Here is a 106,979-nt window from a genome sequence, read left to right as displayed (position 1 = left end):
CGAATTGTGGTGAATAAACACTGCAGACAATCACTGCAGATATTTTATTACGTGAGGGCCTTGTAACCTTTCTATTTATATTTGATATAATATGATGTTCTAGTTTTATTTACTTATTCTTTCTTATGGACTGTTACTGGCAATCAATAGCAGGTCTAATAATACACTACTGGCCATTAAAATTGCTACACCAAGAAGAAATACAGATGATAAACGGGTATTCATTAGACAAATATATTAGAACTGACATTTGATTACATTTTCACGCAGTTTGGGTGCATAGATCCTGAGAAATCAGTACCCAGAACGACCACCTCTGGTCGTAATAACGGCCTTGATACGCCTGGGCATTGAGTCAAACAGATCTTGGATGGCATGCACAGGTACTGCTGCCCATGCAGCTTCAACACGATACCACAGTTCATCAAGTGTAGTGACTGGCGTATTGTGACGAGCCAGTTGCTCGGCCACCATTGACCAGACTTTTTCAATTGGTGAGAGATCTGGAGAATGTGCTGGCCAGGGCAGCAGTCGAACATTTTCTGTATCCAGAAACGCCCATACAGGACCTGCAACATGCGGTCGTGCATTATCCTGCTAAAATAAAGTGTTTCGTAGGGATGGAATGAGGGGTAGAGCCACGGGTCGTAACACATCTGAAATGTAACGTCCACTGTTCAAAGTGCCGTCAATGCGAACAAGAGGTGACCGACACCTCTAACCAATGGAAACCCATAATATCACGCAGTGTAATACGCCAGTATGGCGATGACGAATACACGCTTCCAATGTGCGTTCACCGCGATGTCGCCAAACACGGATGCGACCATCATGATGCTGCAAACAGAACCTGGATTCATCCGAAAAAATGACGTTTTGCCATTCGTGCGCCCAGGTTCGTCACTGAGTACACCATCGCAGGCGCTCCTGTCTGTGATGCAGCGTCAAGGGTAACCGCAGCCATGGTCTCCGAGCTGACAGTCCATGCTGCTGCAAACGTCGTCGAACTGTTCGTGCAGATGGTTGTTGTCTTGCAAACGTCCCCATCTGTTGGCTCAGGGATCGAGACGTGACTGCACGATCCGTTACAGCCATGCGGAAAAGATGCTTGTCATCTCGACTGCTAGTGATGCGAGGCCGTTGGGATCCAGCACGGCGTACCGTATTACCCTCCTGAATTCACCGATTCCGTATTCTGCTAACAGTCATTGGATCTCGACCAACGCGAGCAGCAATGCCGCGATACGATAAATCGCAATCGCGATAGGCTACAATCCGACGTTTATCAAAGTCGGAAACGTGCTGGTACGCATTTCTCCTCCTTACACGAGGCATCTCAACAACGTTTCACCAGGCAACGCCGGTCAACTGCTGTTAGTGTACGAGAAATCGGTTGGAAACTTTCCTCATGTCAGCACGTTGTAGGTGTCGCCACCGGCGCCAGCCTTGTGGGAATTCTCTGAAAAGCTAATCATTTGCATATCACAGCATCTACATCCTGTCGGTTAAATTTCGCGTCTGTAGCACGTCATCTTCATGGTGCAGCAATTTTAATGGCCGGTAGTGTATATGGTTGTAGAAAGAACAAGTAAAGTATATCACCCATTACCAACAGTGGGCTATAGAGGAGCAATTTTAGAGATGCCTGTGTTCGTAGTACTACAGTATGGACCATGGTGCCGTTTAACAATGGAAAAAGTAGTGCTAGAACGACTCAATTAATGTCTGAATAGTGAGAGAATCATACTGCAAAATGAAGTTGTGCATCCATGTCAGGTAAAAATATACGATTTAGAATTTCGTTGTGAAATGCTTTTGTGATACCTTCTGGCGTATTATGTTTTATGGGGTGCTGAATGATTACTGAAAAAATGAAATAATATTTTGTATCCTAAATGCCAGTGTTCTTATCTTAGAACCCTCTACATATACATCCATAACCTGAATTCCTGATTCATCACTTAAAGTTGCTTCTAGAAACTTTCTAAGTACAGGGTTACATAAGTTCCAGTTTCGAAACATAGTACAAAGAGAACCACAGCCAAGAATGTCGTCAAATTTGATCAGCATGTTATTGACGCATATGGAAAAATCATGGAACAAAAAAATCCACCAGATGGCGCTGTATGTGTCAGAATATGCACACCAGACAGCGCTCGGCTGTTCAGCAGTTTGCGTCTGAGACACCCTACCTGTCTGTCTCCGTGAATGATCGCGCTTTGCTGCTAAAGGTCTTTCACAGGAAGATGACTCTGCGACAGGAGTCCTGCAGAAGTTCCGCACACTCAAGGGTATGAAAAAAGGCATTGATCCTATGCCTGCTAAGGCCCCGGAGAAAATGATTACAAAATTCGAAGAGACAGATTCTTTTGCAGTGCAATGTGGCAGAGGGAGGAAAGCAGTTGCGCCGATGTCTGTCGAAGACGTGACCGCAGCACTGCAGAAGGAGTCGAGAAGTGGTGCCTAAACATGCACTGCATGAGGAATTTCCCGTATGTTGGATATGCCTGCGAGCACGGTGCATAAAATTATATGAAACATCTTGCGTTGCTATCCATACAAAATCACCAATGTTCAGGGGTTGCTTCCTGTTGACCTGCCAGCAATACAAACGTTCTTTCTGGAATTGCTTTCTGGCATGAAAGTGGACAATGAATGCCCATGGAACATTCTGTGGACAGAGGAAGTCCATTTGTATCTCCGCGGACAGGTCGATACACAGAATTTCAGAATATGGGCAACGGAAAATCTGCACCAACAAAAGGCGCTACTGCTTCATTCTTCAAAGGTGACTGTGTGGTACGGGTTGATGGCATGCTTTATAGTAGGGCCGTATTTTCTCGAGGACATTTATACTGCGGGCCTTGTTACGTGTACCGTCACTGGTAAACGCTATGAGAGTATTTTGCTCACCAACGTTATTGCAACTCTTCAACAGCGTGGATGTATCGGTGGGATCATTTTTATGCAAGATGGTGTTTCCCTGCACATCCCACAGTCTGTGAAGCAGCTGCTGCAGAGGCATTTCGGACGTGCTAAACTCATCAGTTGTCATTTCCACACAGCCTGGCCGTCCAAATCACCTGATTTTAATCCGTATGACTTCTGGCTGCTGAGTCATCTGAAAGATGGTGTGTTCAGTGCTGCAGCTACGAACATAGCTGAACTGAAAGCACGCGTTGCGCAACGCATTCTGAACGTGTCGCCCGAGACACTACAATCTATTGTGGAACATGTTGTTCTCGACTTCAGCTTGTGGCAGGAACGGCATACGGCTTATTAAACATGTCTTGCGCCAGTCGACGTAAAAGTTTTCTGGTAATGGTATGCGTCATACTGTATAAAACTACTGCGCGAGAAAAACCAACGTTTCGGCCACAGTTGCAGAGGCCTTCTTCTGGGTCTACTGGTGATTTCTATATATTATATTTTGTTATTACTGTTCACTGCGCATGCCATCAGCAATAGTTTTATACAATATGACGCGGAACCATACCTAGGAAACTTTTATGTCGACCGACTCTGGCCGCCAGCCGGAGTGGCCGAGCGGTTGTAGGCGATACAGTCTGGAACCACGCGACCGCTACGGTCGCAGGTTCGAATCGTGCCTCGAGCATGGATGTGTGTGATGTCCTTAGGTTAGTTAGGTTTAAGTAGTTCTAAGTTCTAGGGGACTGGTGACCTAAGAAGTTAAGTCCCATAGTGCTCAGAGTCTTTTGAACAATTTGACTCTGGCCGCGGAAGCCTACGCAATAATGTCTTGCACCAGGCTCACGACAATTAGTAACAGATGTCATTTTGCTTTTTTTTTGTCCTTGGTAGAAGGACAGCTAAAAACCGATGTCATTTTCATTTTTAGGCTGCCCAGTACAATTAAATCCCTTGTCACATTGCTTTTTATGCGATTTTTGACCTCAGGACAGAAAAAAAACTATTTGTCCCATCCGATGTGGTACGATTTTGCTGGGGTGGAGGGGCTTACCCAACTAACAGTGCCACAACTATTGATTACCGAACTGGCGCAGCAGTCATGCACATTGAATACTATAGATCGTGTAACGCGCAACTCGAACCATAGCTGCCGTATTGTGATTCACGTCATTTGTAGGAGACCCCATATACGTTAAGGCCCTTACAGAACCATCTATTTTTTTCCTCCAAGATGTTTTCTCCTGCGTCAATAACATTCTCTTCAAATTTGACGTCATTGTGAGTGGTGGTTCTTTTCCTGCAGCGCTCTGAAACTGGAATTTTATTATTTATACCCTATACGTTTTCGCGCCATATTTTGTATCTGTATTCAATTCAAAACGGTTCAAATGGCTCTGAGCACTATGGGACTCAACTGCTGTGGTCATAAGTACCCTAGAACTTAGAACTACTTAAAACTAACTAACCTAAGGACATCACACACATCCATGCCCGAGGCAGGATTCGAACCTGCGACCGTAGCGGTCGTGCGGTTCCAGACTGCAGCGCCTTAAACCGCTGGACCACTCTAGCCGGCTGTATTCAATTGTCTACCAGTTCAGTTCTTTCATCATCTTTGTGACACTGTCTCAAGCGTCAAACAAACATATGACCATTCGAGCTGCCTTTTTTTTAAACATCTTCTGTTTTAGTTGGTATGGGTCCTACACATTTTAGCAATATTCTACGACGGGTCGCATGAATGTTTTTCATGTAGTCTCCTTCTTATGTTGATAGCACTTCCAAGGTATTCCACCAGTGAACCACAGACTGCCCACTGCTTTACGTACGGCAGAGACTATGAGATGATTGTATTTCATACCCACACAAATTGTCACACGTCGTTATTTGTACAAATTGACCGTTTCCATTAATATTATAGCGATAGGATACATCGTTTCTTATTTTATGAAGTGCATAATTTTACGTTTCTGAACGTTTAAGGCAAGTTGCAATCTTTGCACTATTTTGAAATATTATCAAATCTGCCTGAATATTAATATATTTCCTTACAGACACTAGTTCACTGTAGATAACTGCATCTTTTGCAAAAAATCTGAGGTTACTATTAATTTTGTGTGCAATGTCATTAGTATGAGGTGTGAACAGCAAAGGTCCTAACACATTTCCCTTGGGTACACCCGAAGTTATTTCTACATCCCCTGATGACGCTACATCCTAGGCAACTTGTTGCATCCTCCCTACTAAAAAATCCTCAATCTTATCACAAATTTTGCTTGATACTCCATACAATCACTAACGGCCTTGCCACAGTGGTAACACCGGTTCCCGTCAGATCACCGAGGTTAAGCGCTGACGGGCTGGGCTAGCACTTGGATGGGTGACCGTCCGATCTGCCGAGCGCTTTTGACAAGCGGGGTGCACTCAGCCCTTGTGAAGTAAAATGAGGAGCTACTTGACTGAGAAGTAGCGGCTCAGGTCTCGTAAACTGACATACGGCCGGGAGAACGGTGTGCTAACCACATGCCCCTCCATATCCGCATCCAGTACTCCATACAATCGCACTTTTCGTAATAAGCGTAGATGTGATACTGAGCCAAATGTTTTTCAGAAATGAGGAAATACTGCTTCAACCTACCTGCCTTGATACATTGCTTTCAGGATGTCATGTGAGAATAGTGCGAGTTGGGTCCTACATGTTTGACGTTTTCGGAATCCATGTTGGCTGGCATGGAGGAGATGATTCTGTTCGAGAAGTCTCATTATGTTTGAGCTGAGAATGTGTTCTAAGATTCTACAACAAATGGACGTCAAGGTTACTGGATATCAGTTTTGTCAGTTACCTCGGCTACCCTTCGTAGATGTGTATGATCTGTGGTTTCGTCCAAGTACTGAGCACAGTTTTTGTTCGAGGCATACGTTATAGATTATATTTCAGACAGCCGCTTCCTCACGTGAGTGTGCAATATAGGATCTGATACGGATTTCATTGGGCTCTGGAACTTCGTACAATTTTCATGATTTCAGCTTTCGCTCAACACCACTGACACTAATATCTATTTCACTCTTCTTTACGCTGGTATGAGGATTAAATGGGGGTGTTGTGGAATTTAATAAAAAGAATGACTGACGCAGATAATTGTATTAATTGACCTTTTATAGGTTCATTCACTTCTACTAAATCTAAATTCAGGCAGTATATTTTCGTTTTCAAACTCGTAGAATGCTACCCTTTAGTTGGATTTCGATTTTCGGTGTTTTCCTGTTTTCTTATGGACACACTCCGTCTTAACAGTTCTATTTTGGAGACGTGAATAGGTAAATGATCTGGAATGTTTTTCAACAGAAAAATGTTTTTTTATGCACATAATGTGTATTTAAAGCAGGCGTTTCAATTGCCTTCTTCTTAATCGTGCTACATTGGTTATTATTGAGTCTTCAACATTCAGGGTAGTTTCCCATCCCAAAGGCAAGATCGTTACATTGAACTCTATGTGCTCCTTCAACCTTTTAGACAAGGTCGTCGGCAGATTGGGGGTGACTCACTACTCGTATATTGGGAGTGGGTCGAACACAAGATTCATAACATTATGGTTAGTAGTCGAAGATCCAATCGTTGCACCAAAAGAGGAAGATAAAGGTAGATAAATTATACAGCGACAGTACTGCAATTTATACTACGTATATATCAATGTTCACTAACTTTTTTCGTGATGCGCTGATGTAGTTGAAAAATAGCTTAACATATTGTACTATTATTCAGAGCTGAGCACTTATATTTGTGTTGTGGGAATTTTTATGCCCAATTAAATGTGTACTTTATCTGTTGAATAACTATTGTTGTCAACCCAGACGTTTACACCACAATATTGCTTCTCTCTATTGATAATATATTTACAATTGCGTTCATTAATTGCTACTAATGTTCCAAAGTTTCTTGTGTTCAATGCGTGGGATGAAACACTGTACAGGTAGGATGTGTGTATGAATATTTTCCTTGCAACATTTATGTTTCTTGTTGGCCTGATTGGTTTTAAGACAGTACCAGATTTGAATAAAATACAGTGTTGTTTCGATTTTTTAGGTAATCTTTAATATAATGTCGCTGTATAAGTCATTTTTAGCATTCAGTGTTTAGTGTTCTATACGTACCACTTAAATTAACTTGAAAATAATCTTCATATGCAACCATAGACGATGCATATTCCAGTGTGTTCCAATCCCTTAAGTGCCCTGTGTGATAAAGTCCAGTACATAAGGTGGATTGGGAAGGATTTAAGATAGTTTTTATTTCTTGCTTTATTAGTAGTAATTGATTGCACATCTGTCCAGCATTCTTGACCTGCTGTGTGCGCTCTAGCTGATCCACTGGGCGACCAGCTGCGCGATCCTCTCTCGGGCTGCCGTCAGCTGTGGGATGTCCAGAAGTGACGGGGAGTACAGGTCCGAGCAGTGAGACTGGTCTGTAAACAGGAAACACACTAGGTCACCTCCAGGACTGAAGTAGGGACATGAAAGCTCGTGTATCATCGGATATTATAATTGCTAGTGCAACATTGGGCCTCCACCGAGAATTACCAATGCATTTAGTTGTTGGCTAGGACTTTCCATCTGTCCAGTCCTTGTTCTTAGACACCACTTCCAGTCTGCAAACTTCCCCGATATAATCATAGGTCTGCCCCATGTCTTGTATAGTGGCCAATATGTGGCCTTCTCTGTTGATGATGCTTCACCGTCTCTGAGAGTTCCAATGTATTACATGTTAAATGTGATTTGTTCCTTTATCAAACTACATGGTTTTTCAATCAAGAATAAATTGGAAACGTTAGTCTATCCTGTGTAAGCCTAATCATTTCTGCAAAACTCCTGCAACCTTCATCCATTTGAACATGCTTACCGTAATCAACGTTTGGCTTCCTTCTATAGTTCTTACGCACCACACTTCCCTCCATTGCCATGGTGAATTCCTGGTTGCCTCAGAGTGTGCAATGTCAGTCGATCCCTCCATTTAGTTCATTTCTGCTATAAATTTCCTTTTTACCCGATTTCGCTGCAGTACCTCATCATTATTTGTTGTTGTCTACCAACCTCATCTTCTGAATTCTTCTGTAGCACTATAATCCAAAAAGATGCTGTCTATTCTTGTGTCAACTGTTTACCGCCCTCGTCTCACTTTCGTACAAGACTACGCTTTCATACAAATAATCATCCATAACTACATACGAAGGCAAGGGGTAAATTCTCGACGTGGCTTGCAGATGGCGTTTATATCAGTGAAATTTTGTTATTGTAATGTTGATACATGCTGCGCAGTAACGTAAGTGAAGTGTCAGTTTCATTTGAGGAATGACTCTTTTGTTCATTGCTCGTGCTGTGTGTGTAAACTAATACTGTGCCATCTTAACATTCGCGGTTATAGGCGCTACAGTCTGGAGCCACGCGACAGCTACAGTCGCAGGTTCGAATCCTGCCTAGGACATAGATGTGTGTGATGTCCTTAGGTTAGTTAGGTTTAAGTAGTTCTAAGTTCTAGGGGACTGATGACCTCAGAAGTTAAGTTCCATAGTGCTCAGAGCCATTTGAACCATTTGACAAAACAAAACAACGCAATAGGACGCTTGTGTGGCGATTGCCGGAACTACAAACTATTACACTACCAAAGACGAGACAACTCCGTCAATTAGTTGGCCAGTTACGGGCTTTTAAACAGTGGATACATTTTTTGGACCCCTCTGTATGTGATTACATGAATACAGTGGTGGGGTGAGATACTAACACTCAATGATGATGGCTGGAGACGAATCGTTGATGTCCTCGAGCACCCCGAGTGCATGCCACGGGTCGAGCCCGCCGTTCACGAAGGCGACGTTGGTGACGTCTGGGTTGCGACCCCCGTACAGCAAGTTAGCATTCGTCACGCCTTCCTCCACGCGCTCCGCCGTGTACCTGAAACAGTAACAACATGGAAACGCTGGGACATAGTTGCTCGAAGGGTACCTACACTGCTCCTATTCCCTATCTAGACATGATAGTTGACTCAATCTTCAGTTTCTAGGAGGCACAGTCTATCCCAAATCCTTGATCGGATGTCTTGTGACGTCCGCCCAGACCTAACGCAACGAACAATACCGAAAAAAATGACACCGTGGTCAGCACATCTACCTAGTAAGCAAGGGATCTGGGTTCGAATCACAATCCCATAAAAATTTTCGAATTCCACCATTGATTTAAATTTTTATCTAGAGGGTGAAAAGTATTTAAACTGACAAACTCTGGGAGGTTGTAGGGGACATCAAAACAAATATTTTTCCCTAATGTCATTTTTTCCTATGAGGAGTATTTAAACCGGTAGAGGAAGATTTCTCTGGTCTCCAATTAATTAAACCAACAAACACTTTTCCATATTTTATGACCAAGAGACAACACATTATCACAACCCAATTTCAGTTACATTAGATTTTCAAAAATGCCTCCATTGACAAGTAAATAAAGGTTACACCGTCGGATCATGTTCTGTCTGACACGGGCAAAAACCCCAGGAGTATCCTGAATTGTTCCTGCTGCTGATACTATCCGGGCAACCAGATCCTCTTCTGATGCAACAGGAGTTGCGTAAACAGGGTTGCGCATCTAGCCACACACAAAAAAGTCCAGAGGGGACATATCTAGGGATCGAGCAGGCCATGGTACAGGACCACCTCTGCCAATCCACGCTTCTGGGAACCGTCGGTCCAGGAATCGACGCACACGACGACCGAAAAGTGCCGGCGCCCCGTCATGTTGGAACCACATGCGTTGTCTTATAGGGAGCGGGACGTCTTCCAGCAATTCTGGCAATGCTCTGGCGAGAAAATTGTAATAGTGCCTGCCATTTAATGGCCTAGGTAGCAGATACGGCCCAATTAACAGTCCCCAACAACACTGACCTACACATTAACGAAGAACCGCACTGATTGAAGGATGCCGCTCCACATGCTGCAAGACAGATTCCTCAAATTGCAACGTTTATAGCGTGCGACGGCGTCCCTGACCAGGTAATCTGCTAAACGAACCGGTCTCACGCAGACGTTGGTACACAGCAGCAAAGGTCGTATGATGCTGGATACGGTGATTAGGATATTGTTGTTGATAAACCCGCTGTGCAGCTCGTCCGTTGTGGTGCGCTACGTAGTACGCACCAACCATATCAGTGTACTCACTCCAGGTGTATCGCTCCATTAGTAGACAGAGACAATGCACTACTACACTGGTGGACAGCAGTTGCCTACAACTGAAGAGCGTAATATGCCCTCTAACAACTGAAGATCGTAATACGGCATCTAACAACTGACGAGCGTAATACGGCCTCCACCGGTTTAAATAATCCTCATAGGAAAAATGACATTAGGGAAAAACATTTGTTTTGATGTCCCCTACAACCTCCCAGAGTTTGTCGGTTTAAATACTTTTCACCCTGTATACTGTAATATTATGATGAAGGAAAAGGATTGTGGTGTCACCGCCAGACACCACACTTACTAGGTGGTAGCCTTTAAATCGGCCGCGGTCCGTTAGTATATGTCGCACCCGCGTGTCGCCACTATCAGTGATTGCAGACCGAGCGCCGCCACACGGCAGGTCTAGTCTAAAGAGACTCCCTAGCACTCGCCCCAGTTGTACAGCCGACTTTGCTAGCGATGGTTCACCGTCTACATACGCTCTCATTTGCAGAGACGACAGTTTAGCATAGCCTTCAGCTATGTCATTTGCTATGACCTAACAAGGCGCCATATTCAGTCATTAGAATGAATTCTGAACAGATAATATTGTGAATCATGTACCGTCAAGAGCGACGTTCATCATTAATGGATTAAAGTTAAGTATGAAACTAATTACGTCCGCTTTCTGAATTCCCATTCGTTGTCGTGTTACAGACCTCACGTCGGTATAGGTCTTCCCTCCTCACGCCAGCCTGCGTGAGCTAAAACGCGTGCATTTCGGCCTCCTCTAGTAACACGGTGTTGGCTCTTCAGCCGACACAACAAGGATAGCAGCAGATTGAGAACTGCGGGCATACTCGTCAAACATGTGTATAATCTGGCTGAATCACATGAAAACTGAGTTTTATGTACGTCATGCATAAATCTAATGTAGGGCTACGAAGAAAAATCGTAATGGAATCTTCACTGGGAAACTTTTGATTGAAAATGAAAAACTCTGCACAAAATTCGTTTCGTGTAGAATTATACAGTCGCTAAATACAGACTGGATTAAAAGTTTAAAAATGAAACAAAATATTTCCGCTCTCCCATTCAAAGCAGGAACCAACAGTTCAACTCTGAATACACGATACGAGTTACTGTATCAACCTTATCATTACCTAGCTTTATAAACAATATTACAGAAATATCCAAGAAATAATTTAAGAACAAATAGTTGGCGATACTTCACTGCACCCTTTTCTAAAATAAACGTATTTTATCTGTCAAACAATTCTAAACTTTAGAAGCACTATAGCTCTCCTAAGAGTGAAATCTACAAACGAAAACCAGTCAGCCTTGTAAAAATGCTCTTTCGAAACTAAGAAGCCATCTCAACTGTTACAACGATTAAAAGCTACAAAAACATATTTTGGAAAATTTTTACAAGATTTTCGTATGAAATGTTTGTATAATGTCTAACTACCACACAGCTTAGCTGATGCTAAGGGACTGTCCACAGAGGTAGTCATGCAGTGAAGGCTTTTATGGCCGGTTGTCTTAGCTGTAGGTGAACCGTTCGGGCTGTTCGTTCACGAAAACTTTCTCATTCTTGACGTTTCATCCAGAGCTGCTTTGGACATCTCTGAAGATGCCAAAAGGAGCTTTGGACGTAACGTCAAGAACGAAAAAGTTTCACAGGCCGCGACCGAACAACCAGGAAGATTCATCAGCAGCTGTCTACCGTTCTCCTTATCCTCATGTAATGAACACAACGAGCTTTGTTTGGTATTGGTATTCCTTGCAAGCAAATGAATCCTACGGTGGAGAATTAGTGTAATTGTCACATACCCTTAAAGATATTCGGGGTTAAGAGTCGTCAAGCGCATTTTCCCTGGCGTTTCGGCAGATATGCACAATTTCGTTTTCGCAGTTTTTAGCTATAGCCAGCCCAAATAAATACTGCTATATCTTTCAGGTGGCGCCCAGAGTTGACGGAAAGCGTCGATTGGTTTTCCGTTGCAAACAGAAGATTTTTAAGGCGGACTTTTACGTGCCTGTTCGATAGGGTGGTCGCAGATTAGTCTAGTGCGATATTCGTTTTATCGATATGTTTTAACACGGACATTAAAACAGGAAGAATAACCAGTACTGCAGCAGCGGTAGCACCATCTTTGCCGGCGCTGACTGCTACCGCCATGGAGCAGGGCAACTGAGTCGCTGCTAGGGAACTGGTTATTCTTCGTGTTTTACTGTCCCTGTTAATACATATCGATAAAACACATATCGCACTACACTAATTTTGGGCCGCTCTATGGGTATTAAAATTTCGCTTTAAAAACAGTTTTCTTTGCAACAGGAAATGAACGGTCGCTTTCCGTCGACAGTGGGCGTCGCATGAAAGATGTGACGAACAGTGTTTCTTTGGTCTGGCACCAGCTATGCAATGCAAAAACCAGATTGCAAATATCTGTCCACATATTAGAGAAAATTCACCTGAAGACTCTTAGGAGGGACACCCTGCATGGTCCAGAAGCTTTGCAGCTATCGGTGAGTAAAATGTTTAATGTAACATTAACTTCGAGAGCTTTACGCTAGAAATGCGAAGATAACTGCCAGAACATTATGAGCACAAAACTTGACAATAACCAGAGTCTTCTACTGACAGTATACTTACTCTGATTCTTCTCATTTCTGTAAGGTTCTCATTAATTTATAGACTCTGGCAGTGTAAGTCATCATGCATCTTGCCTCATGTTGTAGATACCGCTGCGATGACTTTTCCAGAAGACTGTACTATGAATTCCGTTTAAATATCAGCTGTCGCATGGTTTCCACTTGCTTTGGCTGCTACATCTTCTGTGAGCCAACAATGAGAAACATGTCGAATCTTAGACGAAAGCGGAGGGAATAGAAGGGACGAAGGAAGCAAGGCTGAAGTTCGTCTCGCTGCCATATAGGTTACCAGCGTGTGACTATAACCTCTTATTGCAGAAGGATAAACAAAAAGAGTACCATGGCTAGATGAAAAAATTGTTCAGTATCAGCTGTGGCCTTAGTGCTTTTGTTTCAGCATAAAATTTCGGAGCCTGAGTGCGCAACAGACCTCACACAGAAGCATGAGGTTTCTAGTATATTCTCAGTCACTAAGATGTAATAAGTTGGTTGATGTGTGGTTGCTCCATAGTTTATTCGCTGATTGGTGTTTTCCATTGACGAGAAAGAGGTTCATATGTGGCAGAATGAATCATTGCCCAGCGTACTGAAGTATATTTGAGTATTTTATTAGTATCTTCTCACTGTGTTGCTTTAGTCCAGTTATTCACGACCCTTAGAAACAAGTTCCCCCCCCCCCCACTCATCCCTACCCCATACGCATTTTCTTACGCGCAGACAGCACAATCATAACACCGAACTTCACTAGCAGATGAAAAGCTGGTGGCAAAACGCAGAACGACTACTCAATCATGTCTACGGATTGCAGCCGGTCACTTTGAAGCACGATCTTTCATCTCCACGCCTGCTAGTTATCAGCTGAACAGGTGAAGGCAGATGTAGGTTCTGTTTCATTTGTTTCTCATTTCTTTCCACCATCATAAGGCAGGCTGCCAGTGCCTCTATGGTGCTACATTATTTTGAAAACTTTCAAAATATTTATAATATCCAAAGCAGGTTAAGATAATATAGTGATGTACACGATTTTATTGTGGACACCGGGTGAATGAATTACTAATAGGCGACTGGTGTTGGGTTAGTGAGAGAGCAGGAAAGGGAGCTATAAGTGGGTTTAAGTGTGGAGCCGGAAACCAAAGACTTGGGATGGGAGTTTGAGCGCAGGTAACAGTGCCTTTATTTACTGGGAGACTGACGGCAGCATTATGGCTAGTAGGAAGAAGACATAGACTAAGTCGCACTGTTTATTAACGCACTGTATGCAGTTCGAGCAAAATCCTGGTCGCAACAACAAAGCTATCCACTCTGCCTGGTGACAAGCACAGTGGCTTCTATGGAGAGATGCCGGTCGTCGTGGCCTTGGACATTTTCTGCCGTTTTCCTTGAGAACAGGAAGTGGAAATGACGGATTTCCATGTGTTATCCAAACCTGTAGCAGGTATCGTGGTTAATAAGGTTTCCCGCAATGTTTATTTCCATGGACTCCTTAATAATGGAGTCTGAAAATGATGTGACCGTTTAAAAATTGTTTTCTCGTATTCCATTGAATGCCCTGTGGAGACACAGTTCTTGGCAACAACTGACTACGTGGTCTGCGCTCCTGTATGAGTTCTGCTGGTGTACTGTTCTCGGTATGCAATGACTGGTCTTTGGCTTTAGCCTGCCCTTTTAATCTGTCAACCGTTACTGCTGAACACTATATATAAACAATATGTATTTGAACTATCTGAATTTGAAACAATGTGTTCTCTACAGAATTGTGATGACTAACTGACAACCTCAGCTGCCGACAGGTGTTGTTGATATACCTCGATGTGGACAGCTGAAAATGTGTGCCCCGACCGGGACTCGAACCCGGGATCTCCTGCTTACATGGCAGACGCTCTATCCATCTTTTTATTTTTTTTTATTTTTTTTTCGCGGGCAATTGCTCTACCAACTTTTTTTATTTTTATTTTTTTTTGTCAACTACAAGGCAGCAAAAGCGGCAAAAAATTAAATTTTCAAAAACTAACACTTGACTTGCTGTGTTCCTTCCTTGGTGACTGCAACAACTTAGAAGCTTCCACTTTTTTTTTTTTTTTTTTTTTTTAAATATATATGAAGGAAGGTAAGAGAAAGGAGAAACAGAAACCTTTATTATTCACAAAATAAACACAGTACGTCCTGACACATAATAACTGTCCTGGAAGGAACCTCGCTGCCGTCCTACCATGCAGCATGAAATAACAACAAAATCAAAATGGGGCCACTTCCGGCACCCTAAAGAAAAGTATTTATGGATATGAAAACAAAATTTGAAGTACATCCAATTGCTAACTGTTCAAGCGTGAGTTTTTCGTAGGTCGCATACTCCCATAGTGTTCTTAGTCGATCACATTACTTGGTCGGTTTCACAACGAAAGCACCGCTGCTCATCTTTGGGCACCCGGCACACCCCAAGTATATGGCGGGTCCGCAAATACCGTTACCAGGAAATTGGCATACCAGTCCTTGTACTTTTGTAGCCGTAATAGTTTCGTGTGTCCATCTTGCAAGTATTGCCAGTAATCCAGGACGTTCAGTAAGTTCGTACGTGTGTCTCTATAGATGTAATGGACCGTCATACCTGTGATCCACGCCACCGCGTTCGTCTTATGACGCGGAAAATACGTTTCCTCTGGAAAAAATACTATGTCAGAAGAGACTGCTGTATAGATAGTGCGCCGCATGAACGCTATTATCTTTCTTGCGAGAGTCCAGACAGCCAATGCCTCGCGGCAGACCAGCCGATGGTCGTCCGTATCCAGCACGCCGCATTGCTGACACAAGGGCGAATCCGCCAAATGTATTGCGTACTTTTTATCATTTGTAGGGTATTTTCTGTTGACGACAATGTACCATGTTGACCTGACAGATGTAGGTAGGTGGGGGTGGTGGACCGTGCGCCACACCACGTGCCAATTAACAGCTGGATGTTTGCGTTCCACCCTATTCCGGGCGATCTGTCGAAGAAGCAGATGGTACACGTCCTTCGATGTCGACTGTCGGGTCGTCGGTAAACGCTCGCGAACGTAACTGTGTTCCACGAGGAACGTGCGCACATACGTTAAAGGGGGTGATATATGGCCGACACTGACTGGAGGAAGATGCGATGTGGGTACGAGTTCTTCGATGATCGTCCCCGTAAGCGAGTGATTCCTGTTGCGCCACCGTTTGAGCATAGTATTAATATACATGGCACGCGCCTTCTCGTGCACGTTCACTAAACCAACGCCCCCCTCTCGCGCTGGGAGGGTAAGCGTGTTGTACTGTACCTTAAAGAGTTGTCCCAGGCACACATAGTACCCAAAAGCCGCCTGAATCCTCATAGCCATCGTGCGCGTCAAGGGAAGAAGGTGCGTCAGGTGGCACATCATGGGCGCGAGATAAAGGTTGACGAGTAACACTCGCTGCAGCATATCCATCGACCGTAGGGCGTTTAGTCGTACTGCCGTGCGGACTCTGAGTAACAATCTTCGGTAGTTGTCCGCAGCCGTTCTCGCTGTCTCTTTATGAAAGGTGATACCCAAACAGCGGAGGGTTTCCACCGCAGGTAAGGGTCCTTCCGTTCCTGGTTCTAGTCCACGCCCCACATGCATGAATTGTGATTTTCGGTAGTTGACCACACTTCCAGCTGCCATCCCATACGTCTGTAGCCAATCCAGTGCTGTTTGAGTCTCCCTCTCATTCCGTACGAGGAACACAATATCATCCGCGTATGCTCTGCATTTGAATGATAATTGCCGTAGGGAGATCCCGCTAAGACGGCGGCGAAGGCCTGCGAGGCACGGTTCTAAGGCGATTGCATAAAGGAGGATCGACGAGGGGCAACCCTGTCTCACTGATCTTAAGATCTTAAAATACTCAGTTCTCCCTCCGTTGACCACCATCGCTGATCTGGCGCCGCGCAACAAACGCATCACAGCATTGGTCAATAATGGCGAGACACCCATCCTATTCATCACCGCCGCGAGGTACACATGATCCACGAGCCACCGAGGACACAGATGAATAGCGCAACTGCAGGGACTTATCCCTTGCACGCCTCCCGTGAGACTCACATTCCCAACTGTCCACAATTCTACATATGTATTGTACCTTATAGACATTTGCCCACCCACTCATTACTCGCGCACGTTTTGGCGATTCCCGTAAGAGTTTGGGCAACCTGTGCGCATTCGCACAGACGAAGGTCAATGGCTAGCCTTTAACTATGTATACGAAGACAGTAACTTGTTCTCTAAAGAACAGTTACTGTTGATGACCGTGCAGCTTTTCCCTGTGCGAATGGGCACAGGTTGCCCAAACTCTTACGGGAATCGCCAAAGCGTGCGCGAGTAATGAGTGGGTGGGCAAATGTCTATAAGGTACAATACGTATGTAGAATTGTGGACAGTTGGGAATGTGAGTCTCACGGGAGGCGTGCAAGGGATAAGTCTCTGCAGTCGCGCTATTTAGCTGTGTCCTCGGTGGCTCAGGTGGATAGAGCGTCTGCCATGTAAGCAGGAGATCCCGGGTTCGAGTCCCGGTCGGGGCACACATTTTCAGCTGTCCACATCGAGGTATATCAACAACACCTGTCGGCAGCTGAGGTTGTCAGTTAGTCATCATTTATTCCAGGGAAAAGCTGCACGGTCATCAACAGTAACTGTTCTTTCGAGAACAAGTTACTGTCTTCGTATATATAACTACAAAATTGTGTTTGAAGCAAACTCACGTTTTCTGAGGAACGATGATGACGTGAAGGCCGAAAATAAAAATCAGTGTGACCGGTCTTACGATCAACAGAATACTCCGGGGCCATCTGTTTGAGCTCAACACAGGAACGGCAAACGACTATCTTCCTCTGTCAGCATGGTGATCTGGGTATTGTTGCGAAGTGAGCTGAAATATGCAGTTTATCCTATCCATGAGGCTATACTTTCAAGTAATCGCCAACATTCTTTCAATAAACGATTGAGTTAAGCGCTGCTGATTTCATAGCTCTATCCTGAAAATCTTTTATACATAAGTTGGTCACCAAAGTAGAAAAGGGGCTTAGCATGTGGATCCGACTGTTTGTTCAAGAATGGTCCACACAGAGGAAGAGTATACCAGAATAAGGCAGTGAGCTCCGTCTGAAATTCAGAGAATACAATGACCTTACAGAGACGCCCTAACACGCCACATGCGTCAACCATCATATCTGTCCCTCGAGTAACGTGCTGTTTCAAAAGGAATGGAAATGCCTCGACGTTTAGGTACTGTGATGTTACCGGGGTACTGTCTACTGAGAAGAGAAACAGCCAGTCTGTAGCTCTGGTGGCGAGTACTTACTCTGAGCCGTAAAGTATGGCACACATGTCAGTGAAGTAAGGCAGCGTCATCCTGTTGCCGAACGGCTGGTTGGCGGAGTCCGTGGTCTGGTAGTAGCCGAACTCCGTGCAGGTCTGCCACAACCACTGACGCGCTGAAACACAGTCGAAGTCAGATTCTCTATCTCCAGAATTGTGTGGAACACCATGCATAAACAAAGGAGTCAACGAAAACTAGACTACAGTATGTGAACAAATCAAAAATTAGTTAGGCGCACATGGTGTAGTTCTCATTGAGTGGAATTAAGAATACAAAATATTAGAAATAAAATTGCAAATCATATAATATTCTGATTGGTCATAATTCCACAACGATGTTAACAACTAGAATGATGAAGGATCTACGGTATAAAATTATATGAGGTTGTCACGAAAGTAGAACAATTAGTTTACGAAACAGAGAAAAAGAAAATGACTCCTCAAACCGCAGATTTTGAGAATTATCTCGTGCTCAAAAACTCTGATAAATGTTGTTGTTGTTGTGGTCTTCAGTCCTGAGACTGGTTTGATGCAGCTCTCCATGCTACTCTATCCTGTGCAAGCTTTTTCATCTCCCAGTACCTACTGCAACCTACATCCTTCTGAATCTGCTTAGTGTATTCATCTCTCGGTCTCCCTCTACGATTTTTACCCTCCACGCTGCCCTCCAATACTAAATTGGTGATCCCTTGATGCCTCAGAACATGTCCTACCAACCGATCCCTTCTTCTGGTCAAGTTATGCCACAAACTTCTCTTCTCCCCAATCCTATTCAATACTTCCTCATTAGTTATGTGATCTACCCATCTAATCTTCAGCATTCTTCTGTAGCACCACATTTCGAAAGCTTCTATTCTCTTCTTGTCCAAACTATTTATCGTCCATGTTTCACTTCCATACATGGCTACACTCCATACGAATACTTTCAGAAATGACTTCCTGACACTTAAATCAATACTGGATGTTAACAAATTTCTCTTCTTCAGAAAGGCTTTCCTTGCCATTGCCAGCCTACATTTTATGTCCTCTCTACTTCGACCATCATCAGTTATTTTGCTCCCCAAATAGCAAAACTCCTTTACTACTTTAAGTGCCTCATTTCCTAATCTAATTCCCTCAGCATCACCCGACTTAATTAGACTACATTCCATTATCCTTGTTTTGCTTTTGTTGATGTTCATCTTATATCCTCCTTTCAAGACACTGTCCATTCCATTCAACTGCTCTTCCAATTCCTTTGCTGTCTCTGACAGAAATACAATGTCATCGGCGAACCTCAAAGTTTTTATTTCTTCTCCATGAATTTTAATACCTACTCCGAATTTTTCTTTTGTTTCCTTTACTGCTTGCTCAATATACAGATTGAACAACATCGGGGAGAGGCTACAACCCTGTCTTACTCCCTTCCCAACCACTGCTTCCCTTTCATGTCCCTCGACTCTTATAACTGCCATCTGCTTTCTGTACAAATTGTAAATAGCCTTTCGCTCCCTGTATTTTACCCCTGCCACCTTTAGAATTTGAAAGAGAGTATTCCAGTCAACGTTGTCAAAAGCTTTCTCTAAGTCTACAAATGCTAGAAACGTAGGTTTGCCTTTCCTTAATCTTTCTTCTAAGATAAGTCGTAAGGTCAGTATTGCCTCACGTGTTCCAGTGTTTCTACGGAATCCAAACTGATCTTCCCCGAGGTTGGCTTCTACCAGTTTTTCCATTCGTCTGTAAAGAATTCGTGTTAGTATTTTGCAGCTGTGACTTATTAAGCTGATAGTTCGGTAATTTTCACATCTGTCAACACCTGCTTTCTTTGGGATTGGAATTATTGTATTCTTCTTGAAGTCTGAGGGTATTTCGCCTGTTTCATACATCTTGCTCACCAGATGGTAGAGTTTTGTCAGGACTGGCTCTCCCACGGCCGTCAGTAGTTCCAATGGAATATTGTCTACTCCGGGGGCCTTGTTTCGACTCAGGTCTTTCAGCGCTCTGTCAAACTCTTCACGCAGTATCATATCTCCCATTTCATCTTCATCTACATCCTCTTCCATTTCCATAATATTGTCCTCAAGTACATCGCCCTTGTATAGACCCTCTATATACTCCTTCCACCTTTCTGCTTTCCCTTCTTTGCTTAGAACTGGGTTTCCGTCTGAGCTCTTGATATTCATACAAGTCGTTTTCTTATCTCCAAAAGTCTCTTTAATTTTCCTGTAGGCGGTATCTATCTTACCCCTAGTGAGATAGGCCTCTACATCCTTACATTTGTCCTCTAGCCATCCCTGCTTAGCCATTTTGCACTTCCTGTCGATCTCATTTTTGAGACGTTTGTATTCCTTTTTGCCTGTTTCACTTACTGCATTTTTATATTTTCTCCTTTCATCAATTAATTTCAATATTTCTTCTGTTACCCAAGGATTTCTACTAGCCCTCGTCTTTTTACCTACTTGATCCTCTGCTGCCTTCACTACTTCATCCCTCAAAGCTACCCATTCTTCTTCTACTGTATTTATTTCCCCCATTCCTGTCAATTGCTCCCTTATGCTCTCCCTGAATCTCTGTACAACCTCTGGTTCTTTTAGTTTATCCAGGTCCCATCTCCTTAAATTCCCACCTCTTTGCAGTTTCTTCAGTTTTAATCTACAGGTCATAACCAATAGATTGTGGTCAGAGTCCACATCTGCCCCTGGAAATGTCTTACAATTTAAAACCTGGTTCCTAAATCTCTGTCTTACCATTATATAATCTATCTGATACCTTTTAGTATCTCCAGGGTTCTTCCATGTATACAACCTTCTTTCATGATTCTTAAACCAAGTGTTAGTTATGATTATGTTGTGCTCTGTGCAAAATTCTACCAGGCGGCTTCCTCTTTCATTTCTGTCCCCCAATCCATATTCACCTACTATGTTTCCTTCTCTCCCTTTTCCTACACTCGAATTCCAGTCACCCATGACTATTAAATTTTCGTCTCCCTTCACAATCTGAATAATTTCTTTTATTTCATCATACATTTCTTCAATTTCTTCGTCATCTGCAGAGCTAGTTGGCATATAAACTTGTACTACTGTAGTAGGTGTGGGCTTCGTATCTATCTTGGCCACAATAATGCGTTCACTATGCTGTTTGTAGTAGCTTACCCGCATTCCTATTTTCCTATTCATTATTAAACCTACTCCTGCATTACCCCTATTTGATTTTGTGTTTATAACCCTGTATTCACCTGACCAGAAGTCTTGTTCCTCCTGCCACCGAACTTCACTAATTCCCATTATATCTAACTTCAACCTATCCATTTCCCTTTTTAAATTTTCTAACCTACCTGCCCGATTAAGGGATCTGACATTCCACGCTCCGATCCGTAGAACGCCAGTTTTCTTTCTCCTGATAACGACATCCTCTTGAGTAGTCCCCGCCCGGAGATCCGAATGGGGGACTATTTTACCTCCGGAATATTTTACCCAAGAGGACGCCATCATCATGTAATCATACAGTAAAGCTGCATGCCCTCGGGAAAAATTACGGCTGTAGTTTCCCCTTGCTTTCAGCCGTTCGCAGTACCAGCACAGCAAGGCCGTTTTGATTATTGTTACAAGGCCAGATCAGTCAATCATCCAGACTGTTGCCCTTGCAACTACTGAAAAGGCTGCTGCCCCTCTTCAGGAACCACACGTTTGTCTGGCCTCTCAACAGATACCCCTCCGTTGTGGTTGCACCTACGGTACGGCTATCTGTATCGCTGAGGCACGCAAGCCTCCCCACCAACGGCAAGGTCCATGGTTCATGTTATAATGTTATAAAAGTTATATGTTATATGTTATATGTTATATATTATATGTTATATATTATGTTATATTATATGTTATATATATATTATATGTTATATATTATATGTTATAATGTTATAAAAGGAAAACTAACTGCTAGCGCAAAACAACATCTGAGAGCATATCTTTCTTGATTGGATCAAGAAAACGCAAAGGAATGAGGAAAGCCATATTGGCACTAAAGATAATGTTAGAAAGAATCGAGATTTATATAAATCATCTGCAACGTCTATTGACCTAGAGTCGCCATGCAAGGAAGTAGAGTGAAAGATTCTGTTTCGGGAACTGAACAAAAATGGAAGGGATTGAAATTACTAAGGACAAATCCTCAACTTTAACAGAAACCGATGTAAAAACAGATAATAATGACGTTTTTAAGAAGTAAGCTACAATAGAAAGTGATATTAAACAAGACTGCTCTCATTCTGCATAGCTGTTACATTCTTTCATAGAAAATGTAATGGAGGCTATAGAACATACACGAAAAGAACAAAATACGCAGTAAAAAGTTTCACAATAGTAATTTGCTAATGGGATTATAATATTTGTAGACCCAGAAAGTAGCATAATTAATAATATAGATTTTCATGAATTATCTAGGAAACCACAAGCTAAAGATAATTGGAAATAGAAGAAAAGCACAGTTCACAGAAAAATTAAGGAAGCATTTGCTTGCACTAGGTTAGCATTTAGGATACAGTGTGGCTATAGGAATAATTTCAACTACATACATTTTTTCGTGAAATTATTAACTAAATTTTCCTTCCAGGCATGTAGTAAGGGGCGATCAAGAAGGTTGGAGTCGAAGGTGGTACAGTCCAAAATAGGTATACCAATCAGGTAAAATCGCCGTGGACACTGAGGCAGTCATGCAATCGACGCACTGACTGAAGATACGCCTTTGGTAAAACGCCATGTCCTGTCGTATGAAGAAGTCCGTAACTACCTGCTGTCCATCCTCGTCCGACAGGACCCTCCAAGAAGTTTAGGGGGCTGAAGGTCCAATAAACGCACGGGAAGAGATGAGGACTGTAGCGCGGATGATCGAATGTTCCCACTTGATTTGTCGTAACTACTGCATTACGACATTTGCGATATGGGAACTTGCGTTATCACGAAGCTGCAGCTCCCCTTGTCTCGCCATTCCACATCGGTGGTTTTCGACGGACACGTTGCCGCATACACATTCTTCATTCTCCAATGGATGTCTACCGGTGTTTGTCCTTCGGCAGCCAGGAAAAGAAGAACAGCGCGTTGTTCCTTTTTGGCCGCGTTTGATAATAGCATCGCCATAGTTCACGTTTCCGCAATTACCGCATACACATCGGAAAGACACGAATGTCACATAAATCCCTTGCCTACATGTCGTCGCTTCTATACGTGCAATAGAGTCGCGCTACGTTGCATGCTGCAGCAACGCCCTCAAACGGAAGCTATTTGATTGCCCCTTATACTTCTAGAATAAATCTATTGTATCTGCGAAAGATGGTTACTCCGGAATGTCAAACGTTTATTTTATGCCGTTATTCAATTTATCCTCTCGACTGCCGAAAATGGTTGTGAGGGGGGCCATTCGGTCAGTGATTTGGGCTTTCTAAATAAGGTTAATTATGGACATATATAGACTACAATTAAATTAGATATATGTTTACCTTAAAACACTGCTAATGTTATTTAATACTTTAAGGAGTAATGACACAATAATAATTTCACATTAATAGAAACTTATCTTTGTGAAATGCTCCCCTTTTCGCATAAAACACGCGCAATGTCCACAGAGAAAGTGCTTGCGAGCGACTTCTCGCACCGACATACCAGGTGGTGCACTTTTGGGATTGTACACAGGCTCTATTTCTGGTACTGATATTCTTATTTCGGTCGCCATTAGGTTCAGAAGTTCTCTTTCTTCTCTTCTTTTTACATCAGTAACTCCATCCTTGTCGTTACTGTAGCAGTGCTTTCTGCAGATGTTGTGTGACGAGCGATTGGCACAGCTCTCGAGGTTTCTGTCGAGAAGAAAAAATATCTCGCATGGAGATTTCTGGCGTAACTGTTGAGGTTACCGCGGTTTTTGCAGCATTCTGTATAGGTGTTTCCGTTATTACTCTTGGAGCTTCAGAAGGAGCAAACCGCCAATCCTCAATCGCATCTGGGTTAAGCGGGTAGATCCCCGTACAGGAAAATCTACTTACAGCTAAACGGACTGACGTTTTGATACCTATGCTTCTGTGAAACTGCCGTTGAAATCAAATTTGCCCATTTTGGTGTTGAGATTTCCTTGCTGCTATTTTGTTGCCATTTCGAACTATTGTGTCTTGAAGGTCTTGTAAACACATCTGTCAAAAGGCTGCAGTACATCGGTAGTGTGTGACAGTAAACAGAGCATTTCTATCTCATTATCCTGCCAAAACTCTAATGTTGCAAGTGAAGAATGTGAGCCGGCGGCGGTAGCCGAGCGGTTCTAGGAGCTTCAGTCTGGAACCGCGCGACCGCTACTTTCGGAGGTTCGAATCCTGACTTGGGCATGGAAGTGTGTGATGTCCTTAGGTTAGTTAGGTTTAAGTAGTTCTAAGTTCTAGGGGACTGATGACCTCAGATGTTAAGTCCCATAGCGCTCAGAGCCATTTGAACCACAGAGACCCGCGACACCGACCCTAAATCACCTCACGCGACCGTTCGCTTGCTCCAACTCTCGCCAGAGGGCGGTAGCGATCCAAACAGCGCGCCAAACCGAAAGCGCCGCCGCAAACACTAGACACGAAGAGAAAGCACTCCGCCTGGCGCCCTTTTCGAAGAGCCGGACACAACTACGGCTCAATATCGATGTCTTTTCATTGCTGCTGCTTCAGCTGCCTCCTTCTTCGACCCGTCATCCCGTTCCACTCTGCCTCCTTTCCTTTTAAGGGTCCTCGTCATCGGAAGTAGATGGCGAGGTAGATAATTCCAATAGTATTAGGAAATAGAAAATGTTTTGTAAATGTACTTTACATCACATTCAATCAGTTTGCCACTAGATATTCTAAAAGCCCCGTTCTCAGTTATTCAAATAAGCCCCAAAACATACTTAAACACTTTCGTGACGAAGTTTCCCAGTACGCTAACACAAGGCAGCACCAGTCAGTCTCAACTTACTTTACCTCTTTCATTTCTCACAAACTGCAGGAAATCCGTAGCGACTACCAAGTCAATTTATAAACTGTACAATTATCTGATGTGAATTACTTACCTTTTACACTTTACAGCAACCTTGACTAAATTTCTGAGGTCAAAAAACTAAATAGTCTTGTCCACTGGACAGACAACACTTCCGAAGCAACAATCATTCACACAATGGCGTTTCATTGTTGTTGATGCCACGCCTGATTGTTTGTTCCACTGGTGCGAAGGGAAATTACGGTATCCACAGTATAGCACTGTAAGCTGAAGAGTAAAGGGAGACCACAAAGTAAAGAAGGTAATCGGAGGGAAAAGTATGTAATTTGAAAAGAGAAATGACACATTGATATTTACAGCAAAATAAGGAATGATATAGCAAAGAAAAAACTGGAAAATACACCTGTGTAAAAAAATGTTGTCAGAAACTGTAGTTATACAAATGGTATCAGTGCCAACATAGACAATAAAAATGGAACGAATGGTACTCAAATAAATGATAGTCCATCATCTAACCAATGGAAACTGCCCTGGTCTTTGAAAAAATTTGTCAGAAGAATTACATGATAGCAGCTTCATATTACTCCCCAGTCCGCAGTTCAATTTTTCTCAGGTCATTAGAAGTATAGAAAATGAAAGTGAAGTTTTTTTAGCAGTGTGAGACACATTTCGTCATGACCAGTTCGTTTATGGTTAAGTAAATCTTACCGTACAATACAGCAGCATCTATGTGGAGCAACTTCTTTCGTTTCCATATTTCTTTCACTTGTATACCAGTTCACTATTCTAGTACTAGTACTCATAAATGAAGGAAATTATAAAATTATAGGCTGAAAAGTACTGGGCACTGGAAAACCATGAATCAAAATCTTTGTTAAATACGATGCTTTTCTTTCATAGCGATTATTAAATTTTAATAGTTAAATTGGACTATCCATATAAACCGATTTCTGTCTATGGCAGCTAACATTACATCAGAGTACTATTTTACTTGCTAATATTTTTCTGTGGACATATCAAAATTAATTACTTATTAGATTACTGGCGGAAAGTTACTGCAAACAAAGTAGAAGCTTTGAAAGGAAATATTGATAGAAGCAATAGGTAGAAATAAAGAAGTACTCATTTAGAATAAATACCTATCTACACTGGTGTCCAAAATTAAAGCAACAAACCGCTCTTTCCCGTCCTGCGCCTAATTGACTATATGATCATACAAACTGTCAACGAATGTCCGTATGACTGCGTTCAGCATGAAAGATGGTATACCTGTCAACGGACAACCACGCCAACAATGACGTTAGGACACCTATCAAACGCGTTAGTGTTTTCTAGGTAGTCCCACATCTACAATCGTTGTGTACAGCATCACAGACGGTGCAGTATGGTAAAGAGAAGACGCCTACCAGACTCTCTGCGGTGTAGGACGTTAGGAAGAAAGGAAGAAGGACAAAGGGATGTGGCCCGATGGCTTAATGTGAACCTTTCTGTTGTTTCTCGGGTATGGTGCCAATCTGTAAAAACCGAAACTATGTGCCGAAGACTAGGGCAGGACCGACCACGTGTAACATTAAAAAGAGAGGACCGTTATTTGGCTGTAAGGGTACTACGGCACCACCTTAGTACTGCACGGAAACTGGCATCAGACTTCGCAGCATCCACTGGACGTATCGGGCAAACGCTATACAGAAGGCTCCAGCAGAGTGGCCTTTACTGTCGGCGATCTGCTGTATGTGTACCTCTGACGCGTCTTCAGAGAACGGAACGTCTAGAGTGGAGCCGTCAACATGCCACCTGGACGGTCGAACAGTGGGCCAATATTCTTTACATAGATGAATCCTGATTCGGTCTAGATAGTGATTCTAGACGAATTCGCATCTAGAGAGAACGTAGAACACGATTTCGGGACACAAAAATTGGGGAAAGAGACCGATATAGAGGAGGATCCATAATGGTTTGGGCAGGGATTATGTTGACCACTTGAACACCTCTTTTTGAAATTGTACGGGTGCATCAGCAAGGATGAACTGCTGTCAGGTATCTTGGAGAGATCTTTGGGCCTCATGTGAGACTGTCGCGAGGTGCTGTGGACCCAGACAACCATAACGCTCGATGTCATATGGCACGGAAGTTACTGTACACATGGTGTGGCGTGTTCACTCTTCTGGATTCAGTCCCATAGAGTATATCTGGTATGCACTAGGGAGATGGGTTGCATCACTTCAATCTTCACCAACCACTCTCCAAGCCTTGTGAGCAGCGCTGCAGGAAGAATGGGTTTTAATGCCTCAGCATGAGACTGATGACATCATTCACAGCATGCCCCGACGTTTCCAGGCCTATATTGCTGTCAGAGGTGGTCACACCCTACACGGAGGACAATGACTAATTGTTAGAATGTGTCGGAAAATCTATTAAGTTGGAAAAAAACGAAGAGCATTTTTGTCTACCGTTAACCACATTACAGTTGCTTACGTTCTGTATTCTTTACATTGTAATATACTATCACCTGTTTACACTGTTTGTGGTAAAAGAAAAGTAACCTCGCAAAATTTATCTTTGTTGCTTTAGTTTTGGACCCAAGTGTAATTATGTTCGACTTCTGGGATTAGCATCACTGTGACACTTGCTTGTTCTTTCCGTGTTATGGGAAGACGTATATTCAGAGAGTTACGGTATTACGCATTAGGGATGTTAGCGTGGAATTTTCAAAATCTGGGTCTACACTAAATTAAATTGCTAAAGCTTTCATCCTGTTTAGACTGAAGATTTAGAAAATATTTTTGGTGAAAGCTCCAGAAGGACCTTGTATTTCAACTTCTTGCTTAGGCCTTGTATTTTGGATTTTGAGTGTGGCCTACAGCCGATCTAAAGTTAACCAAAGGAGGTCGATTAAAGGTTTGAGTGTTTTGAATCCTTGTAATATTGTGTGTTGTAAAATAAAGTTTGTGTGTTGAGTGCAACTGACAGCAACGTCTTTTAGCCCCTTTCCACAACCTGATCCTCTCTGTCCTGCTAGCCCAGGCATTTCAATTGTAAACTGTTATATTGTATTTGACAGTGTCCTTTACATAGTGTATTGAAACTCATACTATTGTTTGGTCGATGTTCGAGTGAAATTCGTGTAATTGCTGAGCCTTGTTTGGTAAGTTTTACTTCTAACGTTCTTTGCAATTAATTGTAGTGTAGTACTGTATGTATAATATTGCGTTACCTGTTCTTCTCACTTTCCATGCGTAGTTTGTTATTACACCGGTCACTCTCGATACACCGTAGGTACGCTACAACATGAGATTAAAGCGTGTCCCTCGACAACCGCGTTATATCGGGCTTCTACTGTACTTATATGAAAGAAGTTGCAAATGTATTTGTTCTGTTTGATGCGGTGTTGCAGATTACACCACATATGTGTAACCCTATTTGCTGACAGTAATCTGTACGGCCATTACCACAGAAAAGAACGTAAATCATTACTTTCTCCTCATCGATGGAGCTCACAAACAGCGCGGCAATTCGTTGCTCTTCCAGTTCTGCTATTGAACGTTGCATCGACTAAGAGCCACAATTCGTGCTGCAATGACGATGGCAAAAATGCTTGATCATGTACCCTCGATGGCGATGATTTTATTGACGTGAGCAGAGTCGGTTGTTTAATGCGTTAGACTAGGGTACAATATAGTTCCGGCGTATTCCGATGAAATAAATTTCATCATGGTCTTTGTAGACAAAGAATTTTCAACTTTGGACCTCCTGAGTATTAAGTAACTCACTGATAACAAACACGGAAGATGACAACGCCGTATCAGAACGAAGTATTTAAGATAAATTTCTCAATATGCAAGGCTACGAAGTCGACACACAGATGAACATATAAGCAAATAGTGTGCTTGCTAATTTTTATTTCATTGACGTAAATTTTTTTTACAAGAATACATTTTACTTTAGAAATTATCTTTGTAAGTCCCTGCCTTGGTTCAGTGATTGCGTGGCGTTCTCCTACAGCGAGATACGATCAGCTCTCCAGATAGGCCGGTACTTCAGACGACAAGTTCCCTGTGAGATAACGTCAGACACTTCACCTTGCAACTTCATGTCTTAAGGAACTGAGTGACAAACCCGTGTGTCGAAGAAAACTTTTAAAACTTGAGATTTCAAATGTCTGATTTTGAATTTCGTCAGTTTAAGTAAAATTCGCAGCGGGATTAGTTTCTTCCCTCTGTGTTGTGCTATCACATCACATAACAGAATTTCGCATAATAGTCAACGTCATTGATGATATCTTATGAAAACCGGCGCAATTACGTAACATGCATTATGTAAGTTGTAATGTTGTCCTTCGGTGCTGTGTACCTTGCTTATTCTCAAATATCTATGTACTGATAAAGGACCCGGTTGAATGCCAGCATTTGTGGTCATGTATGGACATGACCGACAGGAGAGAGGTCCATGCCCCTGTAAACGCGGCACCATAAAGAGCAGCCCAAGTGTGCTTGCCTGGTTTGTACTCGGCCCGAAGGTAAGGACCTAGAATCGTACTGGTGCAAGAAACGTTAATCACTGCCAAGAACACATGTAACGTTGGCGCACGGTTCTGAGTCAACAATTATGCTGCAAAACGCTGGTTTAAATCACATACCTCTCAGTAGTGTCTGGCGACCTACCGAAATGTACCAGTATCACGCCGTGGGATAAGTCTTGCCGCACTCCTACTCAGTGTTTGTGTAGTCAAAAGAATGTTGATGCATAGTCCCACTGACTCCACTATACTTCATTTCTACAGTCATTCACATTGGTTTTTAGAATCCGAGTCTGGAGACGTACGTCAGACTTCCGGAACATTTCAGGAACACGATCCAGAAGATAGCAATGGCAGATAAGTGTGAGAACTACCACACAATCAGCTTAACAACTGTGCAACCAAATTTTTGACAAGAGTAGTATGCAGAAGAAAGGTAAAGAAAGATGAGGATCTTTTAAATGAACATTTTTGGCTTAGGAAAGGTAAAGGCCCCAGAGATGCTGATCTGACATTGAGCTAGATAATGGAAGCAAAGATTAAGAATCATGAAGACGCGTACACAGTATTTGTTGGGGTGGAAAAAGCTTTCGACAACGTTAAATGGAGGAAGATGTTTGAAATTCTTTGGAGAATAGGTATAAGTTTAGGGATGGTTGGTGTTTGGGGAAGGAGACCAGACAGCGTGGTCATCGGTTTCATCGGATTAGGGGAGAATGGGGAAGGAAGTCGGCCGTGCCCTTTCAGAGGAACCATCCCGGCATTTGCCTGGAGTGATTTAGGGAAATCACGGAAAACCTAAATCAGGATGGCCGGACGCGGGATTGAACCGTCGTCCTCCCGAATGCGAGTCCAGTGTCTAACCACTGCGCCACCTCGCTCGGTAAGTTTAGGGAGAGGCAAGTATCATACACTATGTACAAGAACCAAGGAACAATAAGAGTGGAAGGCTAAGAACGGAGCGCTCGGATTAGAAAGGATATGTGAAAGGGACGTTGCCTTTCTTGCTTACTGTTCAATCTGTACATTGAACAAGCAATGACGAAATAAAATAAAGGTTCAAGAGTGGGACTAAACTTCAAGGTGAAACCTTATCAATGTTAAGATTCGATGATGACATTCTTCTACTTAGTGAAAGCGAGAAAGAATCGCAAAGCCTGTGTAAATGCGTTCCCCACTCAATTCCACAAGATATGATGTAGCAGAATAAAGTATCTGACGTAACCCCACAGTGAGCTTGTCATCTGAAACGCTGGCCTGTCTCAATAAGTAATCATATCCAGCTGTAGAAGTATACTACGCAACCACGGAAGCAACGCAGGTACTTCAAAAATAATTCGGAAACTAGAACGTCCAATGCGTACAGAATTTAGATTGAGACCGCAGAAAGATGAAAGTAACGACGAGTAGGAGCAGATCAGTGTTTAACGTCCCGTCGACAACGTGGTCATTAGAAACCGAGCAGAAGCTCGGATTAGGGAAGGAAATCGGCAGTGCCCTTTCAAAGGAACCATTCCAGCATTTGCCCGAAGCGATTTAGGGAAATTACGGAAAACCTAAATCAGGACGGCCGGACGAGGATTTGAACTGTCATACTGCCGAATGCGAGTCCAGTGTGTTAACCACTGCGCCACCTCGCTCCGTAAACAAGGAGTAGCAAAAATAAAATTAGCAATAAACTTAATACCAAAATAGAAGACCACAAAGTGGACGAAGTGGAGGAATTCTGCTACTTTGAAAATTACGCACGATGGACGAAGAACAGAGGGCGTAAAAAGCAGTCTAGGACGGACAAAGAAGGCAACTACCCGCAAAAAGACGTCCACTAACACCAAACATTGGCCTTAATTTGAGGAAGAAATTTCCGAGGATCTACCGTTAGAGCACAGTAATGTATGGCAGTGATTCATGGAGTATGGGAAAACCGGAAAAGAATTTAACCGAAGTGTTTGAGATATGCTTCTACAGAAAGTAGTTGAAAATTAGGTGCATGATAAGGTACGAGGAGTTTCTCCGTGGAATCGGCAAAGAAATGAACATATGGAAAACACAGACAAGAAGAAGGGAAGGGATCATAGCACATGTTTCAAGACATCAATGAAGAACCTACGTCGTACTTGAGAGACCGTAGAGGAAAAGCTTTAGGGGAAGTGATCCATGCAAGTGCGCTTATTGATAGTTACTACTCTCTCCTATAGGTGCTCTGCGATTTCTGTGACTTCCCTGGCCGGCTTAAGAGAGGGCATGGTCGGGGGAGGCAATTTAAGCGGCCCCGCCGGCGAGGAAAAGTAAGTTGCCGACTGCAGTGACTATGGTCAGTTTTCCTCGTGGCTGCTGGCTGGTCACAACACCGGGAGTCGACTTGCCCGGTATTTGTGTGTGAGGCCGAGTTGTATGGAATTGTCTCTCAGAAAGGCAGGCAGCCTGGACTTTTGAATATTGGTCGACTTCTGTAACGAACGTGGACAGACTGTCCGTGAGAAAAGCTTACATGGTGAACAATGTGTGAACTTGAAACCCACTGTGTGTGTGCTAACGGGGCTGATTGGTAATTTTCGGTATACCAGACATTTGTAGTTGCCGTCATCGCAGTAACAGCTGATTCACCTTCAGTATCAAGTGGGTAAGTTGATAAAACAAAACAATGATACTAGAGTTCGGCTAGCCTGATAGTAGTATTTTTTGTGGCTCAAGTTAATAAGACTTACGTGTACTAACTGGGTATATATACTTCCCCGAATTTGCCTTTTTAATTCTATGGAATTGAATGGTCTATAGCTTAAGCAGCTTAAGCCTATCGCTAATTGTGTGTTTTATCTGTTTTAGACTGGTCACTGTTGTCTGGTCTGTAATTACCGTTTGAGGGTTTAGCCGTTGGGGCATTTCAACCACATTTAAACTGATGTTACTGGAGTGGATAAGGTCGTGAAAGGCTGTTGGCTGGATGTGAGGTAGTTCACCGTCAACTGGAGTTGTCGGCAATATAACTGAAAGTAGGGTATTTAACATTCAGTTCGCTGAAACTTTGAATTTCGCGAGACTTGATACTTGGGTTTTTTTCTTACGAATATACCGGTTCCCAGAACTCGTGAAGATAGACGTTGACTGTGGATATTGAATCATAGACACAGTCCCTTTGGCGGTTCAGAGATACCACTAAACCCGCCCAAAGATGTTAACAATCATGCATGAGCAGCGCCTATTAGGCGGGAAGAATCCGACAGCCGATCAGTTCCAGTCATTCCACCAGGAAGGAGGTAAACGGCTTGAGTTGTCTGTAGTTCAACCACGCCTAGACAGTCAATACCGAGGTTCTATCGCGTCCGCATTGTTACTTTGTGCCAGGAAGGGCTCTCAATAGGGGAAGTGTCCAGGCGCTTTGGTCCGGAACCGCGCTGCTGCTACGGTCGCAGGTTCGAATCCTGCCTCGGGCATGGATGTGTGTGATGTACTTAGGTTAGTTAGGTTTAAGTAGTTCTAAGTCTATGGGACTGTTGACCTCAGATGTTAAGACCCATAGTGCTCATAGCCATTTGAACCATTTGAAGTGTCCAGGCGTCTCGGAGTGAACCAAAGCGATGTTGTTCGGACATGGAGGAGATACAGAGAGACAGGAACTGTCGAAAACATGACTCGCTCAGGCCGCCCAAGGGCTACTACTGCACTGGATGACTGCTACCTACGGATTAGGCTCGGAGGAACCCAGACAGCAACGCCACCATGTTTAATAATGTTTTTCGTACAGCCACAGGACGTCATGTTACGACTCAAACTGCGCCCAATAAGCTGCATGATGCGCAACTTCACTCCCGACGTCCATGACGAGGTCCATCTTTGCAACCACGACACCATGCAGCTCGGTACAGATGGGCCCAACAAGATGCCGAATGGACTCCTCAGAATTGGCATCACGTTCTCTTCACCGATGAATGTCGCATATGCCTTCAAAGAAACAATCGTCGGAGACGTGTTTGGAGGGAACCCAGTCAGGCTGAAGGCCTTAGATACACCGTCCAGCGAGTGCAGCAAGGTGGAGGATCCCTGATTGTTTAGGGTGGCATTATGCGGGGCAGACGTACGCCGCTGGTGGGTGTGGAAGGTGCCGTAACGGCTGTACGATACGTCAATGCCAACCTCCAACCGATTGTGCAACCATATCGACTGCATATTGGTGAGGCATTCGTCTTCATGGACGACAATTCGCGCCCTTATCGTACACATCTTGTGAATGACTTTTTTCATTAGGGTAACGACATCGCTCGACTAGAGTGGCCAGCATGTTCTTGAGACATGAACCCAATCGAACATACCTGAGATAACCTGAAAAGGCTATTTATGAATGACGTGACCCACAAACCACTCTGAGCGATCTACGCCGAATCACCGTTGAGAAGTGGAACAATCTGGACCAACAGTGCCTTGATGAACTTGTGGATAGTATGCCACGGCGAATTCAGGCATGCATCAATGCAAGAGGACGTGCTGCTGGGTATTAGAGGTACCGGTGTGTACAGCAATCTGGACGACCACTACTGAAGGTCTCTCTGTATGGTGGTACAACATGCAATGTAGGGTGTTCATGAGCAATAAAAAGGGCGGAAAAAATGACTATGTTGATCTCTATTCCAAATTTCTGCACAGGTCCCGTAACTCTCGGAACCAAGGTGATATAAAACTTTTTTTAATGTGTGTATCTTTGTTGGTACTGTGAAATAACGAGTGAAGTATAGATCGTGCGCGGTTGCCTTTATGCCCACGAAACAGTTTCCTTCTACGGTGTTACCACAAATGTAGACATCCACCCTGATCTCACCTGTCATACCAATCTACATTTACCACTACTTCTACCTGACTACTCTGCAATTCACACTTAAGTGCCTGCCGGAGGGTTCATCGAACCACCTCCACATAATTTTTCTACCGATCCACTCGGACAGCGCGTGGAAAAAACGAACACTTAAATCTTTCCGTGCGATTATGTCTGTTATTTTATGACGATGATCATTTCTACCTGTGTAGATGGGCATCAACAAAACATTTTCGCATTCGGAGGATAAAGTTTTTGATTGAAATTTCTGTCCTCCGTTGCTCCATGTACAGATTATAAAGCTTCGGCATCACATATTGCTGTTACGGGCATTTGCATAACTGGTGAGCGATTTTGAAATTCCTGTTCACACTGCAATTCTCTGCTCCCGAATCTCCCTTCGTGTTGTTTTGGTGCTGATAGGGGCCGGGAGAGCGACACTCAGTTCTGCAATGACCTTTGCAGCTGTCGTCCTCTTATTTTTCGTCAGAATTCTCTTAAATAACCGTCTGACACGACACTCAACACCCACTTCCGTTCGCGTTGTTATTTAGCGGATGACGTTTTTCCGCTTTCTCTGTATGCTACATTAATCTTTGATACGTTGCCAATCGGTGAAATGAAATGATGATGAAGACAGCACAACACCCAGTCCCTGAGCGGAGAAAATCCCCGACCCATCCAGGAATCGAACCCAGTTCCGTAGGACGGCAATCCGTCACGCTGACCGCGTAGCTATTGGGGCGGACATAGGTTTAATAAGTTTTGGTTGTAAAATACTGACATGAATTATTTACAGAATGGAATAACTGTTATAAGCCTACATCGAAAGGTTATTTATGCTACGAATTATCTTAGAAAACATGATAAAAAAGTCAAATCTATGTTTATGGTATTGCTAGATTCAGAGGAAGTTTTTAACGATGTTGACTGCAATACGCTCTTCTAAATTCTGAAGGTAGCAGGGATGAAATACAGTAAGCGAAAGGCTATTGACAACTTGAACAAAAACCAGAATGCAGTTATAAGTGAAAGGGAAGCAATACCTGAGAAGCGAGTGGAACAGCTATTCAGTCTGTGCATTGAGCAAATTAGGAAGTAATTAAAGTTTGTGGTTTACCGATGACGTTGTAATCCTATCAGAAACGGAGAAAGGACTAGGAGGAGCAATTTACCGGTATGGGCAACGTCTTGCAAAGAAGTTACAAGAGGAGCATCTCAAAAATGAATGGAGGGTAACAGAATGTGGTCGAATTAACTCAGGCGGTGCTGAGGGAATCAGACTATGAAACGAGACGCCGGCCAGAGTGGCCGTGCGGTTCTAGGCGCAGGACTTCTGGATTTTTTGCACCCTGATTCGCATGCACTGGACCACCAATGCCTGCCGTGTTTTCCCTCTGAGACTGCCGTTTTGGCTCAGTCTCTGGCTGGCAGCAAGGGCGGCTGCTCGATGTCGTGGTGGCCCGCAAGAGTCAGCAGTCGTTTGTGGTGGATGCTGACCTGTCATGCAAACCAGTTGCACCTATACCCTGCTGGGTTATCACTGCCGTCGCCCTCCAGTCAACCGGTCGACAGGGCTGGTCGAAAAGAAGGTGCAGACTCCCACTTGCAACAGTGTGCTTCCCCATTGCCGCCCCTTTCGCACCATGGTCCGAACTCCCTCCACCTGCAGCGTCAGGCCCCAGCGAAGCTTGCTTCCATGCCTCCCAATATGGGGCCCATGGACTCTGACTCGCCCTCCTTCTGCTCTGCCTTATCCTCCTCCTCCACTTCCTGTCTCCCATCTCTGGTTGATATGTCCTCGCCTCCAGCATTTCTGGTGGACCAGACAATGCCTTTGGCTCAGTACCCTTCCTCCTCTCTGGCGGAACCATTGGCATTGGCCATGTCTCCTTTTGCGGTAGGTCCCCTGCCCAGGATCCTTGGTTTCTCTCTAGTCCTGCACTGGAGGCTGTGACCCAAACATGACCATCTTCATGACCTTTTAAGGGAGAAGAGATTTACGTTGTATGCTGTATTCTTGGTTTTCAGCTGCTTTAGTTTGACAGTGAGGAAGATCTGCAGCGGATAGGCACTTGCTGGCAACTGACCCTTAACATAGAAGAATGTAATGTATTGCGAGTACATAGAAAGAAGGATCCTTTATTATATGCTTATATGATTGCGGAACAAACACTGGTAGCAGTTACTTCTGTAAAATATCTGGGAGTATGCGTACGGAACGATTTGAAGTGGAATGATCATATAAAATTGCTGGTAAGGGGGGTGCCAGGTTGAGAGTCCTTAGAAAATGTAGTCCATCAGCAAAGGAGGTGGCTTACAAAACAAAAAAATGGCTCTGAGCACTATGGGACTTAACTTCTGAGGTCATCAGTCCTCTAGAACTTAGAACTAATTAAACCTAACTAACCTAAGGACATCACTCACATCCATGCCCGAGGCAGGATTCGAACCTGTGACCGTAGCGGTCTCGTGGTTCCAGACTGTAGCGCCTAGAACCTCTGGGCCACTCCCTCCGGCGGCTTACAAAACACTCGTTCGACCTATACTTGAGTATTGCTCATCAGTGTGGGATCCGTACCAGGTCGGGTTGACAGAGGAGATAGAGAAGATCCAAAGAAGAGCGTCGCGTATCGTCACAGGGTTATTTGGTAAGCGTGATAGCGTTACGGAGATGTTTAGCAACCTCAAGTGGCAGACTCTGCAAGAGAGGCGCTCTGCATCGCGGTGTAGCTTGTTGTCCACGTTTCGAGAGGGTGCGTTTCTGGATGAGGTATCGAATATATTGCTTCCCCCTACTTATACCTCCCGAGGAGATCACTAATGTAAAATTAGAGAGATTCGAGCGCGCACGGAGGCTTTCCGGCAGTCGTTCTTCCCGCGAACCATACGCGAGTGGAACAGGAAAGGGAGGTAATGACAGTGGCACGTAAAGTGCCCTCCGCCACACAACGTTGGGTGGCTTGCGGAGTATAAATGTAGATGTAGATGTAGGTGTAGATGTAGAAGAAGAAAAAATAACATTCACTAAAGTAATTTTCTGAAACTAATGCGAGTTGGGAAGTTAACATTTGTTTTAGTGATAATGTATCACTTGATAAAGTGGCAGTTTTGATTTATTCTATGTTTTTCATTTAAGTTAGCAATTAGTCATCAAAAGCATCATTTACATTTGTTAGTTTAATTATATTTAGTTCATAAATATACAGTTTCTGGGTTTGCCTAAGGAGTTACTTTCCTTGTTCCAAACACATAGGACGTTTGTATGTCATCTATTTTGTAAGGACAAATGTAAATTTACAGCTTCCATCAGCTTTAAATAATTAACTATTTCACGATAGTGTTTGGCTGTTTAAGTGTACTCTTTCATGTAGTGCTACTTCCTACCTTGCAAGCCGCACGGGGTAGCCGCGCGGTCTAAGGCATCTTGTCACGGACCGTGAGACTCCCCCCGTCGGAGGTTCGAGTCCTCCCTCGGGCATGGGTGTGTGAGTCGTCTTTAGCGTAAGTTATTTTAAGTTAGATTAAGTAGTATGTAAGCTTAGGGACCGATGACCTCACCAGTTTGGTCCCATAAGACCTTACCACAAATTTCCAATTTTCCTACATTGCAGCTGTCTCTGTGCTGTTTTTACCATTGCAGTAGCCATGAAATCAGTTGCAGCTACGTAGCCTTTATGGCCACCACACCATGCTCTGCCTTCAAATAGCAACTTGCTGGTGGAAAACCATATAATATAACTCTTCGGTCTATCTTCTGCGCTCTTTGTTGAGGCTAAATACAACGAATGTAAGTGTCGTTTGATATGGTATGGCAGCACTGACGCACTACTTCGCCGGGAACTCAGCACTCCTTTCTGCTGACTTACTCCACCGTCTAAGCTGAAGCTCTCGTGAACCGCTCATGCCACCTCACAGGTGAAACAGGTTTGAAAGACAGAATCTAGTGTTTTGGCCTCCATCTCCCTGTACTATCTTTCGTTTCGGTGTCATCATAATCAATGAGCCATTAGTAAGACGGAATACTTTGCTCTATTGACTGATTTTACGTAGCACAAACTCAGCACTCAAGACGTAAGGCGACGCTTTCACATTAATTAACCACTTATATCACGGCTGCCTTCACACTTCTTTCGACTTCGTTCATTCATGTTTCATTAGTTAATGAGGTTTTTTTAAACTTGTTACGCAACTCTCTCTATTTTCGCAGTTGCTCTTGTATCTCGCCCTAGAAATTGATTGAAAATAAAATTTATTGAACACAAAACTCACTAAACAAAGCATTCCTTTTAGAACGTCACAATTAAACACAATACTTACTGATATCATCGCTCCATTCAGTGCTCTGGTAGTACTCGATGGAAGCTTCGTAGTCGGGATCGACGCAGGATGTTGCGTCATCGAACCCCAAGAAGTTGGTGAGGCGCTCCAGCGCCGAGTCCCCGCTGGCGCTCCTCAGCGCCTCGCAGTACTGCTCCACAGTGCTGCTTCCGATTCTGGAGACCGAGTTGTACTGCGCTGCCCCGGAGAACGCGCTAATGGCGAAGCTGCTCAGCCCCGCCACGTCGTATTCTTGCGACACGTCCAGTGGTGAGCAGAGCCTGCGCAGTCAGTGGTCAACAGCTAATTTCTCTCCGCTGTGCTGGAAATGCGTATGGTGAGGTCCTCAAAGCCTCCAAGCAGTTAAATGTGTAGTTGTGATCTCCAGTCCAAAGACTGGTTTGACGCAACTCTCCACGCTAGTCGGTCTTGTGTAAATCTTTTCATTTTCTTTCGTAACTACTGCAACCTACATCTATTTTATTAAATGACATGTTCTAAGGATAGTTGGGACGAGTAGTTTTTCCGGGGAGAAAGGAAGGGGAGACATAGCTGTTAGCTGGTAGGATGAGGGACTCATATGATGGGAACTGGCTCGGGGAGGTGTGTGTGCCTGATTAGCGGCGATTTGACGACACTTAACTGAAACATTTTTTATATTGGACATGACTGTCAAGCGCTCCAGTGTTAGAATCAAAATTTAAAAGAACACTGGAAGACTTAAGATCGAACATGACAGAAGGATTAGATTTCTAAAATCATTGAGGGAAGTGCCAATAAAAACGACTATTCACTTTCGTGTGCAGAATCTATGAATCTGGCGATATATCATCTGACTTTCGGTAATACATCATCCACACAATTCCAAAGAGTACAAAGTCAACAGTGCGAGAATTACCGCACAATCAGCTTAACAGCGCACGCATCCAAGTTGTTGACAGTAATAATATACAGAAGAATTTAAAAGAAAATTGAGGGTGTATTAGATGACTAATGGCACCAGAGAGGCAGTTCTCACGTTAAGGTTGATAATGGAAGCGACACTAAAGAAAAATCAAAACAAGTTCATAGCATATCTCGACATTGTCAAATGGTGCAAATGGTCAAAATTTTGATGAAAACTGGGGTAAGCTGTAGGAAGGGTCGGATAATATACAACATGTACAAGAGCCAAGACTGAATGGTAAGACTGGAAAACCAAGACAGAAGTGCTCGGATTAAAAATGGTGTCAATGTCATCTTTCGCCCCTGTTGTTCAGTCTATACATTGAAGATCCAACGATGGAAATAAAAGAATGGTTCAAGAATGGGATTAAAATTCAAAGTGAAAGGCTATTAGTGACAAGATTCGCTGATGACACTGCTCTCCTGAGTGAAAGTGAAGAAGAATTACGTGATCTGCTGAATGGAATGAACAGTCTAATGAGTACAGAATATAGATTGAGAGTAAGCAGAAGAAAGACGAAAGTAATGAGAAACAGAAGAAATGAGAACAGCGATAAACTTAAGATCGGGATTGGTTATCACGAAGTAAATGAAGTTAAGGAATTGTGCTACTAGGTAGCAAAATAACACGTGACGGACGGAGCAAGAAAGACATCCAAAGCAGACTAGCCCTGGCAAAAAGGGCATTCCTGACCAAGAGAAGTCTCCTAGTACTAAACATATTCCTCAATGTGAGGATGAAATTTCTGAGAATGTGCGTTTGGAGCACAGCATTGTATAGTAGTGAAACGTGACCTGTGAGGAAACCGGAAAAAGAAGAGAATCGAAGCGTTTGACATTGGGTGCTACAGAAGAATGTTGAAAATTAAGTGGACTGATGAGGTAAGGAATGTGGAGATTCTCCAGAAAATCGGCGAGGTAAGTAATATACGGGAAACACTGACAAGAAGAAGGGACAGATAATAATGAATCTGTTAAGACATCACGGAATAGCTTACATGGCACTAGAGAGAGCTGTAGACGCTAAAATGTATAGAAGAAGACAAAGATTGGAACACATACAACAAATAACTGAGGGAGTTGGTTGCAAGTGCTACTCTGAGATCAAGAGTTTGGCAGAGGTGAGGAATTCGTGACGGGCCGCATCCAACCAGTCAAAATACTGATGACCTCCCCCCCCCCCCTTGCCAACTCACCCGCCCCCCCCCCCCAAAAAAAAAAAAAAAACTTAAGTGTCAGAATTTAATTTCCGACTTTGTTACAGCACTATTACGATTTCACGATGATTAATTTGTGAGCTTCGTACCTGCATTTTGCGGATGTGAAAAGTATTCGATTTCTCGGCTCTTGGGGGTGAGTCTGCAGGGCTCGCCAGTCTCGGAGAGTCGGCAGAAGGCTTTTCACGGTGTGTCGAAAGGGAAACGTGCGCCTCCTGGTTGGTAGTCACTTTTCGCACAAATGCTTGTTGTGGACAGTACCTGGAGCTTTCTCGCTGGCCAGAAGCACTGTGTCATTCCTCTACACCTCTTTCCCCTGAATGCGCTTTAGGGTGGAATTTATGTTTCTTTTTGCACATCGAAGATGATCCACATACTGAAACTTCCCTGTCGTGAGAAAGTTTTTTGCTACTCTTCAAAATTACGTACTGTTCAATCCATAGTTACACCCTCGCCACCAGACATAGTGTAGATAATGCTGCGCAATGAAAAAAGACCGTTCTAAACCAGTACCAACCCCATGAATGTTAATGTTTTCTACAAGGTCTGATTGGGAAGTTTCGAATGCTTTCCCTAGCTTTTTCGTAGAAAAAGGAGCATGCTAGCTTATTATATTGGCAACAGCATTCAACCTTCCCTCCAAGTGGAGCTTGAGAGTTGTGGGAGTTCAGGAGAGACCTCAGAGAGATTTAACTTCTAGGCTATCATCTGGCGCTTACTGGTACCCTGTCATTGCACTTAAAGAATATAAGGTTCGCTCAGGCAGAAGTGTAATCTGTCTTCTGAGCAGTAGACACTTAACCCGCTTGCTTATGCATTTTGAACGCTCAGTTATCTATGTTAAATATTTGTCTTACTTATCTAACTGTAGCGAGTTTCGCAGATGCAGAAACTTCATTCATTTTTTCACCCTGCATTCTTTTGATTAAATGTGAATCCCACAGTATCTGGAGTTATTTTATTTTAGTAGCCTACAGTTTTCCTAACACTGCTCTGAATTATTTATTATCAGTTGTTCACTTGATTGGATTATTTAAGATTTGTATTCTCTATCCGAATTACATTTAGAGATCTCTAATGTCCTACAGCTTCCCTATCTTTAGGCGAGTCTTAAATAATAAATGTAACCACCTTAATTTCAGGATAATTACTTCATTGACGAGTTTCCGTTGTCTGCAGTAGCCAAGAACTATTTTTAAAACTATAGGAAATGCAGAGGTCGTAACGAGTGTCAAATGCTCACATGTTTTACTGCAGTAGTAGTTGGTGCACAAGTTTTGTTGTTGTGGTCCTCAGTCCTGAGACTGGTTTGATGCAGCTCTCCATGCTACTCTATCCTGTGCAAGCTTCTTCATCTCCCAGTACCTACTGCAACCTACATCCTTCTGAATCTGCTTGGTGTATTCATCTCTTTGTCTCCCTCTACGGGTTTTACCCTCCACGCTGCCCTCCAATACTAAATTGGTGATCCCTTGATGCCTTAGAACATGTCCTACCAACCGATCCCTTCTTCTAGTCAAGTTGTGCCATAAACTTCTCTTCTCCCCAATCCTATTCAACACCTCCTCATTAGTTATGTGATCTACCCATCTAATCTTCAGCATTCTTCTGTAGCACCACATTTCGAAAGCTTCTATTCTCTTCTTGTCCAAACTATTTATCGTCCATGTTTCACTTCCATACATGGCTACACTCCATTCAAATACTTTGAGAAACGACTTCCTAACACTTAAATCAATACTCGATGTTAACAAATGTCTCTTCTTCAGAAACGCTTTCCTTTCCGTTGCCAGTCTACATTTTATATCCTCTCTACTTCGACCATTATCAGTTATTTTTCTCCCCAAATAGCAAATCTTCTTTACTACTTTAAGTGTCTCAGTCCCTAATCTAATTCCCTCAACATCACCCGACTTAATTCGACTACATTCTATTATCCTCGTTTTGCTTTTGTTGATGTTCATCTTATATCCTCCCTTCAAGACACCATCTATTCCGTTCAACTGCTTCCAAGTCCTTTCCTGTCTCTGACAGAATTACAATGTCATCGGCGAACCTCAAAGTTTTTATTTCTTCTCCATGGATTTTAATACCTACTCCGAATTTTTCTTTTGTTTGCTTCACTGCTTGCTCAATATAGAGATTGAATAACATCGGGGAGAGGCTACAACCCTGTCTCACTCCCTTCCCAACCACTGCTTCCCTTTCGTGTCCCTCGACTCTTATAACTGCCATTTGGTTTCTATACAAATTGTAAATAGCCTTTCGTTCCCTATATTTTACCCCTGCCACCTTCAGAATTTGAAAGAGAGTATTCCAGTCAACATTGTCAAAAGCTTTCTCTAAGTCTACAATTGCTAGAAACGTAGGTTTCCCTTTCCTTGCTCTAGCTTCTAAGATAAGCGGTAGGGTCAGTATTGCCTTACGTGTTAAATTTTCTAACCTACCTGCCCGATTAAGGGATCTGACATTCCACGCTCCGATCCGTAGAACGCCAGTTTTCTTTCTCCTGATAACGACGTCCTCTTGAGTAGTCCCCGCGCGGAGATCCGAATGGGGAACAATTTTACCTCCGGAATATTTCACCCAAGAGGACGCCATCATCATTAACCATACAGTAAAGCTGCATGCCCTCGGAAAAAATTACGGCTGTAGTTTCCCCTTGCTTTCAACCGTTCGCAGTACCAGCACAGCAAGGCTGTTTTGGTTAGTGTTACAAGGCCAGATCAGTCAGTCATCCAGTTATTGAGCCTTATTTCGACCTCTTACATGTCTCTTAAATGTGTCATTATTCAGATGCATGAATAGAGCGACAATGTGTCCCTCTGAAACTTTCCAGCTCGGCAACACCCGCAGTGCCACTCACGCACGGTTTTTAGGCCCTTTACAAATTTACCTGTCAGATTCAGCTTCGCAGCTACTCTTGAGCCTGAAGGTAGGGAAACGGTATCAAAGGTGTGTCTAAAGGGTTGACTAAGCCCCAGCGCTAGAGCACCTGCAAGGTTGAACGTGTGCGAAAGCCTCTGGCAGGTACATTTGTAACATGCTCAACAATGGTTCGTGGGTGCCAACGAGGGTGTTGCCGAACTGGGGGGGGGGGGGGGGTTCTTAAAGGGGCCCTTCGACGTTCCATTCATGCACATTTTAATGTTGCACACCCCAGCAATTACTCCACAGGAGGGCGCGAAACAGGGAGGTTGGAAAAGCAGAAACGCCCTTCGCTTCTTTGGATCACGTGCATATTTCGACGAATGGTTTTGAACATTCCTTAGTGGTTCCACTATGTATACCTGGGAAAGAATTCCGGTCACGCTACATTCCAAAGGCGTGAGATCACTTTCAACGGGGTAGCAGTCCCACAATGTTCTTAGAGTAGGTTTGACACGCCCAAGAGGGCGGCATCAGTGTCGGGCACCCTCAAGAACGTCGTCCTGTCGCTCACTGCACTGTGAACTGTCGTTTTCGACCACGAAATTTGTATTAATCAAGCCGCAATGCAAGGAGTGATGTCATTGATGCCTTTTTTGCCGCCCCTTGAGGCCATTTCGTATTGATTCTGAGCGGAGGTGTGTCTGAAAAGTGACGTCACAGGGCGTCACGATTTTGCACAATTACAGAGGTAGGTTTTAAGCGCAGTTGAGCCGAATTTCAAAATTATGCATCGGAATGGAAGACAGTTACGGGGTTTCGAAAAAGTGATCCTTCTATTTTGTTGTGCAGTGTAGTATGATTCGGGACATGTACAAAGACATTGTTTGCTTCATTAAAATGGAGAGTGCGACGTAGAATTCGCTGTGCGAAAAGCATCTAACACTAGTGTTCACTCTCTCAACAAGCAGCGTCTGACATGTGCTTTGTTTATGACCGTGACATAACATAAGCTCTCCTGGAATTGTACTTGTTTAAAGGGAAATGGTAAATTGTTAGGAATAAGCAGGATTCAGAACAAAAACTCGGTCTTCCATGCCACTTTGCGCCAGAATTTCCGCTTCTATGATGTTACGGCGGAAGACGAAACTTAAAGCCATTGTGAATGAAGGGTTCTAAGGAGCGAGATATTTAATGTCTCTCTCGATCAGAGTTCCGTCACGCATTTATTTGAGGAACGATTTTCCAAAGAGCGAGTTAAAGCCTCAGGTTCTCAAGCAGCAGCGAGTATCGCCTCACAGCCTTCATTGTATTCTTGAGACAGCATAGCCTCTCTGGTGTATCCAGAAAGACTCGGTCGATTTTTAGGAAGTTCTTTTGTCAAACGAAACGAAATTAAAATATAAGGAATAGGCACCCAAATCATAAAGCAAACTTAATATACACTTTTTTCTAGCAAGCAATAAAAATAAATAATGCCTATCGAAAGAAGAAAAGTGCAATCGTTAAGTTCCTAATATACAAGGCGAAATCAGTAAGTACATATATCTTAGCCAAGCAAATTCGCTGCTCCATTGTATTCGTAAAAATAAGAGTGCTTCGCTTAATTATGTCCAAGACGCAAAGTTCCGAAAATACACCTGTCGCTGAGTTGACATAAACTACCATCTATGGTTTCTTTCGGGTACTACGAAACAAACGGAGCCATCCATTCATTCTTTGGTGTACTGCGTTGGGATGATTAAACATCAGAACTACAAAGCCGAGCATGCGATTTTAGATGAACGTTTCAAATACAATATTTTTTCCGTGTTCCGGTTCCGATGAAATAAAGCTTATAAGCTGCCACAAACTACGCTCATGTTACTTGGGACAACTCAAAGAAAATTCGTCAGGTAGTTTTCGAGAACAGCGTGTTCAAACAGACATACGATAAAACCTCAAATCTATTTTCGTTTTCCGTGATCCAGTTCTGATAAATAAAGCCTGTGCGTTGCCCTAAGCTACTCTTTTTACCTGTAAATCCCCACGAAAATTCGTCTAGTTGTTCAAGAGATTAAAGTGTTCAAACACACAAACAGACAGATACAAGGTTTTACAGTTTCACTAATAGTATGGGTTCCGTAGACGTATTTAACAGGCCAATGGTTTCAGCTCCACCACGTGATATGAGTATATTCCCTTAGTTACAATGAACTTTAATGGAATCATAAACAAACACTATGAGAATTAAGGTAGGAATACTTTATGGAGTAATAAACCGTTGAAGGTATTCAATAACACTGTTAACGCAGTAGTACTGTTTGTGAAAACTGCAACACACTGAAGCTTGTGCATTCTACGTAACCGACATGATATTGTAAGAAGCGTATGGCAAGTAGAAAATGAGAAACATTGAGCGATAGCACATACATTTATACATAAAATAGCTGTCAAGTGAAAAAAAAATTAAAATTCCTTAATGTAGATAACCACGAGCATCAAGTGACTTCACAGATCTCATGTGAGGATGAATGGGTATCTGCGTGAAATCCAGTAACGAGCCTAGCACCTGCTTCTGCTACTTAACACTTTCCTTAAAATGACTTTGGCTGAATGTACGTAGCTCCAACTGGAAGTCTTCAGACGCTATACCTCTTCAGTTTTATTCGAAAACTTAGAAGTGAAATAACTGAACGATGATCAACTGTTAAACACGATATTCCATTGCCGACAAGCCTCGTAGCACGAAAGGCGAACGATGGTATGTAAAATGGGTGAAGTACTGCGGAAAACATTTTGAGTATGAATGCAATGGCGATTTGGGATCAGAAATGAGCTTCAACACGGTCATTGACCTTGAACGTATGATTTAATCATGCCCCCCATCTCTTTTCCCTCCTCTCCCAACGCCCCCACCCTCCCCTTTCCAACCTTCCTTTCCCCTCTAAATCGATTAAAGCTAGAATTCCTCCTTCAGACACAGACTAGTATTCTAGTGGCAATTAAAACCAATCAATTACAATGTAATCAGAAAGCAGCCATCTTCATTGTTCTTAATTTTATGAGCCATGTTAAAAAGAATTTATCCAGAAACTTACAGAAAGGATGTAACTACAGTTACTTCATATCCGTAATACATCAATAAAATACACCCACAATACAGAGCTTGCCGTTATTCCTTGAAGACTTACTTCACAATTGTAACCTCTTGATGTCTCGACAAATAAACCATCTAAAGTACACTACTTGCCATTAAAATTGCTACATCAAGAAGAAATGCAGATGATAAACGGGTATTCATCGGACAAATATATTATACTATAACGGACATGTGATTACATTTGCATGCAATTTCGGTGTATAGATCCTCAGAAATCAGTACCCAGAACAACCACCTCTGGCAGTAATAACGGCCTTGATAAGCCTGGACATTGAGTCAAACAGACCTTGGATGGCGTGTACAGGTACAGCTGCCCATGCAGCTTCAACACAATACCACAATTCATCAAGATTAGTGACTGGCCTATTGTGACGAGCCAGTTGCTCGGCCACCATTGACCAAACGTTTTCAATTGGTGAGAGATCTGGAGAATGTGCTGGCCATGGCAGCAGTCGAACATTTTCTGTATCCAGAAAGGCCCGTACAGGACCTGCAACATGCGGTCGTGCATTATCCTGCTGAAATGTAGGGTTTCGCAGGGATCGAATGAAGGGTAGAGCCACGGGTCGTAATACATCTGAAATGTAACGTCCACTGTTCAAAGTGCCGTCAATGCGAACAAGAGGTGACCGAGACGTGTAACCAATGGCACCTCATACCATCACGCCGGGTGATACGCCAGTATGGAGATGACGAATACACGCTTCCAATGTGCGTTCACCGCGATGTCGCCAAACACAGATACGACTAACATGATGCTGTAAACAGAACCTGGATTCATCCGAAAAAATGACGTTTTGTCATTCGTGCACCCAGGTTCGTAGATGAGTACACCATCGCAGGAGCTCCTGTCTGTGATGCAGAGTCAAGGGTAACCGCAGCCATAGTTTCCGAGCTGATAGTCCATGCTGCTGCAAACGTCGTCGAACTGTTCGTGCAGATGGTTGTTGTCTTCCAAACGCCCCCATCTGTTGACTCAGGGATCGAGACGTGGCTGCACGATCCGTTACAGCCATGCGAATAAGATGCCTGTCACCTCAACTGCTAGTGATACGAGGCCGTTGAGATCCAGCACTGCGTTCCGTGTTACCCTCCTGAACCCACCGATTCCATATTCTGCTAACGGTCGTTGGGTCTCGACCAACACGAGCAGCAATGTCGCGATACGATAAACCGCAATCGCAATAGGCTACAATCCGACTTTTATCAAAGTCGGAAACGTGATGGAACGCATTTCTCCTCCATACACGAGGCATCTCAACAATGTTTCACCAGGCAAAGCCAGTCATCTTCTGTTTGTGTATGAGAAATCGGTTGGAAACTTTCCTCATGTCAGCACGTTGTAGGTGTCACCACCGGCGCCAACCTTGTGTGAATGCTCTGAAAAGCTAATCATTTGCATATCACAGCATCTTCTTCCTGTCGGTTAAATTTCGCGTCTGTAGCACGTCATCTTCGTGGTGTAGCAATTTTAATGGCCAGTAGTGTATATACGAGAGAGGAATGGACAAATGGATGATGGATGAATCACATCAATTCACGCCTAAGGGAGCTTTGAAACGACCTCCTATCAAAAAGGTGTGTCACTGGACGAAACAGTCGTGGTCTACAGTGAGAGGAGACATTATTGTTAAATCTTTCTGGAAGTGCGGCATAAGTAACACGCTCGATGGCAGTGAAGACCGTCTTATATATGAAGAGGACAACGATGTCGATGAAGAACAAGAAGACAAAGAAAAAGAACAAGAACAACAACAACAACAACAACAACAACAACAACAACAAGCAGGGGAGAGTGCTTAGAAAATGTAGTCCATCAACAAAGGAGGTGGCTTACAAAACACTCGTTCGACCTATACTTGAGTATTGCTCATCAGTGTGGGATCCGTACCAGATCGTTTTGACGGAGGAGATAGAGAAGATCCAAAGAAGAGCGGCGCGTTTCGTCACAGGGTTATTTGGTAACCGTGATAGTGTTACGGAGATGTTTAATAAACTCAAGTGGCAGACTCTGCAAGAGAGGCGCTCTGCATCGCGGTGTAGCTTGCTCGCCAGGTTTCGAGAGGGTGCGTTTCTGGATGAGGTATCGAATATATTGCTTCCCCCTACTTATACCTCCCGAGGAGATCACGAATGTAAAATTAGAGAGATTAGAGCGCGCACGGAGGCTTTCAGACAGTCGTTCTTCCCGCGAACCATACGCGACTGGAACAGGAAAGGGAGGTAATGACAGTGGCACGTAAAGTGCCCTCCGCCACACACCGTTGGGTGGCTTGCGGAGTATAAATGTAGATGTAGATGTAGGAGAAGAAAATTCATATGACGATTTTCAGGGAATTTAAAGATCAGTTCGGTTTTATGAACTAGGAATATTTTTTTATCTGGTTTTGCAATCTGTTAATAAAATGGTTAAAAATGTCATTTAAAAATGCTTGAGGATTAAGGGCACCCTATGGTCCATAGCATATTATAATCCATGAAATACGTTGCTACTGTTCAGTACATTGTTTCATCGAAACGTCATGTAGACTCCACTGTTTGAAAGGTGTGTCAGCATTATCAGCAAACGGTGACAAACGTTTTTCACTGTAATATAAAGTTATATCCTAACCTGGAATCGCTATAATGATTGGGTGACTTTGAAAGTGGGTAGCTGAAAGCTTAAAAACTTCGCTTCTGACCTATATGAACATGTATACTAATGTTTAGCATGTTATTTCATTGGAGTGGCATGTGTTTTGTACTGCCAGATAAGGAAGGTGAGTAATTAAAAGCACACCAACCCTCATTTCTTAAGTATAAGAACGTATGTTACTACAGTTCAGTATGCAGTTTGAGAAACATGTTTCAACAGCTCTATTTTCCCAGCGGTTTTATTAGTGGTATGGAAAATCGCCCTTTGAAGTATCAACAAAAACCATTTGCCCGTGGCCATCTGATCATACTGCTGTGCTAAATGCATTCCAAGCGTGGGAAGAAGTCCGGACGAGAGAACTAGCTAAAAGTGCCTTATCGAGCACAAGATGTTTTCAGTGCCAACGTTGTGGAATAACATTGTTTACTTTAATAATTCTCGTCAAGTTCACTTTCAGCTGTAAATTAGATCAGCAGTAGCGCCCATGTGTGTTTTTCATTGTTGATGTTGTTTTTGGGTCTTCAGTCCAAATACTGGTTTGCCGCAGCTCTCCCTGCTTTCCTATATTGTGCAAGCCTCTTCATCTCCAAATGACTACTGAACCTACATCCTTCTGAATCTTCTGCGTGTACTCATCTCTTGGTCCCTCTCTACGAATTTTATCCTCCACGCTTCCCTCCAGTATTAAATTGGTGATCCCTTGACGCCTCAGAACGTGTCCTATCAACCGACCCCTACTTCTTGTGAAGCACCGCAAGGATATCAATTTCTCAAAATTCTGTAAACTCGGGCCAAGACATTGTGTGTCTTTGGTTCCCCAGATGTTCACTCAGCGAGTGCTAGCACAGTTCACCAAAATACCAAATTGATGCTTGCTAGTTGCATTATTGGCAAGAACTATAAATTTTTGTTTGGCTTGACGGTGTGCACCACTAAATAGAGAAACTTGCATGATTCATCAATGTCAGAACTGCTCTGGAGGACGTGCACTTGACTCACACCTTGCCGATCTATACAAAGACAAAAATCGTGAAGAAATGTCAGATGAAGTGGAGAGATCAACCGAAGGGAATTTGTTACAGAGTTTCAAGCAACAGTTTAAGTCTTGATTTCCCTAGGTGAGCCATGCTTGCTGATTTTCCGTAGTTGATTTGCTGGAGTACTAATCGCATAGATTTTTAACATATTTGTTTCAAATTTGATTATGCTTCTTTAAAAATCTTTTGTGATTTGATCTTTGAAGAGACTAAAAAATTGTCAGGTGAATGGCTTTTTGATGGAGTAGAATTGTAAATTTTACTGAATCTCAGGCCCTGACTCGACAAAATTACGTTTCGGTAACTGTTTTTCCACAGCGAATCCATCGTATTATCAGAGGAAAAGAATGAAAAGTCATCTGCAAAAATAAAATATGAGTGTGCTTCAGTCATTTTCTTTACAGAGAGACTGCTACAAGACAAAAGTATCTGCGTAACTCGTAGTGGAGTGAGAAAAACAGATGCTCATTTTCCAAAAGAACACGATCTATCATTTGGAAGGGTGGTGGAGGGTTACAGCAACTTAGAACTCCTAAATCAAAAAGTATCAGATGGATGGGCGTAACATAAGCAGCAAACACCTTCTAAATGTACAGTGCAACATAATTTTAAGGGAGCAATTTTTAGAAATGTCGTAATTGTCAACCATTGCGACGTAAAAGTATGATATTTGTCTGAAAGGTGCCTGCATTCTTTGTCTGTGTTGATGCAAAAGGGCTCGGCGACGCATCAGACAGCAAGGTGTCGACTCACACAAAGACAGGTCACAACTCAGAGGTTCATGTGAGGTGGTTGAAATGTCACATTGGCATAAAAATATCCCAAAAATTATGCACAACGCTATGGTGGATGTGTCACACGATAGGAAGGTCGCCACATTCCACAGTTTCTCTTGAAGCCATTGCGACGGCTGTCAGAACCTCGACGCCCACGGCTGGAATCCCGTGGTTCTATTACGAATGGCCACGGAAAACATTTTACACATTCAGTCGCTCAGAATCGATACGAAGAGGCATTAGGGACGGGCAAAAGGGCATCGATCAAACCATCCATTTCCTTTGCAGCGTTGATTACCACACATATCGCTGTTAAAAGCAACAGTGACAGTTCGTAGTGTGCTGAGCAACAGGACGATATTTCTGAAAATTTTTGACACAGCTGACATCCCCTTCCCCCACCCCTCTAGGAATCAACCGATCTCTCGTGGGCTAGAAAGTCCGTTGAACGTGATCGCACCTCTTTGGATTGCATTAAGACCTAAATTTTTTTCTCTGGTGTACGTAAAGGAACGGTAGGGATGTCGACGAAATTTAAACGTGGTCCAAAGAAGCAAAAGGTTCTCATTGCTTATGTTTTTCAGTCCTCCTCTGATCCTGCGGCGTGATCAGAGAGAGGTATACCATTGACACAATCGTGAATAAAAGGGTCCCTCTGAGAGAATCCCCCCCCCCCCCCCTCCACCGGCCCTTTACCAGTTCGATACGTCCACGGTGTCACTCGCCCGCTTTTGTTGACCATTTTAAAAATGTACCTGTACAGAGACAAACTGTGGTGGAGTGATAGACGCTTGTATCTTGAGTGAACTCGCGGAGAACATATATATCGCCAAGAATCTGTCGTACATATGGGACTCATATCACTGGTTTGATGCAGCTCTCCAGGCTACACTACCCTGTGCAAGCTTCTTCATCTCCCAGTACCTACTGCAACCTACATCCTTCTGAATCTACTTGGTTTATTCATCTCTTGGTCTCCCTCTACGATTTTTACCCTCCAAGCTGCCCTCCAATACTAAATTGGTGATCCCTCGATGCCTCAGAACGTCCTACCAACCGAGCCCTTCTTCTAATCAAGTTGTGCCACAAACTTCTCCCCAATTCTATTCAATACTTCCTCATTAGTTATGTGATCTACCCATCTAATCTTCAGCATTCTTCTGTAGCACCACATTTCGAAAGCTTCTATTTTCTTCCTGTCTAAACTATTTATCTTCCACGTTTCACTTCCATACATGGCTACACTCCATACAAATACTTTCAGAAACGACTTCCTGACATTTAAATCTATACTCGATGTTAACAAATTTCTCTTCTTCAGATACGCTTTCCTTGCCATTGCCAGTCTACATTTTATATCCTCTCTACTTCGACCATTATCAGTTATTTTGCCCTCCAAATAGCAAAACTCCTTTACTACTTTAAGTGACTCATTTCCTAATCTAATTCCCTCAGCATCACCCGATTTAATTCGACTACATTCCGTTATCCTCGTTTGTTTTTGTTGATGTTCATCTTATATCCTTCTTTCAAGACACTATCCATTCCGTTCAACTGCTCTTCCAAGTCCTTTGCTGTCTCTGACACAATGACAATGCCATCGGCGAACCTCAAAGTTTTTATTTCTTCTCCATGGAATTTAATACCTACTCTGAATTTTTCTTTTGTTTGCTTCACTGCTTGCTCAATATAGAGATTGAATAACAACGGGGCGAGGCTACAACCCTGTCTCACTCCGTTCCCAACCACTGCTTCCCTTTCATGTCCCTCGACTCTTATAACTGCCATCTGGTTTCTGTACAAATTGTAAATAGCTTTTCGCTCCCTGTATTTTACCCCTGCCACCTTTAGAATTTGAAAGAGAGTATTCCAGTCAACATTGTCAAAAGCTTTCTCTAAGTCTACAAATGCTAGAAATGTGGGTTTGCCTTTCCTTAATCTAGCTTCTAAGAGAAGTCGTAGGGTCAGTATTGCCTCACGTGTTCCAACATTTCTACGGAATCCAAACTGATCTTCCCCGAGGTTGGCTTCTACTAGTTTTTCCATTCGTCTGTAAAGAATTCGCGTTAGTATTTTACAGCCGTGACTTATTAAACTGATAGTTCGGTTATTATCTCATCTGTCAACACCTGCTTTCTTTGGGATTGGAATTATTATATTCTTCTTGAATCTGAGGGTATTTCGCCTGTCTCATACATCTTGCTCACCAGATGGTAGAGTTTTGTCAGGACTGGCTCTCCCAAGGCTGTCAGGACTGAAGACCACAACAACAACAATCTTCAACTACGCTTCTATGAGATGATGGTTCTAAAGTACAATATTTTAACATTTAATGTGTTTCGCCAGTGACGCAAGTGATGTGTGTTGTGTTGTGTGGCCAGCTGTGATTGCTGGTGATGTTGTTACCCGTTCTGAGGGCTCTGGCAAGTTAGTCATACTGCCCGTCCTGACGAACTGATAGGTAGCACATCAGTTTTAGCAAAACTGGGACAGTTAAGAAAAGCCTTGTTGTCCGGGAAAATCATTTTAGATTGGGGTATCAGCGGTATCTGCTTCTACAATTGTGCACAAGCACAAACTGAAACCTCACAAAGTAACTGTCGACTGACCAATTCAAATACTGCTACTGGGCGTCATTACAGCAAATGGCTACCGCAGTCTGTATGTGGGGAAGAAGATCATGCTGAAATGCCCGGTTTTCTGATGAAGGATGGCTACATTTATCAGGGTACGTGAATTAGTAGAAAAGTCGTCGTTCGAGTTCTAAAAATCCTCATCAGTTACACCACGGGAGTATTGGGTGTAATTCGTGCAACACGGTCTATTGGACTGATCTTTCTCACCAAGCCGTAGCTTCTGGTAGGAATGTGAACAATATTTTGCATTCTTTTTTACCTTTGCGCTGTTTCGACATGTTATCGAAAACGCTGTATAACCTCTTTGCCTGTATCTAAGCAACGGTCCGCTTCTCGTCTCGCCAGGGGCATACGCGAGTTCTGACCTACTGACCTAACGGCCCCCCACATCCCCTTGCAATCAGTCGTTTACCATCCATAGCTGGAGGACGGCCATCCAATGGCATGGGTGGGGGGGGGGGTGGGGGGGGGGGTGCACGGACGCTATAAGCAGTTAGTAGAATTCAGTATTATTTCGAGCTAGAGGATGGCTCTATGCTTTCTATTTATACGCCCGAGAAGCACATCGCCCTAGAACATAATCTGCTACTTATTGCTACGGAATTCACGGGTAAAGTTGAATTCTGGATCGTAGGCATTGACACTCGTTGCACATCATTGCTGACCAGAATAGTGTAGAGACTGTACCAACATTCAGATCCGTTCCCTAGGTTTTCTTAAAAAACTTTTCCGATGGCTACTCTACTCTTCTAAAGGTTTCTGTCTGTTCGTGGCACAGTAATTTTTGTTTTATGGGTTTGAGCACTGATTTTAATTTACCATCGTTTTTGCTGCATTTGTGTGAATGAATTTTGGACTCAGGATTAATTTAACTGCTTGTTGTATGAGTGGAAGACATGTCCGTGGTGTTGTTTAAATTTTATTTACACATTCGTTTATGCAACAAATTTGAATCATCTCCAATTTACCTAAAGAGTTAAAGTAATATGACCATAATTTAGCTAAGTAAAGACACACATCAAAAAAAGTTTTGCATCACCCCCGGTTCCCAGAACTCCGAAGATAGACGTTAACTGTGGATATTGTATCACAGGCACATTCCCTTTGACTGTCCAGAGATGACACTACACCCGCCCGAAGATCTAAACAACCATGCACGAGCAGCGCCTATTAGACAGAGGGTATCCGACATCCGACCAGTTCCAGTCATTCCACCAGGAAGGATGTACATGGCTCGTGTTGTCTGTAGCTCAACCATGCCTAGAGAGTCAATACTGAGGTTCGATCGCGTACGCATTGTTACTTTCTCAACAAGGGAAGTGTCCAGGCGTCTCGGAGTGAACCAAAGCGATGTTGTTCGGACATGGAGGAGATACAGAGAGAGACAGGAACTGCCGATGACATGCCTCGCTTAGGCCGCCCACGGGCTACTACTGCAGTGGATGACCGCTACCGACTTATTATGGCTCGGAGGAAGCCTGACAGCAACGCTACCATGTTGTATAATGCTTTACGTGCAGCCACAGGACGTCGTGTTATGACTCAACCCGCGCGCAATAAGCTGCATGATGCGCAACTTCACTCCTGACGTCCATGGCGAGGTCCATCTTTCCAACCACGGCACCATGCAGCGCGGTACAGATGGGCCCAACAACATGCCGAATGGACCGCTCAGGATTGCCATCACGTTATCTTCACAGATGAGTGTCGCATATGCCTTCAACCAGAAAGTCATCTGGGATGTGTTTGGAGGCATTCCGGTCAGGCCAAACGCCTTAGATACACTGCCCAGCGAATGCAGCAAGGTGGAGGTTCCCTGATGTTTTGGGGTGGCAGTATGTGGGGCCGACGTACGCCGCTGGTGGTCATGGAAGGCGCCGTAACAGCTGTACGATACGTGAATGCCATCGTTCAGCCGATAGTGAACCATATCGGCAGCATGTTGGCGAGGCATTCGTCTTCATGGACGACAATAAGCGTCCCCATAGTACACATCTTGTGAATGACTTTCTTCAGGATAACAACATCGCTCGACTAAAGTGGCCAGCATGTTCTCCAGACAGAAACACAACCGAACATACCTGGGATGGATTGAAAAGGGTTGTTCATGGACGACATGACCCACCAACCACTCTGAGATATCTACGCCGAATCGCCGTTGAGGAATGGGACAATCTGGTCCAACAGAGCCATGATGAACTTGTGGATAGTATGCCACGACGAATACAGGCATGTAACAATGCAAGAGGATGTGCTACTGGGTATTAGAGGTACCGTTGTGTACAGCAATCTGGTCCACCACCTCTGAAGGCCTCGCTGTATGGTGTGTACAATGCGCAATGTGTGGTTTTCATGAGCAATAAAAAGGACGGAAATGATGTTTATGTTGATCTCCATTCCAATTTTCCGTAAAGGATCCGGATCTCTCGGAACCGAGGTGATGCAAAACATTTTTTGACGTGTGTACTTTACGATTGTCCATTCCTTCTTTCCATCCGTTGGGCTTGCAAGTGTGTTGATTGCTGATGTATTTTTCGTTTCGGAACACGTGTTATCTGGATATATGTGTTTTAATAAGGCCTGGAATTCATACTGAGCCATTTAAATTGTTTTGATAGAAGGTCCACGCTATCTAGTGCTTCCAAACATCAACTGAAAATTTCTCTATTTTCAATTATAACATTTTTTGCTTGCTTCCTTACATTTAAATGTAGTTCCGTTAAATCAATACGCCACCTGACACAGTACATGGAACCATCAAAGGCGTCATCAGCAGTCAGGGTCTATCTATATGTTGTTGGATTTCGAACAATGCGGACGTAGAGCTCCCCTGTCCGTGAGAAACACTATGTATAATCATGAAGCAGGCCAACATTTTTTACCATCTTCGTACTTAAACTGTGATCTTGTACACATTTTCTCGCAAGTTTTTAGAAAGGGACTGTATAACCCGACTGATTATCCTCACTGAAAGAATACTGAGCCGAGCTGAGAGCATACAGCGACGTGGAAACTATTTAACCAAAACAAAGTGAAATGTTACTTTCAATCGACACGTGGACCGTATTTTAATGGAGCATTATTGTGTATCCTGTAACTAGAATAATAACCGTCGCTGCAGAAACAGGGGATAGGCAACATAATGATCACAGTGGTAGTAATGGGATGGTTGTGTTTGAGGGTCAGTAGTGCAGCTAAGGCATGTGTTGCGCTGGACTGTGCGTGTTCAGTATGGACTAAGCATTAGTGCAGGTTGTTTAAGAGTAGTGCACATTTCGTATTTGCATTCAGAGGACGAGGTCGACATGCAATGAAAGGCCTAACTGAGTTCCAAAGAGTACGTATTATGGGGGACTGATTAGCTGGAGCATCAGTAACCAAGAGAGCCAATTTATTGGCTGTTTCAAGAGCAACTGTTTCAACAATTGTGACAGCCTACACAAAATGCGGAAAGACATCATCGTCTTAAAGTAATAATTGGTGCAAATCAAATCTAAATAACAGAAACCGTCGTACGCTAACATCAATTGTGTCAAAACAACACAAAAATACGGCGGATAAAGTTACTGCAGAGCTCAATAGCCCTCTTCGAGACCCCGTAACTATTAATACTGTCCGCCGAGAACTCCATACAGCGAATATTCACGGGCGAGCTGCTATGCCGAACCCTTAGTGACGTCAACCAAGGCAAAGAAGCGTAAAACATGTCAGAAGCATACATCCTGGGCGCCTGTTCAGTGGAAAAACGTCATATGGTCTGACGAGTCAACGTTTACGTTATTTCCAACATCGGGCTGGGTTTACGTCTGGAGAACACCAAAAGAAGCCTACTAATCTGATTTCTTGAATCCAACGGTTAAGCATGCAGGTGGAATGTGATGGTGCGGAAAGCCATGCCATGGTATTCCGCTGTTCCTATCATTACTCTCAAAGGCCGTGTTACAGCCAAAGATTATGGGATTTTAGGTGATCAGGCGCACCCCATGGTTCAAATGTTGTTCCCCAACAATGATGCCATATTTCAGGACGATAATGCACTCATTCACACAGGCAGGACAGTACAATTGTTGTATGAGGAGCATGCAACTGAATTGCAGCGTTTTGCCTGTTCAGGACAGTCGCTTGTGGGCGGTATTGGAGCGCAGACGCCGGAGCAGATTTCCGCCTCCCTCGTCACTACAGGACTTAGAAGAAGTTCTAATCGAAGAGTGTCATAATATTCCACTGGAGACTATAAAATCATTATATGCCAGTATTCCAAGAAGAATCGCAGCTGTATTACGGGCAAATGGGGATTGAACCCCTTATTAATAACCCATTCCCAAGTAAGCACAGGTGTTCACATTATTTTGCGTATCCCGTGTACTTATTCGCTTGTTAAGTAACATTATGATGATTCCCGTCGTCTAAGTACTATTTGTGGACACTATTATTTTCTCACGTCGTATTATGTTCCTACCAGCCCAGTACATGGCGTTGCCCGCGTATGTATTTATTCCAATCTTCTACTAGTCCCCCTCCCTTCTCTCTGTCGATCTCCAGCACCCCGTCACTCTGTCCACCTCCTGCACTCCCTATTCCCAGTCCATTTCCTCCTGCCCTTCCCTCTATCCATCTGCTCCTCTTCCTCTATCCATCAGGTCCTCCTCCTGTGCACATCTGCTCCTTTACCCTAATCCCATCTTCTCCTCTTTCCTTTCTCTGTCCATTACCTCCTCCCTCTTTCTCTGTTCATCTCTTCCTCCCCTACGTCTCGGCCTGACTCTTCCTCCCTCTTTCTCTGTCCATCTCCTCCTCTTTCCTTTCTCTGTCCATCCCCTCTCCCCTCTGTCTGTCCATTTCGCCCTCCTCCATCTCTGTCCATCTCGTCGTTTTCCTTTCTCTCTCCAAGGCATCACACTCACGCCAATAGCAGGATGGTGGTTCCTACCCCTACAGTATTTGTTTCCAGATTGTAACTACTGTATGTCGCAAATTTGATTTATATCGTTCCATGGGTTTGAGAAGATCTTTTTATCTGTGGCTTTGCTCGTATTCGCACACGTCAAATACATTTCACACATATTTAACATGTTTCACGCTTATTCGTACAGGTATTTTACCTGTGTGTCTACCTAATTTTGCCCTGCAGTTCCATTTTCACTAAGCTTGATATTTATGATGTCGTATCCCCTGAACTATGTACTCTACAATGGTATAGTTTTGCAGCTACGTCCAGTGGTATATGTGCCTGGCTGTCTGCGAACTGAGTTGAAAAAATGGTTACTAGCAACGAAGTAATACATTTAAGTGTCTTGCATGATGCTGTAGGCTTTCACGCATTCCGTTTTTGTGACGTCGTAGCCCCTGAACAAAGTGTCGTATAATCATGTAATCTTTACGGTACATTCAATGGTATGTGTTAATACTATCTCAAAAATGCTGCGAACAGAGTTAGTTGCAAAGAAGTAATAAATTAAAACGTCTTACTTCATGTGACAGTTTTATTGGATGAACTTCGAAAATGTAGTAAGGGACAAATTTTATGCCTTTCAGCATTTTTCTGGGGTCGTCAGCGAGAAAATGTTTCATAAAGGTCTGAAATTATGTGTAAAGGTTGTTGCAAGTTTCTCAATGCTCTAATTCTTGAATACGAGATGACTGAAGTTTGATATTCTCGCATCGTGGGTTACACTCGTTTTACAGTCTCCCATGCCCCCCACCCCAAAAAAAAATCAAGCAGAAAAATGCGTCTCATATGAGATATTTGAAGTAGCGTCTGTTGTGTTACGATATATGTAATAACATCGAACAAAGAGAATTTTTCCCACGTATTGCAATACTTCCTGATATTGCAAGGTGTGAGAATATCCACGTTTGAAACTTCAATACTGACAACAGTGGCGAGACATGGTACCGTAAGTTTCCCTGGTGTTAGTCGCAAACAGCAAGCAATCAAATGCTACTACAAGCTGGAATGGGCAGTAAAGCGGCCAACTCACCCGAACAGCTCGTTGATGGTGGACACGCCGCCATCGCTCTGCAGCAGCTGCTCGAGCTCCTGTGTGGCTTCAGCCACTGCAGAGACGCACTCCGAGTCGAACGTCTGCATGCTCTCGGTCACGACCTCCAGGTACTCTGCAACACAAGTCGCGCCGCGTCAGTCGTTTGAATGTTTTCGTTCCATTGCTTTCCTTTCCGCACTGGCTTTTCACTCTAACAAGCAATAAATTCCAATTACTTTGTGGAAGAAACTAACGCTTCCTTTATTTTCATCATCGTTGCATATCACTCAGTGCTTGAAATATTACTCAGCAACATGAAACACGATTGTTCTCTTTGTGTGCTTTTTTTCAGAAAAGAGCAAAATTGGTGTTGGCAAAGAGAAACAGTTATGCCTGACATCGAGATTTTTGAAGTGATCTGTCCTTGTTATTCTGGAATTAAAAACAGATTTAATTCTTATAACACATATGTCTACTGTTTTTCTCAGACAATGATTCAAGAAGTAGTTGGTAAACTGAAATATGAAGAACGAACTAATTTGCCATTTTTAAATCACAATCAAGTTGCAAGTAGGCTGTTTAGGTTTTTATATTGGTAATGCCAAGTAGCGCCCTGTATGAAAATCACTGGCTGTGCTGTGTGCAGTCTGTGTCTGGTTTGCATTGTTGAAAAGTTCTCTATTGTAGTGGGCAGTTAGATGTGAACAGCGCGTAGCGTTGCGCAGTTGGAGGTGAGCCGCCAGCAGTGGTGGATGTGGGGAGAGAGATGGCGGAGTTTTGAGAGCGGATGATCTGGACGTGTGTGTTCTCTATCAAAATCTTTCATTTGCTAACTATGCCTATCAGTAGTTAGTGACTTCAGTAGTTAGAATCTTTTATTTAGCTGGCAGTATTGGCGCTCGCTGTATTGCAGTAGTTCGAGTAATGAAGATTTTTGTGAGGTAAGTGATTCATGAAAGGTATAGGTTATTGTTAGTCAGGGCCATTCTTTTGTAGGGATTATTAAAAGTCAGATTGCGTTGCGCTAAAAATATTGTGTGTCAGATCCAGCACAGTAATTCATTAATTTTTCTAAGGGGACGTTTCAAAGTATGCAGCACATCTAGCCTAACTAAGGTGTTTCATTAATTAATTCTAGGATGCAGATCTTCCAGTTCTATATTACTCTCAAAAACTTTCTGCTTCCTATGTATCATTGTCTGAATAGATATTTTATAGCTTGTAAAGTACTGTGAGGAATACTCAGCTATAAGTACTGAATCTTATCAAAATTTTAGAGATGATTCATTTGTCTTGAACGAACTGTTAATTTTTCAAATATTTTGCTAGTACTCTTTTCAGCATTTTTATCACATGCAGAAGGGTGAAAACTAAAATCTGCTGACAATGCAGGCAGAAATTCATTTGTCTTCATCAGAAACAACAGAGTACCCAAAATAGAATCCTGTGGTAAACCTTGTCCGATAATTTGAAATTCTGAATGCCTATTGCTATGTGAGCAACATGGAACTGATGCCCACAGAAGATAAAAACCATGAACCTGCTGTGTCTCTTATTCCACGATATTTTAATGAATGCATGAGGACATCATGATAGCTCGCAATACATTCCCAATGTTAATAATTACTGATTTATTCACTATAGTATGTCAAGTGTCATGATAAATATAATCTGTTCTGTTGACACTCCTCTTTGAAACCAAAATCTATAGATACTAAGTACGTTTTTGTGTATTTAATGTCTATAAAGTCTGTTGTATATTACCTTCTCAATTTGTTTTTTGAATATACTGCCAAGTATAAGACAGTATGGTAAGTCCTTAATAATGTTATGTTTCCTTTTTTAATGAAGTGGTTTGACAACGTTATCTTTAAGCCTGGCAACAGAGTGATGAATAAGTCTATTGAGCTTCTGCGCCAGTCCTTGCCGAACGAAATCGCCAAGAAACTTTGGCCACGAGCTGCAGAATCAAGGCTCTACGGCTGGCCAAAGGTTCACAAGCAGGATGTCCTACCGTAAGCAACGTAGGCACACCGAAGTACCGGCAGGCCAAACGTCCAACGGAAGTATTAAGCCCCTACATCTGGAAATGTCAGCACCATATAAGGTACTTTATGTATGTTATTCAACAGGTGTCAGAATTACGCCTCCGTGAACAGGGCCTTGTGGTGAGCTTTGGTGTGGTATCCCTCTTCACTAGAGTGCTGCTCATTAACTCCCTCCAGTTTACGAGAGAGAAATTCAACTCGGCAATGACAAATCTCTTCGAATTTGTGTTCACAGCAACATTCTTTCTCGTCAATGGCGACTATTATGAACAAACGGATGGCATCGGCATTGGGTGTCCTCTGTCACTAGTTTAGACAAACTAGTTTATGGAGGACTTCGAAGAGAAAGCTCTAGGAACAGCTGCACTGAAGCCTACGTTCTTTTCAAGATATGTTGATGACACTTTTATGGTATGACCACTTGGGAGTGAAAGGCTACAGGAGTGCTCCAGCATCTGAACTTCCTGCTACCCAGTATCAGAACATGGAGATCGAAGAGACTGGAGAACTCCCCTTTTTGGACATTTCAGTCACGCGCAGAACGAACGGCACATTAGGACACTGTGTGTACAGGAAGCCCATCTTAGGAAACGCATGCCCTATTAGGTATGGTGAAAGATGACTTGGGGCTCCGTAAACCAGGCGTTTACCATATTCCATCTAAATGTGGTAAGAGTTATATCGGGGAGACTGCACTGACAATTGAAGAAAGATGCAAGGAACACAGAAGACACACAAAATTTAAGCAACCAACAAAATCTGCAGTTGCAGAACACTGCATGGCTACAGGGGACTCCATATAGTATGATGAAACGGAAGTGCTAAGATAGACCTCGTCATTTTGGGATTGTTTTCTGAAGGAGGCTATTGAAATACGAGTGGCTGATGGGCTGATCAGCAGAGACACTGGGTTCACTCCTACCATAGCTGGAACGCAGCACTCAGCCACCTAAAATCTCACCATCGGCCGAGAGCGACTTCCGCGCCCGACACAGGCCACAGGAATACCGACGCACCAGGGTTCGCGCCCAGCTTCCTGCAGCCACGTCTCCCTCTCCCCACCCCCTCTCCTTCCACCACTCTTCCCGTCACGGCTTGCGACCAGTAGTGGAGGGAGGGACGAGGGGCAATAAGAGTATAAAAGAGGGCGAGATGTAGCAAAGGCGCTCATTCTACGGGTATCACCTGACGATGACGGCAAGGTAAGCTGTCGAAATATCGCGTTACGACAGCGACTGCACCCGACTGGACACCCGACAACAATACAAACAGTTTTGATCGTGTATAATACTTCACAGCCTGGAGCTCAGAACAAGAGGGTTCCACTGACGCCGCACCTAGATGTCGTGAGACTTCTCCTGAAATCCAGACATGTATGGTTTAACTGGAGCGTTTGATTCGCTCCGAAAGGATGATCCTGTTCAATGTCAGAGAGCAGGGAACCAATGCCGAACACTGAACGCCCGAGGCACTTGAGCCAAGGCTTTCTATTGTAAACAAATGGGATTGTTGTTGGGTTGCTGCCTTCTCGACAACTCTGGATGCAGATAACCACTTGAAAGGATTCTGACAATTTTCACAACAACATCCGACATGAAAGCCGCTAGGGAACCCGCAGTCCAGAATATGAGGTGCCACAACACCAAACAGTGTAAGAACAATGCGAGAGTTCTCATGCTGCTCTTCTGCCGCTGCCCAGGGACTTTTCGACTCGCAAGTCCGACAATTTTAGGACCAGCAGAAAAACTTGCCCAATTATTCACTCGTGTCTTTACCCAGTCAAACTGACCTTGAGCTTACATTTATGTAGTTGATCTATGAATATTAATAATAATAACAGCAGTAATAATAAATGTACATGTTCCCATGTATTTATCATTTCGCCACGTTTTTATTTGGTCACTTTCTTGCCTGACAGTCTTTTTGGTACAAGTTTTGCGTTCATTATAAGCTAACTTTCCGATGAGCTAGAGACTAGAAATTTTAAAGAAAGCTCAGAACTGGATGAAAATACATTATTAACTCTTTATCTTGTCTGGTGTATGGTGCCGGGTATTTTGCTTACTACAGTCATTTACGAATGAACGAGGCACTTGAAACTTTCAGCGTAGCTCAGAATCGTAGGACAATGCAATGTTAAGTCACTGTCTTGTCTGATGTGTGGCGAATTGTACTTTATCTACCACTATCATTTCCTCCTTTTGAAGTACCTTTCGTGAGTATTTTGCGGGAAGAATGATTGCTGGTAACCATTGGCGTTAGCTCAGCCTTCACGGTCTTTTCGCGACACAGACATAGAAGGAAGCAATAAGTTGGTTGAGCCATATAAAAAGAAAGTGAATTAAACCTGAAATTTAAATGTCTCTGTAATATTTGGAATCGATGAAAAACTTCACACACGAGACTAAAAAGCAGAAAATAATTATTTAAAGAAAAGTGATTTTTTTAATGTACCTGGTTTTTAAATCAGACTAAAACGTGTACAGTAATTTCTCCTAGCCACCTGCAGATTTCTAAACACATACCGATAGTCATGGAAAGTTAAGACAAAGGTCACAAATTCGAATCCTTGTCTACCACAAAGTTTTAATTTGCCAAGAAGTTTCGTATCAGCACACACTCAGCTGTGTAGCGCAAATTCATTCTGGAATACATGTGTTTTGTTATATTTGTCTTTCTTCTTGAGAAAAATGGTAGAAAAATTTTAAAACGGTTTATCACTGGACTTTTAGTGATTAATCCGGAAAACCTGGTTGTGGTCTGAAATACAAAATGAAGAATCATAACGACGCAGGCAGCTGTTGCTAGCGCCCAGAAGTCTACCTGGGAAGTTGGCCTGTGCGAGGACGGGTCCGCTGGAGGCGACGGCTCCGTCGATGATGTCCGGGTAGCGGAGGCGCGCCCAGGCGGCCAGGTTGCCGGCGTACGAGCCGCCGAACACCACCCACTTGGCGGCGCCCAGCTGAGGGTTCTCCTGGCGCTGCTGCCGGATGAAGGTGGCCAGGTCTTCCAGTGCCTGCGTCGAGTTCAGGTAGCGCAGGTTCGCCGCGCTCGTGTCGCTGCGGAAGCAGGGATAAACGAGTAGAATGATCTACTCTCGTTGCCGTATCTGGGAACGACACACAGCCAATGCTTTGGAAATAAATGTTTCTAGTGTTTCGATAAAATACAGGGTTATTCATTAGTACCTCTGGGATTTCAGAAGACACACAGAAAAAGGACACGTATCAGCAAAAAGAGCATTCATCATAGCCATTGTGACGTAGTCGCCTAGTGCACCAGTATGGGACAGTAGGGTTAGAATACACTACGTGATCAAAAGTATACGGACACCCCAAAAATCATACCTTTTTCATATTATGTGCATTGTGCTCCCAGGTATGGCATATCAGCGACCTCAGTAGTCATTACACATCGTGAGAGCAGAATGGGGCGCTCCGCAGAACTCCCAGACTGCTAACGTGGCCAGGTGATTGGGTGTCATTTGTGTCATACACGAGATTTCCACACTCCTAAACATCCCTAGGTCCACTGTTTTCGATGTGATAGTGAAGTGGAAATGTGAAGGGACACCTGCAGCACAAAAGCGTACAGGCCGACCTCGTCTGTTTAATTAGAGAGACTGCCGATAGTTGAAGAGGGTCATAACGTGTAATACGCAGGCGTCTATCCAGACCATCACACAGGAATTCCAAATTGCATCAGGATCCACTGCAAGTACTATGACAGTTAGGCGGGAGGTGAGAAAACTTTGATTTCGTCGTCGAGCGGCTGTTCATAAGCCACACATCACGTTGGTAAATGCCAAACGACTCTTCGCTTGCTGTATGAAGCGTAAACATTGAACGATTGAACAGTGGAAAAACATTGTGTGGAGTAACGAATCACAGTACACAATGTGGTGATCTGATAGCAGGGTGTGGGTATAGCAAATGCCCGGTGAACGTCATCTGCCAGCGTTTGTAGTGCCAAGAGTAAAATTCGGAGGCGGGTTTTTCATGGAAGGGACTTGCACCCATTTTTTTGCGTGGCACTATCATAGCACAGCCTACATTGATATTTTAAGCACCTTCTTGCTTCCCACTGTTGAACAATTCGGGGATGACGATTGCATCTTTCAACACGATCGAGCGCCTGTTCATAATGATCGGCCTGTGGCGGAGAGGTTACACGGCAATAGCATCCCTGTGATTGCGGCCTGCACAGAGTCCTGACCTGAATCCTACAGAACGCCTTTGGGATGTTTTGGAACGCCAAATTCGTGCCAGACCTCACCGACCGACATCGATACCTCTCCTCAGTGCAGAACTACCTGAAGAATGGGCTGACATTCCCCAAGAAACCTTCCAGCATATGATTGAACGTATGCCCGTGAGATGGAAGCTGTCATCAAGGCTAAGGGTGAGCCAACACCATATTGAATTCCAACATTACCGATGGAGGACGCTACTAACTTGTAAGATATTTTCAACCAGGTGTCAGGATACTTTTGATTACATAGTGTAAATTATTTGGTAGAAATGATAGGCAGCAATCTGAGGTCATGTGACTGTAGGAAGATACAGAATGACTTAGAAAAAATTTCTATTTGGTGTGATGAATGACAGCTACTTCTAAATGTGGAAAAATGTAAGTTAATGTGGATGAGTAAGAAGAACAAACCTGTAATGTTCGGCTACAGTATTACTATTGTCCTGCTTGAAACAGTAAAGTCGTTTAAATATCTGGGCGCAACGTTGCAAATCGATCTTAAATCGAACGAGTATGTGAGAACTTCGGTAGAATGTTTTCTGCGACCTTCCCCCTCCCGACACGTTTTGTGTACCCAGCATTCCAGTATTGTCATCTGCCGTCTGTGAGTGGTTACTGAACGTTGACTTCGAACGCTGGCGATGTTCATGTTGTGTTGGCTGAAGAGCCAACACCGTGTTACTAGAGGAGGCCGAAATGCACGCGTTTTAGCTCACGCAGGCTGGCGTGAGGAGGAAAGAACTATAGTGACGTGAGGTCTGGAACATGACAAGGAATCAGAATTCAGAAAAGGGACGTAATTAGTTTGATACTTAACTTCAGTCCATTAACGATGAACGTCGGTCTTGACGGTACATGATTCACAATATTATCTGTTCAGAATACATTCTGGAAGTAACTGAATATGGGGCCTTGCTAGGTCGTAGCAAATGACGTAGCTGAAGGCTATGCTAAACTGTTGTCTCGGCCAGTGAGAGCGTATGTAGACAGTGAACCATCGATAACAAAGTCGGCTGTACAACTGGGGCGAGTGCTAGGGAGTCTCTCTAGACTAGACCCTCCGTGTGGCGGCGCTCGGTCTGCAATCACTGATAGTGGCGACACGCGGGTCCGACGTATACTAACGGACCGCGGCCAATTTAAAGGCTACCACCTAACAAGTGTGGTGTCTGGCGGTGACACCACAGTTCACATTAATGTGACTGAACCGTGTAAATACCTTTTGTTTTGTTTGTACAAATATCTTCTCGAGCAAATAAATGTTGACGTTCTGAAATGTTTACATCAAACTTTTGTTATTCTTTCAGGTCACAGCAGTGTGCCGAATTTACCGTATGACTGTTATCAAAAATACACATTAATGAACTTTGCTTACCCTTTTTATGAATTCTGCTACTGTTGCTATTTCCGGATCTATGATACTATATTCGGATACTCTGTAACATGAACAACTCCTCGCAAGCGCATTCCCACAGCGCAGTAGTAGGTTGAGCGACGTGGTACTGTTTTGATCTTCTACCTTGGTGGACAGGAGCTAATTATCGAAAACTGCAGCTTTGTACATTTCTGCATGGTTACCAATCATATGTTACAACGCTGGAAACATTAAACTTGGCACAGTCAAGTCACAGCTGCACGTTCCCTATGCTACTCTTGCTGCATGAGACCACATCTCAACCAGGCCTAATGTGCAATCTTTCAGGCTCTAGCTAAAACGCTTGATAGATGGACATCTTAAAAGTAGATTTTTTTAAAACATGCATTTAAGGACGTTTTAAAACTACACTGTTTGTAAGTAGTTTGGTTTAGCTGGATCATAAGCTACATCTAAACAACAAGAAATAAATAAAATATTTTGAACTGATGTTTGAGAAATTATAATCGATTACACTGTGAATGATCATAATAAAATATTTGAGAAATCTACGTACTCTATAACTTCAATGATGGATATATTCTGCGAGTATAGAAGGCGTGTGTGAATGTTGGACTTAAGCCTGTTTAGGTAAGGGTTTTGCAGTTCAGCTGGAAGGATGGGGGTGAAATTACTTACGGCGTATAGATTTTATATTGTAAATCAATATAAAATGAAAGTTAAGTTTCAGTATGAACATAGCCAAAGACTGTGTCACCTACTAACGAAGGAATTTTTCCGGTTTTTGTGTTGTCTGAATTGCACATAGGTTAACTGTATGGTGTGTGAAAGGAAGATAATGGTTTTACGGTTTAACGCCCATCTACAGCGAGGTCAGTACAGATGGAGTTGAAGCACGAATTAAGAAGATCGACGGAAAACATAAATCAAGTTGTGTGAATTAGAACAGTCATCATCCCGAATGTACAATGGGAGTACAGTATCTTAACTGCATCTCTACCTCAGTCGGGAACTAATGTGTGCATTTAGGAATAAAATTACAGTTTCCAGTGTCACGTGGACTCACTCACTATTTGACGTTCGGTTCACGTTCGCTTAAAAATGTTATTTTGGCGACTGTGAGTACGAAAAAGAAGAGGAATGGTCATTGTTGACGGATATGGCAGGAAGAAGCAAAAAACTAATGTCGACATATTCCCTATTCCGAATGGTTTCCGAGATAGAACATAGTTAATGTACGTAGGTATTTATTTCCTGTGTTATTCAACACATAGTCAGGCTTGTCATATACGCATGTACAACAGTTGGCAAATATTACAACATGCGTTTTACAAACAACTGATTTAAAAATATGTATTTTAACACATTATTCACAAAGTATTATCGTACACGTCACGTTACAGTTGTTGTGCAGTTCATGTTAAATGTCCGAATATCCCGTAGTCAAGATCACTGCATTTGTACACTCTTTGGAGAACGTGTTGTGTTGCTTGCCTGAGCGCCTCTGTACGCTCCCTAATGACGGCAGCAGCGTCCACAATGCGACCATTCAGTTCATCGCATGTATTCAACTTTATTTTGTACTCCTCATTCTTCATCCAACCCCATAAACAAAAATATAATGGCGTAAGGTCTAGCGATCTTGCTGGCCAATTAATTGTACTAACATGACCAATCAGAGATTGAGGTAAGTGCGGTTGAGATGTTCCCTCACACGTCTGGTAAAATACGTAGCTGGTCCGTCATGCATCCACGTGGCAAAGGGAACGTCCTCAAGATGTTCAACAAACGAATTTTCCAAAAAATTAAGTAATTCAATTCTGTCATCCGATCTTCTAAACTGACTGGAGTTATCAACATGTTACCGATCATGCCACTCCAAACATTGACCGAAAAACGAAACTGGAAAATGGTTTTCACTGTACCGTGTGGGTTTTACTGCGACCGTCGATGTGTGCTGCTGATTCCATTCCGTGTAAACGTGGCTATGCGAGTTAATAGTATTAACGGAAGAAAATGACGATTGTCATTTAATCAGTGACAAAATTCCAGTTGTCGCCAATGTGAAGATGAGAACACGCTGTGTGTGAAACCGGTACCAGTTTTCGGCATGTAATGTTCGCCACACACGAGTTAACCGGACACTGATATGTGCAGAATGTCACCTTACGCTGACTAGCAGTACTACGATGCATAATTCAACAATGCTTTACTCTTATTGCATAGGTTGTTGAACTACATGTTCGATAGAAAAATGGTCACTTGAAAGAATACCTGTTTCACACAGTGTGCTGAAGAATTCGGTAAACACTGTGGTAAGCAGTTCGACGTGTCGGGAAGCGCCGACGGCATTCTTCGATAGCAGCAGGAGCAGTAGCATCACAAAAGCCGTAAACATGCAACGATCTGCATGTTTTTTATTAGTATAGCTGTATAGCGTTTTAGCCAGCGCGTGTCCAAACACTGCTAATTAATACTTGGTTCTGATAAACTCTCATGCCCTCGCACTAATTCGCTTACAACACACCGTGGACAACGGCGCGTTCATCGGGCTGCTTTAATGGCAGGAAGGCATCCAGAACAAAGGGGCTGAAAGCAACGAGGTAGCTTGGGCTAGAATAAAACGTCAAAGGAGTTGGGCGGATGACAGACGTAAATGTGCTCCTGTAGCCCAAAAACAGATTACATTAAATCTTACTCCACAAAGACACCTAATGGTGTGTGGCGGAGGGTACTTTTATACCACTGAGCCCTCCAATCCTGTTCCATTCGCGAATAGCGCGTGGGGAGAATGACTGTCGGTAAGCCTTTGTATTGGCTCCAAATTCTCGAATTTTCTCCTCGTGGTCATTAGACGAGACATGCGTGGGGGGGAAGTAATATGTCGTGCGACTCTTTTATGAAAGCACTCTCTCGAAATTTCAATAGTGAATCTCCTTGTGACGCACAACGCCTCTCTTGTAACGACTGGTAACGGTGTTTGTCGAGAATATCCGTCACTGTCTCGCGCCGTCTAAACGACCCCGTCACGAAACGCGCCGATCTTCCTTGGATCTCTCCAGCTTTTCTATCAGTCCTATCTGGCAGGGATTCCAGACAGATGTACAATACTCAAGAATCAGTCGAAGCCACTGTGATGAGTTACATTTCTTTAAGATTCTTCCTATGAATCTGAGTCTGGCATCCGTTTTCCCACTATTTGTTTTATGTGCTCATTGCACTTGAAGTCGGTCTGGACAGTTATTCCTAGGTATTTTACGGTAGATACTGTTTCCAGCGGTTTGTCATCAACAGTGTAGCAGCACAGTAGCGGATTTCTCTTCCTATGTATGCGCAAAATAATGCATTTATCTACGTTCAGGATCAACTGCCGGAGCCTGCATCATTCATCAATTATCTGGAGGTCATTCTGCAAATCGTTACTGTCTGCTAGCATTGCTGCTTCGTTACAGACAACCGCATCATCTGTGAACAGTCTTAAAGAGCATCCGATGCTTTCTACTAAATCATTTATATGTATTGTAAACAGTAACGGTCCTATCATACTTCCTTCGGATACTCCGGAAATTACCTATAAATCTGTCGATTTTGTTACGTTAAGAGCGACGTGTTGAGTTCTACCTGCAAGGAAGTCTTGAATCCAGTTGAAGATCTGCTCCGATACTCAATAAGCTTGTATTTTTTCACTAAATAGCGTTGCGAGGTGGTGTCAAATACCTTCCTGAAGTCAAGGTTCACGGGATCGACCTGACCGCCGTTGTCTACGGCGCTATGAAGCTCATGGAGGACCAGAGCGAGCTGAGTTTCGCATGTTCACTGTTTCCGGACCCATGTTCATTTTTATAGAGGAAATTTTCATTCTCCAAAAAGTCATTATTTTTGAGCATAGAACGTTTTTCATAATTCTGTAACAGATTGATGTCAACGATATATGGCCGGTCGCTGCGGCCGAGCGGTTCTAGGCGCTTCAGTCCGGAACCGCGCTGCTGCTACGGTCGCAGGTTCGAATCCTGCCTCTGGCATGGATGTAAGGGATGCCTTAGGTTAGTTAGGTTTAAGTAGTTCCAAGTCTAGGGGACTGATGACCTCAGATGTTAATACCCATAGTGCTTAGAGCCATTTGAACCATTTTTTCAACGATATATGTCTATAATTTTGTGCATCTGTCATATAGCCCTTCTTAAAAACGGAAATGATCTGCGCTTTCTTCCAGTCGCTAGGTACCCTTCATTCCTCAAGCGATCTGCGATAAATAATGCCAGGAGGGGAACAAGCTCTTTTGCATAATTTTTGTAGAATATTACAGGTATCTCAACTGGTCCTGACGCCCTTCCACTACTGAGCGATTGTAGTTTTTTTTTCTATTCCACGATCGCTTATCTCAATATGTACTATTTCGACGTTCGTACGACGAATGAAAGGCGGGGACCGTGTTACGATCTTCCCCCGTGAAATAATTTCGGAAGACCAAATTCAGTATTTGGGCCTTCTCTCTGTTATCTTCCGTTTCGATGCCAGTATGGTCACTGAGTGAATGAATAGTTGATTTTAACTCACTTGGTCATTTTACATACGTTCAAAACCTCTTGGCGATTTTACTCACAAGAGGAGGCCACGATGCTGGTATCACGGATTTACTTCAAACTTTGTACACCGTTAATGGACCATTAAAACAACTTCGTGTGAAAGTAGCGAGGTGCACTACTTGGGCAATTCCTAAAAAACCGCAAGAGAAGTTTTACGTGTCTGTTACGTAACGGATGTGCGTAGATGCTCGCTGTCACAGTTCATGGTGGTCAAATGTGCCGGCGCGGTAGCTCAGCGTGTTCGGTCAGAAGGTTAGCTGTTCTCTGATGTAATAAAAAAAAAAAAAAACAGAGAGTGGGGCAACGACGAAACTGAACGGATGTGTTGGAACGTCCGCCCCGAACAAATGCAACGAACAAAATGAGATCAACAACAACAAAAACAAAGTGGTTAGCGTTCGAGCGTCGTAAGACGAACGTGTATGAGGCGACAGTTCGATTCGCTCTCATACTTAAGTTTTAATCTGTATTTTTTCATCATTTGTCATATTGTTTAATATATATGGCATTTGAGAGGTTACATGATTTAAAAAACCACGTGTATTTGCATGAAGTTTTAGTGAATTTCATGTTATTTGACTACTTACTATTTTTAATCTAATTTAATTATTGGAACAAACAAATTAATAACCATCGACAAGTAAGTGAGGAAATACATTGAGTTTTCCTGAAAATGTATGCCGATCGTGATTTGCGAAATCACTTATACGTTCAATCTGGTAAGGTATCCGGAACTACTTTGCACTTCGACGCTTCGAGTTGCAGACACAGAGGCAGGCCTCATTTGGCCGTTAACCTGCGTACCGGTGGGACTTTGCTAATGCAGCAAGAATGAATAGTGTAGTGGAAATTTTTTTTGAATATCACAGAATTTGCTCTTGTACTACAAAAATGAAGTTTCAAGAGGGAGTCAAACCGTCGCCTCAGCCACGTTCGTCTTAGAAAGCTGGAATGTTAACCACTTGACCACCATAAACTCTAACGTCCAACATCTACGCACAAGATGCATGAGTTCGAAAGTTAACCACCTGACCACCATAAACTCTAACGTCCAACACCTACGCACAAGATGCGTGAGTTACATAGGTATGTAAAACTTCTCTTGCGATTTTATCGGAATTGCCCGAATAGTGCACCTTATTATTTGCACATTATGTTGTTTTAATGGCCTACTGAAGGTGTACAAAGTTTGAAGTAGATCAGTGATCCCAACGCCATGGCCTCCGTTTGTCAGATCTGTTGGCAAAGTTTTACTTTCAAAGTCACTGAACGCTTCTCTCATTGCTCTTCTTACTCTCATTTTCGCTTCGATCAGCCATTGTTTGTCAGTTAGGTTTTTATTTTTCTTAAATCTGAAATAAAGGTCTCTTTGTTTATGTAGCAGTTTTTTAACACGGCTATTAAACCATGGTGGGTCTTCCCTGTCCCTTAAGACCGCGCCCGGAACGTATTCGTCTAGGGTATACTGCACGATGCCTTTGAATTTTTTCCATTTGTTCTCCACATCTTCGTCCTCATCATCGAATATTTGATTCTGACTGCTCAGATACTCTGAAATTTTTATCCTGTCACTCTTGCTAAGCAAAAAATCTGCCTACCTACGTTAACATTCTTTGTAAGACCCTCAAAGTAATTTTCGGACAAGACGTCCAAAACAATGGCAAGCGAATCCCAGTCAATGCCACCCCATATTACAACGGCATGAACAGGAAAATTATTAAACATATTCTATCATTTCTGTCTGAAGAGATCTCCTACTAGGGCTCCTGACCCAGGCGGTCTATAAAAGCATTAACATTTTTGACCGTGCTCTACTATCTCGGAAACCATTCGGAATAGGGTACATTTAGTGCGAAGATTTTGCTTCAAATGAGCGTTTCTGTCATATCAATGAATAGTGACCATTTCTCCTGCGACACCCTGAAATTTCACACCTTACACACACACACACACTCCGTCTCCGGAGCTGAGGGGGGCGGGGGGGGGGGCGGGGGGGGGGGGGGGGGTGGAGGCAGCGTGAGTGCACAGGAGTGCTAAAGAAGGGCCAACAACATACTGACACAGATTTCGTCCCGTTACAGGGGTATTCATATCATAAGGGGCCAAGTTCATCTACATCTACATCTACATTTATACTCCGCAAGCCACCCAACGGTGTGTGGCGGAGGGCACTTTACGTGCCACTGTCATTACCTCCCTTTCCTGTTCCACTCGCGTACGGTTCGCGGGAAGAACGACTGTCTGAAAGCCTCCGTGCGCGCTCGAATCTCTCTAATTTTACATTCGTGATCTCCTCGGGAGGTATAAGTAGGGGGAAGCAATATATTCGATACCTCTTCCGGAAACGCACCCTCTCCAAACCTGGCGAGCAAGCTACACCGCGATGCAGAGCGCCTCTCTTGCAGAGTCTGCCACTTGAGTTTGTTAAACATCTCCGTAACGCTATCACGGTTACCAAATAACCCTGTGACGAAACGCGCCGCTCTTCTTTGGATCTTCTCTATCTCCTGCGTCAATCCGATCTGGTACGGATCCCACACTGATGAGCAATACTCAAGTATAGGTCGAACGAGTGTTTTGTAAGCCACCTCCTTTGTTGATGGACTACATTTTCTAAGGACTCTCCCAATGAATCTCAACCTGGTACCCGCCTTACCAACAATTAATTTTATATGATCATTCCACTTCAAATCGTTCCGCACGCATACTCCCAGATATTTTACACAGAAGTAACTGCTACCAGTGTTTGTTCCGCTATCATATAATCATACAATAAAGGGTCCTTCTTTCTATGTATTCGCAATACATTACATTTGTCTATGTTAAGGGTCAGTTGCCACTCCCTGCACCAAGTGCCTATCCGCTGCAGATCTTCCTGCATTTCGCTACAATTTTCTAATGCTGCAACTTCTCTGTATACTACAGCATCATCCGCGAAAAGCCGCATGGTAGTTCCGACACTATCTACTAGGCCATTTCCCGTTTCAGAGCGTCGCTGCTTCGTATATGCAAAAAAGGCGAGACTCCGATGCGGGTATATAAGCAGCAACATTAAGGAAATGTATTAGTGTGGCATTTTCGTCTTTCCGAATTGCGTACTGTAGACGCGGAATCGGTCGGAATCGTGAACTATGGCGACGTTATTGCCGAAGGCGTCCTTACAGGACCAACATGCTGTTTTTCATTTCTTGGCCGCCGAAAGACAAACACCGCAGACGTCCATCGGAGAATGGAGATTGTGTATGTGGCCGTATGTCTGTCGGAAACCACCAATGTGGAACGATGCGCGACAAGGTGTGTTGGCCGCGGGTGGAAGCGGCGTGGTCTAGGGCCACCTTGCCACGGTTGACGCGGTCCCCCCCCCCCCCCCCCCCCCCGGCGAAAGAAAGTACGACTCCTCCCTCAAGCACGGGTGTGTGTTTTGTCTTTAGCGTAAGTTAGTTTAAGCTAGGTTAAGTAGTGTGAAAGCCTAGGGACCGATTACCTCAGCAATTTGGTCCCACAGGAACTTAACACTGATTAAAGTTAAAGGGCTGTTGCTGCTTCGTCATAACGCAAGTCCCAATATCGCAAATTTGTAGCGCAGAAGTTACGCCAACTCAAGAGCGAGACATCCGATCACCTGTCCTTTACATTTTGAAGCGATGTAGATGTCGCTGAGACGGTAATTTAATATGGGGCGGCAAATGCCGAGAAATACTCCAAAAGTGGATCATGAATTTTGAACATGTGACGTCACCAGATGACATACCTCGGTGCACGTGCAGCAACTGGGCTAGTCGATTCTACCCTTTCAGGTAAAGGGAAGTGCTACACATGGCTCTGCTATGCTACTCAGTTTTCGAACACCTTTTGTAAATGTGATCTGTTGTAAATGGAGAAGTTACAAAATTATTGTCCTCACTGTAACCAAGCAAAATCTGCTTCAATTTTGTGTTTCTCCCCCTTTGTCTCTTCTTTTTTTGGTTTCATCCTTTATTTAGTGTAGAACACGTAAGTGATTTACTGTTAGAGATGCACTTCGGAAGCTTATACTTATTTACTTGTGGTGCAATGTGGTAGGTGTTTCTTGTACTGTACTTTACAGTTAAGGAGTGGAGACCGCGAGACCGGTAAACAAAGTAATATATCTTACATCGGTGTAAACATACAATTGTCTAACACAACGCAAGGAAATAATGAATGCTTGCCAGACGCAAAACTCGAACCCTAAATCCCAAGCGCTAAATTTGCGCTTGTAGGACTGGAGCCACACTGGCAAGAATACTTGACTTTCGGTAGGATGCTCAGGTGCGACAGACCGACAGGTTCCACCGTTGCACGTACGGCGAGATACGTCATCTGATTCAACATCTTTCGTCCGCTTTTAGGTTATTTCCCGACATTTGCCGTCCCGTGAGTATTATATTAAATTACATGTCCCGGCGTCATCTACGTCGCTTTCGGGATTTTCAAACTTTTTGAAGAATCACCCTGTAGTCCTGATCTCTACCCAGGCGATTTTCACGCCTTCGGTCCCTTAAAAAAGGATTCTAAGGGTTGACCATTCGTTTCGGACGACGATGTGTACCAGGAAGATACTTACTTCTTCATCCAAGGGGAGACGATGTTCTACTACACGGGTAACTTCAACCTGGTCCGTCGGTGGGATGTTTGCCTAAGTGCTCACGGCCATTTTGCCTGGTGAGAATACCGATTCTGAACTATACAGCTTTCGAATGGAAACTTTTTGGTAGCCCTTTATATTCTGTGCAGCACTTCTAGTTCTGGCGACTAGGCTAGATGTTATTCTGACTTCAAGTTGCGAACTGCTGCACAATTGGAATGTAGTGTACTCACGGCGTGGGCCTGCTGGAGCCGTAGAAGCGGTGTTCCAGTTCGTACATGTAGGCACCGTGCTGCACAGCCAGGTCGAACATGTAGCCTCCAGCCAGCCACGTGTCGCTGGCTTCAGACTCCCCGCTAATGAAGAGGAAGACGGGGCCTCCTGATCTGTAGTATTCGCCGCTGCGGTAGTAGAGCTGCGGAAAGCCCCACAAGTGATGACACGGCAGAAAGACTTTTCAGTGCGGAAACACGCTTCGTTGTTTGTTTTATAGCTTAATAACAACAAAACTTATATGATTGGGAGGCAGGTGGAGGAGACATCGTTGTAATGAGGTGACAGCAATGCTCACCGTTACAATACTAGGCGAGAAAACTAATTTCATTACTCATTGTTAACTAATAATGAGCTAAAAAGTCTTTAGTCAATTCCCAGTACCACAAAACATAGCACTGGTAGCAAAGAAAATTCTTAATCTAATCTAAGACTATATATTCCGAACAAACCTTATATTCTACCGATGAATGTTTATGTAAACGCAAGCAGCATGTGTGCCATGGTACACTTTGTCGTTAAGCTTGTGTTTCACTTCTAACATGTGATGTAAAAAAAGACCAATTTCAATAAATTTTTTAATTATGTCACTGTGCTATTTAGTATCATGAAAACGGCCGTCTTGCAACCTAACTCCCTCCCGCAACCCCCACCCCCCACCCCCCGACGACACTCAAACATACAAAATCATGTATGTATAATGTGTAAATCAAGTCCTTTCACATCAGTTCGATTGATATTGAAATTTTGAAGATACGCTTCCCGCGAGAAGTAGGAACGCCAAGGAAACCGGTGGCGTTCCTACCTTTCGCGAGAAGCACATCTTCAAAAATAGGAAGCATTTTGGAGGGATTTGATATTAAAAGTGTATTCTCTCCGCCAGCTAAGACTAGAGCGCTTCTGGCTCAGTGAAGGCTGATTTGGGCTGGAGGAAGCCCAGTGTCTAGAAAATTCCCTGCCATTGCGGGGAAGCCTAAATTGGATAAACGATTCGTACGGTGCATGATCGATGCTTGGATCATCATTTCCACACGGGTTTATTTCAGAAAAATCTACGGTAGCGGAATATTGTCTTACTGAAGGACATGAAATGTTGTACTATGAGACACAAGTGCTTGCTCAGCGCTGCTTTATTGGGACTGTCTAGCGAAAGAAGCTATTGAAATCTGACAATATTATAAGCAGAGATAAGGGGTATCCGTTAAGTAAGAGCTGGAGCCCTGTTTTGTTTGACATTAAAAAATAACCGTGCCTGTTTCGGTCATCAAAATGTGTCAAAATGGTTCAAATGGCTCTGAGCACTATGAGACTTAACTGCTGTGGTCATCAGTCCACTAGAACTTAGAACTACTTGAACCTAACTAACCTAAGGACATCACACACATCCATGCCCGAGGCAGGATTCGAACCTGCGACCGTAGCGGTCACGCGGTTCCAGACTGTAGCGCCTAGAACCGCACGGCCACTCCGGCCGGCTCAAAATGTGTCAACACTGTTTCATACCTATTTCTCGTTTCGCGAGTTTTCAGCACCGGTGCGCTGTCATGCTTTACGCTAGAGGCCAGTTATGCTTGCACACGCACGATGGAGCTACAGGTGGCGTATAAAGGAGCCACCGCTGCGGCCTGATTTCAGTTCTGGTGAATTAGTGCGAAGGCTAACTCACCTGATGATGGCGGCCAAGTGGGTCGCCGAACTATTGCGTCAAGGTGACGTTATGTTCCGGCTGGAGACGCGACATGAATGTCACACTGTCCTGTCCTTTGGAGCCCCCTCTGGGTGCTCATTATGATGAACACTGTGGAGCACTGACGACCGTGACATTGATCTGTGCCGTACACTACATTGGGCATGGGCCATAGAGAGTCTGTCAGTGCGTCGATTATGTAAGCTGTTGCAACTCGGCGCCACGCGTCGCACTCAAGCTTTGGCCAGGTTTCAGGGTCACACTGATAACGAGCCTTGCGGCTCCTTCCTACTTATATCTCGAGGAAAGGTCACGAACGTAGAACTAGATAGAATCGAGCATACACAGAGGCTCAGCAACAATCGTTCTCGCCACCAGCCTTTCACCACTGGAAAGGAAACGGGTGAAGTGAGAGTGGTACACAAAGTATCATCCACACCCCACCGTAAAGTAGCTTGCGGAGGATATATGTAGTAGATGTAAGAAGGTACATTGACACTAGGACGCCAGCCAAGCAGTTTAAGACAGTCAAAAACAGTTACTAAATTTATAAAAAGCTGATGAAAAATATGCGTTTCGGCGTTACAGCATAAATACTAAATGCAACGATTTACTAAAGTATAATAGTATCACAGTCAAGTGATATCGTGCCATTTAAGTGGAAAACTAGGATCGAGATACTTGCTCATACGTTTTATAGAGCGAGGTCGTAACACGAAGAAGAAAATTGTAGTTCAAGTCGGGTCATCCTGCTTTAGATTTTTCTACATCTACATCTACATGGATACTCTACAAATCACATTTAAGTGCCTGGCAGAGGGTTCATCGAACCATCTTAACAATTCTCTATTATTCCAATCTCGTTTAGCGCGCGGAAAGAATGAACACCTATACCTTTCCGTACGAGCTCTGATTTCCCTTATTTTATCGTGGTGATCGTTCTTCCGTATGTATGTCGGTGTCAACAAAATATTTTCGCATTCGCAGGAGAAAGTTGGTGATTAGAATTTCGTGAGAAGATTCCGTCGCAACGGAAAACGCCTTTCTTTTAACGATTTCCAGCCCAAATCCTGTATCATTTCTGTGACACTCTCTCCCATATTTCGCGATAAAACAAAACGTGCTGCCTTTCTTTGAACTTTTTCGATGTACTCCGTCACTCCTATCTGGTAAGGATCCCACACCGCGCAGCAGTATTCTAAAAGAGGACGGACAAGCTTAGTGTAGGCAGTCTCCATAGTAGGTCTGTTACCTTTTCTAAGTGTCCTGCAAATTAAACGCAGTCTTTGGTTAGCCTTTCCCACAACATTTTCTATGTGTTCCTTGAAATTTGCCGGCCGTTGTGGCCGAGCGGTTCTAGGCGCTTCAGTCTGGAAGCGCGCGACCGCTACGGTCGCAGGTTCGAATCCTGCCTCGGACGTGGATGTGTGTGATGTCCTTAGGTTAGTTAGGTTTAAGTAGTTCTAAGGGACTGATGACATCAGATGTTAAGTCCCATAGTGCTCAGAGCCATTTGAACCATTTGAACCTTACAGTTTAAGCTGTTCGTATTGTAATACCTAGGTATTTAGTTGAATTTACGGCTTTTAGATTAGACTGATTTTCTTCATAGTCCTTAAGCATCAGTCCTTTCGAAACAGAGAGAGTTCGCGTTCTCATTTCAACCAACGTATGAAACAACTCTTGACATCACTATCGATGAACTGTTAGTTTTATCCTTCGACCTAGGTGATGCACCGGTTATATTTAAAGGACCTCCCCATAGACATTGAAAGGACTATCTGAAACTATTGGTTTGGTGCATAACTTCGTGGCGTTTATCCATAGGTTTAATAAACAGGACAGATAGACGTACCAAGGCTTTAGTTATCAATAAAACATTCTCCTTCACTATTTAAAACAGTTGGAAACGCTGGGGTAACTTTTCGATTCCGCGACTGAGGAAATCACGGGGTTTTCAGGTGAAGAACTCGTTCAGCCATGTTGGATCGCATTTTCATCCAGAAAGGAAGTTCCTTGAAGGCTGTTCGATATAGAGTCGAAAAGATGAAAATCTGAGGGCGCAAGATCAGGTGAATAAGGTGGGTACTGAATGACTTCCCAACCCAACACTTGTCAAGTTGAATGAGGGCGGTCATTATCTTGAAATAGCGTCATTTCACGCAGTCTTCCTGGTCGTTTTCTTGGACTGCGTTTGCAAGACGTTTCAGTTGTTGAAAATAAATGTCAACAGTGACGATTAAATCCTGGGGAAGCAATTCGTAATATACACCACACCGTCGCTGTTCCTCCAGATGAGTAACATTACCTTTTGCGGATGGGTGCAGGTCTTTGTACGGGGAATTGCTCCTTTGTTTTGGCTCTTTTCCTCTCGCTTCCATAAAGGCACCATTTCTCGTCACCACTAACGATACAGGATAGGAATGGTCGATGTCTTTCCCTAGCCAATTGATGACGAGAAAACGGAGATGGCATATGACCGCGCAGTGATTTCGGTGATTTTGGCTTAGAGCATCCGATGCCCGTACAGCCGAATTTTGAACCTTCTCCATTACATGCAAAAAAGTCACACGATAGTGGAACTATCACAGTTCATCATATTTGCCAGTTCTCGAGTACACTGACGTGTATCATTTTGGATTAACGCTTTTAAACGATTTTCATCAAACACAGAAGATCCTCCTGAACTTGGAGAGTTACTAATGTTAGAGCGATCCTCCTTAAAACGAGAGAACCGTTTCTAAGCCATGCTCTGTCCAGTGGCATTACTCCCATACACGGCGCAAATGATTCTGGTTGCCTCCGCTGCTGTCACCTCTTTACTGACCTCAAACAAAAGAATGTGTTGGAAATGTTCCGATTTCTCGACTTGGCACGCCAATTGCTAGCGTCCACATGAAAACATGTAAACTCAAAATTCAACAATGAACTAGGAATAAAGAAAGACAGTCGATAAATAAACCCGTAGCAACCGAAATACAAAAACGCTACGAACTTGTGAATTGCAGAAATTGTAAAAGTCGTTAGTAGGAATCTTCTGTTTTATTTTATGTCTCATTTCAGTCCATGTGATCATCTTCATATATATCTGTCTCCCTAAACTAGCATAACATAACGAATTTATCGCCAAAATAAGTTTTCCTTGGTTAGCGTATCGAATGTAAACCTCGGCTTTACGGGTGACGGTGAAACATGGTTGCGAAATTTAATGTTGTAACTGTGGGTAGTTATGGGAATGATAGAAATGGGGTGTATGACACCTGGTGCTGTCTGTTTATATTCTCGAATAACTCCGCGGGATTTCTGTCTTTAATGTCCCTATGCGCTGGATGGTTCGCCTTCAGCAATGTCACTGACACTTATTCCAAGACACTCTGTGGAGACATGTTTTACGAATACACTTATCTTTCCTAGAATTCGCTTAAAACCTTTCGCTTTAGATCGCCTTCCGAACTGTTGTTACGTCCCATTCTACACAGTCTGAATGACATCAACGATACTGTAACTGTGTGATGGGCGACTGAAATTTACCACTAATCTCGCAGTCGGATATTGTGGGATTTGTTATGGGCATTATCTTGCATTTTTTAGCATTCAAAGACAGCTGTCACTCTATGATGTAACTGAGTGTATATTGCCTTACAATAATCCACCGACGTCACTTTGCGCAGAAAACAGCATCATCGCGAATCTGAGTTCCTTCCATATTTATTGGACATATTCTGTCCCGTATAATGCACTGCGTTGAGTTAAAAATTAGTTGAGACTTTCTGGTGTCTTTACCTTTCCTAAAGCCTAATCGATCGACATCTAACAGATCCGTAATTGTGTTCTCCATTATACTGTTTATTACACTTGTCAGAAATTTGGATGTATTACTTGTTGAGCTGACTCTGCAATAATTTCACAATTATTACCTTTAGGTTTACGTGCATCGTACTTTAACAAAAATTTGATAGTGTATCTCTAGTCTCACAGACCACACAAAATAGGATGAATAGTCCATCGGTTGACAATTTCACTGGTTAGCTATTCTGAAGCTGCCTCTGTTGGCTCTGTAGGATCATTCAGTACCTGCTGGGCGCCGTGTTAGCCTCTGCCAATGGCGCCTTTCAGAATCGGTATGGCTGAGCGTAGGGTCAGCACACTGCTGTCATGGTTTGCGGCCAGCTTCCCAGATCTTGCAGTCGCTACTTATCATTTATGTAGCTCTTCAGTTTGCATCACGAGGCTGGGCATCCCTGTTCTAGACCGCTCACCAAGGAAACATCCCTGGCAGCTCTGCGCATCAAACGTGGGACCTCCGCATGGCAGTTGGACACTCTGATCAGTTGCCTATGGAGGCGAAAACTCAGTACTCTCCCCCTCCCCCCCTCAATGATTTTTGACCTTATTTAATCGCTGGTCATCCAAAGCTCTGTCAAACTTTGACGCTAGTACTGGACCAGTTATAAGTCAGCTTTCATTTCTTCTTGTACCACGTCATCAGTCCCTCCTCCGTCCACCTGTCCGCTTTCTCCTCTAATTTAACAGTGGAATTCCTCATCTGTTTTTGCCATTGCATTTATTTTCACAGAAAGTTCTTCTAACTTTTCTAGATGACAACTCTGTCATTCCGACGACCATTTCTTTTTCGAGTTCTTCTCATATCGCAAGTACATATTTAGCTGTAGTTTCTTTGCCCTTCCTGGTTATTTAATCATTGACTTATAATTCTTGTCGTTTCCTGAACTTGGAAGTAATTCTCCTGTTACCCAAAATTTCTTCACAGTTATCTTGCAACTATGATTGCCAAACTTCTGTGATGGACGTTTTTAGAGATGTCCGTTCCTCTTCGACTTAACTGCCTACTGTGGTGTTCATTATCACAATATCTACAGGTCTACATGAACTTACCAGCACTTTTTCAGTTCGCACCCTCTTTTATTTTGCCTCTCTTCTAGAGCCTGCTTCCATTCGTAAAAATACACCCAGCTTTCATCTCCCGTTGCAATACAGTTATGAAATGCTTCCCCCTCAGACTTGTTCTATCGCAAAAGCTCCCTACACGCATCCATGCGCCTGTCTTTCATTTCGGATGAGAAATGTTTAGGAACCCATCCGGCACACACTTTTTTTGAACATCTGTACGTCATGAACAGTATGGCGGACTGACCTGACACAAATGTTCATTGTTGCTGCAAAATCATTCACCGCAATACGCCTGTTTTCCCGTATCAACTCATCAACTTTTGCAATGTTATTCTCCTTGGCGGTACCGACAGAGCGTCGAGGAATGGCGAATCGTGAACACTTGTTTGTTTAAGCGTATCTGCCCACTCGTTCACTTATGTTCGACTCAGACAACTTTCACCATATTCCACAACCATCCGACGATGAACTTTGATTGGTTTCAACCCTTCAGCTGACAGAAATCTAACGACACTCCTCTGCTCCACGTTGGTACAAACTTGCAAGGATGCTGCCGTTTTGTTTCACTGATTCCAGCATCCTATTGACGTGGCAGGTGTGCCAACCCCATCTGGTAATAGTTCTACGACACCACCAAAAACAACAAAGAAGCACAAACGTTGGCAAAGTTTTGTATTTATTATACGACTTTTCCAGTTATTTATTGAATGGACCTTGTATAATCATCGCTGACTAGTTGGTATTTATGAAAGTTTTTAACACTACACACACACACACACACACACACACATATATATATATATATATATATATATATATATATATATATATATATATATATATATATATACAATTTGTGTATTTGGAGGACATAAAAAGGAACTTTTATGTAACAAAAATGTCACATGTCCATCATTTCCCCAATATGAGCCCATGACGATTTTAACGCTAGTGGTCATCAGAAAGATGCTTAAACTGCTGAGTGATGAAAATTGTTTCAGAGATGTTGCTGGAAATGTCGTCCGAATAGATTGACGCAAAACTGACGTCTGCTTGCTAATGATTGTTTAACACACTCAGAACAACCAGGTCTTTTACAAATAATGGCTGCAGCTTCAACCAAAAAGGCAGTCTGCTCATCTGGAATGACTGTTGTTATCTCATACACCAAACGCTCCGTCTCCCATAGCAAGAAGAAATCCATACGAATCTAGCATCGTCTGTAAAACAATATTCATCACACGGCAGTTCAAACATCGTCTCTGAGCATCAGCAGCGTAACAACCTTCCTCTGGCGTAAATGAAAGCTTGTTACTTTTTATTACCTCCACTCTAAAATCCTGTATATGTAGTCTTTTTTATACTTCCACTTAAAAAGTAAATTTGCTAACAAACTTACTTGTTTCCATATCTCTGTTGATACGAGAGTTACGAGAATTGAATATACAATAAAACTACAGACACTGATGCAAGTATTTTTTAATGTAAAATTATATTTTTAATAGCACTTAAAAGCTCTTGAACAGAGAAGTACAACGCTTGTTAATGTTGCGTTGAAATTTTCGCAGAAATACCTGATAAATGCACTGGATTCAGCTCTTGCGGAGTGAACACCTGCACTGGAGTTCTCATGTCAGGCTCTGCCTCTGTATCAAGTCCTTCAATTGTTTTCTTGTTTCCACAGAAGCTGCTCACTTACACACACGCGCGCGTATTTCAAATAGTTTCTCTGTGTCTCTTTTGATATGTTGTAATTTATCATACAGTTCCCTGTAGAAAAATATTAGCTGATCGTGTATCTTTGTTGTATAAAGTAGGGCCTCGAGGAAATACTGTTTTATTTCACTGCCAAAGGCCTATCTTCTTCTGAATACAACGATAAAGCCTGGCACGTGGTGATGTTTAGACAGCAAGAGCACTGTGGCCGCCTTCCCTTTCAACTTAAGAAAATTTCTCAGATATTTCACTGAAAAGTTTGACCATTGACATTAACTGGTATTGTACTACTGTACTCGTCGTTTAAAAAGCTATCGAATTCCATTACGGCCCCAAACAGGTATACATTGAACTACGTTTCCGTGATGTCCGCCTTATGCGATTTACGTACCTGATTCCAGGTTGCAGTGTTGGTCGAATCGAAGTGATCCAAGACTTGCTCGAACCACAGCTGTTCGATGCCAGCCCTGGAAGTGACTTGTGGGGGACGGAGCTTCCTCAGCATCCAGTCAAACGTGGGGCGGCGCCGTTGGCGGTTGTCCGTGGGGGCGGCGGCGCACAACGCCAGCAGTGTCGCCAGGGCGACCACAAGTAGCAGCACTCTACCCATCATCTGCAGCAACCGAGGGACTAGGTAACTTCGTTGGTTTGGGAAATGTTATACGAAAGGTATTGGGCTGTACAAGTGAACGAACTAACAGATGTATTATGAGTATTTGGATGTAGTAGGGATGGGGGCTGTAATAATTGCAGCTGGGCAGCTAAAGAAGAGGTGAAAGGCTTTACTGGGGTGGGAAGTGGAAGTTATGGCTGACAGAAAGCGTGTATCTCGGAGAAAGTTACATGGTCTGGGACTGCTAAGGAAAGTTAGGCTGTGGAAGGCTATAAAGTCTTTGTAAATGCGGAGAAGGCAATATGTAGTGTTAATATTGCTGCAGTTACTAAAGGTTTTTGTGGGAGGGAGATACATTAGGGTATTAGGAATCGAGTTTACAGGAAAGATAATGCAGACGAAGGAATTCGAGGTATCTGAGAAGAAGTGGGAACTTTATAAGTCGTAAGAGGGGATAACTGGACGGTAGGTTGGCCGGCAATAAAGGAGGTGTTTAGATGGTTGTATTAATTATTAACTCACAGAAGTAGAGTTTGAGAAGAAGACCAGGACTACCATACACTGTTGTAGGTTTCAGCGATGTTCATCGAGTAGTAAAGCGAGGTATAACGTTTGTTACGTTGTTGTGATACGTGGTGAACTAGGTGGAGGAGTTGATCACCCGAAGATCTGGGAACAGGTAGTTGTGAAAATATATCGAATAAACACAAAAAATGCAACTGTCATAGACGTTATTATATAATTTAATTATATATTTGTCTGGACCAGAAATATTTTATAAATTTCCTGACGCGTTTCGGCCACAACACGTCGTCAAAAGACGATGTACCGACGACAATGAGACATTTTGTATCGATATATTTCAAGTGCTTTGAAGATAGCCAGTGGCTCCGTAGTAAATTATAACTTTGTTCAATGACTTTTTCCTCGTGATTTCTACTTCGGCGTTGCTGACACGCGATTCAGAGTGCGATCGAGTCAAATTCAAGTGTCTACAATTTTGTGTAAGCAGCAGTGTCGTAACACGTCTTGAAATAAAATTATTTGGTAGAAGACGTCAAACGATTGTTTAAGAGTAATTCAGAATTAAATTTAATTTTTAGGTTGTGTCATAGACAAAGACTGAGTGGAGTCAAATCTACTAGCAGACAATTCGCGGTGGCCAATCCAGTGTACTCAATACCGTTCATTAAAATGTTGTTGAGCTGTCATTGTTACGGCGTTATCCTCATTAAATCAATGGGGACGTCTGTTTCTGCGTGTCGTTTCTTTGGAAATCTTGCTTTCATTTTTATATGTGATATTTGGCAGCCTATCCATACAGGCATCTCATCAGTTCTTTTGGAAATCTCAATTGTATTTCATAAGCACATGAGGTGCATAGACTACACAGTTCGTTAACATAAGTACAACATTTCCTGCGAACATTTTTATGAATACACAGGCGTATTGAAGGCCTACACCCATGCTCCTACCAAGACTGGGTGACCTCTGTTTTACAAGACACATATGTTACTGGTACCATCAGATTACGTACGTTGGTCGGTGAAATTCCTACTCTTGCAAGATACCGATGTATGCATCATTGTATATAGGCCACTATAGAAAATTATCATCTCTCCCTAACTCTCGAATCGCATAATGACCCGTTAACTCCTTTTCTCTTTCAAAGAATGATATGCCGTTTTTCTGATGAGCAGCACAATGTAATCTGACGTCTGGTTTATACATGAACTAGTATTTAAATTCTTCAGCGATCGATCTTAGCGTCTCACCAGTTAATACGGTTCTGGCATCTACGTACAAGGCTTCATCGCTTATATAGAAGCCTTTGATTTATCTTTCCAGCTATCAACTTCTACGGATGTACAGCATTTGCTCCTCATCAATAATTAAAATGACGTCCACGGGACACGAAATACGATAATTTCGAAATCCGTAAGGTTGCAGTCGCGCAGTAAAAACTGTAGAATCAGCCCCACTATCAACACCACCATAGGCATCACCAACATAGCTCCGAAGGTTGCACGAACGCTGTATGAATGTTGATCTACAGTCAGCTTTGTGCTCAATAAAGCACATCGCAGATAATATCGATAAAACGAGTAGCGAGCGTAGAGAATGGTAGTGGACAAAAGTGTTTATCGTTTAACAAAGAATAAATATTTGAAGCCTACAACTCTGGTTTGTCAATTATGCAAATGGATTAGTGTTGCAGGAGAGTTATCACATCAACTTTTTCCAAGCTCCAGCCAAGAAAGACGAAGCCACTAGAGCAGATGTGAAGAAAGGGCAAACTTAATAGGCGCAATGTGCTCCGGTATTGGATGATTATTTTCCGCCAACAGACATGGAACTCAACTAGCCGATCACTCTTTACAAGCCTGAGTCAGCCTGTCAATGGGTCGCAAACTCACACTTAAGCGCTAGCCCATGAGACTTCTAATGTATAAAGTAGCACTTTATACTGAAACGCACCAATGCTGGCCACCTCGAAACATCGCACCTCTTTCTACGGAGTACTCATGGTTACATTTCCTCATGTTTGTTAGCAATGGACCAGAAATAGCAACTGATTATTGTCTACGTTATATAAATGTAAATAATTTTATTAAAACCAACTCCGCAAAATTTACGTACAATTCTTATGTGGTAGTAACATTGTGGAGGACCCGCTCCTTTGTAAAAGTAATTACTGACAGTACAAAGGCTTCATGTTTGTTAGAGATTCTGGACATATTTATATTTCAATACAATTTGCAGTGGTATAAACAAGTGACGGTTTGTGTTGGTCATTGATGTCCGGCCGTTATGGAGGACTTTTGTTTGGATTCATTTTTTTTTGGGGGGGGGGGGGGGGCGGCAAGAGATCAGACAGCGAGGTCATCGGTCTCATCGAATTAGGGAAGGATGGGGAAGGAAGTCGGCCGTGCCCTTTCAAGGGAAGAGGATTTTTATTTTTGGGCCTTATTCGAAAGTGAGTTCTGGATTCAGCGTGGACCTGTTACAACACTCACAAAGAAGCACTTTCATTAAAGTGTGTCCTCTAGTGAATCTGGTTTTAGAACATCTGAGCAATATAGTAAACGACATTAAAAATTCGGCCAGTGAAAACAAGGGTGTTTAAAAAAAACGTCTGAGACCATGGGAGCTGAAAACAGGGCCTTTTTTTACTGTAGCTGCGCAAGATGGCTTGAGGTTGCATAGTATTTGCATTATAAAAGGGTGAAGAAATATTATACGCTCTTCTAGAAGAAGAGAAGCACGACCATGCCATACATTTTGAGGAAAAATAATTTTTAACGTACTAGCATACTACATTTGAAAATTTAAATGCGTTATTTTAAGCTGCTGAGTTCAGTTTTGATATAAAGGAAAACTAAGGACTGTGAAAATGTCACAACTATACGACACAGCATAAATGTTTTCAAAATGATGCATCAAGTTTTGATTTTTTTTAAAGTTTCGAGTTGTGACAAAAATCTGGTGAATGACAGGATAGTTGGAAAAGTAAAACTGCTAAAATGTATAATATATTTACTTTATTTTTTATTCTGCTAATATTGTGTACCAGTGTCGCTAAACAATGTCGAATACTTTTTATACGCACTTCTATATAACATCTTATTTCTTTCTCGTATTAGGTTTCGAGTGATAAAAAGTCTCACTTAACCCATGTTTCAGATGGAGTATTACGTAAGACAAATGTAGAACGAAAATCAAAATTGAAGCAAATGCTTTTGACTGGGACGTCTGATGAACCCACCAAACAGAACCAATTCTACCGTGATGTGTCGTGCTGTTGTGGCAGCGAACACCAGGTTTCGATAACTAGAAAATCCTATTTTCAAAGATTTTCTTGAAGAACGGCCTTCTGTCTGTTCCTGCAGAGTCAAAGTTGTGTGAAAATTATAATTATGTGCATTCAACTTACACTGACGCATTGCACAGAATCCGAGAATATAATGGGAAGTCTTGCACATGGATTTCTGTTGATGATTCTACTAACGGTCTTTGTCAGTATTTTGCAAATTTGATTGATGATGAGTTCAACCCAGATGCGTCATCAATGGCATATTGGATTTGTTCCAAACAACTCGCAAAAACTAAGCAACTACACACTTTGCAACATTACAGTTGAATGAACGTGGTATGCCAAAATGGTGTGGATGCCGCTGCATGTATGGTTGCAGCGTTTCAACTGCTTCATGTATTCTATCCTTTGATGCTGCTTGTAACGTGTATCGCACGTGGTACCCAGTCGTATAGCAGAGTAAGTAAGGCTACAATTCCCCAAGGTAAATGAAGTAATCTCCATTGTAAACAAAGAATTTGTTGAGGCACCATCAAGAATACAGGCGTTCAAATGACAACTTGCACTTGCCATCTGAACCTGCTGTTACCCGCTGGGGCACGGGGTTAGCGGCACCGGAAGACTACAGTAAGTATCTTTCAGCAGTCTAGAAGATAAATGGAAATCTATCAACTTTGTAAATTCAGCAAAAGAGTTACTCCAAGATCGCTCAGTCCAACAGGATTTGGCTTATATTAGAACCAACAACACATTTATGGTAAGAATTATTTGCGAATTAGAAAGCTCAGTGAGATCTATCTATGAACGTTTCTTTACTGGAGCAAGTTAAAATGAAAATTAATGAAGCACCAAGTGTAGTGGGAGAGAAAGTACAGGCAAAAATGCAAAAGGTTTTACAGAAGAACACCAGGCTGTAAGACCTGTGCGCAGCAGCAAACGTAATTAGCAGAAAATCCAGTTCCTCTGATTGCAGCATTCCTGTCCAACACGTGTCGAAACCGAAATACACCACCGTCACATCCGCTGATGCAGTACGTTCTTTTTCAGAATAAGAATTAATACTGATAGACACGCGCCCTAGTTGTTCTCTAGAAAACCCAGAAGAGGTTTTAGTTACTTACTGTGAAAACAACTAGGGTCTGAATCTATGAAACCACTGATTTATCAGGCATTTATTAAATTACATATTACATGTATTTCAACGTGTGGCTATACATGTTTTATACTATATTTTTATCTTATAAAAACCAAAAAGTTTAGGATCAGTTTGAACAATAAAGTAATAGAATGTTTGCTGTGTTGTGCAGCTACGTATAGTTTGATTTTCCTTGAACAATATGTCCATATGTCAACCAGTATGTATTCTACATTGTTTAGTTTTTATGCGTAATACTATTTAGGGCTTATCTTATGTTTTATGTAGCCTAAATGAGCTACTGAAGAGTATACTTCAGGCACCTAAAATGCACATTTTACGATCTTAAAATCCGTGGTCTAGTAGTACACGATTTCTTCGGAATATACTATTCCCTTTGGGACACTTAGTCGTGGTAGAACTTCGTCTATAAATTCCACGTCATTAGGTTTACAATTAGGTTTAAATTCCTGCATTAATTACAGACGATACTGCTGTAACTGAATTCCTTTTCAAAATAGCTACGTCCGACCGCACGGGAGTTTCGTTGCTCCTGCGAGGTCCTACAAACAGATTTCGTGCTGGACTAGCTCATCGGTAGTTAAATGTTCAGTACTATTACATACTTCCTAACCAGCAGAACTGCGTACACCATTATTAATAAGGACGCAAACGGATCAGAATCGATAGTAGCGTGAAGCGTGCCGGAATAAAGTGCGACAGAGCAGTTAATGTCCATGGTACACTGAGCTGATGTAGCAGGCTACGTTTTCATATCAGTGAACCACTTCGCAGTTGGCGCAGTCGCATACACTGTGGTCAAGTCATTAGAAGTAAAACCTTCAAGATACATAAATTTAATTAAGAATTTCAGTAGTAAATAGCAGTCAAACTGGCCACAGTAGCCGACGTATAAGAAGGAAGATTTCTGTGTAGAGCCCTCTCGCAGCCATATAACTGATAAGCCATACAACACGGATGGTACGAGTGTCCAAATAATTTGAACCAGTGCCTAAAATAAGTATTTCACGACTCTTCTCTTTCCTGTTACAAAAGTTTGCAAATTTAGTAGTCTATACCAAAATTGCCCAGAGGCGTTTAGCCGTCTCGTTCATTTCTTTGATATAGTAAAATTTTTGTGCTTTTGAAGTAATTATTACTGTCCACATTGCCACTCTGTAATATCGTCTTGTTGCGTAACATTTTTTACGATCCCGTCACTCTGAGAAGATGATGGTATACATCAGACAACTGCTATGAGAAAAAAAGCTAAAGACAAGATACGTAATGAAGATCGTCAGTTAACTTTTCGCACCGTAACACACTTGGTTAGCAGTCGGAGAAATATTTTGTATACAAAGGAACTAATAAGATCTTTTTAGTTATTTTTCAGGAAGAAAGTATTAAACAGAGGCGTCAGAAATTTCTGCTTCTCTCATAAATACGATAACTACAATCATTCACTGTAACTAAATTAGATATTGAAAAGTAAAATTGTAAATGTTAGTAAAATTCTGCTTACCATTCGGTTTTCAACTAGACGCACCTTATGATTCTGTTCGTCAGAAGGTATATATAATCGGAAAGCTTATCAGAATGTCTTGGAGTACAATCAGATACCATTCATATCGAGTCATTCAGCTGAAGGACAGTCACTATCTCGACAGTGGGGCAATCATCCGGTCATCAAGCAAGCTTAACAAAGGTAAGAGATCGAGAGATACATCGTTTCTATTCTCCCACCAGAACCTAGTGCCGGCAAATTTGGTATAGTGCTTCAGACATTCATTACTTAGTCCAAATAGGTGATTGTAATTCCCTCATAAAAGTGTATAGTTTCCACTTCTTAATACGGCGTTACTAAAAGCGTAGTTTGCCTTATGATTTTGTGCATGAAAGAGGAGAACAGAAATTGACATTCATAATATAGAGCTCCCCCCACATGAGTGAAAACAATCCTCAGTTTCTCCCAAACAATAATGTCATGATTTTATTTTGAAACCACATGACAAATTAAAACTGTATACCGAACCGGGACCTTTCTCTTTCGTGGACAAGTGCCCTATCGACTGAGCTATCCAAACACCAAACTTCTCGCTGTATTACAGCCATAATTCCTATTCACCTATGTCACTCCGGCATTTCGTCCTCCGATTGATCCCTTATGCCGTCGCTTCGGCTTTTCCTTGTCTCTAGAAACCCAGAAACGTCTTTGTAGGTCCATCTACTGACCAATTACTCGGCAAGAGAACAAACGCATCCTCATTCTATTTTCGTTATAGCTCAAATATCGTCTCGTCGTTTTCTTTCTCCCCTATTAATTCCCAATCTTCGTCTATCAGTCACTCACTGTGCAGTTGTTTTCGAACGTATTTTGCATCAAAAGTCCATGTTTCACTGCCATAACTCTTAACATGTAATACGGACTGATTGTATACTTGCCTTTCAGATACATTAGTGGTTTATTTTTAAACTATGTTTAACTTTCCAGAAGCATTTCAGACAATTTTTATGATTTCCTCTACTTATTTTCTTTGCATATAGTCGTTGTCTTCGACAGCCCTTAGCACAAAAACTCAGCAAATTTTCTGGGCTACAATGCGTCTACTGTATTCTTTGCTGTATCTTGATTAAACTTTATTTTAGTCAAATGTAACCCGATTTTGACTCGTGCTTTTTAACTTACTCTTCTAAGTTCTTTTAATCGTTCCTGACGTTCATCTGCAATGAAGGCAATAAGATAATACCACGAAGCCCCGATTATTTAAAGAATCAAATTGTCATATTTAAAAAAGCTTCAAATTTCTAATTAGTTTACAAATGAGTTAATATATCAAATATTTGACGTTAAGCATGTACGTGACAGAAATTTTACAAAAGGTTTCAAATTATTTTTAAAGTTTGCTGGAAGCCACTAAGTGCTCTCATTATGAAACAGCGAATGAGTAATAGTCTGGGTAATTGGCGCTCCGTTGTACCGAAAGCCAGTTTTCACGCATCTCAGTGTTTATGACGTCGTATCTCCTGAGTTATGTTTCGTACAATGATACACATTGAAGTGAAAAAAGTCGTGGGATACCTCCTAATATCGTGTCGGACCTCTTTTCGTTCGACATAGCATGGACTCAATGATGTGGCATGGACTCAATCATTCGTTGGAAGTCCCTGCAGATAAACTGAGACATCCTGCCTCCATAGCCGTCGATGATTGCAAAGGTGTTACCAGTGCAGAATTTTGTGCACGAATTGACCTCTCGATTATGTCCGATAAATGTTCGATAGAATTCCTCTCCGGCGACCTGTGAGGCCAAACTATTTGCTCTAATTATCCATAACGTTCATCAGACCAGTCGCGAACAAATGTGGCCCTGTGACATGGCGCATTGTCATCCACAAAAATTCCATCGTTCTTTGAGAACATGAAGTCTATGAATGACTGCAAATGGTCTCCAACTAGACAAACAACCATTTGCACTCAATGATCCGTTCAGATGGGCCAGCGGACTCAGTCCATTCCGTGTAAAGGAAGTCCACATCAGCTTGCAGCGCCTTGTTGATAACTTGGATCCATGGCTTCATATGTCTGTGCCACACTTCACCCCTACCATCAATAATCTAAACTCTCCTGACTAAGTCGTCCAGGGTCCAACTGATATTGTTACGAACCTAGGAGAGGCGCTGCAAGTGACGTACTGTTAGCTAAGGCACTCGCGTCTGTCGGCTTCTGCCATAGCCCACTAAAGCCAAATTTCGCCGCGCTATCCTAACGGATACGTTTTTCGTATGTGCCTTGTTGATCTCTGCGCTTATTTCACGTAGTGTTGCTTGTCTGTTAGCTCTCACAACTCCACGTGAACGCTGCCGCTCTCGGTCATTAAATGAAGGCCATCGGCCAACGCGTTGTCTATGGTGAAAGGTAAGACCTGAAATTTGGTATTCTCGGCACACTATGGACACTGTGGATCACGGAACAATGAGTTCCCCAACGATTTCCGAAATGGAATGTCCCATGCGTCTAGTTATGATTCCCCGTTCAGAGTCTGTTAGTTCCCGTCGCGCAGGCATAATCACGTCGGAAACTACAATGTAAGCTTTCACGGCCGGTATTGTCTTCACTTAAAACTTCCGGGCTGATAGGCCGTGGTCGAAATATAAAACTGTCTCCTGATGTTTCGTCTCCGACTGCGGGAGACATCCTCGGAGGTAAAGCGGCGTCGCTTTACCTCCGAGGATGTCTCCCGCAGTCGGAGACGAAACATCAGGAGACAGTTTTATATTTCTACCACGGCCTATCAGCAAGGAAGTTTTAAGTGAAGACACGTCGGAAACTGTTTCATATAAATCATATAAGAACAAATGACAGCTGCGCTAATGCACTGACCTTTTATATCTTGTATAAGTGATAGTATACTTACACACTTTACGTGATCAGGCCCAATGGACCGCGCGCCGCTTTGAGAGATTGCCTCCAATTCAGCCTGTCTTCGGATCCTTTCTGCCATCCTTCCAGCAGGCCGACACTCTGAAGGTCTTTGGATACGCAGTCACTCCATCGACTCCCAGGTCTTCCTACGGGCCTTCTTCCGGTTGACTTGGTGTTGAGTACAGTTTTCGGCCTCGGTTGTCCTGCATTCGAGCAACATGCCCTGCCCACTGGAGTCGTTGTGTCTTCATTATAGCCACGATGTCCGGTTCTTTGTAAATATCTTACAACTCTGTATTGTGACGAATCCTCCATTTTCTCTCTTATTATCGTAAATTGGTCCAAAAATCTTCCGAAAGACTTTCCTTTCAAAATTCATCAGTCTGTTCAGATCTTGCTTGGTTGTACTCCAGGTGGAACATCCATATAGTACCACTGGTTGTTGGAGAGTTTTATAGATGTTCATTTTGAAATGCCTTGACAAGCTTCTGGTTTTGAGGAGAGCATTAAGGCCGTGGTAACAGCGATTAACTCCCTGTAGTCTTGCCTGTCTTTCCATTTTACAGGATGGTTCATATCTGAATACTGCGCCCAGACGTTTGAACTCCCTGACCTGACGATAAGAACCTTCAGTTGTCTGTAGGGGTGGAAGTGGTTCTTCCTTCCTCTTCGTGATTTGGAATTTTTTGTGAACTTCTCCGTGAGTTTATAGGTTTTCCTGAGGCACTTGACCTTTTTGTGCATGTTCTTCATCCTCCTTCCCTGGAAGTCTTCTTCTGATTCTGTAATAACTCCACTCTCGAACTTCCTCTTTTCTCTCCGCAATACCGCTTGTGTTTCTCTTCGGACTCTGTCAGATTCTGCCCTAATGCTCTGATCATATGCTGACTGTAACCACTTGTCACGGGCTTCTTTTCTCCTGCTGACCGCCTCTTCACAGACCTCATTGAACCATTTCTTCTTCCTCGCCACTCTTTTTCCAAGGACTGCTCCTGCAGGCTTTGTAACCATATTTCTAATTTCTTCCCACTGCTGATTTGCATCTGAGTCCTCTGTTTCCGGCAGTACTGTGAAACTATTCCTGATCTCAACTTGAAGTTCATTTTTGGTGTCTTCCTATGCTACATTTTTTATTTCTAAATGCGCCACTTTCTTTAGTTTACTTCTTTGGTTAGGTTTCAGAGTGACTCTGAATTGACTTTTAACCAAGATATTATGTCATCTGTATATATGCATATCGCTATCTGTTAAGTTTTCTCACCTCGTTATAGTTTTGCAGGCACATTCAGTGGTATACATGGATACTGTCTTCAAAATGTGTTGCGAATAGTGTTAGTAGTAAATAAGTGATAAATGAAAACATCATGCCTCCATGCGGCAGTTTTTTTGCATATACAGGAAATGTTTAGTAAGCAGTAAACTGTTTCCTTGAATCATTTTGTGGGGACTATAAGTGCGAACAAGTTTTATAAAGGTTTGAAATTATGAATAAAAATTGTTCCAAATCACCGAGTGCTCTCATTCCCAAATAATGAATGAATATAGTCCGCGTATTTCCTGATGTGACTTATGCTGACTCAAGGCATTTATAATTCTAATACTTGTCTTACTGTATTAAACCTTTAATGTAAGATTATAACTCTTTAGTAATAGATGATGAGTGCATTTAAAATTTTGAAATTCGCTCAATAACTACGTGAAATATTGTAAATTAAATTTTTGCTGCCTCAGGAAGCTTGCAGCTGCCAGTGTCCAACATCACCCATGAACCATGAACCCATTTACCCGTTTATGTTCCGGTTAAAATGACTTTGCAATTAAAACTTTACCGAGTCGAGTGGTAGGTACCAGCCACCATCCAATAGTAGTTCTTTATCGACCGCTATGTGCTTGATGTGTTGCCTGTCTTGTAGGTGTATGCAGCGTCTTGTGTAGCCCTGATGACTGGTGGCGGCTAGCACGCTTTCAACCTCCCCCCCTCCCCCACCGCCGCCACTGCACTCTGTAAATCGCAAAATAACTTTAATTGGAGTACAGTAATAGAGATTAAATCTTCAAAATGAAAGTGATCCATGTATGATACTTGAGGTGAATTCCTTCCTCTTTTTTCCAGTTGGGATCTCAAAAATTCCTCCAGGGCTCCTGTTAATAGTTTTAATCATACGGAATTTCCTTTTATGATGTCTTTCAATTCTACATTTCCTATGTTTATCTTGCCACTGCTTGAAGCTTTGATGAATTGCAAGCCACTTTCGTTTTAATGAAGAGCAGATATCCTACAAGCTATATGCGTTTCGAATGGAAATAATAAAAACGCTGGCGATGAACCAATAGGTGAACCTTAGTTGCAACAGCAGGTCGTCACTCAACTGATGGTACGGAACACAAGGGTCACAGTTGTAGTCCTATTAAACTATGGAAACAAGTGACAGATCCAAAACACTTTCGATCATTTTCACACGAACTAATTGTATTCATACCTTGTAACGTCTTGATTAGATACTCTGTAAGGTGTCAGGCAAATCCAACACCTTCCATGAAAACCCTGACATGATAATCAAATCCAGTAGTATGTCACATAGCTCCGAATAAATCGTGACATTAAATTAACCAAAGTAATACGAGTAACGAGTGAGCAAATGGAATACCACAGACTAACACAAGAATGCCTAAATGCATGTCATACCTTCCCACCGTGAAACAGACGCAGTTCCGAGGGGAGAAACGAGAACAGAAGCCGAGAGCTGAACCGTGTTAAGTTAGACGGCCCTACGATAAGGGACGGACACCCACGTTGCCAGCTAACCGCTAGGACCACCCCAGACGCAAAGTTTATCATGAGAATTTTACCCCTCTCTGTTACGTCAGGACCACCACCCCCCCCCCCCCCCCCCCCAGCCCACGTTAAAGGCTAGAGCCCTCCAGAAGAACAGTATAGATCTTACGATAACGCAGAAAGGGCCACACCACCCGCAAGTTTTAGCGTGAGACTTTTTCGCGTCTCTGTTACGTCAGGACCATCCCCCAGCCCATGTTAAAAGATAGAGCCCTCCAGAAGAATAGATCTTACGATAACGCTAAAAGGACCACACCAGCCGCAAGTTTTAGTGTGAGACTCTTTCGCGTCTCTGTTACGTTGTAAACTTTAAAAACATTGCCCCACCACGGAAAGTATAACGTTTCTCATTGGATAGACAGAATTTTTGTAGACGGAGCTTAAGGTTAACATTGAGACCCTGATTGGTCAGATGAAAACACAGCCAGGTAGTTTTTTTAAAACCAACTTCGGTAAATTGTAGTAAGGGAGAGGTTAGGAGAGAGTTGCTTCCGAGACGGCGAGGTGAGCGGAGCTGTGCTGCTCTCCGCCCCCTGACGAACACCGACAAGGTAATGAACGCACGTGATGCTGCATAACAGCGCATAAAGCTTCACTCAGAACTGCAGAAATCTCATCTGTTACACCCCCTTTTTGCGTAATACTAGTGTCGATCTTCAATTAAAGCTCATGGTGTTCACATTTGCCACTTGAAGTAAAAATCTGAAACGCGATGATTTTTCTGTTATATAGTTATTGAGAAGCCACATCAGCCACTGTAATTTACGACAAGTTAGATAAGTAATTAAAGATAATTGAGGGTCACTGTAGACCATTTTGATAGTTTTCTCTTTTGTGAAACTTAATTTAAACCTAGATTATAGATGTGATGTGGCATAGGTCATCCTTCGATCAATTGTAGAACTTGGAAACCCATTCAGGGAATATTCGTTCACATTTTTGTTGAACGCAGTTGGTTTTTACCATCCTGTATTAAAACATTTCCTTTTATCAATAGTGCAATTTATAAACAATGTTTTGTGAGTAGAATAAAATTTCCAATGGTAAACTTAACTGCTTTTTCGACGTTATTTTACCAGCTAACTAAAAATAGGAAATCCTTGAACCCCTTCCACTAAATTTAGTTAGTATTAAGATTCTTTTACAGGGAGTGCAGGGGAGCTGACGCTGAAATCATTAAGTATTTGGTTATATCATCGCTAGTGTCACTGAACTCTTCTGAATTCTACATGTCATGTGTGGTCTGGCGTCTCCTTACCAGCAACAGGTCCCAGGTTCAAACTAGTCAATTCCCTAAAAACACGCTCAGAGCGTCGTTGCGCGAAAGTCGTAGGGAGACACGATATAGAACAAACAGACACCACGCAGAATGCTAGAACTCGTAAGAGAGTAGTCGGGATTTTGCTAAGGTACAGGGGTTGAACAAAAATATAGAAACATTGCGAGAGATGCGAACTTGAGGATAAATGCAGATGCTGGCCTAGCCTGAGGATTGCGCTGTTGTGCTTGATCACGAACGACGTGTGTGCAATGTTCTCAGTACGTTGTAAGCGTCAGACGTCTTCAGAAAGTTGTTCTGTGTAGTTGTGAGTACATTATTTCGGAGCTAAGTGAATTTGAATGGGGTCAAACAGTTGATGTTCCTATGGTGGTTGGTTGGTGGAGGCACAGCATCGAAGATTTACACCGCATACAGAAAAAGCGGAAAAAGTCATCCACTACATCACACAGCGGACTGAAGTGTGCTATAAGTGATCTAGGACGGTCACTGGGAAAACTATTACAAACAATAAGGAGACGGGAGTTACTTTCTCATCTTCGTTACTTTGAAACATAACTCTTTTAATGAACAAATGCTTATAACTTTTAAGAAATGAATTTTAGAGCACATGTTTACTGGCAATTTTTTCTTGTTTTGGTCCATACTGACACTTCCCAAAATATGGAAACCAAAGAGCTTACAATAGAAGAGATTTGTTTCACAGTATCGAAGATGAAAAATTGGTCGTAGCTCTTAAGGTACGCATTTTCGACCCTATGTTTACTGAGACTTTTTTGCTTCTAGTATCGTGTACTTTCAACTGTATACGTTTACGCCATTAATTATGATACACCCTGTATAATGACTATGTAATTTGCATATCCTAGATATACCGCATCTTCAGATTCATTTATCGGTTACGGTCTTTGTATATTCCAGTAGTGGCCAATACTGCTCTTCGATGACGCATATTCATGCCGCCTGCGCTGGTTGTAAGCAACAGCCTCAGCCGCGCTTCTGTCATGTAAAGGCTAGCTAGCCTAATTAGTTAAAAAAAATGTTTCAAGTGGCTCTGAGCACTATGGGACTCAACTTCTGAGGTTATCAGTCCCCTAGAACTTAGAACTACTTAAACCTAACTAACCTAAGGACATCACACACATCCATGCCCGAGGCAGTATTCGAACCTGCGACCGTAGCGGTCCCGCGGTTCCAGAGTGTAGCACCTAGAACCGCACGGTCACCCCGGCCGGCATTTGTTGAAAGTTTATGCTCTGATATGTTGGTACTTGTATCTCTTGTGGTAATGGTATGTAATTACTATGTTCCCACTTATGCAGTGCGTTATGCACATATCTTGTATCTGTTCCGATTCTACTTCTTTTTGTATTTTAGCATTGATGAAGACTACGTTATAGTCGAAATCTAGAAGTGCAATAAATTACGGATTTCTTGCTACTGACTGCTATCCTTCTTTAAATCTGATTATTCACCAGTGCCACCTAGTAGGACATTGAATAAACGGATATACTTCGTAAATAGTTGTACGTCAGTGCCACATATTTAAAATTGTTCACACACTGGAACTGCAATGCCACGACATCAAGCTCACGACGACACCTGCTGCAATACAGGAATCTGTCACTACCTACGACAGATATACCAACAGATCGACACGACCACGAGCTCTGTGCGACTTATGCAAAATCGCTATTAATGAGTGGGACTATTTGAACCAGGGATGGCTTGATCTTAACGACGGATTCAAGCCTGCATCCGAGCTAGGTGATGTTCTACGACGTACTGACGTTTCTCAAGAGTCGTGTGAGAAACCCCCTACGGGAAACAGACGTCTTTGTCGTTACTGTAATGTTTGTTTCTTTATTTGATGGTCTGAACACATTTCAAATGAACGTAAGCACAAGTCTCGGATCGAATTTTTTGTTTTCTATGCCATGAGTTTCGGAATGAAGAAGTGACGCAAAACTTTTGTTGATGGGTGTAGCTAAAAGCGAAAACTGACACAGGTGAAAGCATACGATAATGGAAGCGAACGAACCGTTCCCGAGATTATTGCGTATGAGTGGTTGTGATCTGCCAGTGGCTACATTCATTGTAAACAATAATAAATTTTAGTTGTTCCGCGTAAGAAGCAGTCCGCGATGTTATGTTGTGTACAGAACTGATCATTCCCGACAAGTGTAACTATGATCAGTCCGTACGTACAGGATGTACAGAATGGATATCGTGCGTAATGGTAGCAGTCACATCATTCGTTCGATCAGCGTAAGGTGGTGTACGCCTTACAGTAACGAAGATTATACAGACATGCATTTCGTTTAGGTACCCTGATCGACGACACCATGAAATTAGTATTTACAAGGATCCGTCAGCCTCTCTGACAACACGGTAGCTTCGCAACTGACGGGGCACCTGGAAAACCTGTACGTATTACTCCCTTAGTTGAGAATATGGTTTTGGGAAAAGTATAAGGCTCTCCGGGAACTTCGACAAGGAGGACAACTGCGCAATTGCCTGTAGTCAGCTACAAGTTTGTATACAGAATTTTTTGTCAATGGATGTCACAATAGGCTACAGTCAAACTTTGGCTTATAAGATAAATTTATTCACGAACGAAGCAGAGCTCAGACTAAATGATATTTCTAACTGTCATAATACACCGGTTTGGAGTGACGGGAACACACATACCGTTACTGAGCCACCACATCAGCAACGTTTCTCTTTAAATGTTTGGTTAGGGGTGCGAAATAATTGTCTCATTAGGTCACACATTTTCAAAGGAAACTTGGTGGACGGGAATAGCTTCGGTTTCTGTGACAGGAACTTCCAGTACTGCTGTAAGATGCTCCCTCGGGCACAACCTAGAAAGTGTGAAAGATGGGACATGATGAAGCACCCCTCTTTTTGCTGGTGATGTGTGAAGACAAGTAAGGCGCCAATAAGGCCCGAAAGGGATAGGTCAAGAAGGACATGTACCTGTGCCTCCAAGATCACCTGACCTCAACCTCTGGATTATGGATTATATCAAAAGTAAATTGTACAGCATTATACGCCTGAAGAACTGGAGCAGCGAATTGTACAGACTTCTTAATCTTTACGAGATGATCCGAAGTTGCTTACGGTAATCGTAACCTACTGTAGAGGTGAGTGCAGAATTGCTTTCAGTTGCGAAGACATCACGTTCAACATCTCCTTTATTGGGTACGAGTGTATGGTAAGCTGCGCCATGTAACGTACCGACCTAGCGTTATATTTCCTATTCACGTAGACCATGGGCAAAGTTTGAGCCCAGTTAGATAGAGAAATTAATAGGTAAATTATTTTAAATATATTTGTTCTAACCACGAACGCATTTCATACTGACGTTAGTGGCGGTTCGTAAACGCACATTCGCCACTATCTCACTTAGCTGTCTCAAACGTAGCACAAGGTGGTACACTCAGTTCAGTAGTGGAAGGTGCTTAACGCACATACCTTGAAATAAAACTTTATCAGAATCTTTACACACTTTTATTTTATCAAATAACTCTGTTAAATACGCCCAGCTTAACAATTTGAAAAACAACAACAAAGGCCACCAACGGGAATGACAATGTTTCTTTAAAAGATGTACATTTTAAACATTAAATCAGAAAGAATCACTCTGTGGAATACAACGTTTCACAACAGCTTCAAACATAACAGCAAGGTTCGGCCTTCCAACATGTTCCATTCTCAAACAGATTGATTATTACACACAGAGGATCACAGACTCCTCACTGACCTAAAACACACCCAAGAACAGTTGTAGCGCATGTCTTAAAATGATAGAAGCATCTAAATCGTTTACACTCTACGAAGGGGGGGGGGGGGGGGACACTTCGTTGGTTATGTGATCTGGAAACCAAGTAACAAAAATTTTATCACTACTTGAACAAACATCAGGCCGTAAAGATTAAAACAACTTTCCTACAATATGGTTTCAAAGGCACATTGCACGAAATGAATCTCACTCTGAGGAAAAACTTAACGGCACTCAGCCAAAACAAAATAATAAAAGACAGTGGAACTGTCCGACCACACGGTGCACCATTCACAATATAGACTGAAACAAAATACTTTCAAACACTGACAGACTATTAAACAAGGGCTTGTGTTCTCACTTCTTTTGATAGGGAGTTGTGGTGGTGAGGACGGAGGACTGGTAAGAGGTGGTGACGAGACAGGGGGGGCTGTGTGGGACAAGGAGAGAGGGGCAACTCATACTGACAGGTATATATCGGAGAGGGAAAGGGGCTTGGGGAGACTGATTTATAGAACTTAGGAAGGACGGAGATCCATGCAAATCTGCATAGTAAAGGAAGGGATGGATCAGGGATTTGTACGTGTGAAAGTGGAGAGGTGTAGTCCCCATGTCGGGCTGGTTAGTGGTTTTAGTAATTTTACTGTCGTTCCCAAGACAGGCAGCGTCAGTATCTCTTAATATCGACAGCGGAGCTCATTCGTAGACATTTCGCTTGCAGACACATCTTTACTGGAACACTCTGTCTTCTACACTATCTGACAGAAAGTGCGAAGTACCCAGAGGATATGGTCAGATGCCAATGTACCTTCGTACACATACACAACCCTGGCGGGTATGTAAGCGACTAGAATTGCAATTTCTCTGTGACAGCTGGAACGGCCACCGGAGTGGAGTGAATTGGTACTATTTGTGGTTAGTGTTCTTATCACGTCTGGTAGGGTATAACTACAAGGAGCGCGAAAAGCGTCAGATGTTGAGAAGGACACGGAGAAGCCGTGTACTCACGCAGACAGTGTTATGAACACATGAGACTTTAAAAGGGGCACCATTGTGTCTTCATTTGGCCGGCTGGTCGAATCGTGCAATATCCATACTGTGGAGTTTTGACTGATGGGCATCTTCAGAATTTTTTTTAAGAGAAAGCAAGATTCAAGACTTATGACTGAGTCGGGGAGTCTGAAAATGTGCCCTACGTCGAGAACTAAATGTGACAAAAAAACAAAGAAACAAAAAAAAAACTTACTGTATTGCAAAAAGACTAATAGTTACCTACACAGTATTTTTAAGGTAGATTACATTGATAACCAAACGGGAAGCTTATTTCGTTAGTACATATTCCACGAAAATGAGAGAATGTATATAATTTCAAAAATGGTTTTTGTTAGATAATGTTCAAAGTCAGGATTCGTATGTCCAAGGTTTGACGCGGTAAGCGTTTTGTAAAATTTTTTGTAAGAGTGATTCGTGCTACAAAAATGTTGGAAACGGTAGCTTTTGTGTATGACTTGTTAAAAATTTAACAATATATATACTGAGATCAACATTGTGTTTAAATCTAACAGCGTGAATCATAATCCTCATCCTTTGCTTGTATTGAATATGAAAATGAGTAGTAAAATTATCCACCAATGAAAATAAGGCCTCTATGCAATATATATGTGCAGTTCATAGTTTGAAATCGATTTTAGTACAACTAAAGTTATCAGAGCAAAGTTATTTCAAATAACAAATTTTATGCCATTGCACAATTGGCATTATTCAAGTTGTTGTTGTTGTTGTGATCTTCAGTCCTGAGACTGGTTTGATGCAGCTCTCCATGCTACTCTATCCTGTGCAAGCTTCTTCATCTCCCAGTACCTACTGCAACCTACATCCTTCTGAAGCTGCTTAGTGTATTCATCTCTTGGTCTCCCTCTACGATTTTTACCCTCCACGGTTCCCTCCAATGCTAAATTTGTGATCCCTTGATGCCTCAAAACATGTCCTACCAACCGATCCCTTCTTCTAGTCAAGTTGTGCCACAAACTTCTCTTCTCCCCAATCCTATTCAATACCTCCTCATTAGTTACGTGATCTATCCACCTTATCTTCAGCATTCTTCTGTAGCACCACATTTCGAAAGCTTCTATTCTCCTCTTGTCCAAACTAGTTATTGTCCATGTTTCACTTCCATACATGGCTACACTCCATACAAATACTTTCAGAAACGACTTCCTGACACTTAAATCTATACTCGATGTTAACAAATTTCTCTTCTTGAGAAACGCTTTCCTTTCCATTGCCAGTCTACATTTTATATCCTCTCTACTTCGACCATCATCAGTTATTTTACTCCCTAAATAGCAAAACTCCTTTACTACTTTAAGTGTCTCATTTCCTAATCTAATTCCCTCAGCATCACCCGACTTAAGTTGACTACATTCCATTATCCTCGTTTTGCTTTTGTTGATGTTCATCTTATATCCTCCTTTCAAGACACTGTCCATTCCGTCCAACTGCTCTTCCAAGTCCTTTGCTGTCTCTGATAGAATTACAATGTCATCGGCGAACCTCAAAGTTTTTACTTCTTCTCCATGAATTTTAATACCTACTCCGAATTTTTCTTTTGTTTCCTTTGCTGCTTCCTCAATATACAGATTGAATAACATCGGGGAGAGGCTACAACCCTGTCTCACTCCTTTCCCAACCACTGCTTCCCTTTCATGCCCCTCGACTCTTATAACTGCCATCTGGTTTCTGTACAAATTGTAAATAGCCTTTCGCTCCCTGTATTTTACCCCTGCCACCTTCAGAATTTGAAAGAGAGTATTCCAGTTAACATTGTCAAAAGCTTTCTCTAAGTCTACAAATGCTAGAAACGTAGGTTTGGCTTTTCTTAATCTTTCTTCTAAGGTAAGTCGTAAGGTCAGTATTGCCTCACGTGTTCCAACATTTCTACGGAATCCAAACTGATCTTCCCCGAGGTCGGCTTCTACCAGTTTTTCCATTCGTCTGTAAAGAATTCGCGTTAGTATTTTGCAGCTGTGACTTATTAAACTGATAGTTCGGTAATTTTCACATCTGTCAAAACCTGCTTTCTTTGGGATTGGAATTATTATATTCTTCTTGAAGTCTGAGGGTATTTCACCTGTCTCATACATCGTGCTCACCAGATGGTAGAGTTTTGTCATGACTGGCTCTCCCGAGGCCATCAGTAGTTCTAATGGAATGTTGTCTACTCCCGGGGCCTTGTTTCGACTCAGGTCTTTCAGTGCTCTGTCAAACTCTTCACGCAGTATCTTATCTCCCATTTCGTCTTCATCTACATCGTCTTCCATTTCCATAATATTGTCCTCAAGTACATCGCCCTTGTATAAACCCTCTATATACTTCTTCCACCTTTCTGCCTTCCTTTCTTTGCTTAGAACTGGGTTGCCATCTGAGCTCTTGATATTCATACAAGTGGTTCTCTTCTCTCCAAAAATCTCTTTAATTTTCCTGTAGGCAGTATCTATCTTACCCCTAGTGAGACAAGCATCTACATCCTTACATTTGTCCTCTAGCTATCCCTGCTTAGCCATTTTGCACTTCCTGTCGATATAATTTTTGAGACGTTTGTATTCCTTTTTGCCTGCTTCATTTAATGCATTTTTATATTTTCTCCTTTCAT

The 106,979-nt window shown here is 42.8% G+C and overlaps 1 protein-coding gene and 1 non-coding gene across 2 annotated transcripts; one reads left to right on the top strand and one right to left on the bottom strand.

Moving 5' to 3' along the window:
- Positions 1 to 7,212: 7,212 nt before the first annotated feature.
- LOC124613030 (putative serine protease K12H4.7) lies at positions 7,213 to 92,557 on the bottom strand. The gene is made up of 9 exons (XM_047141598.1): positions 92,528 to 92,557; positions 85,835 to 86,056; positions 77,090 to 77,271; positions 64,862 to 65,097; positions 59,988 to 60,123; positions 38,751 to 39,031; positions 18,120 to 18,252; positions 8,708 to 8,877; positions 7,213 to 7,394 (listed from the first exon to the last, which is right to left on the bottom strand). Exons 1-9 carry the CDS (start codon positions 92,528 to 92,530, stop codon positions 7,288 to 7,290), a joined length of 1,470 nt encoding a protein of 489 aa, XP_046997554.1. The 5' UTR covers positions 92,531 to 92,557; the 3' UTR covers positions 7,213 to 7,287.
- On the top strand, positions 17,267 to 17,340 carry Trnat-ugu. Its single transcript has one exon. It is a non-coding gene; the product is annotated as a tRNA-Thr (tRNA).
- Positions 92,558 to 106,979: the final 14,422 nt, after the last annotated feature.

This window comes from Schistocerca americana, chromosome 4 (genome assembly GCF_021461395.2).
Source record: "Schistocerca americana isolate TAMUIC-IGC-003095 chromosome 4, iqSchAmer2.1, whole genome shotgun sequence".
Taxonomy (NCBI): Eukaryota; Metazoa; Arthropoda; class Insecta; order Orthoptera; family Acrididae; genus Schistocerca; species Schistocerca americana.
The sequence above is the reverse complement of the archived record's forward strand: the minus strand, read 5'-3'. Positions and strand labels throughout refer to the sequence as shown.

Excerpts from the sequence above, each read along its gene's own strand:
- LOC124613030 (XM_047141598.1), bottom strand. Across the intron at positions 77,272-85,834 it reads ACACTGCAACCTGGAATCAG|CTCTACTACCGCAGCGGCGA; the intron begins GTACGTAAATCG and ends GGCTTTCCGCAG. Across the intron at positions 8,878-18,119 it reads GCCATACTTTACGGCTCAGA|GTACACGGCGGAGCGCGTGG; the intron begins GTAAGTACTCGC and ends TTACTGTTTCAG.